General features: G+C 42.3%; 1 protein-coding gene and 1 long non-coding RNA gene across 4 annotated transcripts; one reads left to right on the forward strand and one right to left on the reverse strand.

Annotated features, from left to right (window-relative positions):
• Positions 1-58,196: 58,196 nt before the first annotated feature.
• Positions 58,197-79,112, forward strand: LOC132380207 (uncharacterized). Its single transcript, XR_009507699.1, has 3 exons — positions 58,197-58,335; positions 60,703-60,829; positions 78,372-79,112. It is a non-coding gene; the product is annotated as an uncharacterized LOC132380207 (long non-coding RNA).
• On the reverse strand, positions 68,960-120,451 carry LOC132380203 (tripartite motif-containing protein 16-like). Of its 3 annotated transcripts, none has more exons than XM_059948902.1 (7): positions 119,597-120,451; positions 93,045-93,140; positions 90,070-90,303; positions 79,184-79,349; positions 76,106-76,186; positions 75,501-75,563; positions 68,960-73,998 (listed from the first exon to the last, which is right to left on the reverse strand). In XM_059948902.1, exons 1-7 carry the CDS (start codon positions 120,179-120,181, stop codon positions 73,466-73,468), a joined length of 1,758 nt encoding a protein of 585 aa, XP_059804885.1. In that variant the 5' UTR covers positions 120,182-120,451; the 3' UTR covers positions 68,960-73,465. The 3 variants fall into 3 exon arrangements, with proteins under 3 accessions (XP_059804885.1, XP_059804884.1, XP_059804886.1); XM_059948901.1 differs by having other exon boundaries at positions 75,501-75,596; positions 119,597-120,450; XM_059948903.1 differs by lacking the exon at positions 75,501-75,563.
• Positions 120,452-128,674: the final 8,223 nt, after the last annotated feature.

Here is a 128,674-nt window from a genome sequence, read left to right on the forward strand (position 1 = left end):
ACTTTATAGGACAATTTAAATTCTCTTTCACGTCGCTTACTTCGATCCCCGACGTCGAACTTCCCACGAAGAATTCACGAAACAGAACGGCTTAAAGGCACTGACCTTTCCTTCTCCACTACCTTCAATCCTTTCTGGTAAAACCCAGGGATTAACACGAAGATAGTCAACAAAATCCTTCCAAATAAGGATCAAACAAAGGTCGCCCCCGTTTCACCATAGAAAGCGATTCTCCTCGATCTTTAACTTCCAACTTCGAATCTTCACTCTCCACTAATTTCCTCGAACTAACAGAATCATAAAGAACCTGCTGGCAATGACCTCTTAAACTTTAGCATTAAATAAAAACTTCATCCTTCAGCTAAACTGCGTCATCACTTCAAACACACAGTGGCATGAAGTCAACCTGGCAAATCCAGCCACAAACTGCCCCTCCTCTCAGGGTGGGGTCTACCTTTTATAACCTGTAAAAAAAACCCATCACATGATCTCTACTGGCGGGAAAGTGACATCACCACCATCACAAGACCATCACCTCAAGACCAGTACAGCTTCAACCCTAGTCACATGACAAGGGCTCCACTGTCATGTGCCACGAGGACGTAACACCTCCCTCCAAAAAAAACATTTTTGGTCTGACAAGAACAACAATTTTTAACAATTGCTTACAAGAAAAACAAAGGTATAAATTTTATAACATATACAATACACAACACCATCATATAACAGCTTATAACTCACAATACAGTAGGAGTGTTACAATTGGAAAAAAAAAACACTCCATAAAAAAAAATTACAGTGAACATTCAACATTGAGATAGACAATCAGCAACCACATTATCTTTACCTTTAATATGAGTCATCACAATATTGTACTCTTGTAACATCAAACTCCAATTTACTAATCTTCTGTTTTTGTTTTTCATCTTACTCAGGAAAACTAACGGATTATGATCAGTGTAAACAATAAGTGGTTTCTGAGTTGTACTAACATATACCTCAAAATATTCCAGAGCCAAAACAAGAGACAACAATTCTTTCTCTATTGTCGAATAGTTTCTTTGATGCTTATTAAATTTCTTAGAAAAGTAAGCTACTGGATGATCAACCTCATCACCCTCATTCCTTTGCATTAATACTGCTCCTGCAGCCTCATCACTAGCATCCACAGCCAATGAAAAAGGTTTTCCAAAGTCAGGTGCCTTAAGCACAGGTTGCTGACATATCATTGTTTTCAATTTTTCAAGTGCTTCTTGACAAGGCACCGTCCATACAAACTTCTCATTCTTCCGCAGAAGGTTAGTTAATGGAAGGGCAACATTAGCAAAATTCTTACAAAATTTCCGATAATATCCTACCATTCCCAAAAACCTTCTGAGAGTCTTTTTCCCCGTTGGAGTGGGAATCTCTAAAATTGCCTGAACTTTTGCCTGAACAGGAGCTACCTTACCTTGACCCACAACATAACCAAGGTAAGTCACAGTGACATGTCCAAATTCACTCTTAGCTAAATTAATAGTTAAGTTAGCTTTTGAAAGCCTTTCAAACAATTTCTCCATCGCAATAATGTGTGCTTCCCAAGTATCATTTCCTGTCACTAAATCATCAATATAAGCATCAGTATCTTTCAATCCCTGAATCACAAAGTTAATCATCCTCTGGAAAGTACCTGGGGCATTCTTCATCCCAAATGGAAGAACATTATACTCATATAACCCAGATGGAGTTACAAATGCAGAAATCTCTCTACCTATGTCCGTTAATGGAACACACCAATACCCCTTCAATAAATCAATCTTTGTAAGGAACTTTGCTTTTCCAACTTTATCTACACAATCATCTACTCTAGGAATTGGATATGCATCTGTTTTCATTACAGCATTCACCTTCCTATAATCCGTACAAAACCTAATACTACCATCTGGCTTTGGCACCATAACACATGGCAAACTCCAATTCGAGTTAGAATGTCTAATGATATTATTCTCTAACATATATTCAATTTCTTTCTCAGCAAGTTCACATTTTTCCATGTTCATCCTATATGGATGTTGTTTAATAGGTTTGGCATCCCCAACATCTACATCATGTGAAGCTATAGTAGTCCTTCTCGGAACATCTGGAAACAACTCCCTATATTTAAAAATCAACTCCTTCATCTGTTGTCTCTGCTCTAACTGTAAATGTGCTAAAGTTTCATCAATATTTTCCAGAATGGTTGAATTTGGTAACCTAACAGAAACAATGTTGGATTTAGAATGAAAGTCAGATGAATCATCTATCATGTTCCTAGTTAAATCAAACTCATTCTCATTAACCACAACAGTCACAGTATCAGATTGTTTCTCAAAATATGGTTTCAACATATTTATATGGCAAAGTTGTGTTGACCTTCTACAATCTGGAGTTTTTACCACGTAATCCACATCATTGATTTTAGACACAATTTCATAAGGACCATGAAATCTAGCTTGTAAAGGATTTGTCTGCACTGGGAAAAGAACCAACACCTTATCTCCAGGTTTAAACATCCTCATCCTAGCTTCTTTATCATACCAAGTCTTCATTTTCTCCTGAGCCAACTTTAAATTTTCCTTAGCTAAGCTACAAGCTTTATGTAACCTGTCCTTAAATTTCAACACATAGTCCAACAAATTAGTGTGTACTTCCTTATTAATCCACTGTTCTTTCAACAAAGCTAAAGGTCCTCTAACTCTATGCCCAAACACAAGTTCAAATGGACTAAAGCCTAAAGATTCCTGTACCGCTTCCCTTACTGCAAATAAAAGTAAGTTTATACCCTCATTCCAGTCACTTTCATTTTCCACACAAAACGTCCTAATCATATTCTTGAGGGTAGAATGAAACCTCTCCAAGGCACCCTGCGATTCTGGATGGTATGCAGACGAAGTGATTTGCTTAGCTCCCAATTTATAAACTATCTGTTGAAACAATCCAGACATAAAATTACTGCCTTGATCAGTTTGTATCTCCTTAGGTAATCCAAAATAAGTAAAAAAATTTATAAGGGCTTTTGTCACAGTCTTAGCTTTTATATTCCTAAGTGGTACTGCCTCTGGAAACCTAGAAGAAGTACACATGATAGTCAACAAATACAGATAACCAGTTTTTGTCTTTGGTAATGGACCAACACAATCTACAATAACTTTAGAAAATGGTTCACCAAATGCTGGGATAGGTTGTAATGGAGCTACTGGTGTAACCTGATTTGGTTTACCCACAATTTGACAAGCATGGCACGTTTTACAAAACATCGCCACATCTTTTCTTAGACCAGGCCAGTAAAAATGTTTTAAAATCCTGTCCACAGTTTTCCTTACCCCTTGATGTCCACCTAAAGGCACACTATGAGCTAAAGTCAAAATCTCATTTCAATAAACTTTTGGGACAACTACCCGGTAAACAACATTCCAATCCTCACTTGCAGGAATTGTAGGCGATCTCCACTTCCTCATCAACACTCCTTTTTCCAAGTAATATCCTACTGGCACCTTATCAATTTCACTACCTGCTCTCTTAATTTTATAATCTCAGAGTCTCTATTCTGCTCTGCTATCATCTCCTTCCGAGACAAAGATAAATCTTTATAGTCAGACTTACTCCCAGAATCTCGTTCAAACAACGAAGATAAGAAAGTCTCTGACACATCCTCAAAACTCGAATCCTGAGTTGAACAGTCCTGAGTAACAACCTCATTCTGCGCATCAATCTTTTTAGCCATAGCTCTAGTCACAACACAGGAAGAATCTGTGTTAGAATTCAACTCTGGTTCCTCTGACTCCATTGTCAAATGCACTTCAGGAAAAACTTGTCCACCTGCCAAGTCATTACCTAACAATAAAGAAATACCCTTTACAGGTAAGCTATGCTGTAATCCTACTTTAACAAATCCTGTAACTAACCCTGACTTTAAATTTACTTTATGTAAATGTACAGGCATAAAATCACTTCCAACACCTCTTATGTAATTTACCTCACCAGTATCAGACTCTTCATTAAACTTCAACACACTGTCTAACATCAATGATTGAGAAGCACTAGTATTCCTAAGGATTTTTATTGGCACCAGAGTAGATCCTTCCTTCAAGGATACAAACCCTTCAGTTATAAAATGATCATATCCCTTTTTAACTTGGTCAGACTCTAACAAAGCCTCATTTGTTTTTATCAAACCCTGTAACTTTACAGGTGCTTCAGTATGTTGCACACAAGCATCTGGAACTGCTTCCTTCTCTTTCTTTTTCAATTTGAAACAGTTAGCTATTACATGGCCAGGCTTTTTACAATAGTTACAAGTAAGACCAAACTGTCTTTCCTTCACAGGCTTTCCTTCCTCATCAACTTTCTCATTAACCTCTGATTTAATTTCAGATTTACCTGGAGTCTCCGTGTTATTTTTCCTCTTAAAAATTCTGCCCTGAGGAAATTTATTCTTATGGATCAAAACACACTCATCAGCTAATCTAGCACAGTCCTGCAATTTATCAGTATCCTTCTCATTTAAGTAGGTCCTTACTTCAACAGGAATGCTTCTTTTAAATTCCTCCATTAAAATCAGCTCTCTCAATGTATCATAGTCCCCATTTACATTTTTAGAAGAAACCCATCTCTCAAAACACATAGCTTTATCATAGGCAAATTCCACATAAGTTTTTTCCACAGACTTTTTCAAACTTCTGAATCTTTCCCTATATGCTTCTGGGACTAACTCATATGCATTTAAGATATGCCTCTTTACAATATCATAATCAAGAGCTTGTGCAGCTGTTAAAGCTGTGTAAACTTGTTGTGCTTTGCCTTTAATTACACTCTGTAACAACACTGACCATTTATCTTTCGGCCACTCTGACATCCGAGCAATAGTTTCAAAATGTTGAAAATACCTTTCCACTTCTGTTTCACTAAATGGAGGGACCAATTTAATTTCTTGACTAGCAACAAACGTTTTTTTAGAACCAGAAGACTGATTTCCAGACCTTAATTCCTCTATTGCATATGCAAATTCTCTCTTCTTTTGTTCCATCTCCAATTTACACCTCTCCAAATCAGCTTTACTTTGTTCCAATTTCATTTGTTCGATTTGCAACTGCATCTCCAGATTACTTATTGGAAACGACTCTAAAATCGATTCATCAAAAACACCCGAATCCACATAGTGTGACGCGATTTTTCTCTGTATCACAGTCTTAGATGAAGTCTGCAAAATACCTTTAAGTTGCAATCTACTAGCTATCTCAAACAACTCAGTTTTTTTGCCTTCGCCAACGCCTCCGCAGCTGGTGAAGCCAGAAACTCATCAATATTCATTGCTGCCGAATACCACGACAAGCCAAACTAAAGAACCCCGTTTCCAAAACACCGATTTAAAAGTTAGCAAGCATTTAAACTCAAATGATTCAATCCAGACGCAGTCCCCATATTTAATGTTACGTATTCCGGCAACAATAAATATATGAGTTCGGCAAGGGTTTCTTATAACAAACAACACGTTTATTAAACACAGAAAACAAACCCCCCAAAAGTAAACAAACACTACCGTAACCGGAAACAGCTGCTGAGTGGCAGCCCAAACAGCTCTTTAAAAGTGATATTCCAAAAACAGTTCTTAAAAGTGGTATTGCCAAAAGTTCGATATGCTCACAGTCCATTTAAAAGGAGAGACTTTATAGGACGATTTAAATTCTCTTTCACGTCGCTTGCTTCGATCCCCGACGTCGAACTTCCCACGAAGAATTCATGAAACAGAACGGCTTAAAGGCACTGACCTTTCCTTCTCCACTACCTTCAATCCTTTCTGGTAAAACCCAGGGATTAACACGAAGATAGTCAACAAAATCCTTCCAAATAAGGATCAAACAAAGGTCGCCCCCGTTTCACCGTAGAAAGCGATTCTCCTCGATCTTTAACTTCCAACTTCGAATCTTCACTCTCCACTAATTTCCTCGAACTAACAGAATCATAAAGAACCTGCTGGCAATGACCTCTTAAACTTTAGCATTAAATAAAAACTTCATCCTTCAGCTAAACTGCGTCATCGCTTCAAACACGCAGTGGCATGAAGTCAACCTGGCAAATCCAGCCACGAACTGCCCCTCCTCACAGGGTGGGGTCTACCTTTTATAACCTGTAAAAAAAACCCGTCACATGATCTCTACTGGCGGGAAAGTGACGTCACCACCATCACAAGACCATCACCTCAAGACCAGTACAGCTTCAACCCCAGTCACGTGACAAGGGCTCCACTGTCATGTGTCACGAGGACGTAACAAAAGTGATACAGAGCTGGAGAAGGGAAAGGATCATGGGACGGGAGGCCTCAGGAGAAAGAAAGAAGGGGGGGAGCACCAGAGGGAGATGGAGAACAGGCAATCAACTAAATATGTCAGGGATGGGGTAAGAAGGGGAGGAGGGGCATTAACGGAAGTTAGAGAAGTCAATGTTCATGCCATCAGGTTAGAGGCTACCCAGCCGGTATATAAGGTGTTGTTCCTCCAACCTGAGTTTGGATTCATTTTGACAATAGTGAAGGCCATGGATAGACATATCAGAATGGGAATGGGATGTGGAATTAAAATGTGTGGCCACTGGGAGATCCTGTTTTTTCTGGTGTACCGAGCGTAGGTCTCCCAGTCTGCGTCGGGTCTCACCAATATATAAAGGGCCACACCAGGAGACCCGGATGCAGTATACCACACCAGCCGAATCACAGGTGAAGTGTCGCCTCACCTGGAAGGACTGTCTGGAGCCCTGAATGGTGGTGAGGGAGGAAGTGTAAGGGCAGGTGTAGCACTTGTTCCATTTACAAGGATAAGTGCCAGGAGGGAGTTCAGTGGGAAGGGATGGGGGGGACGAGTGGACAAGGGAGTCGTGTAGGGAGCGATCCCTGTGAAAAGCAGAAAGAGGGGGGGGGGGAGGGAAAAATGTGTTTGGTAGTGGGATCTCGTTGGAGGTGGCGGAAGTTACGGAGAATTATACATTGGACCTGGAGGCTGGTGGGGCGTTAGGTAAGGACAAGGGGAACCCTATCCCGAGTGGGGTGGCGGGTGGATGGGGTGAGGGCAGATGTGCAGGAAATGGGAGAGGTCCAACATATAATTCTCCGTAACTTCCACCACCTCCAACAGGAGGTGCAAGTGCTACACCTGCCCTTACACTTCCTCCCTCACCACCATTCAGGACCCCAGACAGTCCTTCCAGGTGAGGCGACACTTCACCTGTGAGTCAGCTGATGTGATATACTGCATCCGGTGCTCCCAGTGTGGCCTTTTATATATTGGTGAGATCCGGCAGACTGGGAGACCGTTTCACTGAACACCTACGCTCAGTCCGCCAGAAAAAGCAGTATCTCCCAGTGGCCACACATTTTAATTCCACGTCCCATTCTCATTCTGATATGTCTATCCATGGCCTCCTCTACTGTCAAAATGAATCCAAACTCAGGTTGGAGGAACAACACCTTATATACCGGCTGGGTAGCCTCCAACCTGATGGCATGAACATTGACTTCTCTAACTTCCGTTAATGTCCCTCCTTCCCTTCTTACCCCATCCTTGACTTATTTAGTTGTTTGCCTGTTCTCTATCCCCCTCTGGTGCTCCCCCCTCCTTTCTTTCTCCCGAGGCCTCCCGTCCCATGATCCTTTCCCTTCTCCAGCTCTGTATCACTTTTGCCAATCACCTTTCCAACTCTTAGCTTCATCCCACCCCCTCCGGTCTTCTCCTATCATTTTGCATTTCCCCCTTCCCCCCACTACTTTCAAATCTCTTACTATCTTTCCTTTCGGTTAGTCCTGACGAAGGGTCTCGGCCCGAAACGTCGACAGCGCTTCTCACTATAGATGCTGCCTGGCCTGCTGTGTTCCACCAGCATTTTGTGTGTGTTGTTGTCTGAATTTCCAGCATCTGCAGATTTCCTCGTGTTTGCTCTAGTGAGTAGGTGATCACTTGGGGAGTTGATGTGAATGTGGAGAGAATAAAATGGGATTAGTGTGAATGAGTGGTTGATGGTCAGTACAGACTTTGTGAGCTGTAGGGCCTGTTTCTGTATGGTAGGACCTTATGGCAGTCATGATCCCTTCATGTAGTTCTTGTTGGAAACCAGATGGGTCATGATTTAGCACCTGAATCCAAGTGTAAGCCCAGAACTTCTTTTCTAATGTCCATTTAAGCAATTTGATGCTATCCCTGCTCAGGTGTTGTGAAAAACGACGAGCATCTATTGCTACCAGTGCCACGTGCTAGTGAGGTCAGAAATAGGAAGATAATGAAGCTAAATATGTGGCTAAGGAGTTGGTGCAGGAGGGAGGGCTTCATGTTTCTGGACAATTGAGCCTTGTTCCAGGGAAGGTGGGACCTGTTCCGACAGGACAGGTTGCACCTGAACTGGAGGAGAACTAACATCCTTGCGGGAAGGTTTGCTAGTGCTGCTCTGAGGGGGATTTAAACTAGATTTGCAGGGGGAGGGGAACCAGAGTGTTCGAACAGATAGTGAGGTGGAGGAGGATAAAGGTCATGCGAGAACTGCAAGTATAGTGCATGGAGTAAAGCCAGATCTCTACATAAAGAGGCTTTGAGGAAAGAGAAACAGAATAAAGGGTGTAAAGGTAGTAAGGTAGAAGGGCTAAAGTGTGTGTACTTCAATGAAAGAAGCTTTAGGAATAAAGGTGATGAACTGAGAGCTTGGATACATACACGGAATTATGATATAGTGGCCATTACAGAGACCATTACAGGGCAGGAATGGATTCTCAATATGCCTGGATTTCAGTGCTTTAAAAGGGATGGGGGGGGGGGGGAGGAGGGGTGGCATTACTGGTCAGGGATACTATTACAGCTACAGAAAGGGTCGGTAATGTAGCAGGATCATCTTTTGAGTCATTATGGGTGGAAGTCAGGAACAGGAAGGGAGCAGTTACTCTACTGGGAGTATTCTATAGGCCCCCTGCTAGCAGCAGAGATACCAAGGAGCAGATTTGGGAAAGGTGCAAAAATAACAGGGTTGTTATCATGGGTGACTTTAACTTCCCTAATATTGATTGGCACCTGATTACATCCAATGGTTTAGATGGGGCAGAGTTTGTCAAGTGCGTCCAGGACGGATTCCTGTCACAGTATGTTGACAGGCCAACTGGGGGAATGCCATACTAGATCTAGTATTAGGTAACAAACCGGGTCAGGTCACAGATCTCTCAATGGGTGAACATCTGGGGCACAGTGACCACTGCTCCCTGGCCTTTAACATTATCATGGAAAAGGCCAGAATCAGAGAGGACAGGAAAATTTTTAATTGGGGAAGGGCAAATTACGAGGCTACAAGGTTAGAACTTGCAGGTGTGAATTGGGATGATGTTTTTGCAGGGAAATGTACTATGGACATGCGGTCCAAGTTTGGGGATCTCTTGCAGGATGTTAAGGATAAGTTTGTCCCAGTGAGGAAGATAAAGAATGGTAGGGTGAAGGAACCGTGGGAGAAGCTAGTCAGGTGGAAGAAGGCAGAATATGTAAGGTTTAGGAAGCAAGGATCAGATGAGTCTATTGAGGAATATAGGGTAGCAAGAAAGGAGCTTAAGAATGGGCTGAGGAGAGCAAGAAGGGGGCATGAGAAGGCCTTAGTGAGTAGGGTAAAGGAAAACCTCAAGGCATTCTTCAATTATGTGAAGAACAAAAGGTTAACAGGAGTGAAGATAGGACCGATTAGAGATAAAGGTGGGAAGATGTACCTGGAGGATGTGGAAGTGAGCAAGGTCCTCAATGAATACTTCTTTTCAGTATTCACCACTGAGAGGGAACTTGATGACGGTGAGGACAATATGAGTGAGGCTGATGTTCTGGAGCATGTTGAAATTGAGGTAGAGGAGGTGTTGGAGTTGTTAAAATACATTAGGACAGGTAAGTCCCCGGGGTCTGACGGAATATTCCCCAGGCTGCTCCACGAGTCGAGAGAAGAGATTGCTGAGCCTCTGGCTAAGATCTTCATGTCCTCATTGTCCACGGGAATGGTATCAGAGGATTGGTGGGAGGCAAATGTTGTCCCCTTGTTCAAAAAAGGCAGTAGGGATAGTCCGGGTAATTACGTCTGCAGTGTGAAAGCTGTAGAAAAGATTCTTACAGATAGAATCTGTGGACATTTAGAGAATCATGGTCTGATCAGGGACAGTCAGCAAGGCTTTGTAAAGGGCAGATCATGTCTAACAAGCCTGATAAAAAGTTCTTTGAGGAGGTGACCAGGCATATAGATGAGGGTAGTGCAGTGGATGTGATCTACATGGATTTTAGTAAGGCATTTGACAAGGTACCACACGGTAGGCTTATTCAGAAAGTCAGAAAGCATGGGATTCAGGGACGTTTGGCCAGTTGGATTCAGAATTGGCTTGCCTGCAGAAAGCAGAGGGTCATGGTGGAGGGAGTACGTTCGGATTGGAGGGTTGTGACTAGTGGTGTCCCACAAGGATCAGTTCTGTGACCTCTACTTTTCATGATTTTTATTAATGACCTGGATGTGGGGATAGAAGAGTGGGTTGGCAAGTTTGCAGACGACACAAAGATTGGTGGTGTTGTGGATAGCGTTGAGGATTGTCGAAGATTGCTGAGAGACATTGATAGGATACAGAAGTGGGCTGAGTAGTGTGAGGGGGTACACTTTGGAAGGACAAACTCCAAGGCAGAGTACAAAATAAATAGCAGGATACTTGGTAGTGTGGAGGAGCAGAGGGATCTGGGGGTACATGTCTACAGATCCCTGGAAGTTGTCTCACAGGTAGATAAGGTAGTTAAGAAAGCTTATAGGGTGTTAGCTTTCATAAGTCAAGGGATAGAGTTTAAGAGTAGCGGGGTAATGATGCAGCTCTATAAAACTCTGGTTAAGCCACACGGAGTACTGTGTCCAGTTCTGGTCGCCTCACTATAATAAGGATGTGGAATCATTGGAAAGGGTACAGAGGAGATTTACCAGGATGCTGCCTGATTTTGAGAGTATGCATTATGATCAGAGATTAAGGGAACTAGGGCTTTACTCTCTGGAGAGGAGGAGGATGAGAGGAGACATGATAGAGGTATACAAGATATTAAGAGGAATAGATAGTGTAGTCAGCCAGCGCCTCTTCCCCAGGGCACATCTGCTCAGTACAACAGGACATGGCTTTAAGGTCAGGGGAGGAAAGTTCAAAGGGGGATATTAGAGGAAGATTTTTTACTCAGAGAGTGGTTGGTGCGTGGAATGCACTGCCTGAGTCAGTGGTGGAGGCAGATACACTAGTGAAATTTAAGAGACTACTAGACAGGTATATGGAGGAATTTAAGGTGGGGGGTTATATGGGGGGGGGAGGGTTTAAGGGTCAGCACAACATTGTGGGCTGAATGGCCTGTACTGTGCTGTATTGTTCTTTATATCTTACGCTCTTATGTGCTGGCAGGTATTTTCCACCTGCATATCCCTGATCTCCAGGGTCCCAGCTTCAGAGAGAAAACATCGACATACAGGGAACTTCAAAGGAACATATTTCATACAATTCAGAAATAGTGATTCTCTCTGACACAGCTGAGCTGGTTAAAACACCATTTGGGGATTAACAAAGCATTTGCACTCTCCATCATTTTAAATGTGGTATTTCATTAGAGTCTGGAGGACCCATTGTGAACATGCAAAAGCCTCATTAATATTCAACTGGTTGGGCTCTGAGAGCAAGTTCAAGTATGAGTTGCTCTTTCAGATCCTTCTAAGAATCCCAAGCTTACTCTGTCTGCACTTGAGTACTGAGAAAAACAGAAGCAAGAAGTGAGTTTCAATGCATCCTTCCTGAGAAACTAAGGGAGCTGGAACCTTGTCCGAGTTCAGAAAATTCCATGAAACAACTGTGGACCTATATCAGCTCTGCACTCTACAAGGCAGCAGCCCAATCCATCAGCCATAAGAGCAGAAACCACCAAGACTGGTTTGACGATAACTCAAACACCATCCACAATTTGCTTAAGGACATGCACAAAGCACACCGGGCAACTTTAGATAACCCATCATCTATCAGCATCAGACAGCATTGGCAGGCAGCTCGGAGGAAAGTGCAAAAGTCAATATGGGCCATACAAGATGAGTGGTGGACTGAAAAGGCACATGAAATCCAGCCCTTTGCCAATAATAATAACATGCATAATTTTTACGATGCTGTCAAATCCATCTACAGCCCAATAAATCGATGCGTTACTCCCCTGAAAACAGCAGATGGTCTAACACTTCGGAAGAATCAGAATACCATTCTGCTGAGGTGGGCTGAGCATTTCAACACCCTGCTTAATCAGGATTCTGACGCAGACTCCCCCCCCCCCCCAATCCTAGTCAAACTGCCTCAACTTCCTCCTATCCACGACCTCAGTCTACCACGAACCTTCCAGGAGGTTCTATCAGCTGTCCATTCCCTTAAGAACAACAAGTCCCCTGGCACTGACAGTATCCCTGCTGAGTTACTGAAGAACGGAGGGTACACCCTCTACCAGTACATCACCAAGGCCTGGACTGATGAGAACATCCCACAGCAATGGAGAAAAGCAAACATCGTTGTCATTTATAAGAACAAGGGTGACAAGGCCATCTGTGGCAATAGTAGGGACATATTACTCCTTTCTGTTGCTGGAAAGGTCCTGGCTAAGGTGATGTTTCAGAGGCTCATCAACAACATCACCGAGTCACTGCTGCCTGAATCGCAGTGTGGATTTAGGAAGAACAGGAGCTTCACAGCCTGGCATGATCTTCACAGCCCAGCAGCTTCAGGAAAAGTGCCGGGAGCAACATCAGGACCTGTTTATGGCCTTTGTCGAGCTCTCCAAAGCATTCAACACTGTGCAGAGAGAGCTCTTAAGGGATGTCCACCTCAGGTTTGGCTGTCCCAATAAATTTGTTAACAGCCTCCGCCAGTTCCACGATGGGATGACTGCTCGGGTGTCCATAGGAGGACAAGAGTCCAAGCCCTTCTTTGTACGCACAGGGGTGTGTGCTAGCACAAGTGCTCTTTAGCATCTTCCTCTTGTGTGTTACCAAGCTTCTCCACAACGAGATTGAGGACAGCAACGGTGTGGCAGTGGACATCAGATTAGATGGCAACCTCTTTAATATCAGGAGGCTCCATGCAACCACCAAACTCTGTAGAGAACAGATCCTGGAACTGCAGTATGCAGACGACTGTGCTCTTGTGGCCCACACTCCAGAGGATCTTCAGACTGCCCTTGCTGCGGCGGTGAGAGCGTACAGCAGGATGGGGCTGATTGTCAATACCACCAAGACAGAAGTGATTTGCCAATGGAGTACCAGTGTCTCACCCACCCTACCTGCCATCACTGTTGGTGATGAAAAGCTGTCAGTAGTGCCATCTTTCAAATATCTGGGGAGCATTCTCTCTGAGGATAGCGGCATTGACAATGACATCCAGAGCCGCGTTAAACAGGCATCAGCTGCCTTTGTGAGACTTCGGCGTAGAGTCTTTCAGAACAGGAGCCTTTGTCCCTCCACAAAGGTCATCGTATATCAAGCGGTCTGTGTCACCACCCTCCTTTATAGCTGTGAAGCTTGGGTAATTTACAGCCATCACATCAAGTCCTTGGAGCGCTTCCACATAAACTGCCTGGCGCATCCCGGGAATTACTTGGCATGAGCGGGTGCCTCACACTTAAATACTTGTAAAGACCAACTGCAGAAGTATTGAGGCTATGATCACCCAGCGTCAGCTGCAGTGGCTGGGGCACATGATAAGGATGCCCCCATGTTGGCTACCCCAAAGTGTTATACGGCCAGCTACATCATGGTCGACACTCAGCTGGAGGGCCGAAGAAGCGTTATAAGGATCAGATGAAGAATGCTTTATGGAAGTGCAAGATCAGACCTGAGGACCTGGAGGATGTTGCTGCTGTCTGTAACACTTGGCGACAGATGGAAAGAAAAACCAGAAGACAGCAGAAGAGAGCCAGAAGAAATGCAGCCATGGTTGCCATCACTACCACTACATATACATGTCTCATCTGCAATAGAACTTGTGGGTCCAGGATAGGACTGTATAGTCATCAAAGATCTCACCGTTAAAGGAGTGGACATCGTCATTGGATTCTGATGGACAACTAAAGAAGACTGTTTTCATACCTCAATAGCCATCGAGCATTCAGTATGAACACAGTTGATATTCTTTGCTGTCAATTCCCCAATAGTGCTTAGTTCCCTGATGATTCATAAATTTATCAACCTTCTATTTAGATAATCTGAGATGTTGATTTTAATCCCATCAGCTTCTGTAAGGTGTTTGTATTTTCTCCCGTGACCATATGAATTTCCTCCGGGTACTCCAGTTTTCTCCCACAGTCCAAAGACATACAGGTTAGTAGGTTAATTGTTCATTGTATATTGTCCCATGATCAGGATAAAATAGTGGGCAGCTGGGCAGTACAGCTCGTTGGGCTGCAAGGATCTGTTCTGTGCTGTATCTCTAAATAAAAGATAAAAGATAAGATAAATCTTGAAGCTGCTCACCCTTTCCAGCATTGACCGCTGAATGAACTTGGAGGCTCCAATGCACAGGATCGCAGGAGACTGCAGAGGGCAGCTAGACTCAACCAGTCACATCAAGAACAAAATCTTCTGTGCCATCAAGGACATCTCCAAAAGGTGGCATCCGGCATTAAAGACCCTCATCATGCCCCCCCTTCCATTACTACCATTGGGGAGGAGGTAAAGGATCTGATAATTCACACTCAGCCTTTTAAGAAGAGCATTGTCCCCTTCACCAAGGGGTACAAGTACATGATTCACTGTAAGTGACAACACAAGTAAATTGAGTGATGATGAAGGTGTTTGTATTCTTTCCTTCACCAGTCAGAACATCAAGTACAAGAGATCCACCTTCACTGTGGAAGACGCTAGTATACCAGAAGTTCGAGAGTGTCGGGGGGCAGGAGTAAGTGCAAATACTATTACTAGGGAGATGGTGTTTGGAGCTGAAAGGTCTGAAGGTAGACAAGTCATCTACACCCTGATGGTCTACACCCCAAGGTTCTGAAAGGCAGCTGCAGAGAATGTTGAGACATTAATAATGATCTTTCAAGAATCACTAAATTCTGGAATAGTTTCCGAGGACTGAACAATTGCAAATGTCACTCTGCTCTTTAAGAAGGAAGGGAAGCAAAGAAGGCAATTATAGTCCAGTTAACCTGACCTCAGTGGTTGGGCTGATGTTGGAATTGATTGCTAAGGATGTGGCTTCAGGGTACTTGGAGGCACATGATAAAATAGACTGTGGTCAGCATGGTGGAGCACACTTGATGAGCTGCTCCTGTCTCTTATGGTCTATGGTTTTATGGCTACAGTATGGAACAGCTGCCAGCAGAAATGCTAAAGTGCTAGAGGAAGGAAAGTACAAGAAGTCCAGGTATGACATCCAGAAAGCTATCTCACAAACTGCAATTACAGAAGGATGCTTGACAGCTCTGACAGGGATTGAATGCCATCACCTCCTACAAAGCAAAACCAAGCGAAATATGTGACAAAAGATTTGCATCTCGATGATCTCAATGTCTTTTATGCTCAATTTGACAAACAGAACATAGAGGCACTTTCACAAACCCCCGCAGTCCCTAATGACCCTGTGATCTCAGTCTCTGTGAGATCATCCTTCGGGGAGGTGAAACCATGTATCTGCATCTGGCCCAGATGGTGTACTTGACCTGGCACTTAAGACCTGTGTTAATCAACTGGGTGGAGTGTTTACTGAAATCTTCAATCTTTCACTTCAGCAGTCTGATGTACTTATCAGCTTCAAGCAGGCTTCAATCATAGAACTCAAGAAGAACTTGGTAACCTGCCTCAATGACTATCATCCAGTAGCACTTACCATTCTAGTTTGAGAAGCTCATGAAGCTCAACTCCTGCCTGCAGAGTGACTTAGATCCATTCCAACATACCTACCATCACAACAGGTCAACAGGAGATGGCATTTCATTGGCTCTTCACTGAGCTCTGTAACGTCTGGACAACGAAGATGCTCAGCAGGAGATGGGCAGGCTGGATCTGAGAGCCAAGGACAGAGAGAAGAGGCGAGACAAGGGTAACGCACTAGGGTTTTGAGGGAGGGGTAAGGTTTGGGGTTGAGAAAGGACTGGGATGCACATGGATCCGCCCTTGGAAGACCAGGAAATGGGGTGTCAGGGGTGTTTAAAGTCACAGGGGGAGGGGCGCAATAATAACGGCTGGAGAAGTTTGGGGTAAGCTTCTCTCTCTGTACGGGGCAAAGGGAACTTTCTCTGTGAGTTGGGGGTAATAGTAATGAAAGCTTTGCTTTGTTACATTAGTTACATACAGAGAGAGGGAAAGGCGAGAACTCAAAAAAAGCCTGACCTGTGAGGAAGGCGAGGATCTTTAAATGGAGAAGTGGGGGGGGGGATTAGCATGAGTTGGGTGCCAGGGGGTGAAAGAGCACCCAAGGGAAGAAACATCGTGGATCGCCTGTTTACAGTGTGGTTCTCTCAGTCACTCACCCTGCTTACACTCGATTACCCACTTCCCCTGTTGTGCTGCGCAGAAGGATTGGCAATGATCTCAGTAACTGTGGTCTACATGCTATTGGAGGTAGGGTACTAACATGGATAGAAAATTGGTGGGCAGACAGGAAACAAAGAGTAGGGATTAACAGGTCCTTTTCATAATGGCAGGCAGCGCCTAGTGGGGTACCACAAGGCTCGGTGCTGGCACCCCAGCTATTTACAATATACATTAATGATTTCGATGAAGGGATTAAAAGTAACATTAGCAAATTTGCAGATGACACAAAGCTGGGTGGTAGTGTGAAATATGAGGAGGTTGGACAGGTTGGGTGAATGGGCAGATGCATGGCAGATGCAGTTTAATGTGGATAAATGTGAGGTTATCCACTTTGGTGGCAAGAACAGGAAGGCAGATTACTATCTGAATGACGTCAAGTTAGGAAAAGGGGAAGTACGAAATCTAGGTGTTTTTGTACATCAGTCACTGAGAGTAAGCATGCAGGTACAGCAGGCAGTGAAGAATGCTAATGGCATGTTGGCCTTCATAACAAGGGGAGTAGAGTATAGGAGCAAAGAGGTCCTTCTGCAGTTGTTCAGGGCCCTGGTGAGACCACACCTGAAGTATTATGTTCAGTTTTGGTCTCCAAATTTGAGAAAGGACATTCTTGCTATTGAGGGAGTGCAGCGTAGGTTCACGAGGTTGATTCCCGGGATGGCGGGACTGTCATATGTTGAAAGATTGGAGCGACTGGGTTTGTATACACTGGAATTTAGAAGAATGAGAGGGGATCTGATTGAAACAAATAAGATTATTAAGGGATTGGACATGCTAAAGGCAGGAAACATGTTCCTGATGTTGGGAGAGTCCAGAACCAGAGGCCACAGTTTAAGAATAAGGAGTAGGCCATTTAGCATGGAGTTCAGGAAAAATTTTTTCACCCAGAGAGTTGTGGATCTATGGAATGCACTGCCTCAGAAGGCAGTGGAAGCCAATTCTCTGGATGCTTTCAAGAAAGATTTAGATAGAGCTCTTAAAGATAGTGGAGTCAAGGGATATGGGGAGAAGGCAGGAATGGGGTATTGATTGTTGATGATCAGCCATGATCACATTGAATGGCAGTGCTGGCTTGAAGGGCTGAATGGCCTACTCCTGCAACTATTGTCTATTGTCTAAAGGATCTCTTTCACTGATCTGGTGGATGCAGTGTGGCCAGGAGCTGCTTTGCCACCGAACCTGTATGGGCAACACAGGTTGTCAGCTTAGCATTCCCCCGTGCCGCAGGAGAAGAGGGTTGGGGGATAGAAAAGGAAAGGTGTTCTTATCTTGGAGGATGTTCAGATGTCTCTTTTAGATGGTGCTTTCACCGATCTCTGCGTGGAGGCCTGAATAGACAGAGTCTGGTGGGGCGCCTGTCACTGTAGTGCTGGTACTAGCAACAGCACACGGACACGTATGGATAGCATGGGACGGTGGGGGGAAACAGACAGACAGCAACATTATTTTGGGGGGTGGAAGTGGGGAGAAGTACACACTTGTTCAGCAAATAGGTGTGCTAATTAAAATCTGATAACGGTATGAAGCCTGGCTTCAGACTCGTGGAGGTGCATATTTAAGTCAGAGGGTTGTGGGTCGTGTTATTATACCTGCTGGTTCATTTCCTTTCAGTGCTGCTTTAATTCTTTGCTGAGAATCGAGTTTGGGTGTTAAGGTAGTTGATAACCCAATTAAACTTGGAAATTGCAATTTCAAATTAGTGGCATTTGCAGCAGGTGCACTGTATGTAGGAGATGTAACTGTGATTCAAATATTGATGGTGTGGGTCTTTTATTAGGCATAATGGCTGATACTGCCGCAATGATGCGATACACGGGCTCTATAGAATCTGATGATTTTGGACCTGTTTCAAATACACTTCTGCTTTTTTGTTTGTATGTAAAACTCTGAAATACGATGCATTTGAGTTGCTGCGATTCCATAAAGTTGCACACCTGAGTTGCTTGTGTAGAACTGGACCTGCTGAAAGGCCACAGCAGGCACTGAAGTCCGGATGCCTATACTTAGTGGTACCAATTGACATCAAAATAACAATAAACTAAAGTCTTGACTTCTGTGACCCGGTTATTATTTTTACCAGTTAACGGTCATTAATGGAGGAAGGGTTATTTGCTTTGCTTCATAGAAGTATACAGTATGTAAGAATGTAGTTGGTAGCAGAAATGTACTGTATAAAAGAGGGAACATTCAGTTATCTTGAGTGTTGCCATGAAAGAATCCACCTTGAGCACTCAGTCTAAAGCCACTTATTAAATTAATCAGAGTGCAGTTTCATTATTTTATATGATGTGAAGTTTGTTTTGTGGAAACAGAGTGCTCTCTAATCTAATGACGAGGGAAGAAGCAATTCCTGAATCATTGAGTGTGAGTCTTCATGCTCCTGTACCTCTTCCCTATCAGTGAGGGTGTTCACCTCTTTTTTATTTATTGAGATACAGAGTGGAGTAGGCTCTTCCAGCCTTTTGAGCCATGCAGCTCAGCAGTCCCTGATTTAACCCTAGACAATTTACAATGACCAATTAACCTACCAACCAGTAGGTCTTGTGGGAGGAAATTAGAGCACCTGGAGGAAACCCACATCATAAGGAGAATATACAAACTCCTTATATGCAGCCGCAGGAATTGAACCCAGGTCACCAGTACTGTAAAGCTTTGTGCTAACCACTACACTACTGTGCCAGTGCTGGACCCTGGTTTATTTTTAGATGACAGGTTATACAAAGCCGAAGGGGGAAGCACTTACGGTTGGCTGATGCTTACAGGTTTCTCATCCAAATTAGATGCAGAGTATGCTGCAGACATCAGAGGGTGCTCAATATCTGCAGAGAGAGCAGGTAAACTTAAGTTGTGTGTTGTAGTTTCATTTTTTTGGAGTTGCGTTTTGCAATTTGGCTGTGGTTACCTCTGACTTCCAGCATGGAAATTCTTTTTACTTTTTCAATTTTTCTTGTTTTCAATGAACAGAAGAAGTGATTTTGGGGACAAAATGATATAGTCCTGTTCCTAATCTGCTCCTATATCTTATGAAATTATATCAGGATGCTATTCACTGACTACAGCTCAGCATTTAACATGAACATCCCCGCAAATTTAATCACTAAGCTCCCTGTACAACTGCATCCTCGATATCTTCACTTACCTCAATTGACTCCACAATCTATTAACACACTTCCAAGGACTCTACAACTCATGTGCAGTATTGTTTGTTTGTTTGTTTGTTTATTTATTTATTTATTGGCATTTTTATTTGTCCTCTTTTGTCCTCTCTTGTGTTTGTTAGTTCTGTGCTTTTCATATATGTTATTGTATTTCTTTATTTCCTGTAAATGCCCTCAAGAAAATAAATCTCAAGGTAGCATATGATGAAATATACATACTTTGATAATAAATTGACTTTGAATATTGAACTTTGAACTACAATGTTTAAAAGACATTTAGACAGGTGCATAGATAAGACATTTAGATAGGAATAGAGGAAAATGAGCAAAATATGAGCAAATGGAAGGCAACTTGGTCAGCATGGATGAGTTGGGCTGAAGGGCCTCTATTAACTGGATTATCAGATTAGTAGAATCCAATCACATTTGGGTAAATTGGACTTCTATCCACCTACATTTAGATGAGTGAGGAGAAGCTAAGCAAGGCCTTTAAAGTACAGAAAGGACAGGTACCAAGAAATGGCACATTCCAATTTGGGAATGGAGGGTGGGGAAGGGTGTGGGGGGTGGAAATAGTCCAAAATTGGAGCTTGTGCACTCAAAAAAGAGATCAGAAAGCATTTTTCTCACCAAGGTTAGTGAAAACCTGGAACTTCCTCACCTACAAGTGAGATCTGTCGGCTTTCTGTCGGTAAAGGGTGGTGCAGTAACTGATCACCCATTACCTCACTGAGATTATGTTGGCTGCCTCAGTAAAGCAACCAGCATAATCAAACACAATGCCCACACCCAACATTCTCTCTTCTCCACTCCACACCTACCCCATTGGACAGCAGATATAAAAACCTGAAAGCAAGTACAATCAAGCTCAAGTGCAGCTTCTACTCTGCTGTTATCATACCTGGTGTATGATAAACCTCTCAATCTACCTGTTATGATCTTGCACTTTATTATTTACCTGCACTGCACTCTTTGTGGCTTTTACACTCTTACTGTTTTCCCTGTACAGCCTCAATATCGGAGTTAAGACTTGATCTGTAGGAACATGTCTTGACACACGTGACAATAATAAACCAATTCCAATCAACAGTAGATCACGTTGCCTAGCCCAAATTCCCAATTCCTAAATCATTGCAATCCCACAGCCCTGGAGACTGCATATAAAGTACATGTTTTATATTTCTGCTGACCTGTTAAACTGAACCCTCATGTGCACATTAACATACCAGGACACCCATTACGATTTTTAAAGCAGAATAACAAAGCTTTTGTAACTTTCCAGTGCTTTGAGCAAGACATAGTGGTGACATAGGAAACAAACAGCTTTGATTCTCCTGTTTCCACACTGCTTGTATCTTCTGTTGCCTGTCAGCAGTGAACAGCATTTCTCCATCTAAATGCTGCTTGTCTCCACTACTTGTCACATACATTTCCACCTGTGATGAGCTGTGACAGAAAGAGAGCTCAACTATCACACGTCTTCTCCATTCTTTTCTTCTCCCGTGTTACCAACAATATCTTATTGATGAAGGTCAGGGAACTGTGCCAATCCACGGCAGTCTTTCTTCCTCTAATGTAGACCTGCTATGGTCCAGACCCTCCCCTACACTTGCCCCACTCCCTCGCTCTCCGGTGTATGGCCACCTTTACCTCAAGACAACAGATAATTCCCACCCACTCTCCATCTGCTGGAGCCCAAGGCTGTGTAGTCAGCATGCAAACAGACCCAGCTCTGCACCAACCTCATCCTGAGCCAATGTCAAGGCCAGAATTTAAATCTATTCAAGGAGGAGGCGCATCATAACTTCAAAAGCCATATCACACATATGATTGTATATATAAATTTTACTGATTATAGCTTATTCCATTATATAGTTACCTCATCTAATATAGAGAAAAATGTTTCATGTATAAATGAAAGTGCAAAGGTTACTTTAGAGAATGCCTCCAAATGCATTTAATACAAGAACAGACTTTTTGTTCCCTCTGATTCCATGGCGCTGGAAGCAACTATTAAAAGATATATATGTGATAGAGCAGCAGCAGGGAAATCAAACATGCAAAACCATAATACTGAAAGTATTGAAATTGAAATGAAAATTCCATGTAACACATTAGAGAAGGTTGTGAATTGTGAATTCAGAAATCATGAGCACCTCCTCTTTCCATTTTTTGGAAAATAGATGAATAATCCTAAGCATTTCCAGAATAGTAAGACCGTTCTGCCAAGAGTGCAGTCTGGAAAATTGGTGAAATGACTCCAAGTGACAAAATGGCCAAGGAAAGATCATGAAGTTTCCAAGTCAGGATGGGATATGACTTGGAGGGGAATTTGTAAGTGGTGGTTTTCCCATATACTTCCAAGGTCTTAAGAGTTTGGGAGGTGATTTCTAAATAATCTAGGTGAGTGGTTGTTTTCTATTCTGGAGATGGCAGAGAATGACATTGGTGGAGGGAATGAATGTTTAGTGTCGTGGTTGGGTTACTGAACAAGATGGTTCCTCTGTCTGGGATGGTCTGGGCTTTCAAAGGAGAAGTAATTAGATACTAGCTGGATAGTCCATGTAAACGCTTGATGTTATTACAAGTGGTCATGATGCAATCCATTGACAAGGCCAATGTGACTGGTGAGAGGACACTGGCAAGTTACAGAACAGGACATATCATTCCTCTGCAGTTCCCTTCCACACTCCCAATCACCACAGTCATATTCCACACATGCCAATAAAACTCTTCAAACACCTGGTCCACCAGCAGTGGTCACATCTCTACAGATGTTCTGGATAGTGCCATGGCTTTAGATAGACAAGCCCCACTTTCTCATCCCACCTCGATCAGAAGTCAGCTGTGTGGCATCTATTGAACAGAATAACAATAGTGTTATGAGCCAGAGTTGTAATTCCTAATATTTACTGTGACAATGAATTAAATTGCATTACAGTCAGGTGTTCAGGTATATCTACCTTGGCTATATCTAAAGGTTGTATTTAGTCCCATTCCTAGCATCTGAATTTAACAGGAAGTTCATGGGAACACTCAATGTCTTTGGATTAACTGGGAAGGTTGTCACCCCGTTGTCTGTTAGTGATCCTAGCAGTGAAGCCCTCCTGCTCATTATTACCAGCAGTACAAAGAGGTAGACTCCCTGAATTTTGCTAAGTACCATCTGAGGACTGCCCACAGAAATGTGTGGCACAGAATGGAGGCTATTCAGCCCATTGTGTCTGGGGCAACCAAAAAAAAGATTGTGATAATCCCATTACAGCTTTAGTCCCACAGCCTTGAAAATATAAACTTGGGTTCTTCTCCAAAGAAAGTTGAAGTTGAGATTATTATTATATGCTTAACTACATTTATGCTTTGAAAAACGCAGTTGCAACACCATCAAAGGAAACAAACAAGGACTGTGTCCAACTCCAACACTTTAAAGGCTGAATTCCAGACCAACTACTTGGGTGAAAGAAACCTTTCTTCACTACCCTCTACACTTTTCACCAAATACTTAAATCCACTTCCCCAAGTTATTACACTTCTGCCCAGGGAAAACTATTCCTATTCACCTCATCTGTAGGTGTCATAATTTTAATCACCTCAATTAAACCCTTCAGTGTTCTAAAGAAACTAACCTTTCCTCAACAATAATTCTCCAGCATTCACACATTCAGTCATTGTCAAATGAATAAGCACAATGAAAAACAGCATCACAGGCACACAGCATCAGATAAGCAGATACTGTATAAACATAAATCACAAAATACACTCAGTAGCAACTTTGTTAGGTACCTCCTATACCTAATAAAGAGGCCAGAGTGTATGTTCATGGTCTCCTGCTGCTGTAGCCCATCCACTTCAAGGTTCGATGTATTGTAGGTCATTGATACTTTACTGCACACCATTGTAGTAATGCTTGTTTATTTAAATTACTGTTGCCTTTCTATTAGCTTGGAAAAAGTCCAGCCTTCCTCCTCTGACTTCTCTGATTAACAAGGCGTTTTTACCACAGAACTGTTGTTCACTGGATATTTTGTGTTTTTCGCACCATTCTCTGTAAGCTCTGCATGAAAACACCAGGAGATCAGCAGTTTCTGAGATACTCAAACCCACCCCGTCTGACACTAACAATCAAAGAAGTCAAATCACAGTCAAAGTCACTCAGATCATGTTTCTTCCCCATTCTGAAGTTTTACCCCACAACCCAGCTACCGTTCAGAGACCTGTTTATAACTTGCACCAGTCACTTTACTCTCACAGTTTCTTAACTCCACCCACAAGGATTCTACATTTCTAATCCTATGTCAGCCTTTCTAAGGATTTAATTTTATTTTTTACCAAGAGTCACTCCACTCCCTCTGCCTACCTGCCTGTCCTTCGAATCAATGTGTGTCCTTCGACAGTTAGCTCCCAACTATGATCTTTCAGCCACAACTCAGTGATGCCAATTCCTAACTGCACTACAAGATCATCTACTTTATTTCACACACAGCGTGCATTTAAATGTAACACCTTCACTCCTGTTTTCATCACCCTTTTCAATTTGTGACTGGAAGCTCCTTGGTGACTGGAAGCTAAATTCATATCCCTTTCTAAATTTTTAGTCTTTTTATTTATTCTAGAGTCTTTTGTAATCTCTGCAGTATTCTCCTTCCCTTTTATTTTATCTACACTTTTCTGAACTGTTGAACCTACCACTTAGTCTAAAGATACTCTTCAACCCATCACACTGACTGCAATTTTGCCCTATCATGTGCCTATCTTTCCTCATAGTCTCACTACATACTGCACCTACTTGTATACCCATCCTCTGACTTAGCACTCCAGTTTCCACCCCCCAGCCAATTTAGTTTAATCTCTTCTGAACTGCTCCAGCAAACCTGCCTACAATGATATTGAACCCCTTCGAGTTCAGGTATAACCCATCCTTTTTGTACAGGTTATACCTTCCCTAAGAGATCCCAATGATCCAGAAATCTGAAATGTTGCACCATTTCCACAGCCACACAATTCCTGCCCCCTGCACCTATTCTTCAGTCCAGGAACCAAAATGGAAAGGATGGCAACCAGAGAAGGGAATGCCTCAGAGAGTCACCAATAGAAATGTTAATTAAGACAAAATAGAACTTTTATTTAGCACAAAGTCATCTTCATATTTCTTGAGGAAAGTTAAATTATTTTAAAATGCAAACTTACCTACAGTGTCTGGAGGAGAGGAGCTGCTGGGTGTGGCTTGGAGAAACAGCAGCAGTGCTTTGTGATGGCAGTGCTGAAAGACAAAGATCATAGTCAGTGGAGAGAGTTCAAAGGCTGGTGAATACCCCAAAAGTCTATTCACAGGAGGAAAGCATGACATGAAGAGGGAACGTGACAGTAGCTGTGCAAGGAAGAGAGATGCTAAAGCTGAGGATGGTGGAGGCAAAAGTCACCTGAAAGAAATACAAGATTTCCATCATTTATAATCACGTAAAGAGGGCTACATGACTGCCATGAAGGTGCTACTTGGGAGTAGCGAAACCAAGCCTCCAGTGGGAGGGTGTGATATGGCACAGAACAAAGACAGAGTGGTCCATTTTTATTTATTTACACTTTGCCATCCTCACACCAGCAGCAGAGACTATGACTGAAACTGGGAGAGGGTAAGATGAGAGACCCGAGCGATTCCTCCTGCTCAATCCAAGACAGTGGTTGGTGAGGCAGGGTCTAACTGTCCGGCAGCCCGGCATTAGTAAGGTTCTCACTACAATGTTGCAGACTATTGTTATCACCTTCCAGTGTCTCAGAAGTCTTCAATGGGGTATGACAGGAAGGTCAGGGTAGGTGAGCCAGTGCTCTACTCTTTCAACGGTCATGACTGTGTGGCTGGACACAGCTCAAACACCATCTATAAATTTGTAGATGACACAGCTATTGTCAATAAAACCTCATATGGCAACGAGGAGGCATACTGGATTTCTGGGTGTTATCTCCAAGGATCGATCCTAGGCCCAACACATGGATGCAATCAGAAAGAAGGCAGGCAAACCACTCTACTTTGGAGTTTGAGGAGGTTTGTTACGTCACCAAAGGATCTTCAAATTTCTATAGCTGCAAAGTGAAGAGCACTCTGACTGGTACGGAAGTTCCAATGCACAGGATCTCCAGAAACTGCAGAGGGTTATAGACTCATCTGGCTCCATCATGAATACAAGCCTCTCTACCATCAAGGACATCTTTATGAGACGGTGCCTCAAGAAGTCAGTGTCCATCATGAAGGACCCCGCCATCCAGAACATGCCCTCTTCTCATTACTGCCATTAGGGAGGAATTGGAAACCTAAATTCAACAATTCTGAAACCACTTCTTCCCTTCTACCATCAGATATTTGAACAGTCTATGAACTTTACTTTTATTCCTTTTCTTTTGTGCTACGTCTTTATTTGGTAACTGTTAGCAACTGTTGTACTTTGCTCTGTACTGCTGCTGCAAAACAAAAAATTTCATAAAGACAGTGATAATAAATTCGATCCTATTTCTGATTTTGAACTTGGACCTCAGCTCAAAATTAACTCAATGTATTACTGCAAGATATAGTGTTCACTAAAAGGTGCACTGGTTTATAACTCCAAACATATTGCTCTTTGGAGGAGACCTCATCAATCACATACATTTGAAGGGACCTCAAATGCTTTATATTGATTTATTAGTATGCATCTTTACAGATGTTTTAGCAATCAGGTGCTATATATTTATTTATTGTCATCTGCAAGGTGTGCATATCTCAGTCAGGGCATGAGTAGAAGCTCCCTTCAGAGCTTTGACAAAATAACCGAGGCTGACCCTGCAGCACAGTACTAAGGGCTTTGTTGCTGAAGAGATACTCAAGGCCTCTAAAGCCTGCTTTAGAGGCCTTGAATAGAATTGCCTACAAAACAAGGCTGGCAGAATTTGTAATGGAATTGGTATACCATTATCACACCTACCAAGATATAGTGAAAAGCTGATCTTGCATACTCTTCATACAGATCAATTCATTATATAGTACATTGAGGTGGTACAAGGTAAAACAACAGCAGAATGCAGAATAAAGAATTACAGTTACAGAGAAAGTGCAGTGCAGATGCTGGCAGGAAGGCACAATGGAGTACTTGGTGTCTGCACTTAGTAGCAGAGAACCTAGCTTCAATTTAATCTGATGCTTCCTACAGAAGCTCTTCCTTCCAACATGGTAGAGGTGGGCAGTTCTTCCCACACACCTTTGAGGAAATTTATGAGACAGCTTCCACTCAACATCTGAGTCTAATACTCTTAGATTATAGCCATTGTGAGTGTGTAACCCCATTCCAACAACCCCTTCCCTCACTACTACATCCAAAAGTCTTTCTGCAAATCCTCCATGCTCCAGTCCTCACTGCCTGCTGCTAGTGGAATTCAGTGAAAACAGAGTCAGCAACCCTACTGATTCACATCCTATTCCAATGCAGATATTGGGGCAGTGCTGAAGGTACGCAGCATTGACATGGATCTTTTGTAATAGAAGGCTAATTTATGACTTTGTTGGCCCCAACGGAAAACAAGCAGGGCAGCGTCCTGACTAACACTGTAACCAAACAAGCAAACAACTCAAGTCTGCTTAAGATTGCTGTGTGGCATGATTTCCTACAGTAAAATTGGAAGTAGATTTTGGTATCACTAAGATTGTGAAAGGGATAATTCCAATGATAACAGGTGGCAGAAATTAGGCAGAGCACCTGTGAGCTTCAACTTGACAAGAGGCTGCTCTTGGCAGCAGCTCATGAAACCAACAGGAAAAGCTAGTGGATTCCTCCAGATAAAATACCTGCAACAAAACCCTGTTGTAACAAAAACCTTGTTGTGTTGAAGATACCACAAGATACATCAAAACATGCCACCAGCCCTGTATCCATTAAATCCTGCAGTCCATGTTTAGGATAACTTAACCAGTCCAGTCCAATATTCCCAGCACTGAAACCCAAATGCATGGTTGGTTATGTCATTCACAAATTTAGATTCGGATACATTCACTCTATTCCAAGTTTGTCACAGCATTAAATAACGATCTGGAGGGAGGATGCAATTCAAGGAGTTCAGAAAGTCTCCTTGAAAATTTAATATGACATTCTCTCCAACTTTTGGGATTCCCTGATCGTTGACTGCAGCATCCAATAAGCCACTACACATTGGCCATCCCAGAGACCCACATGACCGGAACGGAAGCAAGTCACCCTCAACACAATGGACTACCTAAGGAGAAAAATTATTACTTGTCTGGCAAAATGGGACATTGCCAGGATCTTGGTCATGAGGGATCATGATCTATAAGAGCAAATAAATGAATAATACTCATTATCAATTCAGACAAAAACTGCAAGATCTACTCACACTCTTCAAAGCTCCTCCGAATCTTGGGTTCTGGGGAATCCAGTGAAGTGTGGCAAGGTAAATCTGATGTTTCTGCACTCTTGTCACACCCTGTGCACATGAAAAGAGATAAAAGAGACTTTATTTGTGTATTGTTCATTGGTATTCATTGCCCTGTAGTGTCCTCCAGGATTGAACAGATACCCTCTTGTCATGTGTTCAAGCCCAACCCTGGAAACTTGCAACTCCCAGACTAGTTCTGAAGATCAGGGCTGTTGGAGAGGACATGCTTGTAACAAGATGTTAAAACATGACCTTAGGATGTGGGAGAGCAATGAATACAAACAAGTCTTTTCAATTTTTCCATTAACACTTTTTCTTATCAGGCACAACAAAGATCAGACAAAGGCATCTAGTAAAGCTGTTTCCTTACAGCTTGAGGGGCCCAAGTTCAGTCCTAGCCTCTGTTAGCACGATCTCCCTGTGACCACTTGGGTTTCCTCCCAGTGTTCCAGATTGCTCCCACATAAGAACTTAAGAAATAGGAGCAGGAGTCAGCCATCTGACCCATCAAGCTTGCTCCACCATTCAATAAGATCATGCCATGGGCTCAGCCTCCACATACCTACTTTTACACCATAATCCTTAATCTCCCTGCTATGAAAAAATCTATTTAACTGCATCTTAAATATATTTAATGAGGCAGCTTCTGTTGCCTCCCTGAGTAGAGAATTGTACAGACTCACAACCCCCTGGGTAAAGTAGTTTCTCCTCATCTCTATCTTAAATCTATTCACCTAGATCAGGGGTCGGCAACGTTTACCACTGAAAGAGCCAATATGGACCCATTTCCCACAGAAAAGAAAACACTGGGAGCCACAAAATGAAATAACACTGCATACAACGGGTTTTTTTTTTGCCTTTATGCTATGTATAAACAAACTATAATGTGTTGCATTTATGAAATTGATGAACTCCTGCAGAGAAAACGAAATTACATTTCTGCATGCAACAAAAACATTTTGAACTCCGAAAAAAAGACGTTGGGTTGAAGGTTACTCCATAGTTAGCCTACCTTGGATCGAAGAATTAAAAGAAAGCGCGCACTGGCGGGTGTCAGGCATTGGCAGTGGTGATGTATATTAATAGCGATAAAAAACACGTTGTAGCGGTGTAGCGCTACACGCAGCGGTCAAATAAAGACTGCAGTCAAAGGTAGCTTTATTCGAACTAAACAGCCTTGCTTTAAAGCCTCCCTCAACCCGTCCCCGTGGGCGCGGATGCTCCAAAAGACACGTACTCACAAACCCCCGTAGGCTATCTCCCTTAGCCGGAATGGTGGCTAATTGTGAGCCGGTTCGGATGTGCCAGGAAATGGTGTCTCCACAAAGTTTTCAGATTGTACAAGATCACCATAATCTTCAAATTTCGAATTACATTTCAAAAGCTAACAAACCACGGGGAGCCGCATCACAGAGATCAAAGAGCCGCATGTGTCTCTGGAGCCGCAGGTTGCCGATCTCTGACCTAGATCTTGAGGATTTGTCCCCTGCTTCTAATCTCACTCCAGAACTAGAATCAGAATCAGGTTTAATGTCATCAGCATATGTTGTGAAATGTGTTGTTTTGTGGCAGCAGTACATTGCAATACATAATAACAAAGTAACTATAAATTACAATATAGTGCAAAAAGAGAGAAAAATAAAATAGTGAGGTAGGGTTCATGGGTTCACTTTCCATTCAGAAATCTGATGGTGGAGGGGAAAAACTGTTCCTGAAACAGTGTGTGTGTCTTCAGGTTCCTGTAACTGCCCTTTGATGGTAGCAATAAGAGGGCATGTACTGAGTGATGGGGGTCCTTAATGATCAATGTCATCTTTTTGAGGCATCACCTTTTGAAGGTGTCCTTGATGTTGGGAAGGCCAGGCCCCATAATGGACCTGGCTGAGGTTACAACTTTCTACAGCTTTTTCCAATCCTGTGCAGTGGCTCCTCCATACCAGATGTGATGCAATCAGTTAGAATACCCTCCACAGTACATCTGTAGAAATTTGCAAGTGCTTTTCATAGCATACCAAGTCTCCCCAAACTTTTAATGAAGTATAGCCGTTGTCATGTCTTCTTTGTAATTACAGCAATATGTTGAGCCCAGGATAGGTCTTCAGAGATGCTGACACCCAGGAGCTTGAAACTGCTCACCCTTTCCATTTCTGATCCCTTGATAAGGAATGGTATGTGTTCCTTCAACTTTCCTTTCCTGAAATCCACAATTCCTGAATTCCTTGGTCTTACTGACGTTGAGTGCAACTCCACTTAACCAGCTGATCTATCTCGCTCCCATATGCATCCTTGTCACCATCTAAAATTCTGCCAAGAATATTGTGCCATCAGCAAATTTTTAGATGATATTTGAGCTGTGCCTAGCCACACAGTCTATGGAAGGGTGCAGAGAGAGTGGAGCAGTGGGCTAAGCACACATCCTTGAGGTGCACCAGTGTTGATTGTCAGCGAAGAGATGTTATTTCTGATCTGCAGCAACTATGATTACCCAGTGAGGAAGTCAAGGATCCAGTTGCAGAGAGAACTACAGAGGCTCAAATCTTACAGCTTGTTGATTAGAATTGAGGTTATGATTGTGTTGAATGCTAAGCTGTAAGCAATAAACAGCAGCCTGATGTAGAGATTGCTATTCTCCAGGTGACCCAAGGCCAAGTGGAGAGCCAGTGAGATTGCATCTGCTGAAAACCTATTATGGCGATAGGCAAATTGCAGTGAGTCCAGGTCCTTGCCTAGGCAGGAGTTTATTTCAGCCATGACCAACCTCGCAAAGCCCTTCTTCACAGTAGATGTGAATTCAACCTTGCAATATTTGTTGAGGTGGCTTACACTGCTCTTCTTGGGCACTAGTATGATTGTCGCCCTTTTGAAGCAGGTAGGAACCTCCGACTGCAGCAGGGAGAAATTGAAGATCTCCTTGAACACTCCCACAAGTTGGCTATCACATTTTTGGTGTCCTACCAGGTACACCTGACACCTTGCAAGGGTTCACCCTCTTGAAAGATGTTCTGATTTTGGCCTTTGAGACAGAGGTCACAGAGTAGCCAGATGCTGCAGGGACTCACACAGGTTTTATTCTCCCTTTCAAAGCATGCCTGCATGGCATTGAACTCATCTGGGATCACAGACTTTCATGATGTTCGGTTTCACTTCGTAGGAAATAATGGCCTGCAATTTCTGCCAGAGCTGACGTGCATCCAATTCCGTCTCTAATCTCAACTGGAATTTTTTACTCGCTCTTCAAATAGCCTTCCACAGATCGTACCTAGACTTCTTGCAAAATTCTAGATCACTGGTCTTGAATGCCACAGATTTAACCTTCAACAGACTACCAATCTCCTGGTTCATCCACTGGTTTTGCTTTGAGTTAGTCCGGTATGTTCTTGAAGGCACATACTTACCCACACAGCTGAAGTCAGTGACAACTGGCATGTTCATTCAAATTCTAACATGAACCCCTAAATATTGTCCAGTCCACCAACTCAAAGCAGTTCTTCAAGTGTTCCTCCACCTCCTTTGACCATGCTTTCATTGTCCTCATCAGTGATGCTCTGCTGTTTAGTCTCTGCCTATAAGCAGGGAGTAGAAGTACAGCAAGGTGATCAGACCTTCCCAAGTGGGATGGCACAGTAAAGTGTTCTTGGTATAACAGTTGGCACCTCTGGTTCCGTAAGTGATATACTGATTTAAAGTTCAAAGTAAATTTAGTGTTAAGTACATACAGTATCTGTCACCATATACAACCCTGAGATTCATTTTCTTGCAGCCATCTCAATAAGTCCATAATAGAATAACAACCATAATAGAATCTAGTCAATCTGTTGAAAATCTTGTCAAGAAGAAATGCTTACGAAAGGAAGGATGTGGAAACTGTAGAAAAGATGCAGAGGAGATATACAAGGATGTTGCCTGAATTGGGGAGCCTGCCTTATGAGAATAAGTTGAGTGAACCCGGCCTTTTTTCCTTGGAGCGACGGAGGATGAGAGGTAACCTGATAGAGGTGTATAAGATGATGAGAGGCATTGATCGTGTGTGTGGATAGTTAGAGGCTTTTTCCCACGGCTGAAGTGGCTAGCACGAGTAGGCACAGTTTTAAGGTGCTTGGAAGTAGGTATAGAGGAGATGTCAGGGGTAAGTTTTTTTTAATGCAGACAGTGGTGAGTGCGCGGAATGGGCTGCCGGCAGCGGCGGTGGCGGCAGATACAATACGGTCTTTTAAGAGACTCCTGGACAGGTACATGGAGCTCAGAAAAATAGAGGGCTACGGGTAACACTAGGTAATTTCTAAGGTAAGGACATGTTCGGCACAGCTTTGTGGGCTGAAGGGCCTGTATTCTGCTGTAGGTTTTCTATATTTCTATGAAAGGTTCAAAAAACTAGGTAATGGTGGAGATCTGGAGCATTATAAGGCTAACAGGAAGGAGCTTAAGAAGGAAATTAGGAGGGCCAGAAGGAGCCATGAAAAGGCCTTGGTGGGCAAGATTAAGGAAAACCACAAAGCATTCTACAAGTATGTGAAGAGCAAGAGGATAAGACGTAAGGGAATAGGACCAATCAAGTGGACAGTGGAAAAGTGTGTATGGAACCAGAGGAGATAACAGAGATACTTAATGAATACTTTGCATCAGTATTCACCAAGGAAAAGGATTGAGTCGAGATTCACAACGAATAGCACATGTGGCTTGTGGCAAGGACTGTATACCATCACAGACTTCAAAGCCAAACATTGTAGTGCCGCCAACTTAGTGGCCTCTCTTCCAGATGAGTTCAAACGCTTTTATGCTAGGTTCGATGCGACTCCGAGACTCTGAGACTCCGAGGAAAGCCACCGCTACAATCTGCAACCTGGTCATCTCTGCGGCTGAGGTTTGCAGATGTTTCCAACGAGTGGACAGTAGCAAGGCTGCAGGACCGGACAGCATCCCAGGTCCAGTACTTAGGACGTGCGCAGCACAACTGGCAGGTGTGTTTACAGACATTTTTAATCTCTCCCTCTCCCAGCGTAGAGTGCCTTCCTACTTCAAATTATCCACCATTGTCCCTGTACCAAAAAAGACATGATCTGTACACATCAGCTGTGTGGTGAAAAAGACACAACAGTGCTTCTTTCACCTCAGATGGTTGAGGAAGTTTGGTAAGGGCCCCCAAATCCCAAGATTTTTTTTACAGGGGCACAATTGAGAGCATCCTGACTGGCTGCATCACTGCCTGGTATGGGAACTATACCTTCCTTAATCGCAGGACTCTGCAGAGAGTGGTGCGGATAGCCCAGCACATCTGTAGTTGTGAACTTTCCATGATTCAGAACATTTACAAGGACAGGTGTGTAAAAAGGCCCTGTAGGATCTTTGGGGACCCAAGCCATCCCAACCACAATCTATTCAGCTGCCACCATCCAGGAAATTGAACCGTAGTATAAAAGCCAGGACCAACATGCTCCAGCTTCTTCCATCAGGCCATCAGATTGATGAACTCACGCTGATTTCGTGCACTCTATATTACATTAACTTTTCTATTTATTATAAATTACTGTGATTGCACATTGCACATTTTGATGGAGATGTAACATAAAGATGTTTACTCCCCATGTATATGGAAGATATAAGAAATAAAGTCAATTCAATTCAATTCTTGGTGATTGTAAGGATGACTTACAGTGGATTGAAAAGGTTAAGCATACAGATATTAAGAAAGAGGATGTGCTGGAACTTCTGGAAAGCATCAAGTTGAATAAGTCGCCAGGACCAGATGATATGTACGCAGGCTATTGTGGGAAGCAAGGGAGAAGATTACTGAGACTCTGGCAATGATCTTTGCATCAACAATGGGGACCAAAGAGGTTCTGGAGGATTGGAGGGTTGCAGATGTTGTTCCCTTATTCAAAAAAGGGAGTAGAGATAACCCAGGAAATTATAGACCAGTGAGTCTTACTTCAGTAAGTTGATGGAAAAGATCCTGAGAGGCAGGACTTATGAACATTTGGAGAGGCTTAATATGATTAGGAATAGTCAGCATCGCTTTATCAAAGGCAGGTGGTGCCTTATGAGCCTGAATGAATTTTTTGAGGATGTGACTAAACACATTGACGAAGGTAGAGCAGCAGATGGATTTCAAAAAGGCATTTGATAAGGTACCCCATGCAAGGCTTATTGAGAAAGTAAGAGGGCATGGGATCCAAGTGGATCCAGAATTGGCTTGCTCACAGAAGGCAACAAGTGGTTGTAGATGGGTCATATTCTGCATAGAGGTTGGAGACCAGTGGTGTGCCTCAGGTATCTGTTCTGGGACCCTTACTCTTCGTAATTTTTATGTGACCTGGATGAGGAAGTGGAGGGATGGGCTAGTAAATTGTGACCTGGATGAGGAAGTGGAGGGATGGGCTAGTAAATTTGCTGATGATACAAAGGTTGGGGGTGTTGTAGATAGTGTGGAGGGCTGTCAGAGATTACAGTGGGGTATTGATAGGATGCAAAACTGGCTGAGAAGTGGCAGATAGAGTTCAACCCAGATAAGTGTGAAGTGTTTCATTTTGGTAGGTCAAATATGATGGCTGAATGGTATGACTCTTGGGAGTGTGGAGGGTCAGAGAGATCTTGAGGTCTGAGTCTATAGGACACTCAAAGCTGCTGAGCAGGTTGACTCTGTGGTTTAAGAAGGCATAGGGAGCATTGGCCTTCATCAACCATAGGATTGAGTTCAAGAGCCGAAAAGTATTGTAACAACTACATACCCTGGTCAGACCCCACTTGGAGTACTGTACTCAGTTCTGGTCACCTCACTACAGGAAGGATGTGGAAACTATAAAAAGGGTGCAGAGGAAATTTACAAGGATGTTGTCTGGATTGGTGAGCATGCCTTATCAGAATAGGTTGAGTGAACTCTGCCTTTTCTCCTTGGAGTGTTGGAGGATGAGATGTGACCTGATAGAGGTGTATAAGACAATGAGAGGCATTGATTGTGTGGATAGTCAGAGGCTTTTTCCCCAAGGCTGAAATGGCTAACATGAAATGGCACAGAGATGTCAGTTTTTTTATACAGAGAGTGGTGAATGTGTGGAATGGGCTGCCGGTGGCAGTGGTGGAGGTGGATACAATAGGGTCTTTTAAGAGACTCCTGGATAGGTATATGGAGTTTAGAAAAATAGAGGGCTATGGGTAACTCGAGGTAATTTCTGAGGTAAGTACATGTTCAGTACAGCATTGTGGGCCCAAGGGCCTGTATTGTGCTGTAAGTTTTCTTATGTTTCTAGAATCAGTGAAAGACCACAACAACTTGGGCATTCAAACAGTGGGCAAAAGACTACAAACTGTGAAATAAATAAAAAAAGAATGAATAAATAGATAGATAGATAGATATTGAGAATATGACATGGAGTCTTTGAAAATGAGTCCATAGGTTGTGGGAACATTTCAATGATGGGACAAGTGAAGTTGAGTGCAATCATCTCCTTTGGTTCCAGAGCCTGATGGTTGAAAGTAGTAACCGTTCCTGAACCTGGTGGTGTGAGCCCTGATACTCCTGTACCTTCTTCCTGATGGCAGCAGCGAAGAGAGAGCATTACCTGGATGATGAGAGTTGCTGATGATGGATGCCATTTTCCTGCGACAACACTTCACGTAGATGTGCTCAATGGTAGGAACAGCTTTACGTGTGATGGACCGGTCCATATCCACTACTCTTCATAGGATTTTCCATTAAAGGCCATTGGTGTCTCCATACTATATAATGATGCAACCAGTCAATGTACTCTCCACTACACATCTAAAGAATTTTGTCAGTTTTAGATGTCATGCCAAATCTCTGCAAACTCCTATGGAAGTAAAAGCACTGCCATGCTTTCTTCATTATTTCACTTACATGCTGGGCCCAGGACAGGTCCTCCAAAATAATAACACCTGGAAATTTAAAGTTGCTGACCTCTCTACCTCTGATCCTCTGATGAGGAATGGCTCATTAACCTCTGGCTTACTTCTCCTGAAGTCGAATAATCAGCTCCTTGGTCTTGCTGACATTAAGTAAAAGGTTGCTGTTATGGCACCACTCAGCCTCATTTTCAATCTCCTTCCTATATGTTGATTCATCACCACCTTTGATTCAGCACACAACAGTGGCATCATCAGCAAACTAGAATATGGCATTGGAGCTGTGCTTAGCCACACAGTCACAAGTGTAAAGCGAGTAGAGCAGGGGGCTAAGCACCCAGCATTGTGGTGCACCTGTGCTGATGGAGATTGTGCCAACTTGGATTGACCGGAACCGGTAAGTGAGGAAATTGAGGATCCAATTTCACAAGAAGGAATTGAGGCCTTATTGATTCATCTTGAGGGGATGGTAGCATTGAGTGTTGAGCTGTAGTCAATAAAGAACATCCTGATTTATACATCTTTGCTGTCCAGATGTTCCAGAGCTGAGTGAAGAGCCAATGAGGTGGCTTCTATTGTGGACCTGTTGCTCGGTTAGGCAAATTGGAGTGGATCCAAGTCATTTCTCAGGCAGGAGTTGATATGTTTTATCACCAGCCTCTCAAAACACTTCACCAGTGTGGATGTAAGTGCTACTGGGTGATAGTCATTGAGGCAGTTCAGATTCAGTTTATTGTCATTTATAACCACAAATACAATGCAGTTAAAAAACGAGACAACATTCTCCAGAATGATATCACGAAAAAAGCACAAAACAGACCTCACAAGAAAAACCACATAACGTTTGGTAATCCCCAGTCCAGAGTCCGGAGAGGCTGCTACGTATCAATATCGCACTACCGTCTTAGCATGTTCCCGGAAAAGAACTACAAACCCATCAGACAAACCTAAAGCTACAAGACCTACACAAAACCACATAGTTACATATAGTTATAGTTAACATATAGTTTCAATGGTGCAGATAAAACCATAATTAATAAAAGACTGATAAAGACCACATAATTATAACACATAGTTTCAACAGTGCAAAGCAATACTGTAATCTGATAAAGAGCAGTCCATGGCACGGTTTTAAAAAGATAGTCTCAAAGTCCCGACAGCCCATCATCTCACGCAGATGGTAGAAGGAAGAAAAACTCTTCCTGCCATGAACCTCTAGTGCCGCAGCTTGCCGATACAGCACTTTGGGAGCTCCGACCACAGCCAACTCCGAGTCCGTCCGAAATCTTCGAGCCTCCGACCAGCCCTCCGACACCGAGCTCCGAGCACCATTTCTGCCAAGCTCTTCGACCCCAGCACCGGCCGCCAAGCAACAGGCAAAGCCGAGGATGCGGGGCCTTCCTCCCGGAGATTTTTCCGATCACACAGTAGCAGCAGCAGCGAAACAGGCATTTCAAAAGTTTCACCAGATGTTCCTCTGTGCTTCACACGTCCGTCTCCATCAAATCAGGATTGTACACAGCCCCTACTTACAGATAACATCTTCATTCCTGGAGTGGCCGCTGCGCGCAGCGTCGCACCGCCATCTTGCCTGGTAAGATCCTTCACCACATCCTTCTTAGGCACCGGTAAAAGAGAAGCCTGCTTGAAGCAGGTGGGTACCTCAGACTGTGGAAGTGTGAGGTTAAAGATCTTGGTAAACACTCCAGCCAGTTGATCAACACCGGTCTTTAGTACTTAGCTAGGTACCCCGTTTGAGCTGAATGCTTTTCATGGGTTCATCCTTCCCATCGGCTTCAGAACAAAAGTCACAGAATAATCAGGGGCTACGGGAATTCGCGGTACTTCCTCCGTGTTTTGGTGGTCAAAGGGAGCATAGCAGTCATTGAGCTCATCTAGAAATAAAGCCCTGTGGTCGCCTATGTCGCTTGATTTAACTTTATGAGAGGTGATAGCATCTAACCCTGCTGCAACTGTTGAGCATCTTTTACTGATTCAAGATTAGCCTGGAATTGCTACTTCATCCAGCTTTCTGGAGATTGCACCTGGGCCTCTTGCAACGTGATTGGTCACCAGACCTTGAATGTCTCTAATCAGGCCCTCAGCAGATTGTAGATCTTATGTTTCATCCAGGGCTCCTGGTTGGGGGAACCTCTGAATCATTTTGTGGAGACACACCTGTCTACAACTGTTATAATAAAGTCCATGACAACCATGGTATATTCATTCACCATATTTGTAGTTGTTCAGAGACTTCTTCAAGCTGGCCTGGTTGAAATCCCCTGCAAAGTTAGAGAAGGCATGATGGTACACTGTTTCATGCCTGATGATTACTGTGCTCAGTTCCTCCAGTATTGGCCTAAAGTGGAATATATACCACTACCAAGGTGATGGCAAAAAATCCCTCTGCAGATAAAAAGGACAGCATTTGACCACTGAACTACTGAACTCATTGCCACCACCCAGGTCTCATCACATATGAAGCACCAGTAGCATTATATTGTTTACCTTTTAACTGATATCATATGTGTGCCTTATTATTTCTTAATTTATCTGTAGTAATATTATTTTATGTGTTGTTTGTGTGCGCACCTTGGTCCACAGGAATGTTGTTTTGTTTGGTGATATGTATGGTTGAATGACAATAAATTGAATTTTAACTTGTAGACGTTCCAGGTCGGGTGAGCAAGACCCAGACAGAACTACCATGTCTGTGCACCACGATGAGTTCAGAAATAAAGCACATTCCACCTCCTCTACCTTTAAAATACTGAGCTGTCCTAACTTTGCAGAGAATAGAGAAGTCATTGGGCTGCACTGCTGCATCTGAAATGGGGGTGGGGGGAGGAATAGCCATGTTTTGGTGAAGCAAAGTACACAGCGGCCCCTGATGTCCCTCTGGTATTGTGATCTTGTCTTGAGGTCTTCAATTTTATTTTCTAGAGACTGTGCATTTCCCAGCATAATAGTGGGGAGTAGGGTGCTAAAGCCTTGGTGTTTCAATCATACCTGTAAAATGGCACACTGTCCCCACTTCTGTTTTCTTATAGGAAACTGCACTCATGACCTGAGTCTGCTGACTGGGATCTGTCAGTTTTAACTATTGATAGATTTTATTTTAAATATCTTAATACAATGCTGCTTACTGAAGCTTCCGTGGTTGTGATTGCAGGTTTCAGCTGTAGTAGTCCTAAACTTGCATATTTGACGATTCTCACTGGAGCGGCACGTAGACACACAGAGTCGCCACTTATCAGCGCCATCCTAACTAGTTGAACTGCTAGACACCATCTTACCAGTGAAAACAACTTTCCTGACTCTCTTAGCTATCCCTTTCATCACAGGCTAACACTCTCATCTCAGAATCAAATTCGTGGAGATTTCTTGGTGGTGGCTGATGGACTAACAGCAATCTCCTGTTGCTCCATCTCTAATTATCTTACTATTTCCAACCTGTCTTGAAACTTCCTTTTTAAGTGTGATTTTTTTATTATGGCTACATTAAGGGGTGGCAGAGGTACTAAAAAGGATGATCCCCCTGTTTCTTTGGATTCAGTTATGGATTTGCTGCAAAGTCAGACACGAGAAGCCTCTGAGAAGTTTCAACTATTCAGCTCTGAATTTAAATAAATATATGGTAAATTGGTTTCTATTCAGCAAACTCTTAATGAACACAATAGTCACAATACCATTACTTTCAATATAATTATGGAAGATAGGACTGGACCCAGGGTTGAGATTTTTGATTGGAGAAAGGCTAACTTTGAGGAGATGCGAAAGGATTTAGAAGGTGTCGATTGGGACAATTTGTTTTATGGGAAGGATGTAATAGAGAAATGGAGGTCATTTAAAGGTGAAATTTTGAGGGTACAGAATCTTTATGTTCCTGTTAGGTTGAAAGGAAAGGTTAAAAGTTTGAGAGTGCCATGGTTTTCAAGGGATATTGGAAACTTGGTTCGGAAAAAGAGGAAGATCTACAATAAATACAGGCAGCATGGAGTAAATGAGGTGCTCAAGGAATATGTAAAAAGAATCTAAAGAAAGAAATTAGAAAAGCTAAAAGAAGATACAAGGTTGCTTTGGTAAGTAAGGTGAAAATAAATCCGAAGGGTTTCTACAGTTATATAGAGTGGACAGCTATGTATGGAGCTGAAAGAGATGGGGGAGATTTTGAACAATTTCTTTTCTTCGGTATTCACTCAGGAGAAGAATATTGAATTGTGTAAGGTAAGGGAAACAAGTAGGGAAGTTATGGAAACTATGACAATTAAAGAGGAGGAAGTACTCACGCTTTTAAGGAATATAAAAGTGGATAAATCTCCGGATGCTGATAGGATATTCCCTAGGACCTTGAGGGAAGTTGGTGTAGAAATAGCAGGGGCTCTGACAGAAATATTTCAAATGTCATTAGAAACGGGAATGGGGCCGGAGGATTGCCGTATTGCTCATGTGGTTCCATTGTTTAAAAAGGGTTCTAAGAGTAAACCTAGCAATTATAGGCCTGTCAGTTTGACATCAGTGGTGGGTAAATTAATGGAAAGTATTCTTAGAGATGGTATATATAACTATCTGGATAGACAGGGTCTGTTAGGAATACTCAGCATGGATTTGTGCGTCGAAGGTCATGTTTGACAAATCTTATTGAATTTTTTGAAGAGCTAACTAGAAAAGTTGACAAGGGTAAAGCAGTGGATGTTGTCTATATGGACTTCAGTAAGGCCTTTGACAAGGTTCCGCACGGAAGGTTAGTTAGGAAGGTTCAATCGTTAGGTATTTGTATTGAAGTAGTAAAATTGATTCAACAGTGGCTAGATGGGAGATGCCAGAGAGTAGTGGTGGATAAAAGGTTGGAGGCCGGTGACTAGTGGTGTGCCTCAGGGACCTGTACTGGGTCCAATGTTGTTTGTCATATACATTAATAATCTGGATGATGGGGTGGTAAATTGGACTAGTAAGTATGCAGATGATACTAAGGTAGGAGGCGATGTGGATAATGAAGTAGATTTTCAAAGCTTGCAGAGAGATTTAGGCCAGTTAGAAGAGTGGGCTGAACGATGGCAGATGGAGTTTAAGGCTGATAAGTGTGAGGTGCTATATTTTGGTAGGAATAATCCAAATAAGGACATACATGGTAAATGGTAGGGCATTGAAGAATGCAGTAGAACAGTGATCTAGAAATAACGGTGCATAGTTCCCTGAAGGTGGAATGTCATGTGGATAGGGTGATGAAGAAAGCTTTTGGTATGCTGACCTTTATAAATCAGAGCATTGAGTATAGGAGTTGGGATGTAATGTTAAAATTGTACAAGGCATTGGTAAGGCCAAATTTGGAGTATTGTGTACAGTTCTGGTCACTGAATTGTAGGAAAGATATCAACAAAATATAGAGAGTACAGAGAAGATTTACTAGAATGTTACCTGGGTTTCAGCACCTAAGTTACAATGAAAGGCTGAACAAGTTAGGTCTTTATTCTTTGGAGTGTAGAAGGTTGAGGGGGGACTTGATAGAGGTATTTAAAATAATGAGGGGGATAGATCGAGTTGACGTGGATAGGCTTTTTCCATTGAGAGTAGGGGAGATTCAAACAAGAGGAGAGTTGGGGGCAAAAGTTTAAGGGTAACACGAGGGGGAATTTCTTTACTCAGAGAGTGGTAGATGTGTGGAATGAGCTTCCAGTAGAAGTGGTAGAGGCAGGTTCGGTATTGTCATTTAAAGTAAAATTGGATAGGTATATGGATAGGAAGGAATGGAGGGTTATCGGCTGAGTGTGAGCTAGTGCGACTAGGTGAGTGTAAGTGTCGGCACGGACTAGAAGGGCCGAGACGGCCTGTTTCCGTGCTGTAATTGTTATATATGGCTAACACAATAAACATATAAAAAATAATGAAGCAATGTTGTCATCTCTGGAAACGGAAGTAGATGAACTGCAAAAGCTTTGTGAAAAGCAATTGAAGTCCAACAAAAAGTTCAGACAGAAGATTATCAACATAGAAAACAGAAGTAGAAGGAACAACCTATGGGTTCTGGGTCTCGAAGAATTAATCAAAGGTAATCATCCTATGGAATTCTTTACAAATTTTCTGCAGGAATTATTTCCAGAAATTTTGGCGTCTTTGCTTATGATTGATCAAGTTCACAGGTCTCCCGTGTTTAGACCTCCAAAAAGAGACAGACTAAGATCAGTAATAATTTGTTTTCATGAATTTAAAACAAAGGAACTGTTAATATGCAAATCTCATTGAAGAGGCATGATTGACTATCATGATTGCAAGATTAGAATTGTTGAAGATTACTCGCCTGAGGTTATGCAGGAACGTGCTAAGTTCAAAGAAGTTATGCCCGAGTTTTTTAACATGGATTTCAAGCCCTCTCTTTGCTATCCAGCTCATCTTAGAATCACACTTAAAAATGGTTCTTTCAAATGGTTTCCTTCGACTGCTGAAATACAAAGGTTTTTAAAATCCAAAGGCTAGCTGTTTAGTTTGTTCTTACACAAAGACACAAGATTAAATGAGAAACTTCTAATTCGCAAATCCTATCGAAGGGGCATGATTCGTTATAGGGTGGAATATTAAGATTTTCGAAGACTATTCGCTTGAGGTTACGCAGGAATGTGTAAAGTTTAAACAAGCTTTGTTGGAATTTTTTTAACAAGGGTTTTAACTCATCCCTTGGCTACCCAGTTTGACTGAGAATCTCATTAAAGATAGATTCTTCGAATGGTTTTGTTTGAATGCTGAAGCATAAAGATTTTTTAAATTTGAAAGCTAACTGCTTAGCCTGTTTTTTCATGAAGATAGAAGATTAAATGTTTAATGTCTTTCTATATGAATAACTGTATCTTTTACTTTTGGTAAACATTTGTAACTAACTTCCTTTTGTATTTTTTTTAATACTGTGTTTTTGATATACGAGAATTGAATTTCTAGTATGGATATTGTTTAGTCTAGGTTGGAATATAAACAACCTTGAAACTAATTGGAGCGATCAGCATGTTTATTGGGGGGTTGTCCATAGTTGTAGATGCCAACTTTCTATTGGTTGGTTTTCTTTCTTTGGGAAGTGAGTGCGGGGGGGATGGTTTTTTTCTCTCAGAAGCTGTTTTCGAATTTTTTTTAGCCAACTGGTTGCTTGGTTACCATTTCTCAAGGTTTATGGATTGGTTTTAACTTACATTTTAACCGTTCCTTTAAATAATATTAAAAATGGACCAAACTATTAATTTACTCAGTTTTAACATGAAAGGGTTAAATCACCCTGTTATACGTAATAAGATTTTTGCTTATATTAGGAAATTTAAGGTCCCTATTATTTTTTACACAAGAAACTCACATACGCAAATGTGATAATCTGTTTTTTAGCTGTTGGAATGGACTTCGTTTTCATTCGTCTTTTCAGGTCAAATCTAGAGGAGTTTCAATTCTTATAGACAATACACTTTCCTTTGACCAACATAAAGTAGTATCTGTTATTAATGCACGTTTTATTACAGTTTCAGGAAAACTAGATAATAAATTAATCGTATTTGCCAATGTGTATGCCCCAAATGTAGATGATCCAGGATTCTTTGAGTGTTTTTTTTTTCGTTTTTAGCAGATCTGAGTCTTTATTCTTTGGTGATGGGAGGAGATTTTAACTGCTGGTTAGACCCAATTTTGGACCGATCATCTTCTAAACTGATACCTCTTAATAAATCAGCTTTGTTTATTCAATCTCTTTTATTGAAATGTGGTATTGTTGATGTTTGGCATTTCTTACACCCTTTAGATAAGGGGTACTCATTTTTTTTCCCGTGTTCATCATACATATTCCAGGATTGATTTTTTTTTTGATAGTCAAATGATTTCATCAGTTTGTTCCTGTGAATATAAAGAGACTGCTGTTTCAGATCATGCTCCTGTATTTCTATTTTTAAATCTCCCTGGTCTTCCTCAAACAAACAGATATTGGCACTTTAATACAACTTCATTATCTGATAAGGAATTTTTTAAATTTCTAGAGAGGCACGTTATTTTCTTTTTTGAAAAAAAGCAAGAGACTTCTAATCTTATTGTATGGGATACTTTCAAGGCCTATATTAGAGGACAAATTATTTCTTATACTGCGAGTGTAAAGAATAAAGCTAATAAAGAAAGAATTTAATTAGCCAATCAATTGAAATTAGATCAATATGTGCTATAGCTCCAGATCCTGTTTTATATAAAAGATGTGTTGAAGTTAAAACTAAATATGATCTTCTGTTATCATATCCAATTGAAACTCAACTTCTTAAACATAAAACTCAATTTTACATTCACGGAGATAATTCAGGGAAAGTACTGGCCAACCAATTAAAAACTTCTGTAGTTAAATGACAAATTAATGAAATTTGCTAAACCGATAGTGATAGGACAACTGATCACTCTGAAGTAAATGATAACTTTAGAAAATTCTATTCTAAACTTTATAGTTCTGATTCCCCTAAAGATAATACTGTAATGAATAATTTTTCAGATCAATTAAATTTCCCTGCACTTTCTGCAGATAATTGTAAACAGATGGATCAACCCATTTCTTATGAGGAAATTGCCAAGGCTATAAATTTATTACACTCAGGGAAGGCTTCGGGTCCAGATAGATTTTCTGAAGAATTTTATAAGGCTTTTCCTTCATTAATTATACTGCAGTTACACTTCGTCTCTTTGGATTCTTTCAAATTGGGTAGCTTGCCTCAATCTTTCTTTGAAGCCTCTATTTCGCTTAACCTAAAGACGAACAAGGACCCAACTGAATGCTCTTCATATAGGGCAATTTCATAACTCAATGTTGATACTAAAATTCTTTCTAACGTTCTGGCTCATAGGATTGAAAATATTCCACCTTCTATTATTTCTGATGATCAGACTGGATTTATTAAAAACTGACATTCCCATTTTAATATACGATGTATATTAAATGTTATTTACTCTCCCTCCCAGGAGATAATGGAATGTGTGATATCCTTAGATGCTGAGAAGGCCTTTGGTTGCATTGAATGGAATTATTTAAAACCTCAGAAAAATTTAATTTCGGACCAGATTTTATTCAATGGATTAAATTACTTTATCTATCTCCTTTTGCTCAGGTTCTTACTAATTTTCAAAATTCCAAACCATTTAAACTTCATTGCGGAACTAGACAAGGCTGTCTGTTCAGCCCTTTGCTCTTTGATCTAGCTTTAGAACCCCTTACCATTGCTTTTTGAGAATCTAATGATAGCTGTGGTATTTTAAGGAGGGGTATTACTCACAAAATTTCGCATTACGCTGATGATATATTGCTGTTTATCTCTAATGTTGAGACCTCGTTATCTTGCGTACTTTCTTTACTCTCCTGTTTTATCAAGTTTTCAAGATATAAATTGAACCTACATATGAGTGAATTACTTCTTTTAAATAATTTGGTATCAATTAATACTAATCTCCCTTTTAAAGTTGTAAGGAATCAATTTACTTATTTGGGTGTAACAGTCACTAAGAATTACAAACACCTGTTTAAAGAAAACTTTCTTACTTTATTGAATCATGTAAAAAGGATATCATTAAATTGGTCACCTCTTTCAATATCGTTGATTGGACAAATTAATTCTGTTAAAATGAATATTCTACCTAAATTTATATGTCTTTTACAGGCTTTACTGTTTTTCTTCCTAAATCCTTTTTTGACTCTCTTGATTCTATTTTATCCTCTTATATATGGAAAAATAAACGTCCTCGTTTAAATGAAGTTCACCTTCAAAAACCTAAAAGGTCTGGAGGTTTACCTTTACCTAATTTTAGGTTTTATTATGATATTTTACACTTAGGCTATATTATATTAATTGTGTAGACTGCCTGGTTCGGGTCTCTTTAGAAGCTAACTCTGTTAATAAATTTTCTATTATTTCTCTTCTTGGATCCTCACTTCCTTTATCTGTAAGTAAACTAACTGATAAATTGATAGTTAAACATACTCTGAGGATCTGGATACAATTTAGAAAACACTTTGGTTTATTGAGTTTTCCTTTTCAAGTCCCATTTATTCTAATTTTTTTTAAACCCTCCAAGACTGATCTAGTTTTTAAAGAATGGGACAGGTTGGGTATTCAATGTTTTTGGGATCTGTTTGTTGGAGGAAACCTTTGCTCATTTGAGCAATTGTCAAAAAGCTAAAAAAGCTAAATATAGCTTACCCAAAACTCACTTTTTAGGTATTTACAAATCAGTGACTTTTTAAGATCTTAATTATGCACACTTCCAATAAGCTCAGATAAGAACTTACTAGATGTAATTTTTAGTGTGACACCTTTTCCTAATTGGTTCAATATCTAATATTTATGGAATGTTACTGGAGATGAGGAATGTTCCTTTAGATTAAATTAAGAATCTCTGGGAACAAGATTTACAGACATCAATATCTGAGGAAACTTGGAATGAAATTTTTAAATTGGTTAATACTTCATCGCTATGTGCTCATCATTCCCTCATAAGGTGGTACATAGAGCTCATATGACTAAGGATAAGATATCTTGTTTTTATTCGGATGTATCTCCCTACTGTGACAGATGTAATAATGGAGAAGCTTCATTAATTCATATGTTTTGGACTTGTCCGAATCTTGAAAAATATTGGAAGGAAGTTTTTCAAACTTTTTCCTTACTTTTTAAAGGCAATTTTAAGCCTAACCCTCTGATGGCCATATCTGGTATTGTTGCAGGTCAAGATATTAAGCTGTAGGCATCCGATTTACATATTTTGGCCATCAGCTCTCTTATAGCTAGGAGGACGCTTTTGTTTAATTGGAAAGATTTTTCCTCCTACTCATGCTCAATGGTTATGTGATGTTATGTCATGTTTAGATTTAGAGAAGATTTGTTGTCCAATTTCTGAATCTCATCAAGACTTTCAAACATTCTGGGGACCTTTAATGAATTATTTTCAAAACCTTCAATTTGTTGTTTAAACTCAGATATTGGCTATTATTAATTTTTATTATATGAGAAGATATTTTATCTTCTCTTCTCCTTAATGAACAGCTTCGGTCTTGGTAGGGGTTAGATTGTTTTTTTTGGTAATAAATTAGTATTGTTCAATATAACTATTGATTAACTTACATGAATACAGGGTAATGAGATTGTCATTATGAACAGATATAATGTAATTGATAGCTTTTTAAAATCTTTTTTGACCTTTTGTATGCACTTTCTTGTACTCTGTATTCTTCTATGTAGAAACTAATAAAAATATTGGAAAGAATCAAATTTGTGGACCTCCTCTACACTACCAACAAAGCAAGTATACCTTTCCTCAGGTAAGGAGACCATATCTGCACACAGTGCTCCAAATGTGGCCCACAAATACCCTGTACAATTGCTGTAAAACCTCCCTGCTCTTTGAATTCAATCCCTCTAGCAATGAAGGCCAACATTCCATTTGACTTCTTGATAAACTGCTGCATTTGTAAATCAACCTTTTGCAATTCATGCAGAAGTACTCCCAAGTCCCTCCAACACAACAGCATGCTGCAACCCTTTACCACTTAAATAATAACCTAATCTTCTATTTTTCCTTCCAAAGTGGATGACCTGACACCAATATTGTACACCAACAACATTGCCAAACCCTTGCTTACTTACATAACCTACCTATCTCCCTCTACCTCCTCTGCACAATTTGCTTTTCCACTCAATTTAGTGTAATCAGAAAACGTAGACAAGTTGATCTCCTCTTCCAAATTCCAAAGAGCTGGTTAATTGACCATTGCAAATTGTCCCTGGTGTGTAGATAAGGGAGAGAACCTGAAAGCAATTGAGCAGAATGTGGGGAGATTAAAATGGGATGAGTGCAAATGGGTGTTTGATGGTCAGTGCTGACTCCGTGGGTTAAAAGGCCCATTTCTGTGCTAGATAAACCTATGAATCCCCAAAAATGGTCAACTGACAATTCAGATAACAAAGATACTTCTCACTTTCCAACTGGCCTTGAGACTCAAGGCTTTGAGGTATCAAGTGGCCAGTGACAAAGGGCACAGAGGTGTGGTTACTACAAGCAGCAAGTCAGTGTGATGACATCTCCTGTGGTTGAAGGATAAACGGGAATTTACAATAGGACTATAACACAAGGGAATCTCTCTCCAGTCACTTGGTGTTTATAGAGTTCAAATGAACTTATTCAGTCTATACTCCATCAACATATAATTCTGTAATTCAGTTTTCTTTTGCTCTTTATAATTATGTAGTGCACTGTACTTCTTCCGCAAAGTTAACAATTTCACAGCATATGCCGGTGATATTAAACCTGATTCTGATTCTCATAGCTGAGTTGGTGTTAATTTTAGATGGACAGCTGGAATGATATCTGCTCCTGTGCATGTGTACACACACGCACACACACATATCCCAAATACAAACCATCTTTCAATGGTTCAAAAATATGAATATTTTGAAATATTCAGATAGTTGAAACATTATGAATACTGGCCACTCAACAGCACAAACCTGTTCTGCACAATATACACAGTGAATGGTATGGATTTAGTGAGCACTTACTATCTCAAACTGTGTGTAGCATGTGGCGCAACTTCTGACACACCATTGTATCAAACACTGCTGCTAGTTGGGTGAGGGAGGTTTGGTTAGAGATCATTCTTGTGAGTTGCCTGGGTAAACAGAACCCACGAGTGCCACAAACATGGAATTCACTGACCTCTCCTCTCCGTGCTCTTCAGCCTGCGCTTCATTGCTCTCCGCAGGCACTCCTTCACTTGCGATGAGAGCTCGGCGGCAGCCCGGCTGGCACGGGCCAGCTTGAAATCAAAGTCGGACTTGAACCGTGGGACGTCGGGGACCTGTGAAACATTGCTGAAGCAGAGGGAGTCCTGGCAAGAAACAGAAGAAAAAGAGCTTATATTTCCATTTGAATAATAACAATGAATTTAAAATTTAATCATTGATCACAGCAACTATGTTGTATACGGTAAGATTCCACAAAAAGCTATGAAATAATAATTAAGTAATTTGTTTCTTGGGGTTAGTTAAGTGGCTGTCATCATTCATCCTTTTCACCTTTATCTCTATCTTCCAACAGTGCTGAAGGACCCTTTACATCTGACTGGGAGGGGATAAGGAGTCTTTGATTCATGTTTCACCCAAACTATGAAAGCCTTGACAATGCTACACTTCCTCAGTACAACATCGGACCGTCACACTGCATGTGAGTTCAAGGTCTGGGGAGAGACTCAATGAGTTACACCAACTGAGCTGCAGCCACAAATGAGGTGTCACAATTTTCACAACTTGTACAATAGTCCAGGGTGTGCAATGGGTTGTCACTCTGTTGTATGTTCTCAGCCCAATGGTCCCTTCAGACCTCCTAGCTCTTTCCATTTATTACTTGGAATGGAAACAAAGGAATGACCCTAGGTATTTCAACAGAGGTCTCAGTACACAAGGATTGCTTCCCAAAACAAGCAGTAATCACTAGTTTGGGGTACCACACCAAGGCGACACATAGGGCATTTGTGGGGTACTGAATTACAAAAGGGCATTATAACTTTATCACAAATATGAATAAGACTGACAATAAGAAAGAATCTGAGGAAGCAGCAAAGGATGACAGAACAATGGAGATTATAAAATGAAGATAAAATGGCAAGAAGGGAATTTGAAGATTGTAAGATTGTAGCAAAAACTAGGAGTGGGTTGACTAGAAGGATCACTTGAGAAATTATAATGGAAAAGAGTGAAATGGTTGAGGCATTAAATGAACGTTTTGACAGTGACCAGCAACATTTCCATAAGGTATAGAGCCAAACCCATGTCCCTCAGCTGTTCCTAAATATCAGACATTTAGAAACTGGGCAACAGAAATTAGTAGAATCAAAGGTGCTACTCGAGATTCTTAAAAAGCTGGTTTATGGATACAGCAAATGTCACAGACATAACACAGAGATAAGCCCTGCTGAATAAAAGACAGTAAACACCATCCTTGTTGAAGCAAGGACAGAGAGAGAAAAGAGAAAAATCGGCCATTGAACTGTTACAGCATAGACTGGCTTATTCAGTCTAGGCTGGCTTCAAATAGAGTTGATCCTGTTAGTTGTGTGGCCCTCTTCCGTTATCTCAGCCTATCAAATAACTTGTTCCTTCTGACTCCCACTTGAAAACACCAACTGATCTTATTCCACCACATTTACAGGCAGCCAATCACAAAATACAGCGTCACCAAATAAAATAAAACTCTTGAAACATCTGATATTGGGGCCAGCTTCACTGGAGCAAACTCAATGGGCCAAATGGCCAAATTCAGTTCCTGTGTTTTATGGACTTATCCAATCCTGTGTGCTGCAAGCAGAACAACTCCAGCTTCTTCAGCTAAATCTCAGAGCTGAAACTCCCCCCACCCCAGTAAGTGACAATCTGCAACCTCTGACAGCTTCCCTGAACACTCTCCCTAAAGTAAACTGACCAGGCTTGGACACAGTTCCCCACTTGTGGACCAACCTAGTGTTACATGCAGATCAACACCACTTGGAAATTGGTTATAAACACAAGAAAGTCTGCAGATAATGGAATTACAAAGTAACACCTGCAAAATGCTGGAGGAACTTAGTAGGCCAGGTAGCCTCTACGGAAATGAATAAACAGTTAATGTTTCAGACAGAGACCCTTCTAAATGAACAATGAGTCTCAGTCCAAAGCATCAATTGTTTAATCTTTTCCATAGAAGATGCCTGCCCTGCTGAGTTGCTCCAGCATTTTGTGTGCGTTGCAAATGATGTTTTGGGCCAAGACCCTTTTTATTTTGGAAAGTGGCCACATGCACCAAGGTACAGTGGAAAACTTTTCTTTTGTAAGTCATCCAGAAAGACCAGTTCATCACATCAGTACATCAAGGTAGTACAAAGGGAAAAACAATAATAGAATGCAGAATAAAATGTTACAGATGAAGAGAAAGTGCAGTGAAGGCAGACTATAGGGTACAAGGCCAAAACTACGTAGATTGTGAGCTCGAGTCCATTCTATCATACAAGAAGTCTGTTCATTAGTATCACAACAGTGAGACAGAACTATCCTTGAGCCTGGTGGCTCATAATTTCAGGCTTTTTCACTCTCCTCCTGATGGAAGGGGGAAGAAGAGAGAATGTCCAGGTTGGGTGGGGTCTTGAATTAGGTTGGCTGCTTTCCTGAGGAAGCAAACCATTCGTGTCCATGGAGGGAGGTTGGTTTCTGTGATGTGCTGAGCTCCTTTCCTACTCTATGGATGTCTATAAATCCCAGATTCCCATTTGCTTTACAGTTGTTACTTCGTCAAAAGCACCTCTCATTCTCTCAATCAAATTGCATCACTTCACTGGACACATAGGGCTATGTGTAATTACCCTAGGTAATTTCTAAAGTAAGTACATGCTCGGCTCAGCATTGTGAGCCAAACGGTCTGTATTGTGCCGTAGGTTTTCTATGTTTCTATGTTCTATGTACATCTCTATTGAAATTTGATTAATGATCTGCCCACAAGACAAGCCCATCTGTGTCATCTGACAATCCTCTTCACTGTTAACTATACTTCCAGGCTTTTCAATTTTGCAAACTGGAGTATTTTACCCCACGCACCAATTAATGAAAAACCAAATGAAAAATATTGTAGTCCCTACTCTGACCCTGGGGGTTGTCTCAAAGACCAATATACCAGAAAAGACAACCAACAAAAGCAATATGGTGTGCATGATCACCTGTGGAGGTGCAACATGAACTATGTCAGACAGACAGGACGTAAACTCTCAACTCATTATGGGTACACAAACTGGCAGTACGGAGACATGATCCACTGTTGCTGATCTCGGTACATGAAGACCAAGGAGGACACTACCGTAACTCGGACACCATGAAGGGTCCGGCATAGGCAAACACGAAGCAGGTACAAGAACTTTTTGAAGCGTGGTTCTCTTCTGATAACTTTGAAAACAAACATATTGAAATAGATGCCATCTACAAACCCCTAGAAGTCAAAGAAATGCCAGCCAATGGAATTCAAAGGTCAACTGCAGGGGTAACTAATCACGAGCAAGTGAACGAGGGGGCTATATAACGAAAACACCAACAACTGCGGACTAAGGATGTCATCTCAACTAGTGATAAAACGTCTGCAGGCTCAGCGAAAACCACACCAAACAAAAAGTATCATTGGATCCAGGAATCACCTGGGGAGGTCAGTGGAAGAGATCAAGGATCAGCCAGGATCAATTGCAGAGCAGTCTCAATGAGCCTCCCATTTCTAGATTCTCAATGTCAATTAACTGGCTTTGCTTACCATATAGCATAGCTCTTCTTGCATTGAGTGGCACGGTAGCGTAATATTAACAATACTTTACAGTATTCAATTCCCAAAGCTGCATGTAAAGAGTTTGTATATTTTCCACGTGACCACGTGGGTTTCCTCCGAGTGCGTCGGTTTCCTCCCACAGTCCAAAGACATACGATTGCTAGGTTAATAGGTAATTGTAAATTGTCCCGTGATTAGGGTACAGTTAAATCGCAGTATTGCTGTGCGGCAAAACTCAAAGGGTCAGTAGGGCCTATTCCTCACCGTATCTCAATAAATAAATTGTGATTTAAAAGACCAAATTGTTAAATACACTAAAAATATTCTAAAATTACATCACAGTGAATGAAGACTGAAACACAAAAGACTGCGGATGTTGGAACCTGGAGCAAAAAACAAGAAGCTGGGGGAAGTCAGGTCAGGCTGAATTTATTGGAGGGAGATGAACAGTTGAGATGCTCATTACCTGGACTGAAAGATAAATGGGGTAGCCCAGCCCTCTTTATATTGGCTATCTCTCCTCTTATCCTTCTGTCCACCTGCAAGGTCTCAACCCGAAATGACAACTGTCCATACACCTCTACAGATGCAGCCTGACCGCAGAGTTCTTCCAGCACCTTGTTTGTGCTGCAAAAAATTAAATTCGAAACTGCGAGTTTTCTGATGAACTAATAATTTTACCTGCACCAACTTGAAGTTATCACTCTTGTTGGCCAAGATTTCCAGCTGGAGTTTCTTCTCTCGGAGCTCCATACACTTCTGTTCTAGTTGGGTCCTGGTGGCTTTGGCCTCTGTCAAGGCTGCCTGTTGCTCCCTCCCAATTATCTCAATCACCACTCTCAGGGCCTCATCAAGGGATTCTGTCATCGCAGAGAAATGGTTGGTGATTTCCAGTTCCACTTTCTGAGAGGTTCTCTGAAGAGAGACAAGAGAATTTTCAGTTGAGGAAAGGGACAGAGGAAAGCAGCAGGACTGGAAGTCTGGGCTGAGTACAGGGCAACGGTGGGAAACTTTGTCACATGGTGCGAGCAGAATCATCTGCAGCTTGATGTGAAAAAGACTAAGGAGCTGGTGGTGGACCTGAGGAGGACTACGGCACAGGTGACCCCTGTTTCCATCCAAGAGGTCAGAGTGGACATGGTGGAGGATTACAAATACCTGGGAATACAAATGGACAATAAACTGGACTGGTCAAAGAACACTGAGGCTGTCTACAAGAAGGGTCAGAGCAGTCTCTATTTCCTGAGGAGACTGCGGTCCTTTAACATCTGCCAGACGATGCTGAGGATGTTCTATGAGGCTGTGGTGGCCAGTGCTATTATGTTTGCTGTTGTGTGCTAGGGCAGCAGGCTGAGGGTAGCAGACACCAACAGAATCAACAAACATATTTGTAAGGCCAGTGATGTTGTAGGAGTGGAACTGGACTCTACGGTGGTGTCTGAAAAGAGGATGCTGTCCAAGTTGCATGCCATCTTGGACAATGACTCCCATCCACTCCATAATGTACTGGTTAGGCACAGGAGTACATTCAGCCAGAGACTCATTCCATCAAGATGTAACACTGAGCATCACAGGAAGTCATTCCTACCTGTGGCAATCAAACTTTACAACTCCTCCCTCAGACACCCTGTGCCAATAGGCTGGTCCTGGACTTATTTCCACTTGGCATGATTAACTTATTATTTTATTATTTATGGTTTTATATTGCTATATTTCTTCACTATTCTTGGTTGGTGCCGCTGTAACAAAACCCAAATTCCCTCAGGATCAATAAAGTATGTCTGTCTGTCTGTCCGTCTATTCACATTTCAGATGTTATATACAGCTCATCTACTAACTTCATGAGAGGATAACCCTCTTGGTGACTTCCATCATTTCTGATCTTTTAAATCTTTTTCCTTCGGGAGAGGGAATCACAAACTGGAAGGTATAGGTTTAAAGTGAGAGGGGAAGATTTAAAAGAGACCTGAGGGGAAACTTCTTCACATATAAAGTGGTGCATATAGGGAACAAGTTGCCAGAGGAAGTCGGTGAGGCAGGTACAACAACACTTTAAAGACAGTTCGACAGGTACATGCATAGGAAAGGTTTAGACTGGGGATATGGATCAAATGCATTCAAATGGAACTAGCTGTGAAGGGCAGCTTGTTCAGCACAGCACAAAACCATAGTGGTATATACAATACAGGTGATCCAGGTTCAATTCTCACTGCTGCCTATAAAGAGTTTGTACATTCTCCCCATAACTGCATGGGTTTCCTCCAGATGCTCTGGTTTCTTCTCACAATCCAAAGACCAAAAAAGAGAAAATCAGCAGATGCTGGAAATCTGAGCAACACACACAAAAAGCTGGAGGAACTCAGCAGGCCAGGCAGCATTTATGAAAAAAAGTACATTTGATGTTTTGGCCGAAACCCTTCGGCAGGATTGGAGAAAAAAGCTGAGGAGTAGATTTGAAAGGTGGGGGGAGGGGAGAGAGAAACACCAGGCAATAGGTAAAACTTGGAGGGGCACGGATGAAGCAAAGAGCTAGGAAGTTAATCGGTGAAAGAGACAGAAGGCTATGGAAGAAAAAAAAAGGGGGAGAGGAGCACCAGAGGGAGGCAATGGGCAGGCAAGGAGATAACATGAGAGAAGGACAAAGAGATGGGAAATGGTGGTGGGGGGAGGGAGAGAGGCATTACTGGAAGTTTGAGAAATCAATGTTCACACCATCAGTTTGGAGGCTACCCCACAAAATAGCAGAATATAAGGTGTTATTCCTCCAACCTAAGTGTGGCCTTATCCTGACGGTGGAGGAGGCCATGGATAGACATATTGGGATGGGAATGGGAAGTGGAATTAAAATGGGTGGCCACTGGCAACTTGTTCCATATAGGCACCACAGTTCTGGCAGACGGAGCGTAGATGCTCGGCGAAGCGGTCTCCCAATCTACGTCGGGTTTCATCAATATACAGGAGGCCATCCTGGGAGCCAAATCCAAAGACCTACTGGTTGGCAGATTAATTGGTCATTAAATTGTCCCATAATTAGTCTAGGATTAAATTGCTGGACAATGTGACTCAAAGGGCCAGAAGAGCCTATTCCACAATATATCTAAATAAACAATCATAGACAAGATGGCTGAAGGGCCTGTTTCCTGTGCTGTACTACATGCACCACTCACTCACTGTCTCCTCCAAGTGCCAGGTATGAAGGGAAAGGAGTCCGATACACATTTGCAGCTCTAGCTATTAGTGAATAAATACTTGATAGGAGATAGAGATTCATAACTAATGCTGAATAGATGGAAACTACTTTAGTCACAGAGCCATAGAGGCCCTTCAGCCTAACTCATCCATGCTGACTGTTTTGCCCAGTGTTTCTTTCCCATCTGCCCATGTTAGACTCAGAGATCTTGAAACTTCTCCTATCTTATGTTCTTATCGCAATGGATTTTAAAATGTCACTGAAGTGGCCAGCTCAACCACTGTTTCTGGCACCTCATTCCACATACCCACCTCACTTTGTCTGAAACTGCTGTCCTATTTTCATGAAATAGCCTGGTTCTGATTACTTTCTGAGATGAACTGAAATTTTTCACTTATTACAGAAGGAGAGAGAAGGAAGCAGAGGTCAATGCCACCTGCTGACAGAGAACTGCAGGAAGGAAGGAACAGAAGGCCCTTTCAATTCCAAATGGGAATTAAGCAGCAGACCCACAAGTCAGTCCTCATTAGTGGAATTGAGGTAAAGAAGGTCAGTAGCTTTAAAATCCTTGGTATTAACTTGTCAGAAGATCTGTCCTGGTACCAGCACAAAAGTGCCATCAACAGCACCTCGATTTAGCATGTCAACAAAACTTTTGACAAACTACTATAGATGCAATGTGAAGAGTTTGTTAACTAGTTGCATCACAGCCTAGTATGGTAACACCATCACCCAAGAATGGAAAAGTGGTGGAAGTAACACAGTCCATTAGAGACAAAGCCCTTCCCATCATTGAGTACATTTACATGGGAGCATTGAAACAAGAAAGCAGCATCAATCATCAAAGACCCCCAACCAGGCCATGTCTTATTGTCAATAATGCCAATGGGCAGGAGGTACAGAAGCCTTAAGTTCCACACCAACAAGTTAAGAAACAGTTATTACCCTACAACCATCAAGCTCCTAAACCAGAGTGGATAACAGCATTAACCACTACTCTAAACTTCTATTACCAACAAACCTACGATATACAGATGCACTTTCAAGGACTTTATACAACTCATGTTCTCTCCATTTTTATTGCAAAGTTTGACTTCTTTTGCTGTTAGCTGTTTATGTAAAGTTTTCTGTAAAATTCCATTGTTTCTTTTTTCCAGTAAATATGTTCAAGAAAATGAATCTCAAGGTAGTGCATGGTAATATATACATACCTCGATAATAAATTTACTTTGAACATCGACCCAAGGTGTCTAACTCACCACAATAGAGTCCATGTTTTGCTGAAGTGATCCAATCTCAAGCAATGTCTCCTGCAGCTGTTTTCCCATTTCCAAGTCAGTCTTCTGAAGTTCCTTCTGCAAGATGAGAAAGCAAATAGTGACAATGGAGAAGCAGGAACTGTCCTCAGTGGAGTCACAGCAGGAGGCAGAGGGAGGGACTGGGACCAGAAGTCTAATCATATCTCTGGGCTTGATACAGCTCAGTACCCAACTTCATGAGAAGGCCACATTACAGGTAACCTGTCCTTTCTGTCTCAAGGCTTGAAAGACATTGATCAAACATTTGGAGTACTATCGGGAATTTTGGTCCCCATATCTAAGAAAGAATATGCTGGCATTTGAGAGGGTCCAGAGGAGGTTTACAAGAATGAACCCTGACATGAAAGGGTACACATGCTGGAGTTTAGAAAAATGAGGGAGAATCTCATTGAAACATACTGAATATTGTAAAGCCTATTGTAAAGTGGATATGGAAAAGATGTTTCCATTAGATGGAGAGTCCAGGACCAGAGAGCACAGCCTCAGAATAGAAGAGATCCCTTTAGAACAGAGATGAGGAGGAGAGTGGTGAATCTGTGTAATTCATTACCACAGACATCTGTCAAGGGCAGGTCATTGGGTATATTTAAAGTGGAGGTTGATAGTAAGGGTGTCAAATGTTAAGGGTAAAAAGCAGGTTGAGAGGGAAAATACCTCAGCTGAAACTGAACAGCAGAGTAACTCGATGGGCCAAATGGCCAGATTCTGCTCCTATCTTATGGCCTTACTGTCCAACATCCAAGTGGCCTTCTCCTCAGCCCTAGATAAACCCTGCCATCAGCATCTCACCTTCTCTCAGGCAACCTATCCCCCCACCCCCACGGTCAGAAACACCTGTCTCTACCATCTTACCCACCCATGTCTCACTTCCCAGATGACAGCTCACTCCTGGCAAACCAAGGGAACTCCCACCATTAAAAATATAAATTCCTGCAGATGACACCTCCCCCAACCTCAGGCACTCTCTGCCCCCTCTTAGCCCAGACACCCATGTGACTCCTCTTTCAGTCCCAGTGCCATGACCTCTCACTTCTTCATGCCCTGTGCAACCCCAGCTGATTTGACACATGGTCAATACTCACAAGGGACCTCTCACCGCTCACCTCCTCACTAGGGTGACCCCATCCCATCCTAAATCTCAGCCCCTCTCTACTAGGTGACCCCTACCTCCTCAGATGACCTCTCAAACCACCCAGTGACTGCCACCCCAGTAACCTTTTCACCACTCCACAAGCAACAGCTGTCCCCTCACCCCTTAGTGATCCCACTCTCCCGTCCTTTAGACAGATTACGCTGCTCTCTCATCCCAAGTGAACTCTTTTGACACCTGACGCCCACGGCGACCTCTGCCTTCCTCGCCCCACAGATGAGCCCTGCCTCTCACCCTCCGGTTCTCGGCCTCCTGGTCCAGCGACACCACCTGATGTTCCCGGTGCTCGGCGGCCAGGCACAGGCCGCAGATGAAAGTCCGGTCGGTCCGGCAGAAGAGCTCCAGGTGCTTGCGGTGCGGCGCGCACTTGCGGCGGCCCACGTCGGCGGCGGGTGGCGCCAGCGGGTGGTCGCGGAAGGCGGCGTTGAGCCGGTGCGGCCGTAGGTGCCGCTCGCAATACGAGGCCAGGCAGAGGAGGCAGGAGCGGGCGGCGGGCAGCCGGGCTGCCGGGCACACGTCGCAGGGTGTCACCGGGCCCGCTTCGGCTCCGGCTCCGGCCACCCGCTCCTCATCGGCCTCAGCCTCGGCCACCAGCTCCTTCGCGATGTCGCCCAGTATCGGGTTCGGCCGCAGCGCCGGCCTCAGACTGAAGCTCTGGCGACACTGAGGGCAGCTGTAGCCCCCGCCGGCCGCTGGCTGCTCCCACAGCCGCTCGATGCAGGCTAGGCAGAAGCTGTGGCCGCACGGTAGGGTGGCCGGCTGCCGGAACACTTCCAGGCAGATGGGGCACATCAGCCGATCAGCCGACACCCGCACCCGGGCAAGGGCTAGGCTACTGTCCTCTACTTCGGCCTCGGCCATTGTTGCAGCTTAGCTGTCCCCCGCTGCCAGGTTTCCTCAAGAGGCGTAGACTATCGGGGCGGATAGGTGAACAAACCCTCCCACTGACCATCCGACTCTGCTGCTTTCAGCCCTCTCAGCCTGTGACAGGGTCCTTCCCTGTTCAGAGCCAGGTTGGGAATCTCTTGGACAAACAAGGACCGGGACCTCCGCTCAGAACCAAGTCAGGAAACCCTCTTCCCCGGGTAATGCTGGACCAGGACACCAGTCAGAGATCCCCACCCCCGGACAAACAAGCGCTGGGTTCCTTCTCCCCTCCTCACCGTCACATGAGCAGAGCAAGGTCAGAGGTTCCCCATTCGCAATAAGGACAGGGTCTATCCCCTGGGTAGAAAGGAGGGAGAACCCCATTTAGACCAATGGCAGAGAAACCATCCCAACCCCTTCTGGTAATCAAGACAGATATCCCCATGGACAGAGCAAGGACAGGATCCCATCTCACCCTCTTTCCTTCATTACCTTCTCTCCCATTTCAGTACCCAAAGGTATTGTTAATTGAAGTCAAGTTTTATTGTCACATACACTGGAAAACCTTGCCCACAGCAGCATCCCACACATATACATGGGTACAAACAACAACACTTAAGAACATAAGTTTGATATAAACAAAACAGTAAAATAAGCATATGCAAAACTAGATATTAGTGTAAAAGTTCTAAGTAAATTTATTATCAAAGTGAGTGTATATACTTTCTTGAGATTCCAATGATATTGAGAATTTTGTCCATGACGGACTGGGCTGTTTTCACCACTTACTATAGCCTTTTCCTTTCTTTGACTTTGGTGCTTCCAGACTAAGCCATGAAATGACCAGCCATAAAAGTTTGCCAAAGTTTTTGGTGAATGTCCAGTCTACGCAAACCTCAAAGAAAGTCGAGGCACTGTCGTGCTTTCTTTGTGATGACGCTTGTGTGCTGGTCCCAGGATAGATCCTCTGATATGTTGATGCCAAGGAATTTAAAGCTCCAGACCCTCCTCTTGTAGTCCATAATCAACTCTTTGGTTTTGCTGACGTTGAGTGAGAGTTTGTTGATGTTGCACCACTCAATCAGATTTTCAATCTCCCCGTTGTATGCTAATTGTCACCATCTTACATTCAGCCAACAACAGTGGTGCCATCAACAAACTTTAAACAGCACTGGAGTTGTACTTATCCCCACAGTCATAAGTATAAAGCAACTGGAGCAGGGGGCTAAGCACACAGCCTTGTGCACCTGTGCTGATGGTGAGTGTAGGGGAATGTTATTGCCAATCCATACTAAAAGGGTCTATCAGTGATCAAGGATCCAGTTGCACTGGGAGGTACCGAGATCCAGGCGTTGGAGCTTAGTGATGAGTTTGGAGCGGGTGAGAGTATTGAATGCTGAGCTGTAATCAAAAACAAGCAAGTTCATGTCAATACAAAAGATGATCTGTAATATTCTGTCAGTAAGCATTACAGATGTTCACCAAAAGAGTTATTCCTTTCACAGCTTGCATGCTCTTTGACAGCACTTTCCTATGGATGACTAGCAATATCTCTTAACTCAGCTCTTTCCCACCACCCAGCAACCCACTGAGACCATTTTAATACATTGCTCAAAATGGCCTCCTCTGTGAACACTTTAGTTCAGTCTACAAAGGTCACTCTAATCTTCCAGGCTCTGGCACTTTAGTTAGCTCATCAGTGAGTTTACTTTTTATCTCTACTGTCTTTATCTGCTACTTCTCAGGGTAATTACTACCTTGATAAATTAGTCTCTGTTTTATTATCCTCATTCCACACCTCCCTCTGTCTGCAACTTAAACAAATGTTTTTCCTTACTGTTGTAGGTCTCATCGACCTGAAATGTCAACACTATCCATTGATGCTGCCTGAGTGCTTTCAGTATTTTTACTTTTGCCTAATCTTATATTCAGCGGAAAATACCATGAGATGCCACATAATATTCAACTGGCTGTAAGTCATTTCTATAAGGTTATACTATATATTTGTATATGCTAAATTTATGTGCCTTATGTTTCCTGGTTTTGCTATTAGAAGAACAAAACAACTGCAAATGCTGCAACATTGACATTAAACTAAAAGTGTTAAACCCAAACTATTTAGTCTATCTGGTAGGACAACTCTCTCATCCCAGGAATTAGCCTGGGTAATCTCCTTCATTCTGCCTCTGACATTCTTTATTTTATTAAAACTGCCCACATTATTCCAGCTAAACTTGCACCAACACTATATAAAAAGTGTTGCAAGTTTGTTTTTAATTGAAACAAAAAAAATTGTTTTTATTTATACTTAGAGTTTTGGGGGTTTGAATGTTCCAATTAATTTTTTTATATCTTGTAATGGTTGGCCTGGAGTTCTTTTTTCCCCTGTGGGAGGGTGGGGAGGATACTAACTTTATATGATTTTTTTCTGGGTGCTATTTCCTATTGTTTTGAACTATATAATTGATATGTTTATTTTGCACTGAATTAATCTTCATTTTGCTGTTGGGTTTTTGATTGTAGTGGTTGTAGAAATACATTAAAAAAATCAATAAAAAAAATTCAAACCCCTCTGCAGTGAAGGCCAAAATGTCATTGACTCCTTTACGACTCATTGGACCTGCCTTCTGGCTTTCTGTGATTGATGCACTAGAGCACCGAGATTCCTTTCAGTTTCTGTCCAGAGATACAGCATGGAACTCCATTTGACTCCATTAGTCCATACGAACCAAGCTGGTCCCAGTGACCCACATCCCTCTAAACGTTTCTTATTCATGTACTTACCCAAATGTCTTTCAATTGTTGTTACTGTACCTGCATCAACTATTTTCTCTGGCAGCTCATTACATTTCCAAACCACCTTCTGGCGAAGAAGTTGCCCCTTGGCTCCCTTTAAAATCTTCCACTTCTCACCTTAATCCTATGCCCTCTTGTTTTTAGTTCCCTTCCCTAGGAAAGGTATGGTAAGACAGACTCAACCTCATGATCTATCTTGTGATGATTTGGCACCTTACATCTTCCTGTACTGTACTGAGCTTTCTCTGTACTCAAAACAGTTCATGCTCTTATAGTTTAATCTTGGCATACCAGAGTGCACTGCTGTAATGAACTGATCATATGGATAGTATTCAAGACAGATTTTTCACTGCTGTACATTTTACAATAATAATTTACCAAAAGACTATGTGTGTTCACAGTATCTATACCCCTCATGATTTTATACACCTTTAACAATCAGCCTTCAATCTCATATGTCCCAGGGAATAAAATCTCCATGTGATTTCCTCCAATAAAATCTTAGCCTGCCCAGCCTTTCCCTTTAACCCATCCCTTGAGCATCCTTATAAATCTTCTCAGCACTCTTTCCAGGTTAATATTATTTTTATACTGGTTGAACAAAACTGTAACAGTACTCAGTGCAATCTCACCAACATCTTGTATAACTGTAACTTAACTTCCCAACTCCCATACACAGTGACCTGACAGGTGAAGGTCAGCATATTAAGCACTTTCTTCACTACCCTGTCTACTCTTGATGCTGCTTTCAGCAAACTATATAATTGTGCTCCAAGGTTCCTCTGTACACAACATGCTGCAGTCCCCAACCATTCATTGTATTAATCCTACCCTGATTTGACTTCCCAAATTGCAATATTTCACAAGTACCTGAAGTGAACATATTTGCCTTTCCTCAGATCATTTACCACCAGTAATTTTTGAAAACCTTTTTTACTGCTTACTTTTTAGTATCAGCTACAAACTTTCTAACCATACCTTGTACATTCACATCTAAATTGTTTATAACATAAAAAATTATAAAGGTCCCAGTACCAAACAGTAATCACTGCAACCTTCGATCATTACTCTCTGCCATCAGACTCCAGTCTGAGAAACAAATGCTGACCATCACTCTCTGCCCATGAGTCTGTAGTCCAGAAACAACCTTCAACCGACACTTTCTGTCATCTATCTCCAGTCTGAGAAACAACCTTCAACCATCACTCTCTGCAAACCATCTCCAGTCCAGACCACCACTCTGCCTTCTTGTGAGACCATGGACTTGCGCCTTGGAAAGTTTCCAGGGCACAAGCCTGGGCAACGTTTATGGAAGACCGGCAGTTGCCCATGCTGCAAGTCTCCCCTCTCCACGCCACCGATGTTGTCCAAAGGAAGGGCATTAGGACCCATACTGCTTGGCACTGGTGTCGTCGCAGAGCAATGTGTGGTTAAATGCCTTGCTCAAGGACACACACACAAGGCTCAAACTAGCAACCTTCAGATCACTAGATGAACGCCTTAACCACTTGGCCATGCGCCAACACACTCTGCTTTCTACCATTCAGCCAATTAGTATCTGCAAATTTTTGTGATTTTTTTTGTAAGAGGAAATGTGTACAGGAACACTAGGAAAAGAACTCCAGTAATTAATGTCTCAGCCAACCACACAATAAGACTTGGATCATCACAATAAAAAAGTTCAGAATAAATTTTATTATCGAAGTACATGTGTTTCACCATATACAACCACAAGTTTCTTGTGGGCTTACTCAATAAATCTCTAGAATAATAACCATAACGGTATCAAAGAACAACAAGGACAACAACGTGTACAAATGCAAAAAGATGAAATAATAAACATATGATCAATATCAAGAACATGAGATGAAGAGTCTTGGAAAGTGAGTCCATTGCTTGTGGGAACATTTCAGTGATGGGGCAAGTGAAGTTGTGTGAAATTACCCCTTTGGTTCAAGAGCCTAATGGTTGAGGGGTAGTAACTGTTCCTGAACCTAGTAGTGTGAGTTCTGAGGCTCTTATATTTTTTTTCCTGCTGACAGTAGTGAGAAAAGAGCATGTCTTGGGTGGTGGGGGGTCCTGATGATGGATGCTGCTTTTCTGCGACAGTGTTTCGTGTAGATGTGATCTATGGTTGGGAGGGCTTTACCTGTGATGAACTGGGCCATATCCACTACTTTTTTGTTCAAATGCATTGGTGTTTCCATACCAGGCTGTGATGCAGCCACTCAATAGACTCTCCACTACACATCTATAGAAGTTTGTCAAAATTTTAGATGTTGTGCCAAATCTCTGCAATCTCCAAATGAAGTAGAAACTCTGCGATGCTTCCTTCATAATTGCACTTACATGCTCGGCCCAGGACAGCTCTTCCAAAATAGTAACACCTAGAAATTTAAAGTTGCTGACTCTCTCAACCTCTGATCCTCTGACCTCCAGTTTCCTACTCTTGAAATCAATAATCATCTTTTTGGTCTTGCTGACCTCGAGTAAGCAGTTGCTGTGGCACTACTGAGTCAAATTTTCAGTCTTCCCTCCTACATGCCGATTCATGACCACCTTTGACTTGGCCAACAGCAGTAGTGCCATCAGCAAACTTGAAAATGACTTTGGAGCTTTACTTCAATATATCAGCAAAGTGTACCAAATTCTAGCCCAGGCTCTGAATCTAAATAATTTAATGAATCACTCTACAATCTACTTGTTATTTAGCATTTCCACAACAGGTGGCTCCATAAACCACTGATTTCACTTGAGTGATGCTGCAGTGGGATTTAGATGGACTCAATGAGTGGATGAGCAACTAGCAAATGAAGTTATTGTAGGAAAGTGATGCACTTCAGTGAGAGAAATCAAAAGTAAGATTACACAGAGTGGTGGGTGGGTGTAACAGACTGCCAGAAGTGATGGTAGAGGCAGATACATTAGGGACATTTAAGAGATTCTTAAGTAGGCACATAGGTGAAAGAAAAAATGGAGGGCTATATGGGAAGGAAGGGTTAGGTTGATCTTGGAGTAGGTTGAAAGCTCAGCACAACATCATGAGCCAAAGAGACTATGCTGTGCTGTTTTATATAAGGGACTGTATAAGGGATGTTGTGGTTCAAGCAAATAGCTTCCTGAAGAGTGGCCGTGCAAGTAGATAAGGTTGTAAAGAAGGTTTACACACAGTGGCCACTATATTAGATAACTCCTGTACCTAATTATGTGGCCACTGAGTGTATGCTGGTGGTCTTCTGCTGTAAAGCCCAATCACTTCAAGGTATGACATGCAGTCTGCTCTTCTGTACACTGCTGTTGTAACGTGTGGTTATATGAGTTATTGTCTTCTATCAGCTTAAACTAGTCTGGCTGTTCCTCCTGTGATCTCTCTCATTAACAAGGCTTTTATGCCCACAGAACTACCACTTACTGGATGTTTTCTGTTCTTCACACCATTTTCTGTAAAATCTAGAGCAGGAGTTCCCAACTCTGGCCACAGACCCCTCACTTAATGGTATTGATCAATGGCATAAAAAAAAGGTTGGGAAGCCCCCACTCCAGAGACTGTTGTGTATGAAAATCCCAGGAGATCACTGTTTCTGAAATATGCAAACCACCTTGTCTGGCACCAACCAAAGTCACTTAGATCATATTTCTTCCCCTTTCTGATGTTTGGTTGGAAAAACAACTGAACCTCTTGACCAAGTCTGTTGATTTTATGCATTGAGTTGCTGCCACATCATTGACTGATTAGATATTTGAATCAACAAGCAGGGTACCGAATTAAGTGGCCACTGATTAAATATCATGCTTCCTTCATTGGTTAGGGCATTGAGTATGCAAGAGGCAGGAAGTCATGTAAATGCATAAAACTCTGGTAGGGCACATTTGGAGTATTGTGTACAGGTCATGGAGAGGGTGCAAGAGAGTTTACCAAGATGCTGCCTGGATCAGAGAGTATGCACTATTAGGAGAGATTGGAGAAACTTGAGTTGGTTTTTCTGAAGCATTGGAGGCTTAAGGGAGGTCTGATCAAAGCTTATAAAATTATGAGAGACATAGATAAGGTAGACAGTCAGAATCATTTCCCCAGGGTAAAAATGTCAAGTACCAGAGGACGTGCATTTAAGGTGAAAAGAGTTTAAGGTTTAAAGGTGATGTGTGGGGCAACTGTTTTACAGAGAGTAGTGGGTGCCTGCAATGAGTTCCTGGGACAATAGTGAAAGCAGATACAATAGTGGCATTCAGGAGGCTGTTAGATAAATACATGAACACATAGAGAAAGGAGGGGTATGGATCATGTATAAGTAGAAGGGATTTAGTGTAATTCAGCATCATGTTTGACACAGACATTGTGGGCCAAAGGGTCTGCTGCTGTCCTGTTGTGTGTACTATGAAAATGCTCAGCAGTACAGATTCCCTCAGGATGAACCGACAGGGTGTGTGCTTCAAGGAAACATAACACTGGCTGTAATAGTGATCCAAGGTGTACACTGAAAGAACATGAACTCTTCCTCATCAAATGATTCGGGTTGTTAATAGGCACCATTGCAGTCAGCAGCAGCCTGCATCCTGGGGAAGCCAACCACACTCTCAAATCCCAGTGTCTGTTCTTCCCTGAATTCCATTTCCTCACTCAGAGCATTGCAAGAGGCACCAGAGATTTGCTGTGGCCACAGGGAATGATCCTGTGGGGAGAAAGCTGAGAGTCTGCTGGGATTTGGACTCACATTGCAGCATCAGTAGGGTAGAACTCCTGCTGCTAGTCCAGTAACTTCACCACTGTGATTTCATTTCCCAGACAATGTGGGTGGTGGATCACACAAAACCAAAATAACTTGATCCCTACCTCTTGAGAAAGGGAGTTGGCTGCTCAAAGCATTGTGGATGGTCTGTGAAGAAATAAAACCAAAGTGTTCCCCCCTCCCACATCCCCCCAGAAAATCAGATGGCCTGGAATTACGTGAAACCCAGTTACAAGATATTTCATTGGATGTGGGAAATAATTGAAAGCAGATCTGAAGGGAAGTTTGTTCAGTGAATGAAACATCATATAAACATAGAAAACCTACAGCACAATACAGGCTCTTCGGCCCACAAAGCTGTGCCGAACATGTCCTCACCTTAGAACAGTGGTCCCCAAACACCCGGCTGCAAGGAAACGATATGAGTCAGCTGCACCTTTCCTCATTCCCTGTCACACCCACTGTTGAACTTGAACACACGCGAGGTCATCAGTCACCTAAACACAGTGACACCCCCACGCCAGGGGTCACTGGTTGGCCTCGGGTAACCAGCCGCCTCACGCGGCAGGCAAGAAGTGCCATTGCACTGGCCTGGAGCGCAGACAGATGGGCGCTGCCTCTGAACCTGTTTAACACAACGAACGTTTATGGGGAACCCAGTGCTATTATATTTGCAGACGACCTAATTCGTGCTGTTTCGTAAGTAGCAGAGCAGCTACCTCGCTGCGATCTACTGAAAGTCATCCCTCGAGCCAAACTTCTGTCGGCCAATAGATCCTACCTACCTACAAGGGGGGGGCGGGTGCACACCCTGTGGCACTCCTCACTCTCTCTGGACTGTGACCACTGCAGCCCTGGTATGGGACCTCCAGCCCTTACCTTGTCCTCTCACTGGTGTGTTGCAATGATTTTATATGTTCATACAAGGAAAATATGCACTGTGTGTTTAATATCCAAATGTTACTTAAAATGTTATGATGCTATTGACTTATAAGTGAGTTATAATTGATTTATCACTATATTCACACGAGGAAAATATGCGCAGTGCTTAATATTAAATTTGTTAGATAAACCCTTTTAGAAACAAAATTGAGTGTATTAGCCACTTATAAGTGACTTATCACCTATATTCCGGTTGTGATTAACACCCCCACCCCGTCGGCCGGTCTGCAAGAATATTGTCAATATTAAACCGGTCCGTGGTGCAAAATAGGTTGGTGACCCCTGCCTAGGGTTACCCAGAGCCCTCTATTTTTCTAAGCTCCATGTACCTGTCCAGGAGTCTCTTAAGGGACCCTATCATATCTGCATTGATATTTTCTATAAAAGGGGGACAACTCAAAAATAAAGTGGAAAGGAACAATATTACCTTTTTATGCTAACAATTTAAATTAAGTATATTATTAGTTATGAAGACGAAAAGCAGGTTTAAGGAAAGAAGGTGAAAATGACAAAAACCATTGAAGACTGAAATTGTTTGCAAGAATATATGGATTTGGTTCAATTTGGAAAATGTCTGAATCAGTATTTAAGCTTTAAATTTAATCATATACAAACTTTCCAGTCTTTATTTAGCACTGAAAACAGTGATTAAACATGCTTCCAGTTATACCATCTGTGAGAATTCTTTCATGTGGGTGTTCAGCCAGTGGATGCCAAAGGACGGCAGACAGTTGCAGGAGGCTAGGAAAGACAACGTTTTAAACATCACTTTCTTCCAGAGTATAATTTAGGGCCCAAATTAAGTAAATGTGAATAATTCCACCTTGCTAAAATTAAAAGTGGTATGTCTGTTGTAACTTAGAGCTTCTTCAACAAACAGGGCCATCAGCAGATACCCATGTCACACAGCCAAATATTATATATGAAATTAAGATTTGGTTGAATCTCATCAGACTGTTTTACCTGAACGGTCTGTGGGTTCTCACTCTAGCTGGAATTGAGAAAGCAGATAAAGTGCTTTAGCATGCAATTTAACTGGTTGTACTTCTGCAGAAAATGCAGAATAGGTGCTTCATGACTGAATATTGCCAAAGCAGTGTACAATGATGTGGACACAAAGTTGTGATACAAACTGTGCCCTTTCCTATAGTGGCTGATTTGACATCTCCTACAAATTACCTCATTTCTGGGATTCTCTTTCTTTTACAATGAACTGTTGTTGAGCTATCATGAGTTATCCACGAAGGGAAAATTACGATAAATATCCCTATCTTTCCTTATAATTTTTACAAGGTCTAGATCAAAACAGTTGACAAATGCAACACACTTAGTCAAAAATTCAGGATCTAAGTTGAGTCTATTTAATGTCGATCCAATTGTTCTACATTAGTGGATCTATTATCGGATAATGGTAGCTGACACACCATAGGATATCAGAAATCTATTTGGTTGGTGGGACTAGGTGAGAGTAAGCATTCGGCACGGACTAAAAGGGCTGAGATGGCCTGTTTCCGTGCTGTAATTGTTATATGGTTATTTGTTGACAGTAACAGAGGAAGTGCCAGTGAGTAAACCAGAGACAGCCTCAGAGGCTGTGGTGTCCCATATCTCAATTACTTTATTACTCATGCTGCTAATGTCATTCCAAAAGCACACTTTATTTTGTACAAGTTTAGATCAAAGTATATTCATGTCAATCCAGCTGAATGTAACATTGCAAAAAAATAATTAATGTTTGAAATAAAGACCGTAAGACATAGACATAAGAATTAGGCCATTCAGCCCACTGAGTCTGCTCTGCCATTCCATCAAGGCTGATTTATTATCCCTCCCAACCCCATTCTCCCTGTAACTTTTGATGCCTCGACTAATCAAGAACCTAACAACCTTTTAAAATACTCAATGGCTTGGCCTCTACACACCTTATCTCTGTTCTAAGTGGATGCCCCTCTATTCTTAGGCTGTGCCCACTAGTCCTAGACTCAGCCACTTTAGAAAAAATCCTCTCCACATCCACTGTATCTCGGCCTTTCAATATTCAGTATGTTTCAATGAGATTCCCACCCCCCATTCTTCTAATTTCCAGTGAATACTGACCCAAACCCATCAAACACTCCTCATGCATTAGCACTTTAATGCCCAGAATCATTCTTGTAAACCTCCTCTGGACCATCTCACAACACTATCCAAAAGCTGTTATTGAAGGGAATGGCCACATGGGTACCCTTCACTCACTGCCTATCCTCTTTCCCCTTCCTGATGGTTGCTCAGTTACCAGTGTTCTGCATCTTAAGTGTAACTACCTCCCTGTATCACCTGTCTACCCTTCAGCCTACCAAATGATCCAGAGTTGATCCAGCTCCATCTTCAATTCCATAACAGTCAGCTGGCCACATATCTTGCAGGTATAGTCGTCAGGGACACTGGAGGTCTCCCTGACTTTCCACACCCCTCAAGAGGAGCATTCCACCAACCTCTCTGGCATTCCCACTGCTCTAACCATGCAATAAGAAAGAAAATCTACATAACTCTCCTTGCTGAAACCTCCATGAGCCAAAGACTCAACCCTGTCCCACTCACATAATGCTGCTCTGTTTAAATCTAACTTCTTTTTATTGACCCTTGACAAGTGCCTAATTATCCCACAATATGCAGTGCACAGAATGTCCTGACTGCTCCCGCTTGCTTCTTTTCAAGTTTCACTCCCGCTATGTGCAATCAATCCAACAGTTCCTAGTAATCTATGGCATGCAGAATGCCCTGGTCTTGTGGGAGTTGGGGTACGGTCAGCAGGCATTTGTATGACAGCTTAGATTTGTATGGAAGCTGATGGAGGCCATCAAAGAATGCTTTAGAGTTGTTGTGTTTGAGTTTAGCAGAAACATCAATGGGTGTTACATAGGTGGGATTATGTAGTTACTATTGCTTTGGGTGGGTGATCTGCAACTCACTGAGACAAAGCAGACAAGCTCAGTCTCAGGAAGGAAAGGGAATAGAGACAGTGGTTAGGAATTATTCAGTTATATAAAGAGTAAAAGGGAGGTGAGAGTTGATTTTAGACCACTGGAAAAAGATGCCAGTGAGTTAGTAATGGGGGCCAAAGAGATGGCAAATGAATCTTCACTGTGGAACATATAGCAGTGTATCAGAGGTCCGTGAATGTTAGGGAGCAGGATTGAATGCCATTGCTTTTACAAAGGAAAAAGTGCTAGGCAAACTCAAAGGTCTTAAAATGGGTAAGTCACCTAGACCAGATGGACTACATTCCCAGTGTCTGGAGAGAGGTTGTTGAAAGTTAATGGGTGCATTAGTCATGACCTTTCAAGAATCACTTGATTCTGGCATGGTACCAGAGGACTGGAAGATTGCAAATGTCACTCCACTTTTTAAGAAGGGAGGAAGGCAAAAGGAAATTACAGGCTAGTGAGCCTAACCTCAGTGGTTGGGGAAGTGTTGAAGTCCATTATTAAGGATGAGGTTTTGGCATACTTGGAAATTAATGATAAAATAAGTCAAAGTCAGCATGTGAAGGGAAATCTTGCCTGACAAATTTGTTAGTGTTCTTTGAGGAAGTAACCAGCCAGGAGGACAAAGAAGAATCACTGGATGTCATTTACATGGATTTTCAGAAGGCATTTGATAAGGTGCCACACATGAGACTGCTTAACAAGATAAAATCTGTTACAGGAAAGATACTGGCATGGATAGAGGAATAGCTGACAGGCAGGAAGCAGCAAGTGGGAATAAAGGTGGCCTTTTCTGGTTGACTGCCAGTGACTAGTGGTGTTCTCCTCTGTTTGTCCATGATTTGGATAATGGAATTGATAGCTTTGTGGAAAAGTCTGCGGATGATACAAAGATAGATGGAGGGGTAGGCAGTGCTGGGGAAGCAATGTGATTGAGTATGACTTTGAAAAATTGGAAGAGTGGGCAAAAAAAATGGCAGATGGAATACAATGTTGGGTAATGTATGATAATACATTTTGGTAAAAGGAACAATATTGCAGACTATTATCTAAATGGGGAGAAGGTTCAAACCTCAGAGGTGCAGAGGGACTTGGGAATTCTTGTGCAAGACTTCCAGAGGGTTAATTCATAGGCTGAGTCTGTGGTAAAGGTGGCAAATGCAACGTTGGCATTTATTCAAGGGGAATGGAATATAAAAGCAAGGAGATAATGCTGAGCCTTTATAAGATATAGCCCTCTATTTTACTAAGCTCCATGTACCTATCCAGGAGTCTCTTAAAAGTCCCTATCATTTCTGCCTCCACCACCGTTGCTGGCGGCCCATTCCACGCACTGGCCACTAACTGCGTAAAAAAAACTTACCCTACATCTCCTCTGTATCTACTTCCAAAAACCTTAAAACTGTGCCCTCTCGTGTTACCATTTCAGCCCTGGGGAAAAGCCTCTGACTAGCCATACAATCAATGCCTTTCATCATCTTACATATCTCTATAGGTTCACCTCTCATCCTCCATCGCTCCAAGGAGAAAATGCCGAGTTCACTCAACCTATTCTCATAAGGTATGCTTCCCAATCCAGGCAACACCCTTGTAAATCTCCTCTGCAGTCTTCCTATGGTTTCCACATCCTTCCTGTAGTGAGGCAGCCAGAACTGAGCACAGTCCTCCAAGTGGGCCCCTATATAGCTGCAACATTATCTCTCACCTCCTAAACTCAAACCCACAAATGATGAAAGCCAATGCATCATATGCCTTCTTAACCACACAGTCAACCTGCGGAACAGTTTTGTGTGTCCTATGGACTCAGACCCCAAGATCCCTCTGATCCTCCACACTGCCAAGTGTCTTACAATTAATACTATATTTGACCTACCAAAATGAACCACCTCACACTTTTCTGTGTTGAACTCCATCTGCCACTTCTCAGCTCAGTTTTGCATCCTATTGATGTCCCGCTGTAACCTCTGACAACCCTCCACACTATCCACAATACCTCCAACCTTTGTGTCATCAGCAAACTTAAGAGCCCATTCTTCCACTTCCTTAATCTGTCATTTATAAAAATCACAAACAGTAAGGGTCCCAGAACAGATCCCTGAGGCACACCACTGGTCATTGACCTGCATGCAGAATATGACCCATCTACAATTTTGCCTTCTGTGGGCAACCAAATTCTGGATCCACAAAGCAATGTCCCCTTGGATTCCATGCCTCGTTACTTTCTCAATAAACCTTGCACGGGGTACCTTATCAAATGCCTTGCTGAAATCCATATACAACTACATCTACTGCTCTATCCTTATCAATGTGTTTGAGGGAGAAGGCAGTACCAAAGGAGAGGGGCAGGAGATTTTAACTGTATATGTAAAGAGGAGAAATTCTGAGGCATTGATCTAGTGGCAAGACAACAAAAATATGCAGGATACACAATTTATCAAAGGCAGAATGTTGGTCTTCCCATCATGTTCTCTGATAGCAGTGTGGGAGGTGCTGAATGGAACAGTCAAAGTGATCTGGATGACTTGTTCTGCTGGGTTTTAACCTCTGGGTGTTTTTAGACCAGGGATGGAGAGGGTGAGATTAAATAATTATACTACAAAGCACACAAGAAATACTTCCCCAAAACTTATATTTTTACCCTCTGATTCGTTAGCAAAGCAAAAGTTGAAATTATCCATGACTGTTCTCAAATCCTCTATACTCCATCTTCCAACCCTGTCATTTCTAACCACCTCTTCTTGGCCTACTGCCCCCTTTTGGCAATGTTTCATTGCTGGAGCAAGATGGGAAAGGTGTGCATTATCACATCCTGACTGCGTCCCCCCCACACACCCATGATGTTTGTTAGTTGGCTTTGATCCAGGATTATTGAAAGAAAGGTAATACATGTTCGGGCTGGAAATGTTTCCTTGAAAGGAAATAAAGAACTCAGCCCAACTGCTCACTGTTAGACTCTCCAGAGTTTTCTCCCCCTCTGCCTCAGTTCAACCTATTAGCAGTTCCATTCTCCCTCATTCTTATCTAACTTCCCAATTTCCATTGCACTTAACAGTGCTAATCCACATTCTTCCTACTCTCTGGGGTGACATTCCCCAGGTATGGTATATAGTTTCCTTTCTCGCAAAAGATCCATCCTGAAATAACATGCAGTCTTTTATCCCCTGAAAGAAGTTTCCCCTAACTCAACTGGCAGAGACTGAGGGATGTTCCCAGAAAAACAAAAAAAGCAGGATAGACAGGCTCTGTAAACACTGCCTTGAATCTGTGGATGAGACTCATCGTGTTCCCAACACCATAGAATTCCAGTGCCCCTTCAGAATAGTCGAGGTAGATTCCGATCCGTTGCTGCCTTCCTGACTGGAGAGTGACCTCTTGTTTATTGTGGAGGGCAGAAAATTTGCTGTTGCTGTACAAGAGACACCAGGAGAGATTGTTCCTCCCAATCAGGCTGCTCATATTTGACCCTTTCCTCTTGATCCCTTGGTAGGTGAGCCCGATTCCTGCCCAGTGTCCATTCATTTCCACCTCCCAATAGCAGCAGCCTTCCGATATGCTCTGAGTGCACAACACTTGAGGGAAGCTGTTGAATCTGTCCTGGTGTTCTGGATAGGGGACGCAGTCAGGATCAACATCTGTCACCGTTCGGTTGTCATCTGAGAGAAGGAGATGCTTGTGAGCTGTGTTGGGGTCAAACATCAAATGAAGAGCATCTGCAGACACAGAAGATAATAATTAATGCACACTCCTATTAAGGTCATAGGACAACTAGGATATAGTCCCGCTAAGCACAAGTGTTACACAGTTGCTTAGGTTGTAGTCATAGTTGTAGAGCAGAGTCATTGACATAGGGTAAAATAGTCATCAATGCCGAACAAATTCAGCCAGAACTATTTCACTATGTTTGGCTCTTTAAGCGTTTCCTGTCCATGTGCCTATCTACATGTTACAATAGTCATGGGGGATTTCCATATGCAGGTAGATTGGGAAAGTCAGGTTGGTGCGTGATTCCAAGAGGGTGAATTTGTAGAACACCTTTGTTGAGCCCACTAGGGGAAAGGCTATTCTGGATTGGGTATTGTGCAATGAATCGGATTTGAGTAGAGAGCTTAAGGTAAAGGAACCCTAAGGAGACCATGTTCATAATATGATAGACTTCACCCTGCAATTTAAGAAGGAGAAACTGAAGTGAGATCTATTAGTATTACAGTAGAGAAAAGCACGAGAGAGAAGCTGGCCAAATTTGATTGGAAGGGGACACTAGCAGGGATGTTGACAGAGTACAACAGCTGGAGTTTCAGGGAGAAATTTGGAAGGCACAGCATAGATGCATTTCAAAGAAGAAGATGTATTCTAAAGGTAGGATGACATAACTATGGCTGACAAGTGAAGTCAAAAACAACATCTAAGCAAAAAAATAGTGGGAAGGTAGAGGATTTAGAAGCTCTTAAAAATCAATAAAAGGCAGCTAAGAAGTCATGAGGAGGGAAAAGATTAAATATGAAGGTAAACTGTCAACAGTACCAAAAGAGGATACCAAAAGTTTTTGCAGATATATATAGAGAGTAAGAGAGAGGTGAGAGTAGATATCAGTCTGTTGGGAAATGGCACTGTAGAGGTAGTAATGGTGGACAAGGAAATGGCAGATGAACTAAGTAAGTATTTTGCATCCACCTTCATTAAAAACAGAGAAATTTGAACTGGCAACAGAAATGACAAGCAAAAAAGTCAAAGATGTCCTGGGTTGTAGGGAAAATCTGATCCAATTACCACTTCAGACTGGTCAGCTTTATGATACAACAGTAAAACACAGTATGATGTTGTGCCAACCTATATAAACCTAGTCCAGAATCAAACTAACCCCCTCTCTCCTGTATTGCCCACAACCCTCCATTTTTCTCCATGTAGCCAGCAGAGATGCATGAATGTTGACATTGATTTCTCATGGGTCAATCAAAAGCAAGAGGCTTCTCTTCCATTTCTTCCTGCAAAATGACCTCCCAGCAGAGGAAGATGTTGCCAGCGCATAATACTGCAACCCCTTGGCTTCTGCTAAGTCACAGTTAATGAGGCAAATTGCAACATCTAAAATGAATTACAGACTGTGACCAGCTACCAACTGACAGTGTACGCCAGGGACCCGTGATTGATTTCCCAGTGTGATAGTTGCCATTGCACATCCTTGGATAGAAAATAATAAGAGATGCAAACATACGGTTTAAATAATCTGCTCTCTTCTTGCAGGTGGGGTCTGGCTTTGTTTCCATGAGGCAGGTATCTAATGGGTTAATGGAGTTGGAGATATCATGGTCTGCATAAAAGACAGAAATATATTCACACATCTTAGCATGTTTTATTTTTCATATTTTGGGGCTAAATTGAAATCCAGAGTACAAAATGGAACATTGACCCAAAACAAAATAGAACATTGAACCAGGTCTAATGGACCCTGTACAAAGGACTGGAGGACAAAAGGACTTGAGAGCCTTTGTTGGAGTTATATGTAGTGAACGGTGCTAAGGTGAACCACTCTGGCCAGTTGATCTTTGCTGGGGTTTATACACTGGCAGGTACAGTAGAGGTTAGAAACAGAGAAAAGTTCCATGTATATTATCTCACAAGTACATCTAGTGTAGATAGAGTAAGGAATAAAAAGGGTAGCATTTCCTATATACCACCATGACAAACACTCCTGGGGCAGGGACAACAGAGGTTAGGATAAAGCTAAGTTTAAAAAAAAGGTTAGATATAGAATAAAGCTCATGCCATCAAGCCAAATCCATTCCTAAGACAAATACAGTACCAGCTCAGTACAATTACCTTCATGCCCAGTTGTCCTTGGGGAGGGAGCACGTGGCATCTGCTGGTTCCCTGGAGGCACTGACAGAGCTGGACCATATCCTGGAGGTGAAGGACAACATTTTAATTTAAGTTTTGCTGTTGAATCAAAAAAAGTTATTTAAAAACATAAAACAGTAAAACACACAACATGAGAGCCATGCATACAAGTAATAGTTTTTTGTAAAGACTCAGTGCTGAGTACAGCTGTCCCTGTACAGTCGCACCAACACTCTATGTAGTACAGCACAGGTTCAATACAGAACAAAACTTCTCTACATTGTCTTGGCAGATGCAGCACTGGTTAGAGTTAAACCTGCTTCACGCTGTACCGCAAACAATCCTAGAACAGATCCAGAGTAAGAACTGGTCATTTCCACTATAACTTCTCCATCTGTGATACAGCCTCCATCAGCAATGCCTGACTTCTTGGGAAAATCCAAACACACAGTGTATCACAATTTCTAGTAATAGCTTCAGTTCATTTACTCTCTCTCAGACTGCCCTTTTCAATTTATGATCTCTACAACTCATCTTCATGGTAACCCTGGACTGACCCTAGCAGAAATATTCCCCCGTCCTATTCCTCTCTTCCACACCTTCTCTTCTTCTTAAATCTGACTTGTTTTCTCTCTTGAGGGCACAAGAGAGATTGCAGATATTGGAACGCCATGCACAAAATGTTGAAGAAACTTAATGGATCAGGCAGCATCTGTGGAGGAAAATGAACAACGTGTACAACTTGCATTAGGGTCCTTTTACCTTTGTCATTTCTTAACTCAACCCATTGAGACTTCTGATCCTATGTCATCCCTTTCTAATGATTTAATATTATTTCTTATACACAGGGCCACACCACCCCCTCTGCCTACTAACCTATCTTTCTGATACACCGTATATCCTTGGACAATCAGCTGCCAATGGCAGCCATCCTTTATCCAAGTTTCAGAGATGGCCACAATGTCATACTTGCCAATCTGTAGCTGAATTTCAAGATCATCCATTTTATTTCTTATGCTGTGTGCATTGAAATATAACATTTTCAGTCCAGTATTTATTGCTTTCTGTTTTAACTGCACCAGGCTTCTATTGCCTGTAATTCATCCCACTGGCTGTGATTATGCCTCATCTCCTGCCTGTCCTTAGTATCATCTCTGTTGCACACTATCTTTGATTTATTTCTGTTTTCCCCTTCCTCAGCCCTATCATTCCACTTCCTTTCCCCTGTCAAATTAGTTTAAACCCTCCCTAACAGCTGTATTCAACCTGCTTATTGGTCCCTTTGGGTTCAGGTGTAACCCATCCTTTTTGTACCTCCCCTAGAAGAGGCCCCAATAATCTGGGAACCTGAAGCCCTGTGCCTACACCAGTCTCTCAGCCGTGCATTAATCATGCCTGATCATGCTATTCTTGCACTCGCTAGCATATGGCTTTATCTTCTGGTCTTAATAAAACTGCCAGCTTAAGCAAAGAGTTCACTCACCCTAGACATTCTCTCTCTCCCCCCTTCCATCGGGCAGATTTAAAAAGCCTGTAAGTACACATCACCAGACACAACCCTGCCATTATAAAATTACTACATAGTTCCCTCATGTCAGTGCCAGCTAATTGGAAGTTATTAATGTCTTGTATGTGCCCTGTTTTTATCTTTTGGATCTCCACTCCACTTGCCCAATGTTATCATTCTTTTAAAAAGAAATTCCTACATTGGAGTGACTTTATTGGTCAATGCCTTCATAACTGATGATGGTGCATGACCCAAGGCGATGAAAAGCAACTGGAGCCTTTGCCTCCATTCCCCCCCACGCCCCCCCCCCACCCACCAGCAACTCAATACTTCATTTCAACGAAAAAGGCGAAGTATAGGATGCACACAGTTCCTAAATGTACTTTTACATTTCAGTTCAACAACAGCACAACAGCTAAACAATTAGGAATGGCCAATAAATGCTGGCCTTGCAACATTCACAACCCTGAAGGAAAGTGCCTCCTGCTACCAGTATGGGAAGGTGGGAAGGAGGCCAGAGAAGTTGACGGTTGAAAGGGTGATCAGTTTGAAAGTTTGTTCCCTTCTGTCGATTGGTGTTAAGGCCCTGCAAGCTGCCACTGGAGATAAAAAATCAAAACAAACTGCATATACCTGAAAGCTCATAAAGAAAAGGCTGAAAATATTCAACCATTCAGGCAGGATCAATGAAACAGAAATAGTCTTCAAACTGAAACGTTGTCATTGTTTCTCTTCCCACAGAAGGAAGAGTGAAACCCATCCTCTCCTGTATTACAGGAGCCTGAAGACCACTCTGAAAGATCCAGAAACAGTTTCTTCCCCTCTAATATCATATTTCTAAATGTACTGGAGTACTATTTTGTTAAGCAACACAAAATGCCAGAGGAACTGAGGCAGGCCACACAGCATCTATGGAAAAGAGTTAACAGTTGACATTTTGGGCTGAAACCCTTCATCAGGACAGTCTGGATGAGTTCTGAAGGAGGTCTTGGCCCAAAACGTCATCTATCTATTCATTTCCATAGGTGCTGCCTGACCTACTGAGATCCTCCGGCATTTGGTGTGTGTTGCTCAGGATTTCCAGCATCTACAGAGTTTCTTGTGCTTATGATTTACTACTTTGTTATTCATTGTTTTTGGACTGATTATTTATTTGTTTTCTAATTTATGTTAGTTTTATGCCTTTGCACTCTACTGCTGCAACAAAACAACAAATGTCACATCACTGTAGGTCAGTGATAATAAATTGGAATCTGATCTTGATTACATAAGAGTGAGTGTGCATACTCATGAACTGTCATATTCAGCCCCAGCACCTGTTGAATATTTTATTACATCATTTACCTTAAATGTTCCATGTGCAACATTACCTGGTAACCAGGCTCTCTGATATGACATCCTCCTCCCAACTTCATGCCCATCCACCTCCAATCACCAGACTCCACCTCTCCCTCCGCACCCGCCCAGCAGATACCGGAACAGGAAGGGATGCCATCTTCACCCATACTTGCTCCCTTTCTGTGTCAAAGTGACTGCTACATTCTGTGACTGACCTTTGGCCTGTTCTAGGTCCAGATGTGGGTTGAAACTTCCATGCAGTTGCTGTGTGATATGATTGGACAGTTCAGTCAGAGCGCATTCCACAGCTGAAAATTTGGCATCAACCTGGCAGGGCAGCAAAGGGCAAGCCTCCACAGGTTTATTTAATTGTTGATATTCCTGGGGAAATAAAATTGTACATTACTTCCAAGGCATCATGAAATAAAATACCATAACATATCTGTAAATTATGTTGCTAGACCCATAGTAGGCAAGCAATTAGAATGACAACCAGGCAATGGTATAGTGGGATATCAGACCCTAAGCCTCAAAGTGTGGCATCATCACTTAGGTTAAAATAGCTGCATTTCTCTTTTAAGGAACGCTCCATCTACTTGTCTGCACATCGAGGGACCTGCCAGAGCAATCATCCACCCAGCTATTCCGTTCCATCACCTGCCAAGCAGAAAAGGGAATCCTCTCAATGGAGCTTCCCTTCCAGCTGAGAATAACTCAGATCAGGCCCAGGCACACTTCACATTAACCAGGGCAGGATACGGCCAACACAACTTCAAACACTTAGTTCATTTCAAGGAAAGGAAGTCTCAAGTGTACAAAATATTGATGATTTTCCTGACCTTTACCCAGTTATTTTTCTAGGGGGAAAAAGCAGGAAATTGAGTCAAACACTCCAAAACTCAGGTTGGAGGAACAACACCTGGAACAATCTGGGTAACCTCCAACCTGATGGCATGAACACTGACTTCTCTAACTTCCGTTATTGCCCCTCCTCCCCTTCTTACCTCATCCCTGATATATTTAGTTTTCTCCCCCCCTCCTCTTTTTTTTCCTCTCTCTCTGCCCGTCACTCTGCCTGTTCTCCATCTTCCTCTGGTGCTCCCCTCCCCCTTTCTTTCTCCTAGGCCTCCCGTCCCATGATCCTTTCCCTTCTCCAGCTCTGTATCCCTTTTACCAATCACATTCCCAGCTCTCAGCTTCACCCCACCCTCTCCGGTCTTCTATCATTTCGTATTTCCCCCTCCCCCTCCTACTTTCAAATCTCTTACTATCTTTCCTTCCAGTTAGTCCTGATGAAGGGTCTCGGTCTGCTACGTCGACAGTGCTTCTCCCTATAGATGCTGCCTGGCCTGCTGCGTTCCACTAGCATTTTGTGTGTGTTGCTTGAATTTCCAGCATCTGCAGATTTCCTTGTGTTTGCTTTTCAAATTGAGTCAAAGTTGAGTTTATTGTCACATGTACAAATATACATGCAATGTAAAACTTGCAGCAATATCACAGGCACAGAGCATCAGATAAGCAGCATTCACAAGAAATAAAACATAAATTAAACATAAATTTGCACACAAGTTTTACAAGAAAGAACTCAGAACAATAAAAACTAAGTTCATTTAGTGCCAGGGTCAGGGATGTCTCTGATCGCATGCACAGCATTCTGAAATGGGAGGATGATCAGACAGATGTTGTGGTACACATTGGTACCAATGACATAGGTAGAAAGAGTCAAGAGGTCCTGAAGAGTGAGTACAGAGAGCTTGGGAGGAAGTTGAAAAACAGGACCTCGAGGGTAATAATCTCCAGATTGCTGCCTGTGCCATGTGCCAGTGAGGGTAAGAGTAGGATGCTCTGGCAGGTGAACACATGGCTGAGAAACTGGTGTAGGGGGCAAGGTTTCAGATTTCTAGATCATTGGGACCTCTTCTGGGGTAGGTGGGACCTGTACAAGAGAGACGGGTTATACCTGAACTACAAGGGGACGAATATAGAGGCAGGGAGGTTTGCTAGTGTTATTGGGGAGGGTTTAAACTAGATTTGCAGGGGGATGGGAACCAGAGTGCCAGAGTAGATAGTGGAATGGGGGTAAAAATGAATGATGTTAGTAGTTCATGCAAAGTCACAAATAGTAAGGTTGTGTGTGGTGAGGTGTGTATATTTCAATGCAAGGAGTATTGTGGAAAAGACAGAAGAGCTGAGGTCCTGGATTGACACGTAGAATTATGACATCATAGCCATTACTGAAACTTGGCTACAGGAGGGACAGGACTGGCAGTTCAATGTTCCAGGGTTCCGATGTTTCAGACGTGATAGAGGCAGAGGGATGAAGGGTGGGTGGGGGGGGGGGTGGCATTGCTAGACAGGGAAAATATTACAGCAGTGCTTCAGCAGGACAGATTAGAGGGCTTGTCTACTGAGGCCATATGGGTGGAGCTGAGAAACAGGAAAGGTATGACCACATTAATAGGGTTGTATTATAGACCACTATAAACTACTGAGTCCGCGAGAATTGGAGGAGCAAATCTGCAGACAGATAACAGACAACTGCAGCAGACAGAAAGTTGTGATTGTAGGGGATTTTAATTTTCTACACATTGATTGGGACTCCCATACTGATAAAGATCTAGGTGGGTTGGAGTTTGTGAAATGTGTTCAGGAAAGTTTTCTAAATCAATATATAAATCTACCAACTAGGGAAGATGCAATATTAGATCTCCTATTAGGAAATTAGTTAGGGCAGGTGACGGAAGTGTGTGTAGGGGAACACTTTGGTTCCAGTGATCACAACACCATTAGTTTCAACTTGATCATGGATAAAGATAAACCTGGCCCTTGGGTTGAAGTTCTAAACTGTAAAAAGGCCAAATTTGAAGAAATGAGAAAGGATCTAAAAAGCGTAGATTGGGACAGGTTTTTCTCTGGCAAGGATGTGATTGGTAAGTGGGAGACCTTCAAAGGAGAAATTTTGAGAGTGCAGAGTCTGTCAGGGTTAAAGGCAAAATGAATAAGAATAAGGAACCTTGGTTCTCAAGGGATATTGGAGCTCTGATAAAGAAGAGAGAGATATATAACGTATAGGCAATAGGGAGGAAATAAAATGCTTGAGGAGTATAAAAAGAGTAAGAAAATACTTAAGAAAGAAATCAGGAGGGCTAAAAGACATGAGGTTGCTTTGGTGAAGGATAATCCTAAAAGCTTCTACAGGTATGTTAAGAGCAAAAGGATAGTAAGGGATAAAATTGGTCCCCTTGAAGATCAGAGTGGTCGGCTATGTATAGAAACAAAAGAAATGGGAGAGATATTAAATGGGTTTTTTTGCATCTGTATTTACTAAGGAACTGGAATGGAGTCTATGGAAACAAGGCAAACAAGTAGGGAGGTCATGAAACTTATACAGATTGAAGAGGAGGAGGTGCTTGCTGTCTTGAGGCAAATCAGAGTAGATAAATTCCCAGGACCCGACAGGGTATTCCCTTGGACCTTTAAGGAGACTAATGTTGAAATTGCAGGGGCCCTGGCAGAAATATTTAAAGTGTTGATATCCATGGGTCAGGTGCCGGAGGATTGGAGGATAGCTCATGTCGTTCCGTTGTTTAAAAAAGGCTCAAAAAGTAAGCTGGGAAATTATAGGCCAGTAAGTTTTTCATTGGTAGTAGGTAAATTATTGGAAGGAATACTAAGAGATAGGATCTACAAGTATTTGGATAGACTGGGACTTATTAGAAACAGTCAGCATGGCTTTGTGCATGGTAGGTAATGTTTAACCAATCTATTAGAGTTTTTCGAGTAAGTTAGCCGGAAAGTGGATGAAGGGAAGGCAGTGGATGTTATATACATGGACTTCAGTAAGGCCTTTGACAAGGTCCCGCATGGGAGGTTAGTTAGGAAGATTCAGTCGCTAGGTATACATGGAGAGGTAGTAAATTGGATTAGACATTGGCTCAATGGAAGAAGCCAGAGAGTGGTAGTGGAGGGTTGCCACTCTGAATTGGACCAGATGGAGGAATGGGCTGAAACATGGCAGATGGAGTTTAATGTGGACAAGTGTGAGGTATTGTACTTCAGAAGGTCAAACCAAGGTAGAACATACAAGGTAAATGGTAGGACACTAAGGAGTGCAGTAGAACAGAGGGTTCTGGGAGTACAGATACATAATTCCCTAAAAGTGGTGTCACAAGTAGATAGGGTTGTAAAGAGAGCTTTAGGTACATTGGCCTTTATAAATCAAAGTATTGAGTATAAGAGTTGGAATGTAATGGTGAGGTTGTATAAGACATTGGTGAGACCAAATTTGTATTGTGTGCAGTTTTGGTCACCTAATTACAGGAAGGATATTAATAAGGTTGAAAGAGTGCAGAGAAGGTTTACAAGGATGTTGCCGGGACTTGAGAAACTGAGTTACAGAGAAAGGTTGAATAGGTTAGAACTTTATTTCCCGGAGCGTAGAAGAATGAGGGGTGATTTGATAGAGGTGTATTAAATTATGATGGATATAGATAGAGTGAATGCAAACAGGCTTTTTCCACTGAGGCTAGGGGAGAAAAAAAACCAGAGGACATGGGTTTAGGCTGAAGTTTAAAGGGAACATTAGGGGGGACTTCTTCACTCAGAGAGTGGTGGGAGTGTGGAATGAGCTGCCAAATGGAAATGGTGAATGCAGGCTCACTTTTGACATTTAAGAAAAACTTGGACAGGTATACAGATGAGCGGGGTTTGGAGGGATATGGCCTAGGTGCAGGTCAGTGGGACTAGGCAGAAAAATGGTTTGGCACTGCCAAGAAGGGCCAAAAGGCCTGTTTCTGTGCTGTAATGTTCTATGGTTTTATTTTAGTGCAAGGTAATCAAAATGGTCATGGTGTTACTGAACTATAGTGATTTGATTGGTGCAAGAACCAAATTGTTGAAGGTGTCATGGTCCCTTTTGGCAATCCCCCACCTGGCTATTTACCTTAGGATTTGGGCCTCAATCCCCTCATTTAGTTTCCAATCACTACACACACCTGCTTTCCATCAGCAAATGCAGGATAAAAACCCTGTGATCACAACAAGAAACTGTCAGTTTGTTAGTTGACTCTGGTGTGAGTAACCTTGTTCTTAGGACTGCCAGTTCTAAGTCTAGCATTGCTCCTGGATACTGATTCCACACTCGCTATGTCAAGAACGCCTACCGACTCTGTCTCCACGCCCATGTTCTGCATTTGGGTTCGTCTGCCGCCTCGCTTGTGTAACAGAAGGAGGGTAATGTTTGTGGGAGTTAGGAAACCTGATGTACTACAGAACCAGGTTCCAACACAGCTACTTCCCTTCAACAATTTAGTTTTTGGAGCAATCTCCTGCCCAATGGTGTCTGTCAGAAGTTGGCATGGACCTGGATGGCAGGGATCTTTGATGATGGATCTTGAGGCAGCAACTCCTGCAGATACTCAACTGGATCACATCTAGGAGAGTAGAGTTGGTTAATTACCTCTCCTGTTTCATTCTCTATCAATAGAATTGTGGTTGGTCTTTAACCTCATCCCAAACATTTGCTTACATCTCAGTTCAAATATCTTTGTCCATCAACAATTGAACATATTCAATTGCTGTTTGTGGGAAAAAGTTCTAAACCTGCACCACCCCTTAAGGTACACTCTCAAGCTTTACTCCCAAATTCTGGCTCAAATTCTAAGATTCCTAGTCCTGGAACTCCTAAACATCTAGCCTTTTAGCAAAATAGAATGTATAGAGGAGGTATGTTGGGAGCATACAGACATACTTTATTGATCCCGAGGGAAATTGGGTACTGTTTCACTCTCCTTGGACTCAGTGAAACTTAAGGTGTCTATTACCATGGTATCCAATGAATGAAGTTGCTTCAGAAACCAGTAGCAGAATTTAAAGTGATATAACACAAAGCAACCACAACAATATTAGTTGTTGTAGGAAGACAATGGGAAGACAGCGAAGGTCCCACCACAATTTCTCAGTCCACTTTGTTCAGGAATAGGACTTTAACCGATGCAACAGGAAAGTACACAAGAAATGGCAGGAACCTTGGGAACATTAATGTACAGAGGCATGTTGGGGTGCAAGCCTATTGCTCCCTGAAAGTGAGAAACACAATTTGATTGAGTGATAAGTTAAGTGTGTCACCTAATATTTTTGGTATTACCCGTAATGAGAAGTTATATAAGTTATCACTATATGCTGATGACTTGTTGTTATATATTTCTGATCCTGATAGGTCTATTCCTGCTATTCTATCCTTGTTGGTTCAGTGTGGTTGTTTTTCTGGTTATAAATTAAGTTTGAATAAGAGTGAATTATTCCCTTTAAATGCGCAAACTTTACTGAATAACAGGGTACCATTTCAAGTTGTTACTGATAGCTTAGGTATAAAAATTACCAAGAAACATAAAGATTTATTCAGATTGAATTTTTTACCTTTGCTTCATCAAATTCAACAACTTACTACTAGATGGTCTCCCTTATCCTTATCATTGGTTGGTCGGATTAATGCTATTAAAATGATGGTTTTACCGAAATTTTTATATTTATTTCAAGCTTTACCAATTTTTATTCCTAAATCTTTTTTTGACAACATAGATTCAAAAATTTCCTCATTTGTGTGGCAAAATAAAAACCCCAGGTTAAGTAAAAAACAGATACAGAAACCTAAAAAAGATGGTGGTTTAGCTTTACCTAACTTTAGATTTTACTATTGGGCGAATAATATTCGAAACTTAATATACTGGAAACAAGATTTGGATTCACCATTATGCCCACAGTGGGTAAATTTGGAATGTAATGATGCACGAGGATACTCTTTATTCTCAGTTCTTGGTTCTTCTCTTCCCGTTGATTTAGTCAAGTTCAATAAACAGATATCTAACCCTATTATCAAACACACATTACGAATTTGGTTTCAATTTCGTAAGTTTTTCACAATGAGAAATTTTGTTCTTGATAGCCCTATCTTATTTAACTTTTTTTTAAAACCCTCCTTAATAGATCAAGCCTTTAGCGTATGGAAAAGGAAAGGTATAACATGCTTTCGTGATCTATTTTTTGAAGGTAGTCTGATGTCTTTTGACCAACTTTCTAACAAATTTAAGTTACCTAAAACTTATTTTTTTAGATATTTACAAATCAGAAACTTTTTATATAAAGTTTTACCATCCTTTCCCAATTCAACTCCAATAGATTTTTTAGATATAATTTTTACCTTGAATCCTTGTCAGAAGGGTTTAGTGGCTCTTATTTATAATATGATCATGAAGATACAACCAGAAATGTCAGGCAGAATTAAACAAGAGTGGGAAAAAGAGCTTCAATATACTATATCAACAGAAAAATGGGAAAAAATTTTACAAATGGTTAACTCTTCTTCTATATGTGCTAAACATGCTTTAATACAATTTAGGGTGGTACATCAAGCCCACATGTCTAAAGATAAGCTTGCTCGATTCTACTCCCATATTAACCCTCAATGTGACAGATGTCACTCAGAAGTTGCTTCATTGACCCACATGTTTTGGTCATGTCCCACCTTATATAACTATTGGAAGGACATATTTGCTATCATTTCCTCAGTTTGGAATATTGATTTACAACCCCATTTTATCACTGCAATTTTTGGTATACCAAGTGAGGATGGTAGTCAATTCTCCCCTTCAATTAGACGAATGATCGCCTTTGCAACTCTAATGGCTAGAAGGTCTATATTACAAAATTGGAAAGAAGTAAACCCTCCTACCATGTTTCAGTGGTTCTCTCAAACTATTTCTTGTTTGAGCTTAGAAAAAATTAGAAGTACTATTTTTGACCCATCAATTAGATTTGAAGAAACTTGGGGACTGTTTATTCGACATTTTCATATGAGTTAATTTGACCTCTTCCGGACCTTTTCTCTTTTTATCCTTGTTCTGGTATGGAGTTCCGGAGTTCTTTTATGTATATATAAACTATTATTATTGCCCATGTTAGTTTAGGTTTATTGCCTTATTTTAATATATATTTTTTCTTGTTTTTTTTTCTCTCTTTTTGTGATTATCCTTTTTCATGTACAATTAATACAGGTTTGATTATTGTATGATGTTCTTTTCTGATATTTCAATAAGATATTGATATCTTATTACTAATTTAACTTCAAGCCTAATGTATTTATAACCTATTCAATATTATGTTATGTTATTTTTTTTATATATGAAACTCAATAAAAAGTTTGAAAAAGAAAGATAAGTTAAGTGTACAGCTTAATTGGTTGGGATGTTGAATATAGAAACATAGAAACCCTACAGCACAATACAGGCCGTTTGGCCCACAAAGCTGTGCCGAACACGTCCCTACCTTAGAAATGACTAAGCTTACCCATGGCCCTCTATTTTCTAAGCTCCATGTACCTATCCAAAAGTCTCTTAAAAGACCCTACCATATCCACCTCCACCACCATTGCCAGCAGCCCATTCCACGCACTCACCACTCTCTGAGTAAAAAAACTTACCCTTGACATCTCCTCTGTACCTACTCCCCAGCACCTTAAACCTGAATCCTCTTGTGGCAACCACTTCAGACCTGGGAAAAAGCCTCTGAGTATCCACACAATCAACATCTTATACACCTCTATTAGGTCATGTCTCATCCTCCGTCGCTCCAAGGAGAAAAGGCCGAGTTCATTTAACCTATTCTCATAAGGCATACTCCCCAATCCAGGCAACATCCTTGTAAATCTCCTCTTCACCTAACCCTACGAATTCCACAACCTTCCTGTAGTGAGGTGACCAGAACTGAGCGCAGTACTCCAAGTGGGTCTGACCAGGGTTCTATAAAGCTGCAACATTACCTCTCGGCTCCTAAATTCAATTCCACGACTAATGAAGGCCAAAACACCATATGCCTTCTTAACCAGAGTCAACCTGCACAGCTGTTTTGAATATAATAACCTACAAATTATGTTGTAGCTGGATAAAGCTTTGGCTAAGCCACGTTAGGTGAATTGTGTGCAATTCTGGTTGCTGCTTTACAGGACAGACATGGAGGCTTCTGAAAGGGTACAGAAGAGGCTCACCAGGATTGGACAGAATCAGCTATAAAGATACATTAAACAAACTTTGATTATTTTCTCTGGAGCTTTGGAAGCTAGGAATGAATGGACTTTTGATAGAGGTTTATGATATATGAGAAGTACAGGTAGGTAGATAGTCAGGGTGCAAGTGTCAGATTTAAGGCATAGATTTATGGTGAGGGGGAAATGTGTAAAGGCAATCTTCTCACACACTGTGGTAGACGCCTGGTGCTGGAAGTGGCTATGATAGCGGTGTTTAGGCAGGCTCAGGTACAAGTGGATGAGATTAATTTGTGTTGCCATCATGGTTCGCACAGACACGATGGGCTGAGCCGTACTGTTCGAAATTAACTGTTCATGTGAGAAAGAATGAGAACGGTCTGGATATATTTTGGAATGTCACTTTTCTTAAACCTGGCTCAAACTTTTATTTTCACAGTTTTAGAGAGAGTAAATTGCATTATTTTTTCAAAAAGCCAACACAGTAATGATAGGCCTTATGAATAGTATGATTCCCTCGAGTTAAAATTCATTTGTGAACACGGGCATTACTACACAATGCAGTCAATGGTGATATAGTCAGATAAGAAATACTGTACATATACAAACATTATCATGTTGTATATTTGGTGAAAGTGACTTTGAAAAAATTCTTATCTTTATCATTCTGTGATAAACCACAAAGTCCCCTTTACAATACCATTGTAAACTCCTGTGGGCTCAGAGCTTATCTTTAAATGCAACTATAACAGCTAGCTAGAACATCACTCAGTGTCAGCAAAGCCAAGGAATTAATTGTGGACATCAGGAGCAATCAGAGTGAAAAGGGTGAGCAGCTTTAATTTCTTGGACATCAACATCTCAGAGGACCTATCCCGGGCCCAACATATTGATACAGTCATCAAGAAGGCATGGCAGGGTCTATCCTTCATTAGGCATTTGAGATTTTGTTTGTCACCAAAGACAAGTGAATTTCGACAGATGTACCTGGACAGCATTCTAACTGGTTGCATCACCACATGGTATGGAGGTTTCAATGCACAGGATTGAAAGAGGCTGCAGAAGATTATCGACTCAGCCAGTTCCAGTATAGGCACAACCCTCCCCACCATTACAAACATCCTCAAAAGGTAGTCCCTCACCATCCAGGACATGCCCTCTTCTCATTGCTATCATCAGGAATGAGGTACGGGAGCCCAATGATGGCATTCCAAATTTTAGGAACAGCTTCTTCCTCTTTGCCATCAGATTTCTGAACAGTCCATGAATCCATGAAAATACGTCACTATTCTGATTTTACACTATTTATTGTAAATTAGAGTAATTTTTGATGTCTTGCACTGTACATCTGCCACAAAACAACACATTTCATGACACACGTCAGTGATAATAAACCTGATTCTGATATGGTATATTTTATGCTAAATTTAGTACATCAGTGTGAGGTTTCCTAAACAGGGGAAGTTGGAGAAATGTTGGGGGAAGGTTTGAAGTGGAGAGAGACCAGGGGCTGGGTAGGGACAGTTTCAGTTGTCTGAGCAAGCATCCTCCCATTTGACATGGGATGATTAGGCTGCCATCTCGCTGGCTGTGATCATCTAGATCTATTACAGCAGTTAATAGACACAGGCAGCCCCTTTTGCCTAGGGCGGCAGAGGAGGAGGCTGAGAGATGACTTGATAGAGGTGTATAAGATGAAAAGAGGCATAGACCAGTGCACTTTTCCAAGAGCAGAAATAGCTAATTCAGGAGGCATGATTATAAGATGATTGGAGGAAAGTATAGGCAGAATGTCAGAGGTATGTTTACACACAGAATGATGGTTGTGTCGACTGGGCAGCTAGGGGTAGCGGTAGAAGCAGATACATGAGGAACATTTACAGGCATGTGGATGAAAGAAAAATGGAGCTCCATGTGGGAGGGAAGTAGGTTAAAAAAAATCAGTACAACATCATGGGCCAAGGGCCTGTACTGTTCTAAATTCTACACCAGCTCTTAGCTAGCTGATGAGACGATCACACAAGAATTAAACTGAGTCTCATATAACAATGTTGAGCCCCTTACCTGCAGTACAAGGAAGCTGTCATCACTGTTCAGGGCAGCCTCCAGCTGCAGCCTGCTCTGTTGCAGCACAACAAGGCTACTCTGCAGTTGAGCCATAGATTTCTCCACTTGACTCACCACGGCTCCCTCCTCTTCCTCGAGAAAATGAAACACATCCCTCTGTGCCTTCTCGACTACTCTCTGCAGCTCGGCACACTTCTGCTTGGCCTGTTGTTTTACCTGTAGCACCGTGCCCTAAAATTCACAAAAGTACACATGTTAGCACCTTAATTAGAGCACACAGAAACTTCTGGGTGAGTCAGCTGGGATCAACCATAAGGTATCCTTCACAAGTTCAGCCAGACACAGAAATTCGACTCCATCTCATGGAGATGTTGTGGATAGTGTGGAGGGCTGTCAGAGGTTACAGCGGGACACCGATAGGATGCAAAACTGGACTGAGAAGTGGCAGATGGAGTTCAACCCAGATAAGTGTGAAGTGGTTCATTTTGGTAGGTCAAATGTAATGGCAGAATATAGTATTAATGGTAAGACTCTTGGCAGTGTGGAGGATCAGAGAGATCTTGGGGTCTGAGTCCATAGAACACTCAAAGCTGCTGCTCAGGTTGACTCTGTAGTTAAGAAGGCATACAGTGAACTTCATCAATCGTGGAATTGAATTTAGGAGCTGAGAGGTAACGTTGCAGCTATATAGGACCCTGGTCAGACCCCACTTGGAGTACTGTGCTCAGTTTTGGTCGCCTCACTACAGGAAGGATGTGGAAGCCATAGAAAGGGTGCAGAGGAGATTTACAAGGATGTTGCCTAGATTGGGGAGCATGCCTTATGAGAATAGGTTGAGTGAACTCGGCCTTTTCTCCTTGGAGCGACGGAGGATGAGAGGTGACCTGATAGAGGTGTATAAGATGATGAGAGGCATTGATCGTGTGGATAGTCAGAGGCTTTTTCCCGGGGCGGAAATGGCTGCCACAAGAGGACACAGGTTTAAGGTGCTGGGGCATAGGTACAGAAGAGATGTCAGGGGCAAGTTTTTTACTCAGAGAGTGGTGAGTGAGTGGAATGGACTGCCGGAAATGGTGGTGGAGGCGGATACAATAGGGTCTTTTAAGAGACTTATATGGAACTTAGAAAAATAGAGGGCTATGGGTAAGCCTAGTAATTTCTAAGGTAGGGACATGTTCAGCACAACTTTGTGGGCCGAAGGGCCTGTATAGTGCTGTAGGTTTTCTATCATACATCAGCTTCATGATGGTGCCATACTTCTGCTGGAGGACCAACCTTCAGGACCCAAAGAGAGCCAATTTCAGTCCAGGCTGCTGTCAAGACAAGGCTGGGTCACTTCACTCCATCTTTCTGATCATACTCCTACACCTCACTTCCTACAAAATTCCCTCTGGAATGGACCAGCAGGAAGGTGATCAGTCCATGTCACCTCCTCCCCAGAATCAAGCTCATTGAGTCACTGTATGCTGATGAAGCTTGTATTGGTGTGCATTGAGGAGATGGGCTTCAAGTCATGACAGATCTGTTAACTAAAGTATGCAAGAAGATATGCAAGAAGCCTTAAATTCAACAGGTGCAAACCTCTCAGCACTAGGGATGCAGGTTCAGTCCTGAATTTGGATGCTGTCTGTGTGGCATGTTCACCGTGAAAGTCCTTTCCCCATTTGTCTTTATAAATTTCAATACCTTGCGCTTACTGTATCTGAAATAAACTTCACTTGCCATTTGTACATCCCCCAACCCAGCTGATCAAGATCCATCTGTAAATCCTGATAACCAACTTCGCTGGGAATGACACCAACTATTTTAGTGTCATCTTCAAACCTGCACGTTGCCTTGTACATTCTCATCCAAGTTGTTGACAAATAGCAATGGGCCCAGAAACAACCCTTGGGGAACACTTCTTGTCTCGGGCACCCATTCCAATGAACAACCTTTCCCCTCCCGAACACCCTGTGCTTCCTAACATGAAACCAATTCTGCTTCCGATCAGCACTCTTCCTGGATCCCATGCCATCTAACTTTCCAGAGCAATCTACCATAAGGAACCTTATCAAAGGCCTTAATGAAGTGCATATAGACCACATCAACCACCCTGCCCTCACTGATCTTCTTGGTTACTTCTTCAAAAAACTCACTCTAGTTTGTGACATGTGATCTCCTAAGCACAAAGGCATGGTGTAAATGGTCAGTGCAGACTTGATGGGATAGAGATCCCAATTCTGCAGTAAATCTCCCTATGACACCAACCAGATCCCGCAGCATATTGCTACCGCTAACAATCAGGTGAGACACAGAAAATTTTGGCCATTTCTTGTATCTCAGAAGCAACCCCTTAACAAAAGCAGACACCTAAAGCAGCGTCGGCTTCAGCAGATGAGTACAGCCTTCAGGCTTTCTGCAGAATAGTGTGTCTAAAGAAGCAGACATGAAACTGAGACAATTTCACAGTTGTGAGCCCTGTGTTCCTGTACAATTCAGAGACAGAGACCTTCATAAGCAGCCACCTCAAACACCAGAGCGTAGTCACAAGCTATCGTTAATCCCAGGTCAACACTGAAGCCTTTATGATGTCCAGTTAGACCCATTGATTAGGCTGTATCCTTCACATACCAGATGCTGGACTCCCAAGACAAAATGTATTCTGATCTCTGAGATTACCAGGTGGATGGATGTTGTTCTCAGAGCATCGTTGAGAAGGTGTAAAACCTTTAATTAATTTCTGACCCACCCACAATGGAGAAGAAATGTTCAAGACAACAAATAGAACACAGAAGCCCAAGGAGGGAATGATTGCACCCTCACAATGACCATCTGCTCACCCAAATACCTCATCAGATACCTCCCACCAACAGCTCACTCACTGGTCTCAACAAACACCTCAAAACATACAGGGCAGGAGCGAGAACATTATCTTCAGCATGGAGGAAGAGGAGAAGGCTTCAGAGTGTAAATCTGGCAGAGTCACTTACTTTAATGGAGTCTATCTTCTGTTTCAACTTTCCAATCTCGCCTGAGGTTTCCTCTATCAGTGTATCCACCTCTCCCTGTCGCTCATTAAGTTCTTTCTGAAATGAAATGAGCATTCAATATCATCAAAAATCATTGCATTGCCTCCATGCTAATGATCCTGCCTGCAGTGTGGTGGAACTTAGACCCTCCCTGTGGGGAAGCACAACCACACGCTGGGCTCACATTTCATCCTCTGATGAACTATCAGGTCCATTGACTCACATGTTGAGATCAGTCATACAACCCTGGGTAGCCTCTATCCCAGTGGATGCTTCTGCAGAAATGATATGGTTAGGAAGATGTCAGCACCAGTATAACTCACAGCTACAACTCACAACTTCACTGTGGAAGACACTAACAGTATGCCTGATGTTGTAGTGTGTGAAGGAAGAGAAGTGGGTGCAGTTACTATTACAAGAGAGAAGGTGCTCAAAAAGCTGAAATACCTAAAGGTACATAAGTCACCTGAACCAGATGAACTGCACCCTAGGGTTCTGAAAGAGCTAGTGTTAGACATTGTGGTGGCATTAGAAATAATCTTTCAAAAATCATTCAACTCTGGCACGGTGCCAGAGGTCTGGAAAATTGCAAATGTTACTCCACTCTTTAAGAAAGGAGGAAGGCAGCAGAAAGGAAATTATAGACCAGTTAGCCAGACCTCAGTGGTTGAGAAGATGTTAGAGTCAATTGTTAAGGATGAGGTGTTGGAATACCTGGTGACACAGGACAAGATAGCACAAAGTCAGTATGGCTTCCTGCAGGGAAGATCCTGCCTGTCAAACCTGTTGGAATTCTTTGAGATTACAAGTAGGATAGATAAAGGGGATTCAGTGGATGTTGTATATTTGGACTTTCAGAAGGCCTTTGACAAGGTGCCACACATAAGGCTGCTTACCAAGTTAAGAGCCCATAGAATTACAGGAAAGTTACTACATGGTTAGAGCATTTGCTGATTGGTAGGAAGCAGTGAGTGGGAATAAGAAGGTCCTTTTCTGGTTGGCTTGCCAGTGACTAGTGGTGTTCTGCAGGGGCCAGTGTTGGGCCACTTCTTTTTATGTTATATATAAATGATTTAGATGATGAATAGATGGCTTTGTTGCCAAATTTGCAGATGATACAAAGATTGGTGGAGGGGCAGGTAGAGTTGAGGAAACAGATAGGATGCAGAAGGACAGGCAGATTAGGAGAATGGGCAAGAAAGTGGCAAATGAAATACAATCAACACACACAAAATGCTGGTGGAATGCAGCAGGCCAGGCAGCATCTATAGGAAGAAGTACAGTCGACGTTTCAGGCTGAGACCCTTTGTCAGGACTAACTGAAAGAAAAGATTCAAGATTCAAGATTCAAAAACTTTATTGTCATTCTAACCATACATCAGCTCTGCAGGGCAGAATGAGACAGTGTTTCCCAGGAGCAGTGCAATCATAACATAACAATAAATAGTAAAACACAACAGCCACATGTCAGTTAAAAACAAGTTATAAGTGTCCAGTGCAAGTTTAAAAAGTTTCCAAAGCAGAGTCAGGTAGAGCAGCTATTTAGCAGTCTGACTACCTGTGGGAGGAAGCTGTTTAGTAGCCTTGTGGTTTTAGTTTTGATGCTCCTGTAACGTTTAACTGATGGCAGAACAAACAGTTCATGGAGAGGGTGTGAGGGGTCTTTAATGATGTACAGTGTCTTCTGGAGGCATCAACTCTGAAAGAGGTCTTGGACAGAAGGTAAGGAGACCCCAATAACCTTCTCTGCTCCCCTAACCACCCTCTGCAAGGCTTTTTTGTCGGCAGGACTGCAGCTGGAGTTCCAGGTTGTGATACAAAACGGTCAGCACACTCTCAACCACTCATCTACAGAATGTAGTTAAGATGTTAGTGGGGAGTGATGCTTGTTTAAGCTTCCTCAAAAAGTGCAATCTCTGCTGGGCTCATTTCACAATCCCAGTGGTGTTCCTGGACCAGGTGAGATTGTCCAAGATCTGCACCCCAAGGAACTTGATGTTTTCCACTCTCTCCATTGTGGAGCTGCTGATGCTGATAGTAGAGATTTGAAAGTAGGAGGGAGAGGGGGAAATCCAAAATGATAGGGGGTGGGGTGAAGCTAAGAGCTGGAAAGGTGATTGGCAAAAGGAATACAAAGCTGGAGAAGGGAAAGGATCATGGGATGGGAGGCCTAGGGAGAAAGAAAAGGGGAGGGGAGCACCAGAGGGAAATGGAGAACAGGCAAAGAGTGATGGGCAGAGAGAGAGAAAAAAAAGGAGTGGGAATAAATAAATAAGGTATGGGGTAAGAAGGGGAGGAGGGGCATTAACAGAAGTTAGAAAAATCAATGTTTATGCCATCAGGTTGGAGGCTATCCAGATGGAATATAGGGTGTTGTTCCTGAGTCTGAGTGTGGCTTCATCTTGACAGTTAGAGGAGGCCATGGATAGACATATCAGAATGGGAATGGGACGTAGAATTAAAATGTGTGGCCACTGGGAGATCCTGCTTTCTCTGGCAGACAGAGCATAGGTGAAAATGCATGGTCATGCACTTTGGTAGTAGAAATAAATGTGTGGACTATTTTCTAAAATCTGAGATGCAAAGGAACTTGGAAGTCCTTGTGCAGAACACCCTAAAGGTTAACATGCAGGTCGAGTCGGTGGTGAGGAAGGCAATTGCCATGTTAGCATTTATTTGAAGAGATCTAGAATACAAGAGCAAGGATGTGATGCTGAGGTTTTATAAGGCACAGGTGAGGCCTCGCCTTGAGTATAGTGAACAGTTTTGGGCCTCTCATTTTAGAACATATATGCTGGCATTGGAGAGGGTCCAAAGGAGGTACACAAGGATGATTCCAGGAATGAAAGGGTTATCATACGAGGAACATTTAATGGCTCTGGGTCTATACTCATTGGAATTCAGAAGGATGAGGGGGGATCTCATTGAAACCTTTCAAATCTTGAAAGGCTAGACAGAATAGATGTGGAAAGGATGTTTCCCCATTGTGGGAGAGTCTAGAACAAGAGGGCAGAGCCTCAGGATAGAGGGGTGCCCTTTCAAACAGAGATGCAAATAAATTTCTTTAGCCAAAGGGTGGTGAATTTGTGGAATCTGTTGCCACGTGCAGCTGTGGAGGACAGGTCAATGGGTGTAATTAGGGCAGAGATTGATAGGCTCTTGATTGGATATGGCATCAAAGGTTACAGGGAGAAGGCTGGGAACTAGGGTTGAGGAGGAGTGAAAAAAAAGTAACAGTCATGATTAAATGGTGGAGCAGACTCGATGGGCCAGATGGCCTAATTCTGCTCCTGTGGTCTTAAGGTCTAAGAGAGTTAAGAAAGTTTATGGCTAACAACACAAACCACTGTAATTTACAGAGGGTTGCATTTGGAATTCTTGTGGAGCAGCCATACATTGCTTTCCATCAACAAGACTTGGTTCAAGCCCAAGCCTCTGCTGCTGTCCATGTGGAGTTTGCACGTTCGCTCCATAGGTTTCCTCTCAGTGAGTTAATTAGCTACTGCAGATAGCACCTAATGTATTGTGAGTGGTAGTATATGCATGGTGCTGATGGGAATGGGCACACAGAATTGTGGACACAGCTCAGCACATCATGGCAACTGGTCTCCCCTCCTTGGACTTTGTCTACATTTCTCACTGCCTCCACAAAGCAGCCAGCATAATCAACAACCTATTGGATGTAGTCTTTCATTGATTCTATTGTGTTTCTTGTATTTAATGTGAATGCCCACAAGACAATGAATCTCAGATGATATACATGTGCTTTGATACCAAGTTTACTTTGAACTTTGTTTCACCAGGCTCAAGGACAACTACTAACCCACTGTTATACGTCTTTGGATTGTTTCCTTATGATGATACGATCTAATTGACCTTCCAATCTACCTCAGTATGACCTTGTGCATTACCGTCTGCCTTGCACTGCACTTTCTCTGCAGCTGTTACACTTTATTTTGCACTATTATTTGTTTTACCCTGTACCACTTCAATGCACTGTGTAATGAATTGATCTGTATGAACAGTGTGCAAGACAAGCCTTTCAGTGTATCTGGGCCAAGGTGGCTATTCCAGGTTGTGGTACTCAATCTCAGTCACCATCTGCCAAGCCCCTCCTCCATGGCCCTGCCTCCCTGCCCTGGCTATTTACTGTGGGCTCCTCCAATTTGATGTGACCACTGTACAACTTCACTAAAACTAGTCACCGTATCCCAACTCCCAGACACACACACCATCTCTGGGCCCTGCCTTGCAACAGTTCACAGTTCACCAACACATCTAGCTTCACATTCTCAATGTCACACTGACCTCCTCACACACTCAACCTTCACCATCCTCTCTCCGAGATCACTTGAGGGATTCCTCCTCCTGACCTCACTCTCCCTCATGACCATCTGAAACTAAATGAAGTTCTTCACTCTGAATACCACCAGCCCTCCCATCACCCCACAACTCTTTCCTCTTTGACACCTTCCACACTTTAATGGATTGCCAAGTTACTCAAGTTTTCATCGGCCCTCTTAATTTTAACCGTAGATTAGATTCATGGAGTTATACAGTGTAGACATATGGCCTAATTTATCCATGTTGACCAAGATGTCTGCCTATGCTAATTTTGATGGCTTCTATTTGATCCATATCCTTCTAAACTTTTCCTATCCGTGTACCTGCAATAATTCCTTTGAAATTGACTTACCTCCACCACCTCCTCTGGCTGCTCATTTCATACACCCACCATCCTCTGTGTGAAAAACTTGATCCTTAGGTTCCCTTTAAATCCTTCCCCTTTCACATTAAACCTATAGACTCCCCCACCCTGAGTAAAAAGATTGCAACTATCCACCTTATCTGCACCCATCATGATTTGACATACTTCAGACTCCTTCACTCCTGGGAAATCAGTCCTAGCCTAACAAATTTTTCTTTGTAAAACAAGCCCTCCAGTCCAGGCAACAATCCTGTGCATCTTTTCTGCACCTTCCTAACCTAAATACATCCTTCCTCTAACAGGGCAGTCAGAACTTCACACAATACTCCGAAGTGTGGCCCAACAAATGTTTTCTATAATTGTCACACCACATTCCAACCCTTATACTCATTGCCTCGGCTGATGAAGTTAAGTATGCCACATGCTTTCTCCATCAGCTGACTCACTGTGTCATTACTTTCAGAGAACTGTGTACTTGTACCCCAAGATCTCTCTGTTCAACACTCCCCAGGGCCCTAAAATTCACTGTACGCCCTGCTCACTTCACACTTTCCCCGAGTAAAATTCCATCCGTCATTCCTTATTCTACTTTACCAGTTGATCTAAATCTTTTTGTAACCTTAGACAACCTTCTTCACTGTGCATTATACCACCAATTTTGGAGTACTCTGTGCGCTTACTAATCATGCCACATACAATCTCTTCCAAATTATTAACATACATGATGAACAATAAAAGACGCAGCGTTAAACTCTTTAGCACATCAGGCCTCCAAACTGTAAAGTAATCCTCCCTATCCACCCTTTGCTTCTTGCCACCAAGTCAATAACATATCCAATTTCGTATCTTACCCTGGATCACATGTGGGACCTTGTCAAAGGCCTTGATAAAGTCCATGCCAACAATGCCTATTGTCCTGCCCCCATTAATCCTAAAGTACCTTCTCAAAAAACTCAAATTTGTGAGACATGATTTCCCAGGAACACAGCCATATGGACTCTCCCTAATCAGCCATTGCCTTTCCAAATATAAATAAATCCCATTCCTCAGATCCCAGTAATTTTCCCACCACTGAGGTAAATCTCACTGGCCTAGAGTCCCTTGGCTTGGCCTTGCAATCTTTCTTAAATTAAGACACAATATTAGCCATTTTATAGTCTTCCTATACCTTCCCTGTGACTAATGGTGATACAAAATCTCTGCAGGTCCCCACAATCTCCTCCAATTGTTCCAACAACATGATATACATGGGCAACAACATGATATACCTGTGCAGGATCAAGGATATATCCATCTTTATGCACTTCAAGAGCCAGCACCTCCTCTTTTGTAATGTCAATGTGCTTCACTATATCACTACTCTCTTCCCTGAACTCAGCAGCAACCATACCCTTCTCCATCATAAATACAGGGGAGAACTACTCAATTAAGGCCTCACCTATGTCTCATGGCTCTACAGATAGATTATCACACTCATTTTCAAAAAGAACCTACTCTCTCCCCATTTATCCTTTTGCTCTTAATCTCTTACAGTATGACTCCCCTTTGCCTTGTGTCTAAGGATATCTCATATCTCCTTTATGCTCTCCTAACTTCCTCCTTATATACACTCCTAATTCTCTCACTCTCCTCAAGGGACTCACTCAGTCACAGCTGCCTATACCTAACCTATATCCACTTTTTTCCTGACCAAAGCCTCAATATCCGTCAACATTCGGTTCCCCAAACCTGCCTGCCTGCCCTGAACTCTCCTAATCTCACTTTTAAAATAATCCCATCAGCCCATGTCCTTTCACTTGCAAAGAACCACCCTTGACCAACCTTTGCAGCTGTTGCCATTCTTTCTGGTGAAGAAAGCATGTGGCATACGACACCCCTGTCATGTTCGAATTTGATGAGTGTCTTTAACTAACTTGTCTTATACAGTCAAAGCTAATGAGAGCTAAATACTTAGATTCACGTTATAACTTGATCTGAGTGACAGATTTTGTTAAATTATTTATTAGACTTGGGCTCTCCCTAATACACTAAAGTACTGAATAGTTATTTTCCCAGTCTCAATATTCCTTCTTTCCTTGTAACCCAAGCTTCTTGAAGTGAATTGGGAGGTTTCATAACACCTCTCCCATAACCCAAAATGCCCCACATGTCAATGAACTGCCCTCAGAGAGGGCTCTGTTTTCTTTTATTGCAAGTACAACAACAACAACAACTATGAAACCAGCAGGATTCTACATGATGCTTGCTTGGTTCCCTGGGGTGGTGTGGATCAGAGGTAGAGTCAGTCTGGTAAAATGCAGAGATTAGACTCGACTCCCACTGCTTGGTATGGAGGCTCCAATGCCCAGGATTGCAGAGAGTTGTAGACTCAGCCAGCTCCATCACAGACACAACCCTCCCCATAATAAAGGCAGAGACTCAAGGTGGCATCCAGCACCAAAGACCCTCGCCATCCAGACATGCCCTCTTTTGGTTAGAGGAGCTACAGGAGCCTGAAGACCCTCATTCCACTTCATCCTTTCTGAATGAACCATGAACACTACCATATTATTCCTTTCTTTTCCATTATTTATTTTTGTAATTTTATCTACTATAAAATGTGTGTTATGTACTCTGTACCACTGCTGCAAAACAACAAACTTCATGCTATTTGCTCAGTGATAATAAATCTGAAGGGTTGCTGTTAGCAGGTTTGCAGAGAATGTTCAAGGATATCTTTAGTCTCTTATTGCTGCAGTCAGAGTTTCCCACCTGCTTCAAAAGGGAAACAATCATACCTGTGCCCAAGAAGAGCAGTAAGAGCTGCCTCAGTCATTGTCACCCATTTGCACTGTCATCTACTGTGATTAAGTGCTTTGAGAGGTTGGTCATGACTGGAATCGACTCCTGACTAAGCAAGGACCTGGACCCGCTGCTATTTGCCTATTGCTGCAATAGGTCAACAGTTGATGCAATCCCGCTGCTGCCTACTCGGCCTTGGGTCACCTGGACAACAGTAATCCTTACATCAGGCTGCTGTTTATTGACTACAGCTCAGAGTTCAACACAATCATACCCTCAGTTCTAATCAACAAGCTCCAAAACCTGGGCCTCTGTACCTTCTTCTGCAACTGGATCTTTGACTTCCTCAGCAGAGACCACCAACGTGGATCAGAAATCACAACTCCTCCTCTCTGACAATCAACACTGGGGCACCTCAAGGATGCGTGCTTAGCCCACTGCTCTACTCTCTCTACACCTACAAAAGTGTGGCTAGGCACAGCTCAAATGCCATCTATAAATTTGCTGATGACACAGCTATTGTCAACAAAATTTCAGATGGTAACGAGGAGTGTGTAAGATAGATCAACTGGTTGAGTGGTGTCACAGCAACAACCTTGCACTTAATGTCAGTAAAACCAAAGAACCAATTGTGTACTATAGAAAAGGTAAGATGAGGGAACACACACCAGATCTCATTGAGGGATCAGTGGAGGAAAGTGCAAGCAATTTCAAGTTTATGAGGGTCAATATCTTTGAAGATCTAGGCTGGGCCCAACATATTGATGCAATTACAAAGAAGGCACGACAGCAGTTATATTTCAGGAGATTTGGTATGTCTTCAAAGCTTCTCGCAGCTTTCTACAGATAAACTGTAGAAAATATTTCAAATGGTTGCATCACCATATGGTACGGAGGGGCCACTACACAGGATCAGAAAAAGCTGCAGAAAGTTGTAAACTCAGCCAGCTGTATCGTGGTACTAGCCTCCCCAGCATTCAGAATACCTTCACAAGGAGGCATCCATCATTATAGCCCAGGACTTCATCAAGGAAGTACAAAAGCATGAAGACATTGTTTCAGAAACAGCTTCTTCCCACCCACCATCAGATTTTTGAATGGACAATTAATCCATATAAACTACCTCACAACCTCATGTTATTTTTCCCTTTTTTTGCTCTGTTAGCATTATAGATTTTATATATATACACACACACACACACACACATACACACACTCACACACACACACACACGCATATAGACTGCCTATAAAAAGTATTCCCCCCCCCCACCCTTGGAAAATTTTATATTTTTTTGTTTTCTAACATTGAATTACAGTGGATTTAATTTGGCTTTTTTGACATTGATCAACAGAAAAAGATTATTTTGTGTCAAAGTGAAAACAGATCTCTACAAGGGAATCTAAATTAATAACAAATATAAAATGCAAAATAATTGATTGCATAAATATTCACCTCCCCCACTTTAATATGACACAACAAATCATCATTGGTGCAGCCAATTGGTTTTATGTTTCTATAATAAGTTGAATGGGCATCTGTTTTTGGAGACCTGTGTGCAGTCAAGGTGTTACAACTGATTATAGTGAAAGTACCCCTGTATCTGGGAAGTCCAACTGCTGGTGAGTCAGTATCCTGGCAAAAACTACACCCTGAAGACAAAAGAACACACCAAGGAACTCTGTGAAAAGGTTATTGAAAAGAACAAACCAGGAGATGGATACAAGAAAATTTCCAAGTCACTGAATATCTCTTAGAGTACAGTTAACTCAATCATCAAGAAATGGAAAGAATGTGGCACAGCTGTAAGTCTGCCTAGACCAGGCCGTCCTCAAAAGGGGACAAATGAGGGAGGCCACCAAGAGAACTATGACAACTCTGGTGGAGTTACAAGCTTCAGTGGCTAAGATGGGAGACACTGCGCTTACAACAACTGTTGCCCGGGTGCTTCACCAGTCACAGCTTTATGGGGGAGTGGCAAAGCGAAAGCCACTGTTGAAAAAAAAACTCAGATGAAATTTCAGCTAGAGTTTGGCAGAAGACATGTGGGAGACTCTAAAGTCAGCTGGAAGAAACTTCTATGGTCTGATGAAACCAAAGTTAAGCTTTTTGACCATCAGACTAAACGTTATGCTTGACATAGGCCAAGGTCCGCACATCATCCCTACCATCTCTACCATGAAGCACAGTGGTGGCTGCATCATGCTGTGGGGATGCTGCACTGCAGCAGGCCCAGGCTTATGAAGGTAGAGGGTAAAATGAATGCAGTAAATTACAGGGTGTAGTTTTGCCAAGATACTGACTCACCAGCGGTTGGACTTGCAGTCTGCAAGAGAACAGCGACTTGGGAGAAGTTCTGTTTTCCAGCAAGACAATAACCCTAAGCATAAAACCGAAGTTACACAGAAATGACTTAAAAACAGCCAAGTTCATGTCCTGGAGTGGCCAAATCAAAGTCCAGACCTCAATCCAATTGAGAATTTGCGGCTGGACTTGAAAAGGGCTATTCATTCATGATCTCCATGCAACCTGACAGAGATTAAGCAGTTTTGTAAAGTAGAATGGGGAAAAATTGCAGTGGCCAGATGTACAAAGCTGATAGAGACCTATCCACACAGACTCAAGGCTGTAATTGCTGCCAAAGGTGGATCTACTAAATACTGACTTGAATGGCTGAATACTTATGCAACCAATTATTTTGTGTTTTATATTTGTAATTAATTTAGATCACTTCGTAGAGATCTGTTTCACATAGACATGAAAGTCTTTTTCTGTTGATCAGTGTCAAAAAAAAGCCAAATTAAATCCATTGTGATTCAATGTTGTAAAACCATAAAACACGAAAACTTCCAGGGTTGGGGGGGGGGGGGTGGGGTGAATACTTTTTATAGACACTGTATATATAGAAACATAGAAAACTTGCAGCACAATACAGGCCCTTTGGACCACAAAGCTATGCTGAACATGTACTTACTTTAGAAATTACCGAGGGTTACCCATAGACCTCTATTTTTCTAAGCTCCATGTACCTATCCAAAAGTCTCTTAAAAGATGCTATTGTATCTATCTCCACCACTGTTGCCGGCAGCCTATTCCACGGACTCACCTCTCTGCTTAAAAAACTTACCTCTGACATCTCCTCTGTACCTACTTCCAAGCACCTTAAAACTGTGCCCTCTTGTGTTAGCCACCTCAGCACTGGGAAAAAGCCTCTGACTATCCACACGATCAATGCCTCTCATCATCTTGTACACCTCTATCAGGTCACCTCTCATCCTCCGCTGCTCCAAGGACACAAGGCCGGGTTCATTCAACCTGTTCTCATAAGGCATGCTCCCCAAACCAGGCAACATCCTTGTAAATCTCCTCTTCACCCTTTCTATAGTTTCCACATACTTCCTGTAGTGAGGTGACCAGAACTGGGCACAGTACTCCAAGTAGGGTCTGACCAGGTTCCTATAAAGCTGTAACATTACCTTTCAGCTCTTAAACTCAATCCCACGATTGATGAAGGCCAATGCACTGTATACCTTCTTAACCACAGAGTCAACCTGCATAGCAGCTTTGAGTGTCCTATGGACTCTGACCCCAAGATCCCTCTGATCCTCCACACTGCCAAGAGTCTTACCATTAATAGTATATTCTGCCATATTTGACCTACCAAAATGAAGCACCTCATACTTCTCTGGGTTGAACTCCACCTGCTACTTCTCAGCCCAGTTTTGCATCCTATCAATGTCCCACTGTAACCTCTGACAGCCCTCCACACTATCCACAACACCTCCAACCTTTGTGTCATCAGCAAATTTACTAACCCATCCCTGCACTTACTCATCCAGGTCATTTATAAAAATTACGAAGAGAATGGGTCCCAGAACAGATCCCTGAGGCATCCCACTGGTCACTGACCTCCATGCAAAATATGACCCATCTACAACCACTCTTTGCCTTCTGTGAGCAAGCAAGTTCTGGTTCCACAAAGCAATGTCCCCTTGGATCCCATGCCTCCTTACTTTCTCAATAGGCCTCGAATGGGATACCTTATCAAATGCCTTGCTGAAATCCATATACACTATATCTACTGTTCTTCCTTCATCCATGTGTTTAGTCACATCCTCAAAATATTCACTCAGGCTCATCAGGCATGACCTGCCTTTCACAAAGCCATGCTGACTATTCCTCATCATATTATGCCTCTCCAAATGTTCATAAATCCTGCCTCTCAGGATCTTCTCCATCCACTTGCCAACCACTGAAGTAAGACTCGTTGGTCTATAATTTCCTGGGTTATTTCTACTCCCTTTCTCGAATAAGAGAACAACATCTGCAACCCTCTAATCCTCTGGAACCTCTCCCATCCCAATTGATGATGCAAAGATCATTGCCAGGGGATCAGCAATCTCCTCCCTCACCTCCCACAGTAGCCTGAGGTACATCTCATCCAGTCCTAGAGACTTATCCAACTTGATGCTTTCCAAAAGCTCCAGCACATCCTCTTTCTTAATATTTACATGCTCAAGATTTTCAGTCTGCTGCAAGTCATCACTACAATCACCTGGATCATTTTCTGTAGTGAATACTGAAGCAAACTTTTCATTAAGTATCTCTGCTACTTCCTCTGATTCCATACACACTTTTCAACTGTCACATTTCATTGGTCCTATTCTTTCATGTCTTATCCTCTTGGTCTTCACATACTTGTACAATGCCTTGGGGTTTTCCTTAATCCTGCTCACCAAGGCCTTCTCATGGCCCTTCTGGCTCTCCTAATTTAATTCATAAGCTCCTTCCTGCTAGCCTTATAATCTTCTAGATCTCTATCATTACCTATTTTTATCTATCATTTACCTTTTGTAAGTTTTTCTTTTCTTCTTGACTAGATTTTCAACAGCCTTTGTACACCACAGTTCCTGTACGCTACCATCCTTTCTCTGTCTCATTGGAATGTACCTATGCAGAACACCATGCAAATATCCCCCAAACATTTGCCACATTTCTGCCATACATTTCCCAATTTATGCTTCCCAGATGCTGCCCAACCTGCTGAGTTCATCCAGCTTTTGTACGTGAAGTTCCTACCTGACAGCTTCACATTTCCCCTTACTCCTATTAAAAGCTTTCCTAATTTGTCTGTTCCTATCCCTCTCCAATGCTATAAATACATATGTTTATTTTAATTTATAGTTATGTATTGAAATGTACTGCTGCCTCAAAACAAAAAATTTCACAACATATGTCAGTGATATTCAACCTAATTCTAACTCTGATTGTGAAATTTAGCAGTTTATACCCCAGTATCTCTTGAGGGAATTATCCTGCATCTCCTAATTCCTACTCAGAGAATCTTCACAACCTTAACATGTAGCCCAATCCCAACCAACCTTAGCCCCCACCTACTCCTCTATCCTACAACTCCCCACCTCCAACTTCAACCACAAAGTTCAAAAGTTGGATGTTCAAAGTAAGTTTATTATCAAAGTACATCTATGTCACCAGATACAACCCTGAGATTTATTAATCACAGTTAATTAAGGAACGCAATGTACTCAATGAAAGACTGCACCCAACAGGACGGACAAACAACTAATGTGCAAAAACCAACTTGGGTGTTCAACCAGTGTGTAAATACAACAAACTGAGCAAGTACAAAAAGAAAGAAAAATAAAGAAATAAAAGTAATGATAATGAATAAATAAGCAAAAAATATCAAGAACACGAGATGAAGAGTCCTGAAAAGTGAGTCCATAGGTTGTGGGAACAGTTCAGTGTTGGGATAAATTAAGATGAGTGGCATTATCTCCTCTGGTTCAAGAGCCTGATTGTTGAGGGGTAATAACTATTCCTGAATCTGGTGGTGTAAGTCCTGTGGATCCTGTACCTTCTTCCTGATGGCAGCAGACAGACAGATAGGTATACTTTATTGATCCTGAGGGAAACTGGGTTTCGTTACAGCTGCACCAATGAAGAATAGTGTAGAAATATAGCAATAATAGTGTAGAAATATAGCAATAAGAATATAGCTATATAATATAGAATATAGAAGTATAGCAATATAGCAGTGAGAAGAAAGTATGGCTTGGCTAGTGGGATGGGGGTGAAGGTCCTTGATGATGTAGATATGCTAAATGGAGGGGAGGACTTTACCCATGATGGACTAGGCAGTATCCACTACTTTTATAGGGCTTTCTGTGCAAGGGCTTTGGTGCTTCCTTACCAGGCTGTGATGGAACCAATCAGTATATTCTCCACCACGAAGCTGTAGAAGTTTGCCAAAGTTTAAAAAGTCCTGCCGTATCTTCACAAACTTCTAAAAAGTAGATGTGCTGTCATGCTTTCTTCATAAAGGTACTTTCATGCTGGATCCAGGACAGATCCTCTGAAATGATAACACTGAGGAATTTAGAATTGCTGACCCTCTCCACCTTGATAAGGACCTCGAAAGCGAGTGGCTCATAGATCTCTGATTCCTCCTCTTGAAGACAAGAGTCAGTTCCTTGGTCTTGCTGATCTTGAATGAGGGTTTGTTGTAGCACCACTAAGCCAGATTTTCAATGTCCCTCCTATATGCTGATTTGTCATCACCTTTGATTCGGCCAATTGGTAGTGGTGTCATAAGGAAACGTTTATATGGCTTTGGAGCTGTGCTTAGCCACAGAGTCATAAGTGTAAAGCTAGCAGAACAGGGGGTCTAAGCACACAGACTTGTGTGCATCTGTGCTGATGGAGATCACAGAGGAGATATTGTTGCCAATCAGAACTGCCTGGGGTCTGTAAGTGAGGAAATCAAGGATCCAGTTGCTGAAAGAGGTATTGAGGCCTAAGACTTGAAACTTATTGACTAGTTTTGAGAATCTTCACTGTCCAAATGTTCCAGGATTGAGTGAGGAGCTAATGAAATGGCATCTGTTGTTGACACCTTGTAATTGTGGGCAAATTAGAGTGGATCCAGGTTGCTTCTCAGGCAGGAGTTGATGCATTCCATCATAAACCTCTCCAAGTACTTCATCACAGTGGATGTAAGAGCTAGTGGGCGATAGCCAATGATGCCTGTTATCATGTTTATCTTTGGCACTGAAGCCTGACTGAAGCAGGTGATTATTACAGATTGCTGAAGCAAGAGGCTAAAGATATCTGTGAACACACCCACCAGTTGATCAGCACTGGCCTTTAGTACTCAGCCAGATACCCCGTCAAGACTGGATGCTTTCATGGATTCACCCTCCCGAAGGATGCACTCACATCAGCCTCAAAGACTGAAATCACAGGGTCAGAGAGTCAATGTGTTATAGAACACTACAGCGCAGAAACAAGCCCTTCAGCCCATCTAATCTGTGCTGAATCATTAATTCACCTTATCCCACTGATCTGCACCTGAATCATAGCCTCCTTGCCCCTCTCATCCATGTATCTGTCCAAATTTCTCTTAACTGTTGAAATCAACTCTGCATCCAGCAGTTGTACTAGCAGCTCATTCCACACACTCACCACCCTTCAAGTGAAGAAGTTCCCCCTCAATATGCCATTAAAGATTTCACCTTCTACCGTTAACCCAAGATTTTAGTGGAAAAAGCCTGCTTTCATTCTTCCACCAGGCCATCAGACTGATAAACTCACACTGACTTTCATGTACTCTATATTACATTGACTGTTCTATTTATTATAAATTACTATGTTGGCACATTGCACATTTAAAGGAAGACACAACGTAAAGATTGTTACTCATGTATGTGAAGGATGTAAGAAATAAAGTGAATTCAATTCACCTATAGCCTCAAAACTTTGTGTACCTCTAACAATTTCCCCTCAATCCTCTATCTTCTATGGAATAAAGTCCTAATCTGTTCAACCTTTCCCTATAACTTGGGTTCTCAAATCCCAGCAACATCCCTGTAAATTTTCTTTAAACTATTTTAATCTTATTTATATCTTTCCTGTAGGTAGGTGGCTCAGAAGGGAAGGGGAGAGGGGGAGAAGGGGCAAACTGTGGTGATAGAGGATTTGTTGGTCAAGAGAATAGAAAGAAGCTTCTGTGGACAAGAATGAGACTCTTGAATGATTTGTTGCCTCCCGGATGCCAGGGTCAGGGACATCTCAGATCGAGTGCACAGTATTCCTAAGAGGAAAAGTGAGCAGCCAGAGGTCATGGTCCATGTTGGTACCAATGACATGAGTAGAATGGGTGATGAGGTCCTGCGAACAAGTTAGGTGCCAAGTTAAAGAACAAGACCCCCAAGTTTATGATCTTGTATTGATACCTGTAGGAAAATTATACAGATTAACTTGTGACAAAGGAGATAATGCAGGACAGAGGGCTTCAAACTTTTGAATCATTGAGTTCTCTTTCAGGGAAAGTGATCCCCTGTACAAAGGGACTGTTTGCACCTGAACAATTGGAGGGGGACTAATATCCCAGCAGGAAGGTTTGCTAGTGCTACATGGTGGTGGGTTATACTAGAGCTGCAGGGGTTTTAGAAACAGAGTTCCAGAACAGATAGTGGTGTGGTTGTGCAGGAAGATTGTTAAGCCTACATACAAAGTCAGGAATCAAAAATTAAGCATAGTGGGTCAAATGTTCTGAGCTACATATATTTCAATGCAAGGAGTATTGTAGGAAAAGCAGATGAGCTTAGGGGCATGGATCAGCATGTGGAATTATGACATTATAGCCATTAGTGAGACTTGTTTGCAGGAGGGAAAGGACTGGCAGCTCAATATTCTGGGGTTCTGTTGTTTTAAACATGACAGAGCAGGAGGGATTAAAGGGAGAGGGGTGTATTACAATTCAGGGAAAATGTCACAGCAGTGTTTAGTCAGGACAGACTGGAGAGCTCCTCGAAATAAGAAAGTTATTTTGCCAAAGGTGGTGAATTTGTGGAATTTGTTGCCATATGCAGCTATGGAGACCAGATCATTGGGTGTATTTAAGGCAGAGATTGATAGGTTCTTAATTGGATATGGCATCAAAGGTTACAGGAGAAATCTAGCAACTGGGGTTGAGGAGGAGATTTTAAAAAAAAGGACCAGCCATGATTGAATGGCGGAGCAGACTCAATGGGCCAGATGGCCTAATTCTGCTCCTATGTCTTATGTCCATGTTAATGGGATTATATTACAGACCACCCAACAGTTCGTAGGATTTCGAGGTGCAAATTTGCAGAGAGATTGCAGTCTGTTGCAAGAAACATATGGTTGTGATAGGTGTCCACGTATTGACTGGGAATCCCATGCCTTCCTTATCTATGAGGGGCTGGTTACGGGAACCCTCACGGATACCAAAATTCGCGGATGCTCAAGCCCCTTATTCAACCTGTATCAATCTGGTGGACCTTAGGACCCAGCAGAACCCAAGACCTTATTTAACCTGTCTCTGTGCGGTGGACATTAGAACCCAGCTGCAGAGATCTGAATCCGCACTGTTTCTGTTCACGAAAATAATCACGATAACAATAACGATTGAAAATAAAGTGGAAATAATAAAGGGATCCGAAAGAGGTGAAATGCCATTGGTCATTGGAAAAGCGTTAGGCTACGTCAGTCAACGATCAGAACAATTTTAAAGGATAAAGTGAGAAAGTCCCTGCCCTGATGAAAGCTACAATTATTACTCAGCAACGCAGTGGTTTAATTATTCGGTTTTGGGGTTTTGGGTTTTTGATCCTCCATACCAACCCGGCATGGTGGAGAGCGCACTCCATAGCTATCTGTCACTAGATTGAACTCGGGAACTTCCCGAGTCCTACACTGAAACTTACATTCGTAAGTGATTTATATGCATAGAAAGGTAAAATATGTACTATATACAAATGCAAATGTTTGAATAACTGATGCTAAATAATACCGGATGTACCTGTTCCGACTTACTTAGTAAGAGAACTTCCAATTTTTTTTTATCCTGATCCACGATAACCCACGCACATCCTCCCGTATACTTTAAATCATCTCTAGATTACTAATAATACCCAATACAATGTAAATGCTATGTAAAATGGTTGTTATACTGCATTGTTTAGGGAATAATGACAAGAAAAAAAGTCTGTACATGCTCGAACAAGTGCTGGAAGAGCACTTCCGGGTTTTCGCGATTCGCAGTTGGTTGAATTCGCGGATAAGGAGGGCCGACTGTACTGTAAAAGGGCTGGATGGGATAGAGTTTGTCAGGTGTGTTCAGAAAAGTTTCCTTAATCAGTACATAGAAGTTCTAATTAGAGAAAGGGCAGGAAACACAAGTTTATGTAGGGCAACACTGTGTCTAATGATCATAGCGCCACTGAAAGGGAAAGTCTGTTCCGAGTTGAGATTCTAAATTGGAGAAAGGCTAATTTTGATGATATCAGAGAGGATTTGGCAAGTTTGGTGTGGGACGGGGTGTTTTCTGGCAAAAGTGTATTCGGTGAGAAGCTTTCAAGAGTGAAATTATGAAAGTACAGAGTTTGTGCCTCTCAGAATAAAAGGCAAGGATAACAGGTTTATGGATCCTTGGTTCTTGAGAGATACTGAGGTCCTGGTTAAGAAAATAAGGAGGTACATAGCAGGTATAGGCAGGTAGGAACAAATGAGGTGCTTGAGGAGTATAAGAAATTGAAGAGAAAACTTCAGAAGGAAGACATGAAGTTTCTCTAACAGACAAGGAGAAGGAGAATCCTAAAGGGCCTCTATAGATGTGTTAAGAACAAAAGGATTGCAAGGGAGAAAATTGGTCCTCTGGAAGATCAGAGTGGTAATCTATTCATGGAGCTAAGATGGGGGAGATCTTAAATGTTTCTTTTACATCAATATTTACTCGTGAGGCAGACACAGAGTCAGTAGATGTGAGGCAATATAACAGTGAAATCATGGACCCTATACAGATTACAGAGGAAATCTCCAGGGGCTGACAAGGGGTTCCCTTGGACCCTGTAGGAAGCTAGTGCAAAAATTACAGAGGCATTGAAAACATTCTTAGCCATGGGTGAGGTGCCAGAGGATTGGAGGATAACTAATGTTGTTCTGTGGTTTAAAAAAGGCACTAACAATAAACCAGGAAATTATAGGCTGGTGAGCCTGACGTCAGCAGTTGGCAAGTTATTGGAAGGTATTCTAAGGAACTGGGTATATAAGTATTGGATAGACATGGACTTATTAAGGATAGTCAACATGGCTTTGTGCATTATAAGTTGTGACTAGCTAATCTTATAGAGTGTTTGAGGAAGTCACCATGAAAGTTGATGAAGGTAAGGCAGTGGATGTTTTCTACGAGGCCTTTGACAAGGTCCTATACGGGAAATTGGTCAAGAAGGTTCAGCCACTTGGCATTGAATATGAAATAGTAAATTGGATTAGACAATGGCTTTGTGGGAGAAGCTGGAGAGTGGTAGTAGATGGTTGCCTTTCTGACACAAGGTCTGTGACTGGTGGAGTGCAGCAGGGATTGGTGCTGGGTCCTTTGTTGGTTGGTTTATATCAATGATCTGGATGATAATGTGGTTAAATGGATCAGCAAATTTGCGGATGACACCAAGATTTAGGATGAAAGTGGACAGCGAGAAGGACTATCAAAGCTTGCAGTGGGATCTGGACCAGATGAAAAAATGGGTTGAAAAATGACAGATGGAATTTAATGCAGACTAGTTTGAGGTGTTGCATTTTCTGAGGATCAGTTAGGGTAGGTTTTACATGATGAACAGTAGGGCACAGAGGAGTGTGGTAGAACAGAAGGATCTGGGAATACAGATCCATAATTCCTTGAAAGTGCCATTACAGGTAGATAAGGTCATAAAGAAAGTTTTTGACACATTGGCCTTCATAAATCAATGTATTGAGTACTGGAGTTAGGATTGTAGGTTGCAACTGTATGAAATGTCGGTGAGGCTTTATCTGGAGTGTTGTGGCAGCTCATCTGCAAGTGAAGTCTTGCTGTCACCTATGTCACTTGGCTTCACTTAGCAGGAGACAACAATACTCAAGTCCTACCACAGCTGTTGAGCATCCTTCACGTTTGGTCTGGAATTGTCACTTCGCATGTGAGATGGCTTTCTGGAGATCATAACCATATAACCATTTAACAATCACAGCATGGAAACAGGCCATCTCGGCCCTCCTAGTCCATGCCGAACTCTTAATCTCACCTAGTCCCACCTACCCGCACTCAGCCCATAACTCTCCACTCCTTTCCTGTCCATATACCTATCCAATTTTACCTTAAATGACACAACTGAACTGGTCTCTACTACTTCTACAGGAAGCTCATTCCACACAGCTATCACTCTCTGAGTAAAGAAATACCCCCTCATGTTTCCCTTAAACTTCTGCCCCCTAACTCTCAAAGTCCTCTCATTTGAATCTCCCCTACTCTCAATGGAAACAGCCTATTCACGTCAACTCTATCTATCCCTCTCAAAATTTTAAATACCTCGATCAAATCCCCCCTCAACCTTCTACGCTCCAATGAATAGAGACCTAACTTGTTCAACCTTTCAAACCTGGACCTCATACCTGGACCTCTTGTATTTAACTTGGTCACCAGATCTGAATGCCACTGATCTGGCCCTTAATAGATTGCGGAGAGCTTCTGGTTGGGGAAAACTGAATGATTTTGTGGGACACACCCATCTATGACTGTTCTTATAAAGTCAGTGACAACTGTGGTGTATCTGTAAGCAGTCAAAGCAATCCCAATCCTTTGCCCCCTGCAAACATCATTTTGCTGTCCTATTTCTGAAGCCTTTGCCTGAATACAGGTAGGAGGAGGACAATGAAGCAGTCTAGGCATGGAATGGTAGGCATTCCTAGTCACAGTGTAACAGTAGTGGAGTGTGCTGGGACGCTGGTGCTGCAGGTGAGAAGTTGTTAAGCCGAGAATTCTTCAAACAAACCTGGCTGCAGTCTGCGACAATTATTTGAAAGGCATCAGGGTGGACTGCTTAGTGCTTGATGATTATGGCACTCATTACATCAATTGCTTGCTTAACATCTGCCTTTAGAAGATAGAAAGCCTACAGCACAATACAGGCCCTTCAGCCCACAAAGCTGTGCCGAACATGTAAATACTTTAGAAATTACCTAGGGTTACCCATAGCCCTCTATTTTTCTAAGCTCCATGTACCTATCCAGGAGTCTCCTAAAAGACCTATCGTTTCTGCCTCCACCACTGCCACCGGCAGCTCATTCCACACACTGACCACTCTTTGCATAAAAACTTACCCCTGACATCTCCTCTGTACATACTTCGGTGGTATGTAAACTGAGGTAAGGATCACAGAGGAGAACTCTCTTGGTAATTAGAATAGTCGTCACGTAATCATCAACCCCATCCACTCCCACCAAATCGCTCTGCCCACTCCTCCCCAAACCCACAACTGTCTTCTGCATTCTACAGCAATTAACATTGGATCCAACAATTTCAGATAATGAGAGGTCCATTAGATACAGGAGAAGAATTATCCATCCAGCCCATTGAGTCTGTTCATCCTTCAATAGTGGTTTCATTCTCCTGCCTTGTCCCTGTTACTCTTAAACCTGGAACCAATCAAGAATGTATTAATCTCTTCCTTAAATACACTCAATAACTTGGCCTCCACAGCTGTCTGTGGCAATGAATTCCAGAAGTTCACCACCCTCTGTCTGAAGAAATTTTTCCTCATCACAGTTATTTGGGATGTCCCTTTACTCCAAGGGTTGCCAACATTTGTTATGCTACGAAACAACAGCATTAAGCAAGGCGTCCATGGACCCCAGATTGGGAACCATTGCTTCACCCTGAGGCTGTTCCAGTTTATGCCATATCTGGCCAGTTTTGATTAAAGATTATCAGCCCTGTCACATTAACTCTGCTATTCTCTCTCTACATATGCTGACTGGATAGCTGGGTGTTCAATTCTCCCTCTACTTACACTGACTGGCTAGCTGAGTGTTCCATTCTCTCTCCATAGATGCTGACTAGCTAGCTGGGTATACCATTCTCTCTCCACAGACATAAACTGGCTAGCTGGTTATTCTATTCTCTCTCCAGACACTGACTAGCTGGCTGTGAGTTTCCAGCATCCTCTGCTTTTACTAGTAGAAACCAACATCTGTTTGCTAGTTACCAACAAGGCCATTGTTGAAAACCGGACCAATGCTTGAAACTAGCCCAGCAACAGCTTATCCTACTTATTGCTGGGCAAAGTATAAACAACTGAAGTTCTGGGCCTTCTGGATAGCTCTGCTAACTCTCCATTTACTGTCCAATTCATTCCCATTTAAAATGAATGTCCATTCATTCACGGTTTCTTGGAAATGCTCACAGATAAGGTCATTGCAACCTGACTATTTTGTTCTTCTTTACACAAACCACACTAACCCTTTAATTAGTTCCTGCACAGCCACAGGTTGCTGCTATTCTACATGAAACCACTTTAACCCTCAGTTAGATTCCAGCTTAACTCCATGCCAAATTTCCACAGTTCATCTCCTTCCTCTTCGGAGGTTTTATGGCGGTTGGCAAACAGCTTTAAGGTGCATTACCACCACCTTCTGAACTGCAATGTGGGTCACGATATCTAAATCCTATACTGTATATTTAAATTTGAATCTATTTCTATTACAAAGACCTTTGTTCTTCCTGATCTTTCCTGTGTTTCGACCATCCCACTTCTTTCTAGATATACTTCTGTTCTCTCTTCATCACATTGTTTTCTCCACTTTTATTTTAAATTTTGCTTTCAGTTATGTTTTTCATTCCTCCTTTAATGTAAATTATTTAAACGCCCACACCTGCTTGTCTATTTGCCTCCTTTGTGAATTTATCCACTTGCTCTTCCTCTTTAATACCAACATGTGCAGGAATCTCCTTTCGAATAATTGAAAATCCACCTCTGGTGCTTCACGCAGCCATGGAGTCACCATGGTGCTCACTGCCTTATTACTAATTCCTGTCCTTACTGCTTTTCCTTCCATAGTCCATGCAAAGCTTCTCATTTCCTTTCTTTCCTTTACCCAGCATGGATCTAAAAACCATTTAGTTGGATGATTTTCTCCGGGCTCTTGCGGGTTTACTCAATGTTAACGCAAGCTGTGTTCTTCTCAGTTCCAGAGGTGTCTCTCCCAACTCCACCTGCATTGCAACTATTGGTGTTGTCCTTACTGCCCACTGATTAATAAGACCATAAGATATAGCAGAAGTAGGCCACTTAGCCCATTGAGTCTGCACTGCCATTCAATCACGGGCTGATCTAATTCTTCCAGTCACCCACACTCCCCATACCCTTTGATTGCCTGACTAATCAAGAACCTATCTATCTCTATCTCTGCCTTAAATGCACCCCCTGGCTTGGCCTCCCACAGCCAGTCCTGGCAACAAATTCCACAGATTTACCACACTCTGATTAAAGTAATTTACCTGCATCTCTGTTCTAAATGGACATCCTTCAATCCTGAGGTCGTACCCTCTTGTCCTGGACTCCTCTACCACGGGAAATAAATTTGTCATATCTATTCTGTCAGGCCTTTTAACATTTGGAATGTTTCGATGAGATCCCCCCTCATTCTCCTGAACTCCAGAGAATACAAACCAAGAGTTGCCAAATATTCCTCATACAGTAACCCTCACATTCCTGGAAAAATTCTCATATATCTTTTCTGAACTCTCTCCAATGTCAGTATATCCTTTCTAAAATAAGAAGCCCAAAACTGCAATACTCTAAGTGTTGTCTCATGAGTGTCTTACAGAGCCTCAATATCACATCCCTGCTCTTATATTCTATACCTCTAGAAATGAATGCCAACATGGAATTTGCCTTTTTCACCACCGACTCAACCTGGAGGTTAACCTTTAGGGCATCCAGCACAAGGTCTCCCAAGTCCCTTTGCATCTCTGCATTTTGAATTCTCTCCCCATCCAAAGTGCATGACCACACACTTTGCAACATTGTCTTTCATTTGCCATTTCTTTGCCCATTCCCCTGAACTATCTAAATCTCTCTGCAAGCTCTCTGTTTCCTCAACACTACCTACTCTTCCACCTATCTTTGTATCATTGGCAAATTTAGCCACAAATCCATTAATCCCATAGTCCAAATCATTGACATACCTCCTAAAAAGCAGTGGTCCCAACACCAACCCCTGTGGACTTTCACTGCCAGAATAGGATCCCTTTATTCCCACTCTCTGTTTTCTGCCAATCAGCCAATACTCCACCCATGCTAATAACTTTCCTGGAATTCCATGGGATCCTATCTTGCTAAGCAGCCTCATGTGCATCACCTTGTCAAATCCAAGTACACCACATCTACTGCAACTCTTTTGTCTACCCTGCTTCTAATTGCCTCAACAAATTGCAGTAGGTTAGTCAGGCAGGATGTTCCTTTTAGGAAACCATGCTGGCTTTGGCCTATCTGGTCATGTGTATCCCTAACAATCGATTCCAACAACTTCCCAACCACTGATGTCAGCCTAACAACTCTATAGTTTCCTTTCTACTGATCCCACCCTTCTTAAATAGCAGAGTAACATTTGCAATTTTCCAGTCATCTGGTACAATGCCAGAATCTATTGATTCTTGAAAGATCATTGTTCATGCCTCCACAATCTCTCCAGCTACTTCCTTCAGAACCCAAGGGTGCATTCCATCAGGTCCAGGAGATTTATCCACCCTCAGACCAATAAGCTTCCTGAGCACCTTCTCAGTTTTTCACTGCACATACTTCACTTCCCTGACACTCTTGAATATCCGGTATACTGCAGATGTCTTCCACTGTGAAGACTGATGCAAAATATGCATTCAGTTCCTCTGCCATCCCTGCATCTCTCATTACAATATCTCCAGCGTCATTTTCTAGTGGGCCTATATCTACCTTCAACTCTCTTTTACCCTTTATATACTTAGAAAAGCTTTTAGTATCTCCTTTGATATTAGTCGCCAGCTTCCTTTCATAATTCATCTTTTCCTTCCTAATGACCTTCTTAGTTTCCTTCTGCAAGTTTTTATAAGCTTTCCAATCCTGTACCTTCCCACTGACTTTGGCTTCCTTGTATGCCCTGTCTTTTGCTTTTACTTTGGCTCTGATTTCACTTGTCAGCCATGTTAGTGTCCTTCTTCCATTCGAAAATTTCTTCGTATTTGGAATATATCTGTCTTGCACTTCCCTCATTGTTTGCAGAAACTCCAGCCATTGCTGCTCTACTGTCCTTCCTGCTAGTGTCTCTTTCCAGTCAACCTTGGCCAGTTCCCCTCTCATTCCATTGTAATTTCCTTTATTCCACTGAAATACTAACACATTGGAATTTAATTTCACCTTCTGAAATTTCAAAGTGAACTTGATCATATTGTGATCACTGTTCCCGAAAGGTTCCTTAACCTTAAGCTCACTTATCACCTCCAGATCATTGCACAACACCCAAACCATCACAGCCGATCTGCTAGTGTGCTCAACAACAAGCTGTCCGAAAAAGCCATCCCTTAGGCATTCTTCAGTATTGGCCTGGTTTTCCTAAACCACTTTCATGTTAAAATCCCCAACGATTATCATGACATTGCCCTTCTGACACGCCTTTTCTATCTCCTGTTGTAATTTGTAATCCACATCCCGGCTGCTGTTTGGAGATCTGTAAACAACTGCCATCAGGGTCCTTTTACCCTTGCCATTTCTGAACTCAACCCATAGAGACCCTGCACTTACCGATCCTATGTCATCCCTTTCTAATGATTTTATATTATTTCTTATACACAGGGCCACACCACCCCCTCTGCCTACTAACCTATCTTTCTGATACACCGTATATCATTGGACGTTCAGCTCCCAATGGCAGCCATCCTAATCTTAATGCTTGACTTTGACTTTTATACATTTTCCTGAGCATGCAGTGTGATGCTGATCCAGATACCATACTTCCATAGTCCAATATTTTTCCACAGTTCTCCAGATAATAGGGTGATTCTGGACATCTGTGAAAACAAATCAGTTCCAAGAAAGTCTGACCACACTTAGACCAGCGATTCTAGATCTGACATATCTGGTTCCCATTGACAGTCTGATTAGCAATTAAAAACTTGGGGATTATAGAGGTGCCCTTCACTTTAAAAATGATCAACAATGAGCCTTTAAAAGGGGGAAAGCTATTACGTTGTCTGAAAATCTGAAATAAGGAAGTGTAATTGATTACGGGTTAACCAGTATGTGACAAAGTTCTGGTAATTCTTCACCTCATGTGAGGTATTACGTATAGTATTGGTCAATCTGTTGCAGGAAAGATGTTGTCAAACAGGGAAGATTGCAGAAAAGATTTACCAGGTTGTTGCCAGGACTTATGTGTTACAAGGCGAGGTTGCAGAGATAAGGACTTTATTCCCTGGAATGTAGGAGATTGAAGGGTGACCTGATATACTGTAGGTCCATAAGATCATTTGGGGCATAGACAGGGTGAAAGCACGTGTCTTTTTGCCTCTGGAGTGGCTGCTAAAACAATGGGGTATCTAGGGTCGGTTTAAGATCAAAGGTGTGAGATTTAAAAAGGATTCTGGTGTAGCTTTTTCACACAGAGTGTGGTGCGTATTTAGAACCAGCTGTCAGAAATAGTGCTTGAAGCAGTCATGTTAGCAACAGTTAAAAGGCATTTAGTGTACATGAAAAGGGTGGGGTTTAGAGGCTATGAGTCAAATGCAGGCAGATGGACCGGCTCACTAGGAAACAGTAGGCATGGACGAGTTCGGGTGAAGTAGCTCTCCATGCTGTATGCCCGATATAGAACTATAACAGAGATTTATATCAATAGCAACACAAACAAAATTCTGGAGAAACTAAATGCAGATTAAACAGATCCATGGAAGAAAATAAACGGTCAATGTTTTAGGCTGAGACCTTTCAAATGATGCTAAAACAATGGGGTTTCTTGGTCTCTGCGGTTAACTAGAACTGTTTTTCTGTATGCCTTTAGTGCAATATTTTCAATGCTGTCACCACACAGGAACATTTGAACTCTTAAGTCACAAAGGGTTAACTTACTTTCTTTCCTTAAAACCAGTGTACAAACTTGTCCTACTGCGCATGCAGCAGGCTTTAAAACTGATACCTTTAGTTCATTGACTTGCTCCTCCAAGGACACTGTCTCGTGTTGTCTGTGCTCATTGATGGCGCACAAACAGCAGACACTCGTCTGGTCAGTCCGGCAGAAGACCTCCAGCGGTTTCCGATGGCTTGGGCACTTCCTGGCCTCGATATCGCTGATGGGACTGATGATGCGGTGGTCCTTGAAGACCGGGTTGCTGGCGTGGGGCAAGAGGTGAAGCTGGCAGAAGGAGGCCATGCAAACCACACATGACTTGACTGCCTTCAGCTTCTGCTCAGTGCAGAAGTCACACAGGACATCCTGAGGGCCAGTAGCATCCTTTGAGGCAGAGGAGGAATCCGAGGTGGTGAAGTCCTCCACGATCTCACAGAGAATGGTGTTCTTGGACAGGGAAGGTCTGGAGCTGAATGTCTCCCGGCACTGGGGGCACCGGAAGGTCTCCGATCTCCCATCCTGGTGCCAGCACCTCCCGATGCATTCCATACAGAAGTTGTGGCCGCACGGGATGGTGGCAGGAGACTTGAGGAGGTCCAAGCAAATGGCACAGCAGAGTTTGGCTTCGGAAATAGAGACTTTAGACACCGCCATTCCTCAGGGGAAAGAGAGAAAATCCAAAACAAGCCTCACCAGTCCGGACAAGCAAAAGACTGACAGGAAAAGCTGGGAGCGGTTCCGGGAATTCTTCATTAATGATCTACCTAGAAGCCAGTAGCACAGACTGATGTCATTGACGCAATACCTTTTGCAACAGCAGAAGTTTCAGTTTTAACTTTTCATATTTAAATCTTACACAAAAAGTCTTGTTACAGCATAATCAAGGAGCCCCACCCTTAACTTACTCAGTTACACAAGCCAGCTACCAACATTCCTTTAGGTTTTATCGGAATGACATCTGTGCTTGCTTGTTATCCCAGCAGCAATAGCTTAAAGGGGAATTGACTCCACCACTGCATGAATTCTTCCCCCAGTCTCTTTACACACGCACAGAATGCCACAATATAAATGGTCTCAGCTGCCAACCAGGGGAGGGGTCAATGCCATCAAATGCTGCTGGGGCTGGAACTGTTAACCCTCTCCTAGTCCAGAAAGCACCAGTTGATGAGGAACTTCAAACATGCTGGAAATAAAGGCATTTAGAATTGAAAAGGAGAAACTAATAGTTAAATTAATTGAACCCCTAGAGATTTGATTTGATTTTACTGTAAACTCATTGTTTAAAAGGAGACCATCGATAAATCAGTGACAGGGGTCCGACTGCCAATGGACAGAGAACGAAACACTTATTCCTACATCTTTCTACGGGGGAGCATCAAAGAATGAGTTTTAAATTGGTGAGTGGAGGGGGAGAAAAGCATTTTGGAAAATTACCATCACCAGGGAAGTCAGCTCAGAGCGAACTGCCAAAGCCTGTGGTCTGTGTCAGTCTTTGCATATTGACATACTGTGGTGAACTATGTGCCTGTCGGGACACGCCCCTGCTGACTGCTCCTGTGGCTCCTCCCACAGGCCCCTGTATAAAGGAGACCTGCGGCCTGAAGCTCGGCCTCAGTCTCCAAGACCTTGTATGATAGACACTCACTCCTGGTTCCTTCTTCCAGTCAATAAAAGCCGATATCTCGCCTATGTCTCAGTGTGAGTTATTGATGGTGCATCACATACTTCATTCCAGAAATTTCCAAATTTACCAGATTTAGGAATTGGAAAATGGGGAATGTGACTCGTGTATTCACAAAGGAGAGTGAGGCCAGGGGTGGAAAGGCCGAGACTGTTAGCCTGTCAGAGGGGAAAGAATATTAGAAGCTGCTGCTGATGTTACCGCAAGTTTAAATTACTTGGGTAAGGTTAAATTAGTTTGGTGAAAGGTAAAACAATGAACAATTTATTTGAATTATTTGAAGAAGTAACACTTGCCGTGGATAAGAGAGAGCAAGAGGGCAGAGATTGCATAGATCTTGCATAGATTAACAAGCTACCACATGGAATGTCATTTCAGAAAATAAATGTTCTTAGTCAGGAAGCAACAATGGTGTGGATAAAAAATTGGCTGGCTAACAGGGAATGGGAGGTGTACCCAATTCTTTCTCTGGTTGGCAAGACATGTTGAGTGGATGTAGCACAAGGATTCTGCACGGTGGGGGCTCAACTGTTGCAAAGGCACTGAAGGTAATACTGCTAATTTTACTGACAACACTAGGATAGGTGGAGAAGTGGTTGGAAAGAGGATATGGGGAGGCTTTGAAGGGATAGAGATAGATTAGGTAAGTAGGCAAAGATCTGGGAAACTGTGGATAAATGTGGAATTGTCCATTTTGATAGGGATAAAAATATGTTAGCTAAATGGTGAGAGACTTCAAAATTCAATAACGTTGAGTGATCTGGGTACACTGACATGTAGGCCAAGTAAAAAGGAAACATCTGTGGTGGGAAAGCTGTTGGAAAAGATTCTTAGAGATAGGATCTATGGGTATTTAGAGAATCATGATCTGATCAGGGACAGTCAACATGGCTTTGTGAAGGGCAGATCGAGCCTAACAAGCCTGATAGAGCTCTTTGAGGAGATGACCAGGCATATAAGTAAGGGTAGAGCAGTGGATGTGATTTACATGGAATTTAGTAAGGCATTTGATAAGGTTCCATATGGTAGGCTTATTCAGAAAGTCAGAAGGCATGGGATCCAGGGAAGTTTGGCCAGGTGGATTCAGAATTGGCTTGCCTGCAGAAGGCAGAGGGTCGTGGTGGAGGGAATACATTCAGATTGGAAGGTTGTGACTAGTGGTGTCTCACAAGGATCTGTTCTGGGACCTCTACTTTTTGTGATTTCTATTAACAACCTGGATGTGGGGGTAGAAGGGTGGGTTGGCAAGTTTGCAGACGCCACAAAGGTTGGTGGTGTTGTAGATAGTGTAGAGGATTGTCGAAGATTGCAGAGAGACATTGATAGGATGCAGAAGTGGGCTGTGAAGTGGCAGATGGAGTTCAACCCAGAGAAGTGTGAGGTGGTACACTTTGAAAGGACAAACTCCAAGGCAGAGAGTGGTTGGTGCGTGAAATGCACTGCCTGAGTCAGTGGTGGAAGCAGATACACTAGTGAAGTTTAAGAGACTACTAGACAGGTATACAGGGGAATTTAAGGTGGGGGTTATATGGGAGGTAGGGTTTGAGGGTCAGCACAACATTGTGGGCCAAAGGGCCTGTAATGTACTGTACTGTTCTATGTTCTATGAAAGTTAACAGAAATATATTTATTGAAATGGAATCTGAACACGAAAATACAGATATTATATTGGGCACTGGTGAGACTACGGCTGGATTACCGTGAATAGGATTGGTCTCCATCTTTAAGGCAAGATGCAAATAGGGAGGATGCTGTGAATATTTTTATGTTCGACAAGCCACATAGGCAAGTTTGTTTTATGAAGAAAAGTCAAACAGGTTGTGCATGTATCCATCAGAGTTCATAAAAGTGAGTGGAGAATAGACTGTCTTGAGGCTTCGTGACGGGGTGGATGTGAAAAAGATGCTTCCTCTTGTGGAAACATCTAGAATCTACAGGGTTGCTGTGTAAAATAAGGGAGTTCCACTTAAGATAGAAGATGTATTATGTGCTTGCCTTCGTTAGCAGAGGAACTGAGTTCAAGTCATCAAGTTTTGTTGCAGCTTTATAAAACTCTAGTCAGGCCACATCTTGAGTTTTGCATACAGTTCTTGTTGTTCCATTTCGTGCCTTATGGCACATTGGGTGGCGCTTTTGCCGTTTCCGTAGCATTTGACTGGATTTTACAAGGTTGAGTTGCCAGCTTGATGCTTAACATAGCACGGGTGGAAAGCGTGCAAGGAGCAAGCCAGATCTGAACTAACTCATGACCATTTGTCTTAAAGTTCGATGCTGATGCCACACCACCATCTTGCCTTGTTTTGCTTAGGGTGGTGCAGACTGAAGGGAAGTGTGATAGATATGTATAACATTATGGGAGGCATAGAGAAGACAGGGAAGCTTTGAAAACTTAAAGTGATGGAGGAGAATTTGCAGACTCTATTTGGGTATCTTGGCGGCTTAATTCCAAACCCAATTCCCACACTGCTATGTCTGTCTTCAACCTTTCCCACTGCCAAGATGAGAGTAAACACAGACTGAAAAAAGAGTACCTCATATTCTTCAACATGGTGGCATGAACATGGATTTCTCTAACTTCCAGTAACTGGTCCCTCTCTGTCTCCTGTTGATCCAGCTGGCCCCCATCACAATGTTTTCCCCTTCTCCCCTTTCCCACCCTCACCACCTGCCCATCACCCACACACTCCTTGTAATTGTTCCCCTCGAGCCTGCATTTTTGTCTATGAAGGTGAAAAAGCAATGCCCAGTTTGTTCTTATTTTTTATTAAGAATAACGTTTATTTTGATATTTTTTAAAATATGTTCTACGTACCTCAAGGGCTCTGTGGGGGAGGACCACAGTAGGTGGTTCTTCCGCAACTAGATGGAAAGGGGCCGGGCTGGGAAAGGAAGCCCTGCGGTTATTGTTTTGTCGCAGGACCCACATGAATGGTAATAATGTTACTGGTTTTAAGAAATGTAATAGAAGACTACTTAATACCTTTGACCACAAGGACTAGAGTGTGAAGAGGGTCACAGCCTGATTGGAGGCTGCAATTATTCCCTATGAAATAAACAGTCATTGAGTCCCTCTGTAGCTCCATTCAGGAGGCTTCCATGACTCCCATTGCCTCTTGCCCTTGAAGCCTCCTGAACTTCCTCAGATTGTCCATTGTAGTCCTCACAGTGTGTTGCTTGTCAGTCTTCAGAGAGAACTGAGCACACAGCAAGAGGCCATTCTTCCCATCACACTTGTGCCAGCTGAGAAAGAGCTATTCAGCCTAATACAACCTTCCAGATCTGAATCTGAATTCCTGTGGAGTACAGCTCTTCACATCCATCTCCCCAATCCAACAATGACTCCAGACTCCACTGCTCTCTAGGTAAGGTTTCTCCTGCTCTTCCCATTCATCCTTTGGCTGCTTACTCCAAACCTATTTCCACTGGCTCTAAGAGAAATGGTTCTTCCCGTTTACAGTCTCTGGCCTTTCCTATGTAACACCTCTAAATAATTCTTACTCTGCTTTCTGTTTTGAAAAGAAAACCTCAGCCTTTCTCATCCTGGCAACATCTGGCCAGCTGCCCTTACACTCTCTCCAAAGCAATCACACCTTTCTTGTAACATGGTGACCACAAATGCACACAGTATCCCAAAAAGTGTTGCATCCAGTTTCAATGTAATCTCCTTGCTTGTGTTCAATCAAGGGAAGGATGCCTCATCTCTTTAAAACCTCCTTATTGACTTGTCTGTCTTAAAAAACATGTCATCCCTTGGTTACAGGCACCTGACTGATGGCTATACTAATAAATCCAGCAGCTCAACATTGTACAAACAGCAGACCTAGCTCCTCTCTCTCTCTTTCTCTCTCTCTCTCTATACATTTTTAGTACTTTTCTTTCAAATCAGTCCTTTGTGCTTTTGTAATACCTTTGATTACAATACCTTGGAGATGTGCTTAATATAGAGTGATTTTTGTGTGTTCCCTGATATATGGACAAACCAACTTAAGAACGTCTAGTAAAACTGAACCCACTTGTTACCTGTGGATGGACTATCTCTCTGTTCCTTTATACCACTCAGTGCCCTGCTATTTAATGGACATTTTCTTGTTTCATCTTCCCAGATGAAGTTACCTCTGGATTATAGAAACATAGAAAACCTACAGGACAATACAGGCCCTTTGGCCCAAAAAGCTGTGCCAAACATGTCTTTACCTTAGGGTTATCTATAGCCCTCTATTTTTCTGAGCTCCATGTACCTGTCCAGGAGTTTCTTAAAAGACCTTATCGTATCCGCCTCCACCACCATTGCTGGCAGCCCATTCCACACACTCACCACTCTCTGCGTAAAAAACTTACCCCTGACATCTCTTCTGTACTTACTTCCAAGCACCATAAAACTGTGTCCTCTTATGCTAGCCATTTCAGCCCTGGGAAAAAGCCTCTGACTATCCACACGATCAATGCCTCTCATTATTTTATACACCTCTATCAGGTCACCTCTCATCCTCCGTCACTCCAAGGAAAAAAGGCCAAGTTCACTCAACCTATTCTCATAAGGTATGCTCCTCAATCCAGGCAACATCCTTGTAAATCTCCTCTGCACCCTTTCTATGGTTACCACATCCTTCCTATAGTGAGGCAACCAGAATTGAGCACAGTACTCCAGTGGATCACATTCTGAAATTTGTATACTCAGCTGACCAATCTTCCCACAACCTAATGCCTATCCCTCAATATCAACCACATCGCGGGTTGTTTAGTATCACCATAGCATTCTTAAATCCCCTATAAATCATCAACATAGACTATAGAGAGTAAGGGACAAGATACCAAGCCTTGTGGAACACAACTGGTTACAGTTGTCAATCAGTGCCAATTTATTTTGTCTGTTACTGAACCAGTGATCAATCAGTTTGCTGCTCTTCCTGGGCTTTTATCTTTTTTGATACATCACTATCACTGCCCCCCCCTCTTATTTTATACCACTGGAAGCTATTCACCCACATCCTTGCCTCCAATCCTGAGTTACCCTGTTCCCTAATTTCCCTGTTATTCTTTTCCTCCTTCATTATAAAACATACTTGGATTTTTCATAAGTTTCACTTCTGCAGTTTTTTCCCACATTTCTAGTTTCCTGTAGAATTCTGCTCATTGTATCTCATAGAAACTTCTTTTGTTTTGCCTTGTCTGAACCTCCATGCACCCCATCATTCAGAGGCCTCTCGATCTGACCTCTCTCATTGTGGCAACATGTTTACCCTAAACCTCATTCAATACCTCCCTTTGTTCCAAAACACAAAGGGATTTATTTTCAAGTAGATGTCTGCAGTCCCATTTTGCTCAGTGTAATAAAATTGACCAACCCAAATTTAGAACTTGTCCTTCTACTAATTCCTGGTTGCTTTTCATCACTATTGAACTCTAACCCAATCACAGTCGCTGCACAAAAATACTCCCCCACAGTCTGTCCTGTTTCATTCCTAGCTTGGCTTGCCACATACTGGCTAATCAGAATTCACTTCAATGCTTTTCTGTGGTACGTCTGGCTGAATGACAAACATTTGGAGCAATGTTAATTTAGACTGAGACGCAGCTTGGTTGTCCATTTAACAGGTCTCAATAGCAGAGGCAGCCTGCTGACATAAAGAACAGGACTTTCTGCCTCCTAATGGCCAGTGCAGACACTCCGCTGATCTGCCACTTTCAAACTAAAAGCAAAGACAGGTCCCATAACTGCTGGTCTGGTGCTCCAGATAATAACACATGGAAGGCAAACATAAGGAGGAGTGAAATTATGTAGCTGATTGGATATGTGCTTTGTGATTTTCACTCAAATAGTCAGTGACAGTGACACAGGAACTGCTCATCCCTTTTTTGACTTTAAAGGTTCTAAGGCACTCCTTATCCAACTCACTGCAGCTCTCGTGGTAAGGGAGTTCGAAGGCAGATCTTTGGGGATCTTCAGCACTGCCAAAGAGCAGGTACAAAAGAACAATAAAAGATATTGCCAGGCTGCTCTGTAAGACAGCGCCCATTGTGCAGGACTAGAGCACAGAAGAGTCAGTGTCCTTGTATTTTTAGGCCACACAAGGCAAGACTTCTCCGGTTATGGTAAGGAAGCCATGATACAGTCATCGATTTGATCTTGGGGTGCACACGGCAAACAGCTTTACCATTAAAGAGAGTGAAAGGGAGGCCCAGCTGAATGAGTCTTTCCACTGCCTGAAGGTAGTTTATCCAGTACCACACTTATAGTTCTCCAGTATAAATTGGACTTTTGACCTCACAATCTTGTTATGATCTTGCATGATCAGATCTTCCAGTTCTGGTCACCTCACTACAGGAAGGATGTGGAAGCCATAGAAAGGGTGCAGAGGAGATTTAGAAGGATGTTATCTGGATTGGGGAGCATGCCTTATTAGAATAGGTTAAGTGAACTTGGCCTTTTCTCCTTGGAGCGATGGAGGATGAAAGGTAACCTGATAGAGGTGTATAAGATGATGAGAGGCATTGATTGTGTGGATAGTCAAAAGCTTTTTCTCAGGGCAGGAATGGTTGCCACAAGAGCACACAGGTTTAAGGCCTCCCAAAGGCCACACATTTTAATTCCATGTCCCATTCCCATTCTGATATGTCTAACCATGGCCTCTCTACTGTCAAGATGAAGCCACACTCAGGTTGGAGGAACAATGCCTTATACACTGTCTGGGTAGTCTCCAACCTGATGGCATGAACATTGACTTCTCTAACTTCTGTTAATGCCCCTCCTCCCCTTCTTACCCCATCCCTGATATATTTAGTTTCCCCCACCCTCTCTTTTTTTCTCTCTCTCTTCCCATCATGCTGCCGGTTCTCCAACTCCCTCTGGTGCTCCCCTCCCCCTTTCTTTCTCCCTAGGCCTCCCATCCCATGATCCTTTCCCTTCTCCAGCTCTGTATACCTTTTGCCTATCACCTTTCCAGCTCTCAGCTTCACCCCACCCCTTCCAGTCTTCTATCATTCCACACTTCCCCCTTCCCCTCCTACTTTCAAATCTCTTACTATCTTTCCTTTCAGTTAGTCCTGATGAAGGGTCTCAGCCCAAAATGACAACAGTGCTTCTTCCTATAGATGCTGCCCCGCCTGTTGCATTCCACCGGCATTTTGTGTGTGTTGCTTGAATTTCCAGCGTCTGCAGATTTCCTTGTGACAGGTTTAAGGTGCTGGAGAGTAGGTACAGAGGAGATGTCAGGGGTAATTTTTTTTTACTCAGTGAGTGGTGAGTGTGTAGAATGGGCTGCGGCAATGGTGGTGGAGGCAGATGTGATAGGGTATTTTAAGTGACTTTTAGATAGGTACATGGAACTTAGAAAAATAGAGGGCTATGGGTAAGCCTAGTAATTTCTAGGGTAGGGACATGTTTGGCACAACTTTGTGGGCCGAGGGGCCTGCATTGCAATGTAGGTTTTTAATGTTTTTTTCTATGTTATTATTTACCCACTTTA

This window comes from Hypanus sabinus, chromosome 23, assembly GCF_030144855.1.
Source record: "Hypanus sabinus isolate sHypSab1 chromosome 23, sHypSab1.hap1, whole genome shotgun sequence".
Lineage (NCBI taxonomy): Eukaryota > Metazoa > Chordata > Chondrichthyes > Myliobatiformes > Dasyatidae > Hypanus > Hypanus sabinus.

Bases quoted from the DNA above. Each gene is read 5' to 3' on its own strand.
- LOC132380203 (XM_059948901.1), bottom strand. From the start codon at position 120,181: ATGGCGGTGTCTAAAGTCTCTATTTCCGAAGCCAAACTCTGCTGTGCC. The intron at 90,304-93,044 runs GTAAGTGACTCT...TGTGAATTTTAG, and splicing joins AGAAGATAGACTCCATTAAA to GGCACGGTGCTACAGGTAAA. The intron at 76,187-79,183 runs GTCAGTCACAGA...CTTCACCTCCAG, and splicing joins GGACCTAGAACAGGCCAAAG to GATATGGTCCAGCTCTGTCA.